The 130031-nt window shown below is 46.6% G+C and overlaps 6 protein-coding genes across 8 annotated transcripts in view; 4 read left to right on the top strand and 2 right to left on the bottom strand.

Moving 5' to 3' along the window:
- LOC311530239 (cyclin-dependent kinase 3-like) overlaps nt 1-3957 on the top strand; it is a gene marked incomplete at its 3' end in the record, with an annotated part of 6274 nt that extends 2317 nt beyond the window's left edge. The window contains exons 3-6 of the mRNA XM_084646704.1: nt 109-186; nt 2094-2214; nt 3165-3335; nt 3847-3957. Coding sequence (XP_084502830.1) covers nt 109-186; nt 2094-2214; nt 3165-3335; nt 3847-3957 — 481 coding nt within the window. The remainder of the gene's footprint in view (nt 1-108; nt 187-2093; nt 2215-3164; nt 3336-3846) is intronic.
- A 6628-nt stretch (nt 3958-10585) lies between these two features.
- LOC311530240 (cyclin-dependent kinase 3-like) lies at nt 10586-16860 on the top strand (the record flags this gene model as incomplete). The annotated part of the gene is made up of 6 exons (XM_084646705.1): nt 10586-10610; nt 11829-11977; nt 13012-13089; nt 14997-15117; nt 16068-16238; nt 16750-16860. The coding sequence occupies exons 2-6, from the start codon at nt 11850-11852 to the stop codon at nt 16858-16860; spliced, it is 609 nt and encodes a 202-aa protein (XP_084502831.1). The 5' UTR covers nt 10586-10610; nt 11829-11849.
- Nucleotides 16861-24253: 7393 nt separating this feature from the next.
- Nucleotides 24254-33638, top strand: LOC311530307 (cyclin-dependent kinase 3-like). 2 transcript variants are annotated; one of them, XM_084646755.1, is made up of 8 exons: nt 24254-24388; nt 24755-24903; nt 25938-26015; nt 27923-28043; nt 28994-29164; nt 29676-29777; nt 31111-31314; nt 32625-33638. In XM_084646755.1, exons 2-8 carry the CDS (start codon nt 24776-24778, stop codon nt 32748-32750), a joined length of 930 nt encoding a protein of 309 aa, XP_084502881.1. In that variant the 5' UTR covers nt 24254-24388; nt 24755-24775; the 3' UTR covers nt 32751-33638. The 2 variants fall into 2 exon arrangements, with proteins under 2 accessions (XP_084502881.1, XP_084502880.1); XM_084646754.1 differs by lacking the exon at nt 24254-24388 and having other exon boundaries at nt 24734-24903.
- Nucleotides 33639-36785: 3147 nt separating this feature from the next.
- EVPL (envoplakin) lies at nt 36786-73413 on the bottom strand. Its single transcript, XM_084646986.1, has 22 exons — nt 73278-73413; nt 65095-65194; nt 64562-64716; nt 62711-62834; nt 61735-61860; nt 60532-60570; nt 59549-59710; nt 59023-59130; nt 56884-56979; nt 54240-54365; nt 53347-53493; nt 52505-52659; nt 50970-51067; nt 49860-50041; nt 49091-49269; nt 48085-48223; nt 46522-46715; nt 44566-44716; nt 43633-43716; nt 43435-43545; nt 41417-41509; nt 36786-40580 (listed from the first exon to the last, which is right to left on the bottom strand). Exons 1-22 carry the CDS (start codon nt 73334-73336, stop codon nt 37128-37130), a joined length of 6081 nt encoding a protein of 2026 aa, XP_084503112.1. The 5' UTR covers nt 73337-73413; the 3' UTR covers nt 36786-37127.
- A 14751-nt stretch (nt 73414-88164) lies between these two features.
- Nucleotides 88165-110458, bottom strand: SRP68 (signal recognition particle 68). 2 transcript variants are annotated; one of them, XM_084648149.1, is made up of 16 exons: nt 110238-110458; nt 106774-106840; nt 105919-106032; nt 104284-104479; nt 102947-103029; nt 102530-102639; nt 102054-102136; nt 101636-101776; nt 95165-95263; nt 94768-94832; nt 94147-94306; nt 93359-93453; nt 92893-93022; nt 92230-92305; nt 91214-91266; nt 88165-90577 (listed from the first exon to the last, which is right to left on the bottom strand). In XM_084648149.1, the coding sequence occupies exons 1-16, from the start codon at nt 110446-110448 to the stop codon at nt 90350-90352; spliced, it is 1911 nt and encodes a 636-aa protein (XP_084504275.1). In that variant the 5' UTR covers nt 110449-110458; the 3' UTR covers nt 88165-90349. The 2 variants fall into 2 exon arrangements, with proteins under 2 accessions (XP_084504275.1, XP_084504276.1); XM_084648150.1 differs by lacking the exon at nt 110238-110458 and adding an exon at nt 110027-110220.
- Nucleotides 110459-117512: 7054 nt separating this feature from the next.
- On the top strand, nt 117513-127990 carry GALR2 (galanin receptor 2). Its single transcript, XM_084647100.1, has 2 exons — nt 117513-118054; nt 125356-127990. The coding sequence occupies exons 1-2, from the start codon at nt 117699-117701 to the stop codon at nt 126134-126136; spliced, it is 1137 nt and encodes a 378-aa protein (XP_084503226.1). The 5' UTR covers nt 117513-117698; the 3' UTR covers nt 126137-127990.
- The last annotated feature ends 2041 nt before the right edge of the window (nt 127991-130031 follow it).

Raw genomic sequence — 130031 nt, forward strand, 5'->3', positions numbered from 1 at the left:
GTCGGAAAGGAAGATGTCCTTGAGCCACATGACCAGCTGAATTGGCATTTACCTGCTAATGTCACCCAGGAAATAATGGGATTGCAATAAAGTCTGTTTTCCCCACAGGGAGACAGAAGGGGTTCCGAGTACAGCAATCCGAGAAATCTCTCTGCTCAAAGAGCTTAAGCATCCAAACATTGTGAGGTAAGAGAAGCACTCAGTCTGGCCATGGACTTGGGGCAGTCAGGTCATTGCAATACGACTCATTCACAACTGATCAAGTGCAGTTGAGTCAAGCTGAGGAGCATAAAGATGTAAACAAACGTCTCCCAGCTTTGTGCGTGCCAAGTAAAAGGGTTGTTGATAAAAAGGCAACGGACAAGGCATTTCCCAGTCAGTCACTTATAAAAAAATGGTTTTCTGCTTGCTCTCCGCCATAACCACTCACTTAGCTATTTTTCAAACAGTAAGTGCCGATCAAAGTCCCTGAGTGTTATACAGTCATTACCCTGACACAGGACAACGGAAAAGGCCACAGTTCCGGTTGATGGATTGTATTTTTAGACACAGAAGCACATTAAGAAGTGTCTGGACCTTAAAAATCAGATGAACAATCGCGGTGAAGAGCGTGAATTAGCGTTCAAAGTGGAGTACGTTTACAAGTCCGTAGTCTTCATGTGTTTTTTCCTTCTGCGGTTGCATTAGTGCTGTAGAGAACTTAACAGCCTTTTTCTCCACTGGGCATCTTAAACGTTTTTTCCCCCTGGAAATTTCCTTAGTGTTTTTGTTTTTTTTAAAACGTGGTCACCTTGCTGAGCTAATGGAGAAGACGATTGTGGCTGCGAGACTTGGGTGGAAAAATTCAAATGCAGGAAACATGATGTAAAAATATGTCTGGGTGTTGACAATCAGACACCAAACAAACAGAAGTGGAGATAGATGGCTAAGGGAACCGAATGCCATGCTTTGGCTATGAAAGACACCAGGGTGTCTTACAGCAGGGTTCCAACTCTTGGCGGGTTGGTTAACTTCGCCCCTTTCCTCAGCATTAGCCAAGCTTTCCTGGCCAAGGCTTACTCCTTTCTGAAAGACCTTCACAAGTGAGATTTCCTCTCCCCTCCTTAAAATCCAGGCCAGAGCTGCCGCTCAGGAGTTGCTATTTTGGAGAGCAGCAGCAGCAGAGGGCTGCAGGTGACAGTTACCCTTAACGAGATTCGAAGTACAGTTACACATTCATGAAAGAGCCACAGCCAGCCCGGGTCAGCAGACTCAGGCTCACGGGGGCTATAAATCTGCAGTGTAGACGTCTGTGCTCAGGCCTGGAGAACCCACGAGGGGGCGAGGGTCTCAGAGCCAAGGCTGCACATCTACACTGCAGTTTTACGGAGCTGCAGCCCGAGACCTGGAAGCCCAAGTCAGCTGACCCAGGTTCCAAGACTCGGTGCTGTGGGATTTGTATTGCCGTGTCGATGTACCAATAGATTCCAAGGCCAGAAGGGACCGTTGTGATCATCTAGTCTGACCTCCTGACCAGCACAGGCCGGAGAACTGCCCCACTATAATTCCGAGAGCTGAGCTCCCATCTGGATTTAAAAATGGTCAGTGATGGAGAATCCACCAGGACCCACCTAATGTGTATTGGCTACATTTTTGCTTTCATCAGGCTGTCCTTGTTCTTTTCAGGAATGTCCATTCACATGCAGGCTGGTTTGCCCCCCCCCTCCCCCAAACTCTTCCCTCCAGTCTTACCAGACACAAATGGCCAGCTCCTCAACTGGCATAGCTCTGCCTTTCAATGGAGCTATGCCAAGTTACACAAATTGGAGATCTGGCCCTATTGTCCCATTTACAAACTAGCTGCTGCTAATATAATGTAGTTAGATAATAGCTAGTAAGGCGCGAGGCATTTCAAATAAATCCTATTCCATTCAGCTGCTGAGGAAAAGAAGCTAGCAGAGGGATTGCTAGAAGAGAACCCTATATATATTACCCACTGTCCTGTTCTACCGCTTCTTTCGTTACAGAAATAAGTATTGGTTTGGAGCACTGCAGTATAAAGCTGGTCGGGACTGTTTTTAATAAGACAGGTTATGGTTGTGTTTTGTTCTTAGGCTTCTAGATGTTGTGCACAGTCAGAAGAAGCTGTATCTGGTGTTTGAGTATCTGAATCAGGACTTGAAAAAGTACATGGACTCGTCTCGGACAGGGGAGCTCCCGTTAAGTTTGGTAAAGGTACAAAGTTTAGAGAAGTAAGAGTGCCACCTTGGCAAAATACCTACAGGCGGTTAAGGCCGTGTTTATACCTGCTGCCCTCTGCTGGATGGACCCAGAACTACTCAGCTGTGTGTTAGACTTTATAGCGATAGCGGAAATTGTTGGTAAGCTGCCATAGTAATTAACTGACTCCCACGGAAGGCAGTGGGAGCTGTGAGAGCTCAGCACCTCTGCAAGTCAGGCCCAAGGTGCTGTTTGATCTGAACAATTCTAGACAGTATTGTCTGGTTCGTTAATTTCCTAACCATTTCCAGACTTCTCAGCTTGGTGGACCAACAACAAAACAAAGTGAAGTTGGGGGAGACAGTCCAGGGAGCTACTGCTAATTATTTTTATAATGAGCAACACGCTGCTGGCAGTATCAGTGTCAGCACACCGTGGATTTGACTCCTTCCCTCCCCGAGACAGCAGGGACAGGAACATTTCAGGAACAACGTCTTGCTGGGTTGTGGTCAGAACCTCTGTCGTGGGCCTGGATGGAGCTGGAGTGACAGTATCCGGGCTGTGGGGGAGAAGTTAAGAACATAAGAATGGCCCTGCTGGGTCAGATCAAAGGTCCATCTAGCCCAGTATCCTGTCTTCCGACAGTGGCCGATGCCAGGTGCCCCAAAGGGGAATGAACAGAGCAGGTCATTATCAAGTGATCCATCCCTGTTGCTCATTCCCTGCTTCTGGCAAACAGAGGCGAGGGACATCATTCCTGCCCATCCTGGCTAATAGCCATTGATGGACCTCCATGAATTTATCTAGTTCTTTTTTGAAGTTATTTTGCAACCGTGAAATATTTTCCGTACAGACGTTGGACACTTCCTTAATGAAGATCTACCGTATTTCAAAGGTTGTAATTTAAACAAGCCCAGTTTTCCACATTGTCTCATTGCATGGATGTCTGAAATCTCTCCTTTTAGAGCTATCTGTTCCAGCTGCTGCAGGGTGTGAATTTCTGTCACTCGCACAGAGTCATTCATAGAGACTTAAAGCCTCAGAATTTGCTGATCAACGAAGTGGGAGCCATCAAACTGGCAGATTTTGGTCTGGCTAGAGCCTTCGGGGTTCCACTGCGGACGTACACTCACGAGGTAATGGCTGTGTCCCATCTGATCTAAGGTGCCTTCACCTGGGTATTTTAGTGCCACTCTCTCTCTCTGGTTTATCTAATCTGAATTATTTGACTCCTATGAAAAATAATGTAATCTATGAATTTCTAATATGCCCATCACTGTAAAATCTGTGTATCGTTCACTACAGTGGCCTGCCCTGTTGATTACATGACACTTCCTATGTGGTTGGAAAGGGCATAGATGGATGTTGTACATAAAGAATCTTTCCAAGCTGAACACAGCAGGAACTGTCCCTTGCTAAGAGCAGAGATCTGTGTGTACCTGCCAAGTGAAACTAGACTAAAGAAGGGGTAGTCAATAGGTGCATCGTGGGCCAAATCTGGACTACCAGATGCTTTTGAACAGACCCCAACATCTTATTTACCTTTTTTTTTTTTTTTTTTTTTTAATTTTCTAGTCTTGAGTCTGGACCTCGACAAAAAATAATTGTTTCCCCCTGGACTAATGCTTTTGTTTTGGTTTCTTGTAGGTGGTAACCTTATGGTACCGGGCCCCCGAAATCTTGCTGGGATGTAAATACTATTCGACTGCAGTGGATGTCTGGAGCATTGGCTGTATCTTTGCAGAAATGGTAGAATAGGTTTAACCACTTTCTAAGCGAATGGTCCCTTCTTTTTAACATCTCAAGCCGGCTCACGCTTACCCATTTCTTACCATGGTCCTGGGCGGCACTCAAAAAGAGAACCAATTATTATATGGTGCCTTTATCCGCTGGCCCAAGAGGGCTTTCCTGACTTTAATCAGGTTTGGCAATATCCAAGCTGAGTAGCTAGAGATTGATATCCCCATTTTCCAGATGTGGAAACTGAGGTCCACAGACCTTGTGATTCACCTAAGGTCATAGAGAAGCAGGGCTTGGTACGGAACCCAGATCTGCTAGTTGCTAGACTGCTGCCCAACCTCCAAGCCACATGGTTTCCCAATTATTTAGAAAAAGGAGGGCATCCCAAAATGTCCTCTATGGGCTGCAGTCATGGCCCTTGCCTGTCTGAGTTGGGTCAGAGCCGGCCCATTGTGCCCCGAGCACGTGCAGGGTAGGAGTCTGTTCCAGACGAGCACGCTGGCCACACTGCTGCAGTTGTACTTCATAGTACTCCTCCGCCCCCCCGGTAAATCATTGCCCAATAACCCGTCCTCCTGGATCAAAAAATCACAGGCAAAGGAACACTGTAAATGGTGAAATCCCTTCGACCAGCTTATGATTCCTAGAGGGTTCTACTAAGGATAGTTTTAAACAGCTGCTCCATGACTGGAGGATTTTCTTACTCTATTTACTAAGGGGAAAAAACACTACAGCATGAATGTGTATTGAGATTGATCAATACACACCCATCCTGCACCACAGCTACTGTGTAGCACTTAGCAACCTAAGTCACTAGCTCTGATGCTGAATGGGGCTGGGAATCTGTTGTTAAGAACAAGATTCTGTGTGCAGTCATCAAACACACAGCCTAAGTTTGTAAGTTTTTCACTATTCAAGACATAGGAGGGACGTTAGAAGAGAAAAACAGCAATCCCCCCAATACTCCAGCCCTCTGAATCTTTTTAGGTGCTCAGATACCACAGAGCTGCATGTGCTGCAGGAACCTGAATAGAAAAGATTCATAGCGTTTACGGCCAAAAGAGACCGTTACGATCATAGTGTAACCGCCCAGTAGAACTAATCCCTCTTCCCATGCGGGAACCTTTGTGTCCAATGGCTCCAAAATACAAGCGTACGGTTCAGGGGTGAGGCAAAACACACACACCACCTGACCTGCTATTCGTCATTTCAGCTGAACACATTCTCCCCCTCTGCCCTGCTGGAAAGAGCTGAGCCCCTCAACGCCTGCCTAGAACTCACCGCCAGTAAGTCTCGCCCATCCCGATCCAAGTTCGGAATGATCTCCTTCATCTCTTTTCTCGCCCACTGGGGAAAGTTTCCTTTATAGTCGGGAAGCTGGGTCACCCCCGGCCACGCTGCCTCGGTGGGTGTGCCCAGGGTGCGGAAAATCCAGAAGAGCTGGTCAATTTCTCTTATTGGAACAAGGCTAACCTCCTTGTTCCAATAAGAACGATAACTTAGGTGCACCATTTCTTATTGGAACCCTCCGTGAAGTCCTGCCTGAAATACTCCTTGATGTACAGTCACCCCCTTTGTTGATTTTAGCTCCCTGAAGCCAACCCTGTAAGCCGTGTTGTCAGTCGCCCCTCCCCCCGTCAGAGCAACGGCAGACAATCGTTCTGCGCCTTTTTTCTGTGTGGACGCCATACCAAGGCAAGCATGGAGGCCGCTCAGCTCACTTTGGCAATTAGGAGCACATTAAACACCACACGCATTATCCAGCAGTATATGCAGCACGAGAACCTGGCAAAGCGATACCGGCCGAGGAGGCGACGTCAGCGCGGTCACGTGAGTGATCAGGACATGGACACAGATTTCTCTGAAAGCATGGGCCCTGCCAATGCATGCATCATGGTGCTAATGGGGCAGGTTCATGCTGTGGAACGCCGATTCTGGGCTCGGGAAACAAGCACAGACTGGTGGGACCGCATAGTGTTGCAGGTCTGGGACGATTCCCAGTGGCTGCGAAACTTTCGCATGCGTAAGGGCACTTTCATGGAACTTTGTGACTTGCTTTCCCCTGCCCTGAGGCGCATGAATACCAAGATGAGAGCAGCCCTCACAGTTGAGAAGCGAGTGGCGATAGCCCTGTGGAAGCTTGCAACGCCAGACAGCTACCAGTCAGTTGGGAATCAATTTGGAGTGGGCAAATCTACCGTGGGGGCTGCTGTGATGCAAGTAGCCCACGCAATCAAAGATCTGCTGATATCAAGGGTAGTGACCCTGGGAAATGTGCAGGTCATAATGGATGGCTTTGCTGCAATGGGATTCCCTAACTGTGGTGGGGCTATAGACGGAACCCATATCCCTATCTTGGCACCAGAGCACCAAGCCGCTGAGTACATAAACCGCAAGGGGTACTTTTCGATAGTGCTGCAAGCTCTGGTGGATCACAAGGGACGTTTCACCAACATCAACGTGGGATGGCCGGGAAAGGTACATGACGCTCGCATCTTCAGGAACTCTGGTCTGTTTCAAAAGCTGCAGGAAGGGACTTTATTCCCAGACCAGAAAATAACTGTTGGGGATGTTGAAATGCCTATATGTATCCTTGGGGACCCAGCCTACCCCTCAATGCCATGGCTCATGAAGCCGTACACAGGCAGCCTGGACAGTAGTCAGGAGCTGTTCAACTACAGGCTGAGCAAGTGCAGAATGGTGGTAGAATGTGCATTTGGACGTTTAAAGGCGCGCTGGCGCAGTTTACTGACTCGCTTAGACCTCAGCGAAACCAATATTCCCACTGTTATTACTGCTTGCTGTGTGCTCCACAATATCTGTGAGAGTAAGGGGGAGACGTTTATGGCAGGGTGGGAGGTTGAGGCAAATCGCCTGGCTGCTGGTTACGCGCAGCCAGACACCAGGGCGGTTAGAAGAGCACAGGAGGGCGCGGTACGCATCAGAGAAGCTTTGAAAACCAGTTTCATGACTGGCCAGGCTACAGTGTGAAAGTTCTGTTTGTTTCTCCTTGATGAAACTCCCCGCCCCTTGGTTCACTCTACTTCCCTGTAAGCTAACCACCCGCCCCTCCTCCCTTCAATCACCGCTTGCAGAGGCAATAAAGTCATTGTTGCTTCACATTCATGCATTCTTTATTCATTCATCACACAAATAGGGGGATGAGTACCAAGGTAGCCCAGGAGGGGTGGTGGAGGAGGGAAGGAAAATGCCACACAGCACTTTAAGCACAGCACTTTAAAAGTTTACAACTTTAAAATTTATTGAATGCCAGCCTTCTTTGTTTTGGGCAATCCTCTGTGGTGGAGTGGCTGGTTGGCCGGAGGCCCCCCCACCGCATTCTTGGGCATCTGGGTGTGGAGGCTATGGAACTTGGGGAGGAGGGCGGTTGGTTACACAGGGGCTGCAGTGGCAGTCTGTGCTCCAGCTGCCTTTGCTGCAGCTCAACCATACACTGGAGCATACTGGTTTGGTCCTGCAGCAGCCTCAGCATTGAATCCTGCCTCCTCTCCTCACGCTGCCGCCACATTTGAGCTTCAGCCCTGTCTTCAGCCCGCCACTTACTCTCTTCAGCCCGCCACCTCTCCTCCCGGTCATTTTGTGCTTTCCTGCACTCTGACATTATTTGCCTCCACGCATTCGTCTGTGCTCTGTCAGTGTGGGAGGACAGCATGAGCTCGGAGAACATTTCATCGCGAGTGCGTTTTTTTTTCTTTCTAAGCTTCACTAGCCTCTGGGAAGGAGAAGATCCTGTGATCATTGAAACACATGCAGCTGGTGGAGAAAAAAAAAGGGACAGCGGTATTTAAAAAGACACATTTTATAAAACCGTGGCTATACTCTTTCAGGGTAAACCTTGCTGTTAACATTACATACATAGCACATGTGCTTTCGTTACAAGGTCGCATTTTGCCTCCTCCCACCGCGTGACTACCCCCTCAACCTTCCCCCCTCCCTGTGGCTAACAGCGGGGAACATTTCTGTTTAGCCACAGGCAAACAGCCCAGCAGGAATGGGCTCCTCTGAGTGTCCCCTGAAGAAAAGCACTCTATTTCAACCAGGTGACCATGAATTAGATCTCACTCTCCTGAGGATAACACAGAGAGATAAAGAACGGATGTTGTTTGAATGCCAGCAAACATACACTGCAATGCTTTGTTCTACAATGATTCCCGAGTACGTGTTACTGGCCTGGAGTGGTAAAGTGTCCTACCATGAAGGACGCAATAAGGCTGCCCTCCCCAGAAACCTTTTGCAAAGGCTTTAGGACTACATCTAGGAGAACCACAAATGCCAGGGCAAAGTAATCCTTTCACATGCTTGCTTTTAAACCATGTATAGTATTTTAAAAGGTACACTCACCAGAGGTCCCTTCTCCGCCTGCTGGGTCCAGGAGGCAGCCTTGGGTGGGTTTGGGGGGTACTGGCTCCAGGTCTAGGGTGAGAAACAGTTCCTGGCTGTCGGGAAAACCGGTTTCTCTGCTTGCTTGCTGTGAGCTATCTACAACCTCCTCCTCCTCATCATCTTCTTCGTCCCCAAAACCTGCTTCCGTATTGCCTCCATCTCCATTGAAGGAGTCAAACAACACGGCTGGGGTAGTGGTGGCTGAACCCCCTAAAATGGCATGCAGCTCATCATAGAAGCGGCATGTTTGGGGCTCTGACCCAGAGCGGCTGTTCGCCTCTCTGGTTTTCTGGTAGGCTTGCCTCAGCTCCTTCAGTTTCACGCGGCACTACTTCAGGTCCCTGTTATGGCCTCTGTCCTTCATGCCCTGGGAGATTTTCACAAAGGTTTTGGCATTTCGAAAACTGGAACGGAGTTCTGATAGCACGGATTCCTCTCCCCAAACAGCGATCAGATCCCGTACCTCCCGTTCGGTCCATGCTGGAGCTCTTTTGCGATTCTGGGACTCCATCATGGTCACCTGTGCTGATGAGCTCTGCATGGTCACCTGCAGCTTGCCACGCTGGCCAAACAGGAAATGAGATTCAAAAGTTCGCGGTTCTTTTCCTGTCTACCTGGCCAGTGCATCTGAGTTGAGAGTGCTGTCCAGAGCGGTCATAATGGAGCACTCTGGGATAGCTCCTGGAGGCCAATACCATCGAATTGTGTCCACAGTACCCCAAATTCGAGCCGGCAACGTCGATTTAAGCGCTAATCCACTTGTCAGGGGTGGAGTAAGGAAATCGATTTTAAGAGCCCTTTAAGTCAAAATAAAGGGCTTCATTGTGTGGACGGGTGCAGGTTTACATCGATTTAACGCTGCTAAATTCGACCTAAAGTCCTAGTGTAGACCAGGGCTAAGGTGCCACAAGGACTCCTCGTTGTTTTTGCTGATACACCCTAACACTGCTACCTCTCTGAAATCTAGCTAGAGAATTCCCAATATGGAAGCCAGAGGGAGCTAGGTATATATTAGGTTCCACATTACCTGGTGCCTGAAACCAAAGCCTGAGACTTGCCTATAATTTATGAAGCTCACTATCTTGTATGTTTATTCACACAGTTATTAAGCCTTGTCTTCATGTGCACTGGGCTCACTATAAAACCTGAGATGGAGTCTTGAAAGGTAGTCTAGTTCTCCCAAAGGCCTGGACTAGAGCATGCAGACATTACAATTTACTAGTAACGTTCAGATACAATTATTTTGTGGGTGGCCTGAACCATCTTAATTTGGACTATTAGTTTTTAAGCTACTAGCCCAGCTGTGCTACAACTGAGGACATTTTAGGTCATTATTCTTACAGCCTTGCCCTCCATGCCAAAGATCTGTGCAGTCAATGGAGTGTACCACCCATGTATGCCTTGCCATTTCACATAGTCGGAGGTCATGGGAGAGAGTTGCCAAGGAATAGAACCGTGACTAATACAGTAAATGTGGCATAAAGAGGCCTCTTCCCTTTGCTATACATTGGAATTGAGAGCCTCTTGAGGCAGCCTTACAGAATACTGCAAGCCAAAATCAAATTTTTTTTTGGACTGGTAAGTAAAAAAAAAAATCTTCTCCCTCCCCATCATCTTACTAAGGGCAGACAGAGTCTGCTTGGGCTGGTAGATGTTTGCTGACCATTTTGCAAGGCATAAAGGTGTTTATTAAAGTTATTTGTATTATGGTCGTGCCGAGGCGCTCCGGTCACGGACCAGGACTCCATTGTGCTAGGTGCCGTATTAACACAGAACAAAGAGCGACTCCCTGCCCCAAGGAGCGTACGCTCTGTCCCTGCACTGTTCTCAGCTGTCCTGCAGTATGGAGGATGAGCCCCTAAGGGACTTGTTTCTTGGACAGTCGCTGTCGATCTCCCACTTTTATTATCATACCTATTTTGTTCGCCATTATACTGAAGATTGTGGAAAACGGGATACCGAAGTTGATCCCCCATCATGTTACATTTCTTCCACTGCAATTCTGCTTGTGTCCCTTGTCTGGGTTGCCATCCTCCCCAGCCGGCTAACAGCTGGAAGGGTGTGAATGCCACTTAGAGGGACAAAATTCTTACCTCCTCTTGCCCCAGCAGTGGCCAGCACCAGCAAATGCATTTGCTTGTAACTCAGACACTATAGCATTTTAAATTATGTCTCCCCCTAGTGGTCAAATGACCTGGGCATGAGAGTGGAATCAATTTTGACCCTTTGGCAACCCTGTAGATCAGCAGGAAGGCTACATTGAGAAGGTGAGACGAGCATGTGGGCAGGAGCATACAGTGGGCATGGAGGGGAGACAGCCATTTCACACTGGGTGCAGGAAACTGAGTGCAGAAACTGCCTAGCCTGCCTAGGAGGGGCTGCCTGCCTGCCTTAAAACCTACCCTCCAACCTCACAGTATTTAAGTTAAATATTGAAGGAAAGCTGGTATATTATGTATATTATGGCAAATCCATCTTTAAAGTATTAGATCTCTTTCCCCACAGGCTGCAGAGTCCAGTTTTCATGGAGAAATGCTAGCCATAGAAAATACAGGGGGAAGAGCAATACAGTAAATGTGGGCCATCACAAGGGACACGCTTGAAGCTGGACCATTTTCTACAGGCCATCAGAGTCGTCTTTAGGAAGTTTAATACAGGGAGGGCTGGGGCTACTCGGGCTGGGAAACGACAAATGGTTGTACGCCTAATTAGGAGACTGTTGGTTGAAAATAGAGCAGATGGTATTGAACTGATAAGATGTAAACAGCAGTAATAATTAGCACTAAGAGGGCTTTTAATTCGTAACTCATTCTCACAGCCCTCAAGCCCATTTGACAGAAGGGGAAGGTGAGGCAGGGTAAGTAAGTGGCTTGTTCAAAGTCACAGGAGGACACTGGAGACAGGCATTTTTGAGAGAGAGAGAGAGAGAGAGAGAGAGAGACTGATCTTAGATGGCCAGGATCAATCCAGTCCTCTGACTAGTCATTTTCTCCAACGTATTCGCCTAATAACTGTATTATTTAATTCAGGAGGGGTATTTAGTTGCTGACGTGTGCATGAGAAGTTGAACCCAGGGTATTTGTGAATTGCTTGATGCACTGGATTGAAACAGCTTGGAGGTATTGCACTGGGGGGCAAACCTCTTCCCTGCCTTTGTATAGTATGTGGCACAGCTTGGGATGTGCACGTTTGTTTATAGACTAGCACTGCCATGAGACATGTCTCTAGGCTGTTGAATGTGGTTACAATGTGGGCTATTATTAAGGGGAGTTTTCTTTGCAGGGGTTAGGGAACGGATGGGATATTGCTCTGGGAGGGGTTAATGCAATTCCAATACCTTTTTCCATCCCATACTACCTTCAGTTCCTGGGATGTCCATTGAAGGGCGGGGCTTGTTGGTACTCCACAGCAGAGGGTAATGTTAAAATGTGTGGGACTGAAATGGCAAAGGGGGACTCTGACTAATGAATGGAGGAATGTTTCAGTGACAAGCCTGCCGACGGACCATGGACACGTTCCAGGATGTGTTCCAGAAGGTGGAGAAGATTGGGGAAGGCACCTACGGAGTGGTGTACAAGGCAAGGAACAAACGGACAGGCCAGCTGGTGGCTCTGAAGAAGATCCGTCTGGATTCGTGAGTGTCTGAAATCCACGCTCCCAACCAGGGTCCAGCTTACACTTTCCACCCTGAAGCCAGACCTCTAGGGTCATGCCAACGCTAGGGATTGTAACCTTGTCTGATAGGTTTTCCCAACACAGCTACTGTTGTAACATGGTTAGGCAACCCACATCACAGCAGTAAGAAGCCACGATAGTGCCCTGCTGGGCTTGTCTATAGCACAGTTTAGACCCCTTAGGATAAAAACCCGGTCTGTAAGGGAGCAGCAAACAGTGCTCTCTCCAGTCAAGCTTGAAATCGTTATCAAGCACAGCTGTGCCCAAACCATACTCGAGAATCATAATCTAGCCAGGCCTGTTTGTGCTTCACTGTAGACAAGGCCTAACCTTCTTAACTGCACACAATCCTCACACCTCATTCAAACTCACTGATCAGCATGACAAGCTAAAAGCTCCCTGACAGGAATGGGAAACATGTGTCAGTCTGAGAACAAATATTCTAAGATCAGTTTCTGTGGCACAGAAACTGGCCTGCTTTACGCTCCTCGTCATAACATTCCCCTCTGCGTGCTCCTTCCCAAGCTGGTTTTAAAGCCGTTCTCTCCCTAGCATGGACAGCCTCAAACCAGGGCCAACACTTGTTGGAACTTGGCTAGGTTGACTTTGCGCATGCCAATGGGACAACCAGGGCTTGGGGCTCTCCCTCAGCCGTATAAAGAAAGGCCAGATTTTCAGGAGCACTCCTCACCCACGATGACATGTATGACTGAGCTCTTTTGAAAAGCTGGCCTCAGTTATGTGTGCTGAGCACTTGAAAATCTGATCCTGAGCTCTCCTGAAAATCTCGGCCTAAGTTGTCTAGATATATATGGAGAGGGTCCTAGATCGAGAAACCTTATATTTTCTGTCCTAAGCCCCTGTGGGTATCCACCAAAAAGAAATGTCGGAAAGGAAGATGTCCTTGAGCCACATGACCAGCTGAATTGGCATTTACCTGCTAATGTCACCCAGGAAATAATGGGATTGCAATAAAGTCTGTTTTCCCCACAGGGAGACAGAAGGGGTTCCGAGTACAGCAATCCGAGAAATCTCTCTGCTCAAAGAGCTTAAGCATCCAAACATTGTGAGGTAAGAGAAGCACTCAGTCTGGCCATGGACTTGGGGCAGTCAGGTCATTGCAATACGACTCATTCACAACTGATCAAGTGCAGTTGAGTCAAGCTGAGGAGCATAAAGATGTAAACAAACGTCTCCCAGCTTTGTGCGTGCCAAGTAAAAGGGTTGTTGATAAAAAGGCAACGGACAAGGCATTTCCCAGTCAGTCACTTATAAAAAAATGGTTTTCTGCTTGCTCTCCGCCATAACCACTCACTTAGCTATTTTTCAAACAGTAAGTGCCGATCAAAGTCCCTGAGTGTTATACAGTCATTACCCTGACACAGGACAACGGAAAAGGCCACAGTTCCGGTTGATGGATTGTATTTTTAGACACAGAAGCACATTAAGAAGTGTCTGGACCTTAAAAATCAGATGAACAATCGCGGTGAAGAGCGTGAATTAGCGTTCAAAGTGGAGTACGTTTACAAGTCCGTAGTCTTCATGTGTTTTTTCCTTCTGCGGTTGCATTAGTGCTGTAGAGAACTTAACAGCCTTTTTCTCCACTGGGCATCTTAAACGTTTTTTCCCCCTGGAAATTTCCTTAGTGTTTTTGTTTTTTTTAAAACGTGGTCACCTTGCTGAGCTAATGGAGAAGACGATTGTGGCTGCGAGACTTGGGTGGAAAAATTCAAATGCAGGAAACATGATGTAAAAATATGTCTGGGTGTTGACAATCAGACACCAAACAAACAGAAGTGGAGATAGATGGCTAAGGGAACCGAATGCCATGCTTTGGCTATGAAAGACACCAGGGTGTCTTACAGCAGGGTTCCAACTCTTGGCGGGTTGGTTAACTTCGCCCCTTTCCTCAGCATTAGCCAAGCTTTCCTGGCCAAGGCTTACTCCTTTCTGAAAGACCTTCACAAGTGAGATTTCCTCTCCCCTCCTTAAAATCCAGGCCAGAGCTGCCGCTCAGGAGTTGCTATTTTGGAGAGCAGCAGCAGCAGAGGGCTGCAGGTGACAGTTACCCTTAACGAGATTCGAAGTACAGTTACACATTCATGAAAGAGCCACAGCCAGCCCGGGTCAGCAGACTCAGGCTCACGGGGGCTATAAATCTGCAGTGTAGACGTCTGTGCTCAGGCCTGGAGAACCCACGAGGGGGCGAGGGTCTCAGAGCCAAGGCTGCACATCTACACTGCAGTTTTACGGAGCTGCAGCCCGAGACCTGGAAGCCCAAGTCAGCTGACCCAGGTTCCAAGACTCGGTGCTGTGGGATTTGTATTGCCGTGTCGATGTACCAATAGATTCCAAGGCCAGAAGGGACCGTTGTGATCATCTAGTCTGACCTCCTGACCAGCACAGGCCGGAGAACTGCCCCACTATAATTCCGAGAGCTGAGCTCCCATCTGGATTTAAAAATGGTCAGTGATGGAGAATCCACCAGGACCCACCTAATGTGTATTGGCTACATTTTTGCTTTCATCAGGCTGTCCTTGTTCTTTTCAGGAATGTCCATTCACATGCAGGCTGGTTTGCCCCCCCCCTCCCCCAAACTCTTCCCTCCAGTCTTACCAGACACAAATGGCCAGCTCCTCAACTGGCATAGCTCTGCCTTTCAATGGAGCTATGCCAAGTTACACAAATTGGAGATCTGGCCCTATTGTCCCATTTACAAACTAGCTGCTGCTAATATAATGTAGTTAGATAATAGCTAGTAAGGCGCGAGGCATTTCAAATAAATCCTATTCCATTCAGCTGCTGAGGAAAAGAAGCTAGCAGAGGGATTGCTAGAAGAGAACCCTATATATATTACCCACTGTCCTGTTCTACCGCTTCTTTCGTTACAGAAATAAGTATTGGTTTGGAGCACTGCAGTATAAAGCTGGTCGGGACTGTTTTTAATAAGACAGGTTATGGTTGTGTTTTGTTCTTAGGCTTCTAGATGTTGTGCACAGTCAGAAGAAGCTGTATCTGGTGTTTGAGTATCTGAATCAGGACTTGAAAAAGTACATGGACTCGTCTCGGACAGGGGAGCTCCCGTTAAGTTTGGTAAAGGTACAAAGTTTAGAGAAGTAAGAGTGCCACCTTGGCAAAATACCTACAGGCGGTTAAGGCCGTGTTTATACCTGCTGCCCTCTGCTGGATGGACCCAGAACTACTCAGCTGTGTGTTAGACTTTATAGCGATAGCGGAAATTGTTGGTAAGCTGCCATAGTAATTAACTGACTCCCACGGAAGGCAGTGGGAGCTGTGAGAGCTCAGCACCTCTGCAAGTCAGGCCCAAGGTGCTGTTTGATCTGAACAATTCTAGACAGTATTGTCTGGTTCGTTAATTTCCTAACCATTTCCAGACTTCTCAGCTTGGTGGATCAACAACAAAACAAAGTGAAGTTGGGGGAGACAGTCCAGGGAGCTACTGCTAATTATTTTTATAATGAGCAACACGCTGCTGGCAGTATCAGTGTCAGCACACCGTGGATTTGACTCCTTCCCTCCCCGAGACAGCAGGGACAGGAACATTTCAGGAACAACGTCTTGCTGGGTTGTGGTCAGAACCTCTGTCGTGGGCCTGGATGGAGCTGGAGTGACAGTATCCGGGCTGTGGGGGAGAAGTTAAGAACATAAGAATGGCCCTGCTGGGTCAGATCAAAGGTCCATCTAGCCCAGTATCCTGTCTTCCGACAGTGGCCGATGCCAGGTGCCCCAAAGGGGAATGAACAGAGCAGGTCATTATCAAGTGATCCATCCCTGTTGCTCATTCCCTGCTTCTGGCAAACAGAGGCGAGGGACATCATTCCTGCCCATCCTGGCTAATAGCCATTGATGGACCTCCATGAATTTATCTAGTTCTTTTTTGAAGTTATTTTGCAACCGTGAAATATTTTCCGTACAGACGTTGGACACTTCCTTAATGAAGATCTACCGTATTTCAAAGGTTGTAATTTAAACAAGCCCAGTTTTCCACATTGTCTCATTGCATGGATGTCTGAAATCTCTCCTTTTAGAGCTATCTGTTCCAGCTGCTGCAGGGTGTGAATTTCTGTCACTCGCACAGAGTCATTCATAGAGACTTAAAGCCTCAGAATTTGCTGATCAACGAAGTGGGAGCCATCAAACTGGCAGATTTTGGTCTGGCTAGAGCCTTCGGGGTTCCACTGCGGACGTACACTCACGAGGTAATGGCTGTGTCCCATCTGATCTAAGGTGCCTTCACCTGGGTATTTTAGTGCCACTCTCTCTCTCTGGTTTATCTAATCTGAATTATTTGACTCCTATGAAAAATAATGTAATCTATGAATTTCTAATATGCCCATCACTGTAAAATCTGTGTATCGTTCACTACAGTGGCCTGCCCTGTTGATTACATGACACTTCCTATGTGGTTGGAAAGGGCATAGATGGATGTTGTACATAAAGAATCTTTCCAAGCTGAACACAGCAGGAACTGTCCCTTGCTAAGAGCAGAGATCTGTGTGTACCTGCCAAGTGAAACTAGACTAAAGAAGGGGTAGTCAATAGGTGCATCGTGGGCCAAATCTGGACTACCAGATGCTTTTGAACAGACCCCAACATCTTATTTACCTTTTTTTTTTTTTTTTTTTTTTAATTTTCTAGTCTTGAGTCTGGACCTCGACAAAAAATAATTGTTTCCCCCTGGACTAATGCTTTTGTTTTGGTTTCTTGTAGGTGGTAACCTTATGGTACCGGGCCCCCGAAATCTTGCTGGGATGTAAATACTATTCGACTGCAGTGGATGTCTGGAGCATTGGCTGTATCTTTGCAGAAATGGTAGAATAGGTTTAACCACTTTCTAAGCGAATGGTCCCTTCTTTTTAACATCTCAAGCCGGCTCACGCTTACCCATTTCTTACCATGGTCCTGGGCGGCACTCAAAAAGAGAACCAATTATTATATGGTGCCTTTATCCGCTGGCCCAAGAGGGCTTTCCTGACTTTAATCAGGTTTGGCAATATCCAAGCTGAGTAGCTAGAGATTGATATCCCCATTTTCCAGATGTGGAAACTGAGGTCCACAGACCTTGTGATTCACCTAAGGTCATAGAGAAGCAGGGCTTGGTACGGAACCCAGATCTGCTAGTTGCTAGACTGCTGCCCAACCTCCAAGCCACATGGTTTCCCAATTATTTAGAAAAAGGAGGGCATCCCAAAATGTCCTCTATGGGCTGCAGTCATGGCCCTTGCCTGTCTGAGTTGGGTCAGAGCCGGCCCATTGTGCCCCGAGCACGTGCAGGGTAGGAGTCTGTTCCAGACGAGCACGCTGGCCACACTGCTGCAGTTGTACTTCATAGTACTCCTCCGCCCCCCCGGTAAATCATTGCCCAATAACCCGTCCTCCTGGATCAAAAAATCACAGGCAAAGGAACACTGTAAATGGTGAAATCCCTTCGACCAGCTTATGATTCCTAGAGGGTTCTACTAAGGATAGTTTTAAACAGCTGCTCCATGACTGGAGGATTTTCTTACTCTATTTACTAAGGGGAAAAAACACTACAGCATGAATGTGTATTGAGATTGATCAATACACACCCATCCTGCACCACAGCTACTGTGTAGCACTTAGCAACCTAAGTCACTAGCTCTGATGCTGAATGGGGCTGGGAATCTGTTGTTAAGAACAAGATTCTGTGTGCAGTCATCAAACACACAGCCTAAGTTTGTAAGTTTTTCACTATTCAAGACATAGGAGGGACGTTAGAAGAGAAAAACAGCAATCCCCCCAATACTCCAGCCCTCTGAATCTTTTTAGGTGCTCAGATACCACAGAGCTGCATGTGCTGCAGGAACCTGAATAGAAAAGATTCATAGCGTTTACGGCCAAAAGAGACCGTTACGATCATAGTGTAACCGCCCAGTAGAACTAATCCCTCTTCCCATGCGGGAACCTTTGTGTCCAATGGCTCCAAAATACAAGCGTACGGTTCAGGGGTGAGGCAAAACACACACACCACCTGACCTGCTATTCGTCATTTCAGCTGAACACATTCTCCCCCTCTGCCCTGCTGGAAAGAGCTGAGCCCCTCAACGCCTGCCTAGAACTCACCGCCAGTAAGTCTCGCCCATCCCGATCCAAGTTCGGAATGATCTCCTTCATCTCTTTTCTCGCCCACTGGGGAAAGTTTCCTTTATAGTCGGGAAGCTGGGTCACCCCCGGCCACGCTGCCTCGGTGGGTGTGCCCAGGGTGCGGAAAATCCAGAAGAGCTGGTCAATTTCTCTTATTGGAACAAGGCTAACCTCCTTGTTCCAATAAGAACGATAACTTAGGTGCACCATTTCTTATTGGAACCCTCCGTGAAGTCCTGCCTGAAATACTCCTTGATGTACAGTCACCCCCTTTGTTGATTTTAGCTCCCTGAAGCCAACCCTGTAAGCCGTGTTGTCAGTCGCCCCTCCCCCCGTCAGAGCAACGGCAGACAATCGTTCTGCGCCTTTTTTCTGTGTGGACGCCATACCAAGGCAAGCATGGAGGCCGCTCAGCTCACTTTGGCAATTAGGAGCACATTAAACACCACACGCATTATCCAGCAGTATATGCAGCACGAGAACCTGGCAAAGCGATACCGGCCGAGGAGGCGACGTCAGCGCGGTCACGTGAGTGATCAGGACATGGACACAGATTTCTCTGAAAGCATGGGCCCTGCCAATGCATGCATCATGGTGCTAATGGGGCAGGTTCATGCTGTGGAACGCCGATTCTGGGCTCGGGAAACAAGCACAGACTGGTGGGACCGCATAGTGTTGCAGGTCTGGGACGATTCCCAGTGGCTGCGAAACTTTCGCATGCGTAAGGGCACTTTCATGGAACTTTGTGACTTGCTTTCCCCTGCCCTGAGGCGCATGAATACCAAGATGAGAGCAGCCCTCACAGTTGAGAAGCGAGTGGCGATAGCCCTGTGGAAGCTTGCAACGCCAGACAGCTACCAGTCAGTTGGGAATCAATTTGGAGTGGGCAAATCTACCGTGGGGGCTGCTGTGATGCAAGTAGCCCACGCAATCAAAGATCTGCTGATATCAAGGGTAGTGACCCTGGGAAATGTGCAGGTCATAATGGATGGCTTTGCTGCAATGGGATTCCCTAACTGTGGTGGGGCTATAGACGGAACCCATATCCCTATCTTGGCACCAGAGCACCAAGCCGCTGAGTACATAAACCGCAAGGGGTACTTTTCGATAGTGCTGCAAGCTCTGGTGGATCACAAGGGACGTTTCACCAACATCAACGTGGGATGGCCGGGAAAGGTACATGACGCTCGCATCTTCAGGAACTCTGGTCTGTTTCAAAAGCTGCAGGAAGGGTCTTTATTCCCAGACCAGAAAATAACTGTTGGGGATGTTGAAATGCCTATATGTATCCTTGGGGACCCAGCCTACCCCTCAATGCCATGGCTCATGAAGCCGTACACAGGCAGCCTGGACAGTAGTCAGGAGCTGTTCAACTACAGGCTGAGCAAGTGCAGAATGGTGGTAGAATGTGCATTTGGACGTTTAAAGGCGCGCTGGCGCAGTTTACTGACTCGCTTAGACCTCAGCGAAACCAATATTCCCACTGTTATTACTGCTTGCTGTGTGCTCCACAATATCTGTGAGAGTAAGGGGGAGACGTTTATGGCAGGGTGGGAGGTTGAGGCAAATCGCCTGGCTGCTGGTTACGCGCAGCCAGACACCAGGGCGGTTAGAAGAGCACAGGAGGGCGCGGTACGCATCAGAGAAGCTTTGAAAACCAGTTTCATGACTGGCCAGGCTACAGTGTGAAAGTTCTGTTTGTTTCTCCTTGATGAAACTCCCCGCCCCTTGGTTCACTCTACTTCCCTGTAAGCTAACCACCCGCCCCTCCTCCCTTCAATCACCGCTTGCAGAGGCAATAAAGTCATTGTTGCTTCACATTCATGCATTCTTTATTCATTCATCACACAAATAGGGGGATGAGTACCAAGGTAGCCCAGGAGGGGTGGTGGAGGAGGGAAGGAAAATGCCACACAGCACTTTAAGCACAGCACTTTAAAAGTTTACAACTTTAAAATTTATTGAATGCCAGCCTTCTTTGTTTTGGGCAATCCTCTGTGGTGGAGTGGCTGGTTGGCCGGAGGCCCCCCCACCGCATTCTTGGGCATCTGGGTGTGGAGGCTATGGAACTTGGGGAGGAGGGCGGTTGGTTACACAGGGGCTGCAGTGGCAGTCTGTGCTCCAGCTGCCTTTGCTGCAGCTCAACCATACACTGGAGCATACTGGTTTGGTCCTGCAGCAGCCTCAGCATTGAATCCTGCCTCCTCTCCTCACGCTGCCGCCACATTTGAGCTTCAGCCCTGTCTTCAGCCCGCCACTTACTCTCTTCAGCCCGCCACTTACTCTCTTCAGCCCGCCACCTCTCCTCCCGGTCATTTTGTGCTTTCCTGCACTCTGACATTATTTGCCTCCACGCATTCGTCTGTGCTCTGTCAGTGTGGGAGGACAGCATGAGCTCGGAGAACATTTCATCGCGAGTGCGTTTTTTTTTCTTTCTAAGCTTCACTAGCCTCTGGGAAGGAGAAGATCCTGTGATCATTGAAACACATGCAGCTGGTGGAGAAAAAAAAAGGGACAGCGGTATTTAAAAAGACACATTTTATAAAACCGTGGCTATACTCTTTCAGGGTAAACCTTGCTGTTAACATTACATACATAGCACATGTGCTTTCGTTACAAGGTCGCATTTTGCCTCCTCCCACCGCGTGACTACCCCCTCAACCTTCCCCCCTCCCTGTGGCTAACAGCGGGGAACATTTCTGTTTAGCCACAGGCAAACAGCCCAGCAGGAATGGGCTCCTCTGAGTGTCCCCTGAAGAAAAGCACTCTATTTCAACCAGGTGACCATGAATTAGATCTCACTCTCCTGAGGATAACACAGAGAGATAAAGAACGGATGTTGTTTGAATGCCAGCAAACATACACTGCAATGCTTTGTTCTACAATGATTCCCGAGTACGTGTTACTGGCCTGGAGTGGTAAAGTGTCCTACCATGAAGGACGCAATAAGGCTGCCCTCCCCAGAAACCTTTTGCAAAGGCTTTAGGACTACATCTAGGAGAACCACAAATGCCAGGGCAAAGTAATCCTTTCACATGCTTGCTTTTAAACCATGTATAGTATTTTAAAAGGTACACTCACCAGAGGTCCCTTCTCCGCCTGCTGGGTCCAGGAGGCAGCCTTGGGTGGGTTTGGGGGGTACTGGCTCCAGGTCTAGGGTGAGAAACAGTTCCTGGCTGTCGGGAAAACCGGTTTCTCTGCTTGCTTGCTGTGAGCTATCTACAACCTCCTCCTCATCATCATCTTCTTCGTCCCCAAAACCTGCTTCCGTATTGCCTCCATCTCCATTGAAGGAGTCAAACAACACGGCTGGGGTAGTGGTGGCTGAACCCCCTAAAATGGCATGCAGCTCATCATAGAAGCGGCATGTTTGGGGCTCTGACCCAGAGCGGCTGTTCGCCTCTCTGGTTTTCTGGTAGGCTTGCCTCAGCTCCTTCAGTTTCACGCGGCACTACTTCAGGTCCCTGTTATGGCCTCTGTCCTTCATGCCCTGGGAGATTTTCACAAAGGTTTTGGCATTTCGAAAACTGGAACGGAGTTCTGATAGCACGGATTCCTCTCCCCAAACAGCGATCAGATCCCGTACCTCCCGTTCGGTCCATGCTGGAGCTCTTTTGCGATTCTGGGACTCCATCATGGTCACCTGTGCTGATGAGCTCTGCATGGTCACCTGCAGCTTGCCACGCTGGCCAAACAGGAAATGAGATTCAAAAGTTCGCGGTTCTTTTCCTGTCTACCTGGCCAGTGCATCTGAGTTGAGAGTGCTGTCCAGAGCGGTCATAATGGAGCACTCTGGGATAGCTCCTGGAGGCCAATACCATCGAATTGTGTCCACAGTACCCCAAATTCGAGCCGGCAACGTCGATTTAAGCGCTAATCCACTTGTCAGGGGTGGAGTAAGGAAATCGATTTTAAGAGCCCTTTAAGTCAAAATAAAGGGCTTCATTGTGTGGACGGGTGCAGGTTTACATCGATTTAACGCTGCTAAATTCGACCTAAAGTCCTAGTGTAGACCAGGGCTAAGGTGCCACAAGGACTCCTCGTTGTTTTTGCTGATACACCCTAACACTGCTACCTCTCTGAAATCTAGCTAGAGAATTCCCAATATGGAAGCCAGAGGGAGCTAGGTATATATTAGGTTCCACATTACCTGGTGCCTGAAACCAAAGCCTGAGACTTGCCTATAATTTATGAAGCTCACTATCTTGTATGTTTATTCACACAGTTATTAAGCCTTGTCTTCATGTGCACTGGGCTCACTATAAAACCTGAGATGGAGTCTTGAAAGGTAGTCTAGTTCTCCCAAAGGCCTGGACTAGAGCATGCAGACATTACAATTTACTAGTAACGTTCAGATACAATTATTTTGTGGGTGGCCTGAACCATCTTAATTTGGACTATTAGTTTTTAAGCTACTAGCCCAGCTGTGCTACAACTGAGGACATTTTAGGTCATTATTCTTACAGCCTTGCCCTCCATGCCAAAGATCTGTGCAGTCAATGGAGTGTACCACCCATGTATGCCTTGCCATTTCACATAGTCGGAGGTCATGGGAGAGAGTTGCCAAGGAATAGAACCGTGACTAATACAGTAAATGTGGCATAAAGAGGCCTCTTCCCTTTGCTATACATTGGAATTGAGAGCCTCTTGAGGCAGCCTTACAGAATACTGCAAGCCAAAATCAAATTTTTTTTTGGACTGGTAAGTAAAAAAAAAAATCTTCTCCCTCCCCATCATCTTACTAAGGGCAGACAGAGTCTGCTTGGGCTGGTAGATGTTTGCTGACCATTTTGCAAGGCATAAAGGTGTTTATTAAAGTTATTTGTATTATGGTCGTGCCGAGGCGCTCCGGTCACGGACCAGGACTCCATTGTGCTAGGTGCCGTATTAACACAGAACAAAGAGCGACTCCCTGCCCCAAGGAGCGTACGCTCTGTCCCTGCACTGTTCTCAGCTGTCCTGCAGTATGGAGGATGAGCCCCTAAGGGACTTGTTTCTTGGACAGTCGCTGTCGATCTCCCACTTTTATTATCATACCTATTTTGTTCGCCATTATACTGAAGATTGTGGAAAACGGGATACCGAAGTTGATCCCCCATCATGTTACATTTCTTCCACTGCAATTCTGCTTGTGTCCCTTGTCTGGGTTGCCATCCTCCCCAGCCGGCTAACAGCTGGAAGGGTGTGAATGCCACTTAGAGGGACAAAATTCTTACCTCCTCTTGCCCCAGCAGTGGCCAGCACCAGCAAATGCATTTGCTTGTAACTCAGACACTATAGCATTTTAAATTATGTCTCCCCCTAGTGGTCAAATGACCTGGGCATGAGAGTGGAATCAATTTTGACCCTTTGGCAACCCTGTAGATCAGCAGGAAGGCTACATTGAGAAGGTGAGACGAGCATGTGGGCAGGAGCATACAGTGGGCATGGAGGGGAGACAGCCATTTCACACTGGGTGCAGGAAACTGAGTGCAGAAACTGCCTAGCCTGCCTAGGAGGGGCTGCCTGCCTGCCTTAAAACCTACCCTCCAACCTCACAGTATTTAAGTTAAATATTGAAGGAAAGCTGGTATATTATGTATATTATGGCAAATCCATCTTTAAAGTATTAGATCTCTTTCCCCACAGGCTGCAGAGTCCAGTTTTCATGGAGAAATGCTAGCCATAGAAAATACAGGGGGAAGAGCAATACAGTAAATGTGGGCCATCACAAGGGACACGCTTGAAGCTGGACCATTTTCTACAGGCCATCAGAGTCGTCTTTAGGAAGTTTAATACAGGGAGGGCTGGGGCTACTCGGGCTGGGAAACGACAAATGGTTGTACGCCTAATTAGGAGACTGTTGGTTGAAAATAGAGCAGATGGTATTGAACTGATAAGATGTAAACAGCAGTAATAATTAGCACTAAGAGGGCTTTTAATTCGTAACTCATTCTCACAGCCCTCAAGCCCATTTGACAGAAGGGGAAGGTGAGGCAGGGTAAGTAAGTGGCTTGTTCAAAGTCACAGGAGGACACTGGAGACAGGCATTTTTGAGAGAGAGAGAGAGAGAGAGAGAGAGAGAGACTGATCTTAGATGGCCAGGATCAATCCAGTCCTCTGACTAGTCATTTTCTCCAACGTATTCGCCTAATAACTGTATTATTTAATTCAGGAGGGGTATTTAGTTGCTGACGTGTGCATGAGAAGTTGAACCCAGGGTATTTGTGAATTGCTTGATGCACTGGATTGAAACAGCTTGGAGGTATTGCACTGGGGGGCAAACCTCTTCCCTGCCTTTGTATAGTATGTGGCACAGCTTGGGATGTGCACGTTTGTTTATAGACTAGCACTGCCATGAGACATGTCTCTAGGCTGTTGAATGTGGTTACAATGTGGGCTATTATTAAGGGGAGTTTTCTTTGCAGGGGTTAGGGAACGGATGGGATATTGCTCTGGGAGGGGTTAATGCAATTCCAATACCTTTTTCCATCCCATACTACCTTCAGTTCCTGGGATGTCCATTGAAGGGCGGGGCTTGTTGGTACTCCACAGCAGAGGGTAATGTTAAAATGTGTGGGACTGAAATGGCAAAGGGGGACTCTGACTAATGAATGGAGGAATGTTTCAGTGACAAGCCTGCCGACGGACCATGGACACGTTCCAGGATGTGTTCCAGAAGGTGGAGAAGATTGGGGAAGGCACCTACGGAGTGGTGTACAAGGCAAGGAACAAACGGACAGGCCAGCTGGTGGCTCTGAAGAAGATCCGTCTGGATTCGTGAGTGTCTGAAATCCACGCTCCCAACCAGGGTCCAGCTTACACTTTCCACCCTGAAGCCAGACCTCTAGGGTCATGCCAACGCTAGGGATTGTAACCTTGTCTGATAGGTTTTCCCAACACAGCTACTGTTGTAACATGGTTAGGCAACCCACATCACAGCAGTAAGAAGCCACGATAGTGCCCTGCTGGGCTTGTCTATAGCACAGTTTAGACCCCTTAGGATAAAAACCCGGTCTGTAAGGGAGCAGCAAACAGTGCTCTCTCCAGTCAAGCTTGAAATCGTTATCAAGCACAGCTGTGCCCAAACCATACTCGAGAATCATAATCTAGCCAGGCCTGTTTGTGCTTCACTGTAGACAAGGCCTAACCTTCTTAACTGCACACAATCCTCACACCTCATTCAAACTCACTGATCAGCATGACAAGCTAAAAGCTCCCTGACAGGAATGGGAAACATGTGTCAGTCTGAGAACAAATATTCTAAGATCAGTTTCTGTGGCACAGAAACTGGCCTGCTTTACGCTCCTCGTCATAACATTCCCCTCTGCGTGCTCCTTCCCAAGCTGGTTTTAAAGCCGTTCTCTCCCTAGCATGGACAGCCTCAAACCAGGGCCAACACTTGTTGGAACTTGGCTAGGTTGACTTTGCGCATGCCAATGGGACAACCAGGGCTTGGGGCTCTCCCTCAGCCGTATAAAGAAAGGCCAGATTTTCAGGAGCACTCCTCACCCACGATGACATGTATGACTGAGCTCTTTTGAAAAGCTGGCCTCAGTTATGTGTGCTGAGCACTTGAAAATCTGATCCTGAGCTCTCCTGAAAATCTCGGCCTAAGTTGTCTAGATATATATGGAGAGGGTCCTAGATCGAGAAACCTTATATTTTCTGTCCTAAGCCCCTGTGGGTATCCACCAAAAAGAAATGTCGGAAAGGAAGATGTCCTTGAGCCACATGACCAGCTGAATTGGCATTTACCTGCTAATGTCACCCAGGAAATAATGGGATTGCAATAAAGTCTGTTTTCCCCACAGGGAGACAGAAGGGGTTCCGAGTACAGCAATCCGAGAAATCTCTCTGCTCAAAGAGCTTAAGCATCCAAACATTGTGAGGTAAGAGAAGCACTCAGTCTGGCCATGGACTTGGGGCAGTCAGGTCATTGCAATACGACTCATTCACAACTGATCAAGTGCAGTTGAGTCAAGCTGAGGAGCATAAAGATGTAAACAAACGTCTCCCAGCTTTGTGCGTGCCAAGTAAAAGGGTTGTTGATAAAAAGGCAACGGACAAGGCATTTCCCAGTCAGTCACTTATAAAAAAATGGTTTTCTGCTTGCTCTCCGCCATAACCACTCACTTAGCTATTTTTCAAACAGTAAGTGCCGATCAAAGTCCCTGAGTGTTATACAGTCATTACCCTGACACAGGACAACGGAAAAGGCCACAGTTCCGGTTGATGGATTGTATTTTTAGACACAGAAGCACATTAAGAAGTGTCTGGACCTTAAAAATCAGATGAACAATCGCGGTGAAGAGCGTGAATTAGCGTTCAAAGTGGAGTACGTTTACAAGTCCGTAGTCTTCATGTGTTTTTTCCTTCTGCGGTTGCATTAGTGCTGTAGAGAACTTAACAGCCTTTTTCTCCACTGGGCATCTTAAACGTTTTTTCCCCCTGGAAATTTCCTTAGTGTTTTTGTTTTTTTTAAAACGTGGTCACCTTGCTGAGCTAATGGAGAAGACGATTGTGGCTGCGAGACTTGGGTGGAAAAATTCAAATGCAGGAAACATGATGTAAAAATATGTCTGGGTGTTGACAATCAGACACCAAACAAACAGAAGTGGAGATAGATGGCTAAGGGAACCGAATGCCATGCTTTGGCTATGAAAGACACCAGGGTGTCTTACAGCAGGGTTCCAACTCTTGGCGGGTTGGTTAACTTCGCCCCTTTCCTCAGCATTAGCCAAGCTTTCCTGGCCAAGGCTTACTCCTTTCTGAAAGACCTTCACAAGTGAGATTTCCTCTCCCCTCCTTAAAATCCAGGCCAGAGCTGCCGCTCAGGAGTTGCTATTTTGGAGAGCAGCAGCAGCAGAGGGCTGCAGGTGACAGTTACCCTTAACGAGATTCGAAGTACAGTTACACATTCATGAAAGAGCCACAGCCAGCCCGGGTCAGCAGACTCAGGCTCACGGGGGCTATAAATCTGCAGTGTAGACGTCTGTGCTCAGGCCTGGAGAACCCACGAGGGGGCGAGGGTCTCAGAGCCAAGGCTGCACATCTACACTGCAGTTTTACGGAGCTGCAGCCCGAGACCTGGAAGCCCAAGTCAGCTGACCCAGGTTCCAAGACTCGGTGCTGTGGGATTTGTATTGCCGTGTCGATGTACCAATAGATTCCAAGGCCAGAAGGGACCGTTGTGATCATCTAGTCTGACCTCCTGACCAGCACAGGCCGGAGAACTGCCCCACTATAATTCCGAGAGCTGAGCTCCCATCTGGATTTAAAAATGGTCAGTGATGGAGAATCCACCAGGACCCACCTAATGTGTATTGGCTACATTTTTGCTTTCATCAGGCTGTCCTTGTTCTTTTCAGGAATGTCCATTCACATGCAGGCTGGTTTGCCCCCCCCCTCCCCCAAACTCTTCCCTCCAGTCTTACCAGACACAAATGGCCAGCTCCTCAACTGGCATAGCTCTGCCTTTCAATGGAGCTATGCCAAGTTACACAAATTGGAGATCTGGCCCTATTGTCCCATTTACAAACTAGCTGCTGCTAATATAATGTAGTTAGATAATAGCTAGTAAGGCGCGAGGCATTTCAAATAAATCCTATTCCATTCAGCTGCTGAGGAAAAGAAGCTAGCAGAGGGATTGCTAGAAGAGAACCCTATATATATTACCCACTGTCCTGTTCTACCGCTTCTTTCGTTACAGAAATAAGTATTGGTTTGGAGCACTGCAGTATAAAGCTGGTCGGGACTGTTTTTAATAAGACAGGTTATGGTTGTGTTTTGTTCTTAGGCTTCTAGATGTTGTGCACAGTCAGAAGAAGCTGTATCTGGTGTTTGAGTATCTGAATCAGGACTTGAAAAAGTACATGGACTCGTCTCGGACAGGGGAGCTCCCGTTAAGTTTGGTAAAGGTACAAAGTTTAGAGAAGTAAGAGTGCCACCTTGGCAAAATACCTACAGGCGGTTAAGGCCGTGTTTATACCTGCTGCCCTCTGCTGGATGGACCCAGAACTACTCAGCTGTGTGTTAGACTTTATAGCGATAGCGGAAATTGTTGGTAAGCTGCCATAGTAATTAACTGACTCCCACGGAAGGCAGTGGGAGCTGTGAGAGCTCAGCACCTCTGCAAGTCAGGCCCAAGGTGCTGTTTGATCTGAACAATTCTAGACAGTATTGTCTGGTTCGTTAATTTCCTAACCATTTCCAGACTTCTCAGCTTGGTGGATCAACAACAAAACAAAGTGAAGTTGGGGGAGACAGTCCAGGGAGCTACTGCTAATTATTTTTATAATGAGCAACACGCTGCTGGCAGTATCAGTGTCAGCACACCGTGGATTTGACTCCTTCCCTCCCCGAGACAGCAGGGACAGGAACATTTCAGGAACAACGTCTTGCTGGGTTGTGGTCAGAACCTCTGTCGTGGGCCTGGATGGAGCTGGAGTGACAGTATCCGGGCTGTGGGGGAGAAGTTAAGAACATAAGAATGGCCCTGCTGGGTCAGATCAAAGGTCCATCTAGCCCAGTATCCTGTCTTCCGACAGTGGCCGATGCCAGGTGCCCCAAAGGGGAATGAACAGAGCAGGTCATTATCAAGTGATCCATCCCTGTTGCTCATTCCCTGCTTCTGGCAAACAGAGGCGAGGGACATCATTCCTGCCCATCCTGGCTAATAGCCATTGATGGACCTCCATGAATTTATCTAGTTCTTTTTTGAAGTTATTTTGCAACCGTGAAATATTTTCCGTACAGACGTTGGACACTTCCTTAATGAAGATCTACCGTATTTCAAAGGTTGTAATTTAAACAAGCCCAGTTTTCCACATTGTCTCATTGCATGGATGTCTGAAATCTCTCCTTTTAGAGCTATCTGTTCCAGCTGCTGCAGGGTGTGAATTTCTGTCACTCGCACAGAGTCATTCATAGAGACTTAAAGCCTCAGAATTTGCTGATCAACGAAGTGGGAGCCATCAAACTGGCAGATTTTGGTCTGGCTAGAGCCTTCGGGGTTCCACTGCGGACGTACACTCACGAGGTAATGGCTGTGTCCCATCTGATCTAAGGTGCCTTCACCTGGGTATTTTAGTGCCACTCTCTCTCTCTGGTTTATCTAATCTGAATTATTTGACTCCTATGAAAAATAATGTAATCTATGAATTTCTAATATGCCCATCACTGTAAAATCTGTGTATCGTTCACTACAGTGGCCTGCCCTGTTGATTACATGACACTTCCTATGTGGTTGGAAAGGGCATAGATGGATGTTGTACATAAAGAATCTTTCCAAGCTGAACACAGCAGGAACTGTCCCTTGCTAAGAGCAGAGATCTGTGTGTACCTGCCAAGTGAAACTAGACTAAAGAAGGGGTAGTCAATAGGTGCATCGTGGGCCAAATCTGGACTACCAGATGCTTTTGAACAGACCCCAACATCTTATTTACCTTTTTTTTTTTTTTTTTTTTTTAATTTTCTAGTCTTGAGTCTGGACCTCGACAAAAAATAATTGTTTCCCCCTGGACTAATGCTTTTGTTTTGGTTTCTTGTAGGTGGTAACCTTATGGTACCGGGCCCCCGAAATCTTGCTGGGATGTAAATACTATTCGACTGCAGTGGATGTCTGGAGCATTGGCTGTATCTTTGCAGAAATGGTAGAATAGGTTTAACCACTTTCTAAGCGAATGGTCCCTTCTTTTTAACATCTCAAGCCGGCTCACGCTTACCCATTTCTAACCATGGTCCTGGGCGGCACTGGGAATACACCATGGAAAAGGCGGCTAGGAAGTCAGCAGCTTCTTAATTGTGCATTCAGAGTAAAATTCACTCCTCGCAGGCAGGCCCCAGCACAAGAACTAGCCCCCACTTACAGCCCATTTCTCTCTGTATGCAGGTTTAAATCTTCCAAAAACTGCACTCTGCAGCAGGGTGGATTTTAACCCACACTGGCCAAAACGGGACGTATGGTCACAAGAGTCCCTTTTGAAGCCCTGTCCTGGCTGCCCCAACAGTTCTGGTAAAAGTGGGCATTTGTCCCATTTGCTCTGGCCAGCTGATCATCGGTTGACAAGAACAAACGGGACAAACGCCCACTCTTGCCTTTTGCCTAGCGGGGTGCAGAGGAACATGCCGGGGGGAGAGCGGCAATGCCAGCCCTGCGTGGGAGGGAGGCCTTGGGAGAGCAGCTTGGGCTGAGCCAGCCCTGTGTGGGTGGGTGGGCAGCAGGGGCTCTTAGGCTGGCCCATGCGGGGGGTAGAGGCGGGCCTTGGGCCAGCCCCACGCAGGTGGGCTCAGGGTGGCCCCAGGCTGGTGGCAGGAGGGCCTCAGGCTGGCCCCGTGCGGTGTCCTGTTTTCCCTTTGGGGAAATATGGTCACCCTACTTTAACCTCAGTGCTTGGATAGGTGCTGCTAAGAGCTGGGTGCAGGAAGAAGACTGCATTACAGAGCTCGTGTCCACCTGCGTCTGAGGTTCTCACGCTGTGGTCTGCGGAGAGCTGGCATTTCACCTCACATGCCAAAAAGTCTGGATTCCTTTAAAAGCAGCTTGGAACAAGGAGAAGACGGACCTAGCTGCCACCACTAGGGGCTGCTGCTACATTAGAGGGGCAGAAGCAGAGGATGCCGTCAGGGAACAGAGCCATCAACGGGGAGGGAGCTTGTGCAGCTGGACACAATCTGCAAGGGGATCGGAGAAGGGGAGCAGGTGGTAGAGAAATATGCGGAGGGGAACGCGCATGTGTTTGTACCTATACGAGAGAGACAGGAACAGAGCCCGGGGTGGGGGTGGTGGAATGCAGAGGACAAGCAGATGCAATGTTATTTAACTTTCCCAAACACTTACTGTATTCTAGACAGTCACTAAACACTTCCCTAGTGTTACTTTGCCATGGGTGGGATTGCCCTACATGAGAGACGAACGTTATTCTTATTAGGGAATAATGTGAAGGAGACTTAATGGCCTGGATCTGGCGCTTTTGTTGTTACCAGGTGACAAGAAAAGCCCTGTTTCCAGGGGATTCTGAAATTGACCAGCTCTTCCGGATTTTCCGCACCCTGGGCACACCCACCGAGGCAGCGTGGCCGGGGGTGACCCAGCTTCCCGACTATAAAGGAAACTTTCCCCAGTGGGCGAGAAAAGAGATGAAGGAGATCATTCCGAACTTGGATCGGGATGGGCGAGACTTACTGGCGGTGAGTTCTAGGCAGGCGTTGAGGGGCTCAGCTCTTTCCAGCAGGGCAGAGGGGGAGAATGTGTTCAGCTGAAATGACGAATAGCAGGTCAGGTGGTGTGTGTGTTTTGCCTCACCCCTGAACCGTACGCTTGTATTTTGGAGCCATTGGACACAAAGGTTCCCGCATGGGAAGAGGGATTAGTTCTACTGGGCGGTTACACTATGATCGTAACGGTCTCTTTTGGCCGTAAACGCTATGAATCTTTTCTATTCAGGTTCCTGCAGCACATGCAGCTCTGTGGTATCTGAGCACCTAAAAAGATTCAGAGGGCTGGAGTATTGGGGGGATTGCTGTTTTTCTCTTCTAACGTCCCTCCTATGTCTTGAATAGTGAAAAACTTACAAACTTAGGCTGTGTGTTTGATGACTGCACACAGAATCTTGTTCTTAACAACAGATTCCCAGCCCCATTCAGCATCAGAGCTAGTGACTTAGGTTGCTAAGTGCTACACAGTAGCTGTGGTGCAGGATGGGTGTGTATTGATCAATCTCAATACACATTCATGCTGTAGTGTTTTTTCCCCTTAGTAAATAGAGTAAGAAAATCCTCCAGTCATGGAGCAGCTGTTTAAAACTATCCTTAGTAGAACCCTCTAGGAATCATAAGCTGGTCGAAGGGATTTCACCATTTACAGTGTTCCTTTGCCTGTGATTTTTTGATCCAGGAGGACGGGTTATTGGGCAATGATTTACCGGGGGGGCGGAGGAGTACTATGAAGTACAACTGCAGCAGTGTGGCCAGCGTGCTCGTCTGGAACAGACTCCTACCCTGCACGTGCTCGGGGCACAATGGGCCGGCTCTGACCCAACTCAGACAGGCAAGGGCCATGACTGCAGCCCATAGAGGACATTTTGGGATGCCCTCCTTTTTCTAAATAATTGGGAAACCATGTGGCTTGGAGGTTGGGCAGCAGTCTAGCAACTAGCAGATCTGGGTTCCGTACCAAGCCCTGCTTCTCTATGACCTTAGGTGAATCACAAGGTCTGTGGACCTCAGTTTCCACATCTGGAAAATGGGGATATCAATCTCTAGCTACTCAGCTTGGATATTGCCACACCTGATTAAAGTCAGGAAAGCCCTCTTGGGCCAGCGGATAAAGGCACCATATAATAATTGGTTCTCTTTGGAGGCCAGAGTCTAGCAGAGGGGAAGCGACACTGGCTTGCGCTATTTGAAAGCTTTTGCATTTGGTTCAATTAAACATCCTGCTTTCAAAAAAAAACAAAAAACAAAAAAAACACCCAAATCCTCTTGGTTTTCTTTTGCAGCAATTGCTACTGTATGACCCCGACAGGCGCATTTCAGCCAAGGCAGCCCTGAACCACCAGTACTTCTTCTGGCAAAGCCCCCGCGACCCCAAAGACCAGCACGTGCTGCAGAAACACTGCAGATGAAAGGATGCAGCGCCTCCTGGCCTCCTGTATTCCTGATGCTGAGCTCTGTGCATTAGTGCATTTTCCCTCTCTGGTGGCTGAGCAAAGAGGCTGGCTGGGGTTGAAATGCCTCCGTATTACAAAGGAAGCTGGAGGGAAGTGTTAGTTCTCATTTAGACAGAGGTGTTTGGATGCTATCAGCCCATTGCTGGGGGTATGTGTTAGGGCCGTTAGAGCCTTCTTGAGGTAGTTGTTACATGTGATAGGGACGGGCCTGAGGGCACCATCCATCAGCCTGCAATACTGACTGGGGGACACTAAATTCTCACACTAGAGAGCAACTTCAGAATCCTTGTCCCCTTGGCTGGGAGCGTAGCAAAAGTGATGGTTGGTGCAATGTAGATTGCCTGTCTTTACAGCACCCAGTCCTGGCTGTAGTTCAGATAGCCCATTGCAAAGAGATTTGTCAGCTTCCCTCCCAGCATCAGGCAGTGCTTGACCTAAAGCAGCCGGGAGAGTCTCCTGCAGACAGCCAGGAGTGCCACTGTTTATTGCTATTAAGAAGAAGAGGGGCTGTTAGTATTAGATAAGTCTTTGTATTCAATTGTTTAAGAATTTTAGAGTTTTAATTCCGAGTTAAACAGCAAGTGAAAATATCTTAAGAACGATCTTCATCGTGCGCGAAAGAGAAGCCAAAGGCTCCCACGATGGCAACGTGTGAAGTCACACAGTTCTGGAGAACACACCCTTTTGCTGGCCAAACAAAAGAAGTTGAGTCACTTGGGTGGCTTTGAAAATATTTTACTGTTTATCTTCCGAGCGATTTAGCACCAGTTTTTGATGCATTTGTGGGACTTCTCTCCTCCAGTAAAGAAAATAAACACTGTTCCTCAGTCTTGGTTGTTTATGTTATAGGCTGCTCAATTGTTCAGCCACCGCCTGGACCAGGGCAGTGATGGAATCTGACATTCTCTCCTGTATGCCAAAACTTCGACCTGTGTCCACAGCACCGGCCTATCCAGCTGGTCCATTTCTTTATTACAGGCCTTCTCTTTTCCCTCTGTCACCTTCTTCATTCAGGGCAGAACGGTCAGATGCTGATGCATCCGATAGTGTTTTGTGGAATAATGGACAGAGAACATAAAGATATCGCTGCTGCAGGGAGAAACGGAGTTTCTTTCAAATAAAAGCTGGTATGAGTCTAAGTTTTATTTTCTGAAATACTCTGAGGACAGATGAGTTACTTTGTTCCATATTTTGTTTTCCAACCTGCCGTAAAAAGGGAGCTGCAGAGACTCTGATAAATGAATTAAACAGCATTACTCTATGGGGATCTATATCCTCTTTCTCCAGCTGTGGAAGGTAACTGCGGTCAAGCAGCAGTGTAACGCTGAACCAGCGGTGTACAAGTTTGTACTCTCCCCCTTTTGCAATATTTCTGATTCATAACAGAAACCCCTACACCTCTTTCAGCATTACTCTAGGGGGAGCTATATCCTCTTTCTCCAGCTGTTGAAGGTAACTGCGGTCAAGTAGCAGTGTAACGCTGAACCATTGGCCTTTTCTTCCCCAGTACCAATCGATCTTGTACTCACAGTGCAGATTTGGAGGCTAGCAGGGATATCTAAACCCTCTCATTCCTATCATTGGATTTTAAAAATCCCAGAGACAAGGTAGGTGAGGTAATATCTTTTATTGGCTCAACAGAAGTTGCCTCACCCATTTTGTCTCTCTAATGTCCTGGGACCCATATAGGTACAACACTGCCAATAAAACAACCCATTGGCAGAAGACCTCATGGAACAGCTGCCTTAGGAGAGCTAGGCTGTCCACATTCAAGGATTACTTTCAGATTTGCTCATTCCTAAGGAATGAGGACCCTGCTGAATCCTCATTCATAGGTGCTGGAACTAGCATCCCCTGGTTTGAAGTGGTTTCCATTATATTCAGGGTTTAGTTTGGTTCAATAGCTCTCAGCACTCCCACTATACAAATACCCCCAGCGCTCCTGTCCTCATTGCCGCTCTCCTAGGAAAGCGGCAGCTAAGACTGTCACAAAAATAGTGGGTGCAAGGTTGTATTTTAATGACATTTTATAGTCTCTAAGTGCTAAGCACTTGTAGAGGCAAAGTATTTCCTAGATATAGATGAATGATGCCAAAAGAATTCTTTGCAGCTATTTATTCCAATTTTTAAGTCACTTTGATTGGACAATGCTGGGTTTGTTTTTAAGCAGTACATGGGGAGTAGTACCTGTGTTCTCATCCAATCCTGGAGGGGAGAGAATACCATGTGACTTATCTGACCCATGCCAATCAAGCAACACAACTTGCATGTCAAACATGAATGACCAATTCCTAGAGTAATGATGTGTGTCAGTTACCCTTTGAATAGCAAATCTGAGAAACTCATGACCTGCTCATGGAAATTTCATGAGAAAGAAAAGAGGCAAAATCTGCTAAATAAGCTAGTTCAGACTTTGTTGCCAAATCTTTAGCTGGAGGGAACCCCTAGCCCTGTGGAACAGATTGAAATACTGGTGTGATGCTCACTGCTGAAATTCCAGGACTGTGTGATGTGGTGCGGTGCATGAACTGTTCATTGCCGATCCTGAGCATCTTTGGGTCAGAAAAGTGGACTGGGGTCAGTAGCGCAATTCATACCTAGTCCTTCTAAGGGGACTGCAAGCTGAACACAGTACACCAGAGACTGCTTAATCAGCTTCCTGCCTCTAAACCAGTTTGCCCATCCCTTGGTAAATATCTGTTACTCCTGACAGTAAATCAGAAAGCAAATTATACAGAGCAATTAAGTATGTACCTAAGTTACAAAACTCACAATCATTTAATTACACTGTATTTGTCAGCACCGAAGGGCAATTATTTAACATTTTTAAAGCAGTACCAATGCATGCGAGGTTTCAGAGTAACAGCCGTGTTAGTCTGTATTCACAAAAAGAAAAGGAGTACTTATGCTCAAATAAATGGGTTAGTCTCTAAGGTGCCACAAGTACTCATTTTCTTTTTAATGTATGCAAGGGGGCATGTCCCCTTAGTGAGCTGGGAAAGGGAGCAGCATAGGGGTGAATGGTGCTGCAGGTTTTTTAGCCCTTGCCGACAGATGATTAACTGAAAGAAAGGTTGACTCACCTGTCCAGGAAAGCTCAGAGGTTGCAGCACAGTTACACCGTCTGCAGGGGAGACCCTTAGCTTCCTGAGCTGCAGACCCTGGAGAAATACCCGAGAGTTGTTATACAGCTGCTGGAAGACAGAAGGAGGCTACGACCTGAGGCAGCTTTAGAGGGGGAGGTACTCTGTAATTGGCTGGCTACAAGCCTGCTGGGAATCTGCAGGGCTATAAAAGCCCGTTAGCTGGTGCAGGGTAGAACAGGAGCTAGCTCTGGCAGGCACTAAACCAGGAACCTGACTGAAAGCATGTAAGATTCTAGTGTACCAGTCAACTGCCTTCATTCATGAGCTGAATGTCTGTCTGCCCCCTGTTCAAAAGACCCAGGCAACCATCACAGGAAATCAACTGACAAGCATCTGATTCCAACCCACAGATGATTAGAGAAGTTTAAAAAATCCTGACAGTCTCCTGCACCCATTAGGACAGGGTACAAGCACTTTGAATCATGAAATGCAGAAGTGATCCTTTCATTTCAGCAGGGGTTGAGCACTGTAAAAAGGCACTTGGCCCAAGTCCCATTGACAGTTTCCACGATATGCATCTGATGAAGTGAGCTGTAGCTCACGAAAGCTTATGCTCAAATAAATTGGTTAGTCTCCAAGGTGCCACAAGTACTCCTTTTCTGTTCACTCCTCCGTGTCTAACTCACTTAGCCACTTCTGGAAACATTATGCTGGGTCTCTAGTGTTAAGGAATATAGGGCCAGCTCCTCAAAGGCACCTAAATGACCAGGGGAGTTGGATGCCCACATACCTTTGAGGATCTGGGCCCTGGTCCTCAAAGGACAGGTGTGTTTAGATCTACACTGAAGGGTGGGTGGGGACATCCTCCATTTTCAAAGATAACACAACAGTGGAGAGACACCTTCTAGTTTTATTGCGTGCATAAGAATGAACAAACTTGGGAGCACATTAGCCCCTTGACACCCTCCCCCCACTTCAAGGTGACAGGAAGTCACACAGTTTAAACTACTACAAGCATATTTGTTGAAACAAAATCCCCATTACTCTCCAAACCGGGCACAGATGCCTGTGCTAGAACCCCTTCACCCCAATGAATGCCTTGTCTTCTTCTGTTGCCCCAGTTATGGGGAAGCAAGATTAGCTCACTAGACCAGTACACAGCCAGAAACGCTAGGCAGTCTGTTCATCTGTGAGTACCACAGGGGCTTAAGATCATTGTGGAATTGGCGAGAACATGGAGCTTGTCTTAGTGCCTGAATCGTGACAGCATGGGAGAATGGTGCTCGGGGCGATGAAACTGAAATCCCTCGGAGGCGGCTGGGAGCAGCAGCAGGCCGCTCAGAGGATCTTTCCGGCAACGAGTCATGGCTTCTTTGTAATTCATCTTTTCCTTGGTGACTGGGTCAACAAGATCCTTCTCGTAGTTGGGCTCATCCTGGAGCATCTTAGCCAGGTCATCGCTAATCATGCCTGTCTGGACAGCTTCTGACACTGGGATGCGACCAGTTTTCTTGGGATCAATGAGCCCCCCGGTCAGGTGTTGGACCTGTAGGTAGGGGAAGGCACTGTCCTTGGTCATCCATCCTTTCTGAACTGCCTCCCCGACAGACAACCTCCTCTTGGTCACTGGGTCCTCTACACCTGTGAAAGCTTTCTGGGCGTTCAGCAGCCTCTGCATATAGGTGTTGTCTATCAGCCCTCTGTCTATGGCTTTGTGGACAGAATACCGATCCCACGTGATGAGGTCTACAATGCCCCCAGTTGCAGCCTGGGCCTCCAGCAGCTTTTGAGCGGTCATGGGATCCACCATCTTCTTGATGACAGCAGTTCTTATGTTGCACTTGGTGTCGGTGGCAGTGTCGAACACTCCGGCAATGGGAAAGGTGTCATCGCAGAAGCTTTTCTGCAAGCTCGGAGGAAAGAAACTTTGGGTCTTCTGCTGCATTGTCGGAGATGTAAGTGGAGACTTGGAGATGATGGAGCCAATGGACATAGAGGAGGGAGGCTTGGCTTCCCCTGCTACCAGCAGAGCAAACTCCGAGATTGGGATCTTGCCATCCCTGTACAACTGGTACTCCTCTTTCGTAATCTTCCTAAACCTCAGGGCATCCTCGATGGAGTAGTGTTTCCCACTCTTCCTGTCAAGGAGGACAGAAACATCCCCGTTGGGGCCCAAGGTAGTGATTTCCTCCCAGTCGCACTCTAATTCTTGCAGCTGGATGTATTGGTTTCTGTCTATGGTTCCTCTTTTGTAGGCCTCATAAGGAGACATATCCTTCCCCGTCTCAGGGTCCACAATGGAGATTTTAGTGGAGAGATTAGTCTCTCTCATCTGGGTCTCGTGGCTCATTTCTTCCCGGTTGACCCCAGACTGGAGTTCCCGGATGGACCTTTCTTTTTCGTAGATCTGGTCCTTCTCCCTTAGGATAGCTTCCTCCAGGAGGGAAAGTTCTTGCTCACGCTGCATCTTTTTTTGCCTGTCATTCTCTGTCTTTTGGCTGAGGAGCTTGGACTCCTCTCGGAGGATGAGGACTTTCTGCTGCTTCTGCCTTTCCAGTTCCCTGAGCTCACTCTCCAGGTTGGCTCTCTCTTGAATTGCCAGGTTTCGTGCTTTCTGGAGATCAGCTTCCTCACGGGACCAGGTCCTTTTCATGCCTTCAGCTCTCTCTATTTTCTCCTTGAGTCGTCGTATGTCCTCTTCTGCATTTTGCCGTGCAGTTCTCTCTCTGCTCAGCAGCTCCCAAATCCGTGCACGTTCATTCTCTAGCACTCTGTCTTTCTCCACTCTGATAACCTCCTTGTAGATGGTCTTCTCCTGTGATTTTGTTTTCTGCAGAATGTCAGTCTGCACCTGCAGGTTCTTGCACTCCCTCTGCAGGTTCAGAACCTGCATCTTTTCCTTGTCCAGCTCCAGACGCAGTCCATTAGCAGCCTTCTCAAGCACTGGATCTTTCTCTAATTTGACCACTTCTTCCATGATGATCTTCTCTTGCACCGGTGCGGGGCTTTCCTCTATTTCCTTTATTCTCATGGTTATTTGATGCAGCTCCTTTTCTAACGCAAGCCTCTTGTTTCGATCTTCCTGGAAGTTAAGCAGCTTCTCTTTCTCTTCCACCACAGACCGAAGATGCTGTACCTCACGTTCTACATGACGCCTGTTGCTCACTTCCTCGTCCAAACTCCGGCTCAACCTGTTGTGCTCATCCCTGAGCTTTGGATCCTTTTGGGTGAGAATCACCTCATGGACCACCACCTTTTCTTCGGGCTTCCTCCTCTCCAGCAGTATGTATTTGTTCTGCAAGTCATAGACGGTTTCCTCAACTGCTCTCCTTTTCTGAGACACATTGCGCACCTCTTGACGTAGGCAATCAGCTTCTTTTTCCAAGAGTGGGTCATTCTCATATCGGACAACTTCCTTGTTGACCAGCTTGGTTTCAACCTTGGACCTTTCCCTTTTCCATTCATCCCTTTCGCCCTGCAACCGGATGAGCTGCTCCTGGGACCTGCCATTTGTGTTCACCAACTCATTGAGCTGTTCCTTCAGCCTGTCAATTTCTCTAAGGATCTCTGGGCTCTTCTCAAGTTTCACCACTTCCTGGATCACCTCCTTATACTCCACAGTCGGTTTCTGAGACCGGAGGATATTCAGCTCAGACAAGGCCTCTTCCACCTCCTTGTCAATCTTTGTCCTTTTACTAGTAACTTCTTGGAGCTCCTTCTTCAGGTGAGTGATTTCCTTCTCTGTCTCTGGATTTACCACAAAAATCTCATTGACTCTTTCTTTAATCTCTACCTTAGGTTTTTGCCTCTCTGCAATGATGTATTTGCTTTGCAGCTCTGCCAGCTCTCCTGTTAACATCAGGTTCTTGTTCCTCTCTTCTTCAATGAGAGTTCTAAGCTTGGAAGACTCTTTCAGCAGCTCTGGATCCTGTTCCACCTTCTTCACCTCCTTGACAATGATTTTGGGTTCTGTTGCTTCAATCAGCCTTTCCAGCTCCTCGATCCTACTATTCAGTTTGATTATCGTGTCCTCCACAGATTTCCTGTTGTAGGTTTCTTTGTCAATTTCCATCTGCAACGTCCTGACGGCCTTTAGCATCTCCGGATCCTTTTCCAGCTTGATCAACTCTTTCACTACCACTTTCTCTCGGATGTTGGGCTGCTTCTGCTCCAGAACGTACAGCTCTTTCCTGAGCCGTTCAAGTTCAGAGGAAGCAGCGGAGCTCTGTTCTCGGAGATGCTTGATTTCTGCATGGAGGCTAACTGCTTGGTTATCCAGGTTTGGATCCCTCTCGATTTTAGTGACCTCTTTAGTAAGCAGCTGGGCCTCAACCACCTTCCTCTCTTTCTCCATCTGGATGAGCTTCTTGTTCTTCATTTCAATATCCGCCTGCAGGCTGTCCCTTTTTCTGCTCTCATCCTTAATCTGATGCGCCATCTTAGCCAAGTTGCTCTCCAGTTTCGGGTCTCGGTAGTATTCGACCACCTCCTTTTCTTCCACTCTTTCAATGGGCCTTTGAGTCTTCAGCAGCAGAAGCTTGTTTCTGTGTTCTTCCAGGTCCTGCTGAACCTTGGCCACTTTGCTTCTTTCCTCCTCCAGCTGCAGTTTCAGGGCCTTTGATTCTCTTGTTGACTGAGCCAGATTTTCTGACTGTTGCATTTGCTCGTGTTCCGCCTGCATCTCCTCTTTTACTTCCTTCTGCAAGGAGAAAGCAAGAAGTTCATTAGAAAGACCAGGAGTTAACGTCACTCTTAGAGCATGGCATCGGTGGCCCTTTCCCTGAATCCTAAAGTCTTACAATGCTGGCCAGTTGGAGAACGGGAATAGGTGGTGGCAGACAAAACTGGTTTAGAACTCTAGGTACTTTCTAACGGACAAGAATCACTTAACCTTTGATTAAACAAAATAAGTAAAAATTGATGTGGTTGTGGTAATGTTCTCCGAAGCGAATCGAGCAATACTGGAGTTATAAACTAGTATGATCTTTAGGGTATTTGTCTCTTTAGGGTTGTCTAGCAAGAGGAAATGCTAAATTCCTACCATGCTGGGATACAGGCTGTTGGGTGGTTCTCTCTCTGAAATTCTTAGTATCTAAGCATTGGTTAGACAGAGCTGTGAACACTAGTTAATAATCTTAATTCTGGATCCCTTTTTTCCCATTGAAAACAAACATTTGTTAATACACTCAGTGGCCACACATGGGCAGGACCTCGGTTTATGGCTCACTGGGAAGATGGCGTCTTTGGTCAGCAGTGCAACGCCCCACATGCCATGCTGAGGCAGAGTTCCCTGCTGACTCAGTGGGAACAGTGCCATCTACTGGTTCACCAGGACTACTGCCTCTAGCACAATGGGTCCCCCCCCGAGAGGTTTCCATCCACATCCAAACCCTGTTGACTTTGAAATCTGCTGAAATCACAGCTTGAGGCAGGACCCTGAACAATTCTGCTGCCTCACACTGATAAGTGACTTCTTTCCCACCTTGCAGGTAGGGCATGTTAGCTAGAAAAAAGGTTAGAACAGTTTGCAGATACCTTCTCTACCACCTTCTTGGCAAACTCCAGCCGGCTGAGCTGCTGCTTGTTTTCTGCTGCTGTCTCTGTGTAGAGTTTTGTCACATCATTCTCCTAAACAGAAACAGCAAGAATGATCTGGGAAGTCGCCTGTGATCTGGCTTATTAGACATACTGTATTCCTCCCGCCTCTCCACCCTCCCGGCCTACTCATCCTCTGTGCAGTAGTTGTAACGTGAGGCTCTCAAAGAACTTTACAACCTTTAACTGAGCTATATGATACCTCTGTGATGTTATCGTCACCCCTGATTTTATAGCTGAAACTGAGGCATGGGGTGTTTAAGAGACTAGTCTCGAGGTCATGCAGCAAGTCAGTGGCAGAACTGGGAATAGAACACGGGAGTCCCGACTCTGTCTCACAGTCTAAGTCCTACACGATACACTCCCATATGGCCAGCTACAAAGCAGTAACACTTACTGGTCACAGCGGGCCCAAGTAACGTTCTTGGCAGGTGCCAGGCCTATTAACACGCAAGCACCAGCTGAACCCATATATAGCAGCCTGGACACGCTCAAGCCAAAAGCTTGGAACTGGAAAACAAATGCAGCCCTCAGCAGCAATATTCAGAATGCCAAAAAGGGAACGGTTACTTTTCATTCATGCCAGAGGTTGCTCTAGGGCTGGGTGGATGGTCTGAGGAGCTGCTCTGAGCCCACTCAGAAGAGGAGGTTGGGATTTTTCTGTGTGGAACCAGAACGATCTACATGAATTTGGTTTGGATTCAATTGCCAAATTGTTTGCCGAGCCCTAGGAAGAAGGCTAAATAGTTCTGATTTGTAGTTCTTGTTGATGTCTTGGAAGTGAAAACTACAGCAACGCTGTACTGGTGCAAGCCAGGGAAAAAAAGTGTTCACGGGAGAGCATCAGCTATTCTAGCAGCAGCAAATGGCCCATGCAGCCCAACACACCTGTCCTTTTAGCAGGTGTCTTCATTGACCGCATGGTAAGGAAGACACCATCAGCAATATCCACGCAAAGTAATTATCTCTATTCTGATATTTCATATACTGCTTTGCCCAGTGCTATTAGACTCAGACACACCAGCAGCATAGCTTCTGCTTCAGGAGTAGGACAATCACAGTAGGGTTGCCAACTTTCTACTCGCACAAAACCGAACACCCTTGCCCCGCCCCCTGCCCTGCCCCTCCTCCGAGGCCCCACCCTCCACTCACTCCATCCCCCCTCTCTCGGTCGCTCGCTCTTCTCACCCTCACTCACTTGCTCATTTTCACCAGGCTGGCTCAGGGGGCTGGGGTACGGGATGGGGTGAGGGCTCTGGCTCAGAGTGTGGACTCCAGAGTGGGGATCAGAAATGAGGAGTTTGGAGTATGGGAGGGGGATCAGGGCTGTAGTAGGGAGTTGGGGCATGGGGTGGAACTGGGGATGAGAGGTTTGGGATGCAGGAGGGTGCTTTGGGCTGGGACAGAGTGGGAACCAGGGCTGGGACAGGGAGTTGGGGCATCGGAGGGGGTCAGGGGTGCAAGCTCCAGGTGGCGCTTATCTCAGGTGGCTCCCAAAAGCAGCGGCATGTCCCCCCGCCGACTCCTATGCGGAGGTGTGGCCAGGCGGCACTGCCCCGTCTGCATGCGCCACCCCCACAGCTCCCATTGGCTGCGGTTCCTGGCCAATGGGAGCTGTGGACCCAGCGCTTGGGGCGGGAGCAGCATGCAGAGTCCCCTGGCTGCCCACATAGGAGCCGGAGGGGAGACATGCCACTGCTTCCAGGAGCCGCGCAGAGCTCCAGCAGACAGGGTGTTCTAGTAGAAAACCGGACACCTGGCAACCCTATCACTGGCTGCAGCGAGAGAGGGGGGTGGGAAATTGGAGGAAGGATCAATTCCTCCCCAAGGAAAGAGGAGAAACTGGAGGTTGATTTCAAACAAGGTGTAAGCAAGTGAAACCACATGGAGGTCAATGAAACTGCGTCTCCTAACACCAGACCTCAATATGGCTCCAGGTCTTCGTCGCAAGGTCTCACCTGGGCCTGGATGCTCTCTTGCAGCGGGGTGACACGCAGTCTTTTGGCAGCGGAAGCGCTCAGGGTGGGGTCCAGAGAAGAGCAGTATTTGCCTGCCTGAATTTCATAGTCCTATTACAAGTAGAGACAAAGAGGTCAGATTGGGTCTCTGCTGGGCAAGACTAGATGGCAGAGCCGCACGGCAAAACCCAAACGTACGTTGAGAGCAGACTGCACAGTCTGGGATAGTTTGACCACTGCGTTCTTCTCAGACTCCTTGCCCTGGATTTCCTCCACCAGCCTCTGTGGGAGAAGGAGACAGGACCTGAGTACTTGCATCTCAACAAAGCTCTCAGTAAGGACAGGACGCTATCAAACAGAAGGCAGTCAGGGAGGAAAAGTGAAGCTGCTTCTCCAGGGATTCCCATCAGAAGGGAACAAAGATGCCATCGAGGGCATGGGGAAATGCTCTTGGCAAAGAGAGTATGACACAGCTGCAGTCTGGCATTTCTGTCTGGTTAATGGCACAAGCTGACCCATCTCTCAGCAATGGACTCTGAAAGGCTCCAAGCTATGGGGATGGGGGTCGTAATGTCAAATAATGGAGGTGACTGAGCTCTGGCCTTGTGTGCCTGGATAAGAGATCAGAATCCTGGAGCCAGCTGGTCTCTTTTCCCCTTGGCTGATAGAGCTCAGGTACGGCATGGAGGGGCGACCGCCTACTGGCTCTTGGTGTTTGCTCAGAGAGTCTCATCTGAGCGGCCACCTCTCTCCCCAGCATAGCACTGGGTCAATCGAGGATGTTGGCAGCTATAGAGATTAGCAGCCAATTCCTGGTATGAATGGGAGAGGGCAGCTGGCAGGAGATGCTTCACGAGGGCCACCTGGGCTTTGAAGGCCATGCAGCAGCATGCTCATAGATGCAGGATCTGCCCCCCCTGAATTCCCTACCCTGCTCTCTTGTTGCAAGCTGCCCTCTGCATAAGGCAAGGTCCTGCCTTTTCTGCGCTAGTCACTTCACTGCTGCAGGTGAAGCACGGAAAGAGAAGCAGAGCGGCAGTTACCACTCCACGTAGGTTCCAGGTGAACCCAGGGACACTTCTTTCCCCTCCCCACATCTGTATGTGTCCCGAGGTCTGGCAGGAGGCTCACCTTCTGTGCCTGCAGCTTGAAATTGATCTGGCTCGGCCCATCCGTGGTCTTGACGTCGTGCTTGAGCAGGTTGTTCATCCAGAACATCATGTTCTCGTTGGAGTTTTGAAACTGCTGGTAGGTGAGGTTGGTGTTCCGGAGGGTCTTCTCCCTGGGTAGGTGGGGGACCAGGGTGGAGGAAACCAGGGTAATTAAAGAGGTGGTTAGTAGGCCAGTAAGCAGGAAGGCTTGGCTGGCAGCACAGCTCTCTCTAGTAGAGTGTGTAATGAATGCTAAACTGTATTATCATGTTCAACCCTAAGTGGCAACATGCGTAACATACCTTACCTGAGAGACAAGCTGGGGGAGGAAATACATTTTACTGGGGAGAGAGACACACAAAGCTCTTCTTCAGGGCTGGGAAAGGTATGCCCAGCCTCACAGCAAAATGCAAGGGGAAACTGATTGTTTAGTACATATTGTAAGTGTTGTGCAGGTTTCCTTTGAGAATGAGGACGGATAGATAGAAATAGATAATAGATAGACGGATAGAAATCGCTTTGCAAAAGGTGTTCACCCACAGGTGACAGGGTCTTGTCTTTTATCATTTTCCTGTTTGAGTTCATTCAGGAGCATAGTGATTGTCTGGTTTCACTTTCAAAAGATGGGAGCTGGGGAGCTTAAATTCATTACTCTGCTAGACACTAAAAATTATGGCCAAACAAAGACACTGGATTTACGGTTTATTACAACAATCTCTGATCCACTAACCCCCCCTTTTTGTCCTCTGACTGCAGAGGTGTTAACGGGCCACTCTACCTGGAATGGTCCCTTACAATATGTGCTAACTAAAATATCTGTTCCACCTTGCATTTTGCTGTGATGCTGGGAGTATCTTTCCCAGCCCTAATCTGTGTTGCTAGAAAGCTTGTCTCTCTCACCAACAGAATTTGGTCCAGTAACAGATGTTACCTCACCACCTGTCTCTCTAATATCCTGGGACCGACATGGCTAACGACACTGCATACCTCACCTGAGCATATACCAGGTGTAGCTAGCCATGCATTTAATATTCTTAAAGAGAACACATCTTTGTATCTCTCTTTAGATCAGGGTGGCCAAACTTATTGGCCCTCCGAGTCCCACACGACAATCTTCAGAAGTTTGAGAGCCAGAACACACCTGCCAGGAGCTGGAGCTCGGGGCTTCAGCCCCACTCCTGCTGAAGGTCTGAGCCTCGGCAGGTGCACCCCGCAGGGCTGAGCCCCGACCCCCAAGCCCCTCCTCACCACTGGGCAGAAGCTCCTATCCCACTGCAAGGCAGAGGTCCCGAGCTCACTCCCTCCCCCACCAGTCTGGTAGGTGGAGAATGGAGGGGGCTTGCAAGCTGCATTTTAATGGTAAAACAGCCACATGTGGCTTGCGAGCCACAGTTTGGCCACCCCTGCTCTATAAAAGGGAAGCTCTGTAACCAGCCCATATCTGGGAAAGGAGCTTGACCTGTTAGTAGCAGCCCTGCAACCTACCCGTGTACGAGTACACGCCAGACTGAATGTGGTTACGGAGAGGGGAAGTTTTAAAGTCAGGAGGCAGATTGCCCTTCCTGCTGGGTGAACTCTGCAAGTGCCTGCACATCTACAGTGGCAACTGGGAGAGGGGAGGGCATGAGCAAACCGCGCTCTCCCCAGTTGTCACACCACAGAGGCGAAGCCTACACTGTACACAAGATTGCTGCACAGCATGCCACAGCTGGGCACGCTGGATCCCATGCTACACTGGCCTGGGGGAACTGATCTAGGGTCCTGGGACAAAGGGGAGGCCAGAAGATCTCCCCAGAGGGTCCCAAATCCAAAAGCTGGCCCTTCAAGTGAGTCAGGCAAATTTGGGTTTGGGGGATGGACCCAATTCTCTTCTGGCTGGCATGCCCAAATCCCAGCCCCCACCCTGATCCCACGTAACGGAGGCTGTGGTGCTCACCGGTGATCCAGCTGGTTGGCCACAGCATGGTAGCGGTCGTTGAGGAGCTGGACCTCCCGCTTCTGCCGGGGGAGGTCCGGGCAGAACTCCTGGAAGTTGTTCTGCACAGCGCTGCAGCTGTGCTCAGCGTCCTTGAGGCTGCGGTTCAGCTTCAGCACACAGTCCTGCCGGGCGACCTGATCCTGCTTCAGCCTCTGGGAAGGAAGAAGATGCTGGATGAGTGTCAGTGGGTCCGCTCACGCCGCCTCCCCAACACCTGGCCCTGGCCCTGTGAGGCCGTCGGTGTCCCAGAGGGGGAGTCACTGGCTCAGTGGGGCAGAAGAGAATGAAAGGAGCTTCTCTTTCCACTCCAACATCTTTATCATCAGTAGTGACGGGGATACTGATACAGAAAAAATCCACTGCGGGTTCATGGCGGGGCTTGGTAGAACGCAAACGTTGTTGAGTGCAAGGGTGGCTCTTTGACGCAGAGATGTGTGAGGGACAGATGTTGGGGGAAGACTTCGGGAATCAGCTCGAGAGATGGGGAAAGAGAGAAAGGGGCTGGCATGGGTGGGGTCCAGAGAGCCAGAGGAGGCATTGGAAAAATAGTCACAGTGAGTAAAGGGGGAGTTAACTGTAGGGCAGAGAGACTGGGGCTGGGACACGGGTAGATGGAGAAGGGGTGCACAGAAGGGTAGCTGATTGTGGGGTGCTGGGGCAGATCGACTAGGGGAGTGTTTGGTGAGGTACACAGGCAGATGGTTTAGATCTCTGGGGTGGGAGTCGGTTCTTACAGCTGGTGCTCAGCAACTGTGACAGATGTATCCTATTATCCACCTACCAATAAACAGCAGCTTCTGAAGTGGCAAAAGTGATTTAGTCTGCAGACACTCTGGAAGCCCATTTACAGCAGTGTATCTTGGGTGGTGGGTTGCGCTCCCTGGGGTGTGTGTGGCGGGGGGGGTCCCGAAAGGCCATCAGGAGGGTCGTGAGGTATTGAAAATGTTACTACAACCTAAAGCAAAGAAAATCTCACTCCCCGCGTGCCCTGACCCTTCAACATCAGTATTCTCTGCCACTGCCAGCTTCCCCAAACATGCACCCCCGCAGCCCTAGCACTACTAGTCTTGATCCATTTTTTGCTCTTACAGCTACAGAAACATCAGGAGGTTGTGAACATTTTTGACTTCAAATAAGGGGTCAGCAGCCTGAAAAGAACAGGAGGACTTGTGGCACCTTAGAGACTAACCAATTTATTTGAGCATGAGCTTTCGTGAGCCGACGAAGTGAGCTGTAGCTCACGAAAGCTCATGCTCAAATAAATTGGTTAGCCTCTAAGGTGCCACAAGTACTCCTTTTCTTTTTGCGGATACAGACTAACTCGGCTGCTACGCTGAAACCAGCCTGAAAAGGTTCAGCAATGGTGGTCTAGACGAACGAGTCCGTGGCCTACTGTGAGGTGTGGCCATCCAAGTCTCTTATGAACACTAACAATGGGATAAACGGAGCCCAAGTTACCTGACTCCATCTCTTACTGTGCCATCCTTCTCATTGCTGTCAATAAGGCAAAGGCTCCCTCACCTGCAGCTCACTGGCACGATCCTGCAGGGCGTTGGGAGAGGCTGGGATGGTGCTGTCCTGAGCCAGCTTGGACTCAAAGCTGCTGATGATTTCATCCGTGATCTCTATCTGGTTCTCCAGGTTCAGGGAAGCCTTGGCTCTGAGGAGGCGAAGAGATGGTGGCATGTGACTAGCTACAAAGGACACACATTGCTCCCCTCGCTTCTCAGAGTCTGCCCTGGAGCCAGGCTCCTGACTAACTGCAGGGGACTTGCTCTCATTGCACAATGCAGACCATTAAGAAGTTGGCCTTGCAAACACACCCTGTCCTTGATACCCAGCCCCGCTTGGCTCCTGAGAGCAGCCTTACAGACAGAAGAACAGGATAATGAGCCCTAGGAGAGGTCGGCAGGTGTGTCCACCTACCCATTGGGTTGTTCTAGGAGAAATTTCAAACTACAGCAGCTGATTCACCTTGCTGCGTTTTTACGAAATGGAAACATTGTCTAAACCCCTGCACATATTCAAACTGGGTGGTAATCCCAGTTTGCCAGAAATCTGTATCCTGATTGTTAGGAGGGCACTGTAGAGTGCTCAGCACAATGTGGTCTTCATCTCATTTGGGGCCTCTAAGAATACAGATAAAACAACAATAAAAATGGCGGGGGGTGAGGGGGAGGATTGTATTTTATTAGAAACTCAAAAATGGCCCCATTGTGCAGAAAATTTCATCATATTTTGTGAATTTTCCACCTGGAAATAGGCCTCTTTTCTAGTGAAAATGAGGCCATCTGAGTTTAAAAAAAAAAAGATTTCAAATTCAAACAGCAACATTTCCCATGGCTTTGATTTTTTTAAAAAGAAGACCATTTATTTATGTATTCGTACAGAAGAGTGAAATCTGAGGTTCCTCCTAAATTGCTCAGGACAAAACACAAAATATTTGTGAGCAGAACTTTGTAAGACCCTGCTGAGCAGTTTCATACAGCTCTGCTCCTACCAATCTAGGGTTACGGTCTCTACTTACTTCTCACCATACAGACTGGACAGCATCTTGACGTCATTATACTTGTTCTTGACGTTGTTCAGAGTCACGGGGAGCTGAGAAGCGGCGATGCCAGTGGATTTCTTGGACAGGAGGGCCTCACACTCCTTCTGCATGGCTTCCTTCTCTGCCCCAATGTCCTGAAGTCTCTTTGTTGTTCCCTAACACAGCAACAGAAATTCCCAGACTCACTGAATACATGGAAGCTCAGTGTTAAGCCAATGCGATACAGCGCGATCTGCTGGGAGGCCTTGCCTGAGCCAGGCTGGGACCATGTATCCATGGCACAGAGTGGAGCAAAGCCAGAAAGGAGAGAAACCCAACAGTTCGAGTCCACCCAGGGCAGGACACAGACCCACAGCAGAAGACATAATCAGCACTGAACAGACACCGAACCAGATCGAAGCCCAAAGGAGGGGACAGAACCGCAGGGTTTATGCCGAGAGCGCATTTGTCTTCTCAGGTCACCTCCCATAAGGACCATTCCTAAAGTACAGGGAACATCACCGGTTCAGCAGTGGAAGTGCCCGTATTTCCCCCGAGTCAGACCTGCACTGTAACAACCTCCAGCAGGCCTCTTTCTGAGCGCTGAAGCCAGCAGAGGTCTCTGCAGCAGCATCAGCAAGCTCTCTCCTTTTCTCTTTGGAGCGGCAGGGCTAACGCCTACATGGTTTCTGTCAGTTCAGTTCTGCTCCAACTATTGGAGCCAGCTACCACGATCAACCCGTTCTCTGTGCTCCTCAGCCCTCACCTCCTGGTCCTGGATCCTTTTGTGGAGGTCCTCTGTCGGGGCACTGTGGCTTACCGGGGACCTCACCCGGCTAAAAATCTCCTTCTCCACTTCGACCAAGTCCCCACCAATTTTATTCAGTTTAGAGAGGAGCTGGTCAGCTTGGGGGTCATCCTGGGCAAGGGTGGGACTTCTGATTGGTGCTGGAATGACAAATTGATATTGAGTCAGTGCACTGTCCCATCTGGCATCACACTCTGGGTTATCTTAACCTTTCTCCCTAGATCTCTGATCTACAAGCCCGGCTGCTTGGCCCTCAGCTACCCTTTCATTGAGACACCACCTGTACGCATCTGCTTCAAATGGATTATGCTGGAGTGAGGTGTGGTGTATTTAATCCATCATGTGGGTTTGGACACAAATTCTGAGTCTGGGTCAGAGCTTTCCACTGCACCTTGCAGTGCCTCCTACATGCAGATAACTCAGCGCTGCAGGGGGCTGATTGCTCAGATCCGCAAAGGGCTGCTCCACGGCCAGCAAAGTAACTTGTTTGGGTAAAAGAGTTGTTGACCTTGTTTGTTTTTTTGCTGCATGAGTTGTCCCTCTGCAGCCTCCTTATCCGTCAGTCAGTGAACAGAGTTTGCTGATGGAAAAGAGCCGGGGAAGCCAACTTTCAAATGTGGACTCAGCCCTCCTGCAGCACCTTTCACCCAAGGATCTCAAAACACTCGGCAGATATGCCGCACGTTTCCCTTGTGTGGCGAGGTCTCAAGAAATTTTCAAACAGCAGCACAGAGGCAAAGTGACTTGCCGGGGGTCACCCAGAGATTCTGTGGCAGGGCCAGGGCTAGAAGTCAGAGATCCCAATATCCAGTCCTCTCCTCTAAGCACTAGACCAACTACATCCACATGCCAATGCGTACTTGTGATTCGGCATGCCCACGAGTGCCCACAGGTAGGCATCCTGCTGAGACACCCAAGTTTAAAAGCTGAGTCTACAGCATTCACTGAATTACTAGCTTTTGTAGGCTCGGCAAGTTTCAGTAAAGTCAAACAAAATGAGACCAGTGATCTCACTTTGCGGGGTAGCTTTTTATGTTAAGCTAGAGAGCAGCTAATAACCTGACGTACCCTGCTGGCTGGGCTTAACTGGCTCCTTCTGGCTGCTTTTCAGGGAGTTCTGAACTGTCGCTCTCTTCTGCTTCACTGTGTTCAATTCACCTTCCAGCCTACAAGCGAAAGAAGGGAGCATCACCCCCAGCACAGGAGTTAACAGGAATAGAAACTAGCCTGCATAAAACCTGCTTACACACCTAATCCAGAGACGGGCCTCACCTGAGCACAGTGCAGTTACCTGTTCCAGGGAAGGCATCACTTAATTACCTTTGAGCAGGTTTAACTGGAAGTCTAACTGCTCCCAGTGCTGACAATGTTACTCCTATGACATCTGGAAATGGCACAACTCTAATTTTTAAGAACAGTTTGACTTCAGGGGAGAACTGGGAGTGGGAGCAAAAACCAGGGATTGTTGAAAAGTGACTTTTGCAAAGAACAATTTGCAGGGACTTTTGAAGGCCCCGAACTAATTCCTGTTACTAAACACAGTGCTTGAAAACAGTCATCCCTAGTTTTGTGTAGATGGTTTCAAACGGGTATCCTTCAGTACAGCGATGACTACACTGCAAGCCTCGTCCGAGGACCATGCTACATGTTCTCCTGCGTATCCCTATGCACGGGAAGTAAAAGCTGTGAAACACACGGGAAAGCAGTACAAACGAGTGACTGGTTTACAGGCCTGGGGCATAGGAAGGGTAGCAAATGTCCCTGAAGGCATCAGTAAAACAAACTGCTAAAGGTGGCTCTGCAGGGGAAATACATCTTACAGGGCACTGGGGGGAAGTCATTGTGTGGTGTTATCAAGATACATAATGCAAGGCAGTGTGCTGCAAAATTTTCAAATCAAACATTTTTTACTGCACATGAAATTCACAAGCACCAAGGAGGGACAGGAATTATTTAAGGTGGTTCTAGTGGTAGGTAATTGGGAGGAATGAAATAAAGGCTGGGGGTACCATTTTCAAAAGTGCCTAAATCTCTTTTGAAAATGGGCTTTGGGTATTGTCTAAACTCACAAGTTGCACTGATTTAATGAAATCAGTTTAGAAACTGCGTTAGTTAAATCAGTGCAGTCCCCTTATGTGAACACTCTTAAATTGGCTTAAGAGTGTTGATTTAGCTTCATATTGGCTTAGTTTAAGTAGGTAAGGAATTAACTTAAACTTAATCAATATAAGGCACTCTTAAACTGATTTAGAAATGTCCACACAAGGGAGCAGTGAGGATTTAACTAAATCAGATTCTAAAAAGATTTAGTCAAACTGGTGCAGCTTGTGTGTTGAGACAAGATGTAAGACAGAGAAATTTAGGCTGAATGTCATGAAAACTTCTTGACCGTGAGATCTGTGGACTCTGGAATATCTCCCACAAGGGAAGTGGTAGAAACCCCATTGCTTGGTGGCATTTAGAACTGGACAAAGCACTAGAATAACGTAGAATAGGGAACAATCCTGCACTGTTAGGGAGAAAAAGTAGGTGACCTACAGTAAACGTAACTCCTAAATGAATATAAAGACTGGAGCCTGGTTCACACTTCACTGCATACTCACTTGTTAACTCTGCCAGTGGCCTCTGGGTCTGGAGGAGGTATGAAGAAGCAAGCAGCAGGAGCTGTCTTTGTCACCCCAGTGCTGCTCTGCACCACCCACTTCTCCGGGTTCCTGTTGTCTTTCAGAGTGTACTTCTCACCTCGGCTGAGCTGCACCTGGAAAGAACAGAGAAAGGATTCGATTCCCTAGCCCTGACTCCCAATCTGCATTTTCAGGGCTCCCAGGTAACAGAGGAGGCTTTCCAAAGTCTCCTAATGAGACCAAACCTTTTGCATTCATCAGGATTTGTGGTCTGACTGTCCTCAAGATGCTCCTGTCTCATCTAGGAAACTCAGCTGCCCCACATTATCCCCTGGGAGACCAGTGTGGTTAGTTGGTGTGAAGACATAAATCAACATATACACACATCCATGGCAGAGCAGACACCTGGGCACAGAGGTATGCATTCCCCACTGGAAATGCTTCAGCAGGTGGGCCTCTGTTTCCCACCAGGTAGGAGGATGTTTCAGGTTAGCAATTGGCTCATGATCCTCTGAATAGGATCATCAACTCTGGAGCTAAGAAGGGGAGCAGCAAATGAAGCCAACCCATGGCACAAGGAAGACAAAAGTTGCCAGTGTTCTCAATAGGCATTTCTCAAATGCTTTGATGGACCTGGGACAATGGGTATGTTTGGTTTTAAACTACTGGCCATTTTCTCCAACGAAGACAAACTAAGGGGAATGGTTCCTAGTGCCACAGTGAGGGGCACATTGGAAATTCAAAAGCAGACAACCCTGGGAATACGTCCCAAAGAGGAATCCAATACCACTTCTCTCCAAAGGGTAAGAACGTTCCCTTACGTCACCAGAAGCCCAGTCACAGAGGGTGTCCAGGGCAAGTGGTTGGGAGGGGCAGGTTCTGCGCAGTTTCAGAGGGCTGATCTCCGAGCTCTTCCTCTTCAGCTCAGCAATGCTTTTTCCGGCTTGTTTCACATTCTTCTCCTCATTCTAAATAAAGAGAAGAGGCAGAGATTCCTACCAGGCCGGCACTTGGGTGAATAATTCAGCATAGAGACAGCATGGCATGTTTGGGACCTAGAGGTGGTGGGTACTTTGGGGTTATTCATTCGCAGAGCACAAAGCCTGTGGGGAGAGAGCTGTACCAGAACAGAGTCAGAAGCTTGACAAGAGCTTCCAACTATTCACCAAACCCATTTCTCTTTTTTCCTCCCTTCTTTGTTTTTCTCCTCTACCCTTTTTCCCACTCTCTTTCAGCTAGCAGGGCTAGCAAATAGCTCACTGCCAGCTGGACAAGAGTGACCCAATGAGCTCTCCATGGCCCTTCCTGTTCAACGCACAGAGTCTTCTAAAGGCACCTTCACCCCTTTTCCTCATCCTCTGACGGCAATTCTGGTGCTTTCCTCCTATGGGGAGTGTCTCTGCAAACTACCTACTGTAACAACCCCTCCACAGGGACTGCTTCCCACCAGGTCAGACAGGGTGCTCTCTAGCACCCGAACGGCTGCAGGTCAGGGGCTGCATGAGAGTGACTGTGGGGCGAAATGTTGCCCCAGGTATTTAACTCATTAATATACAGCCCGGGACAATCCTTTTGGGGGGGGAGTGGGCTTTGCTCACAATTTATACTTGGCGATCCTCATTTTACGGTGATCCTAGAAAGGTGTCGTAGCGTCCAGTCTGCAAGTGAGACACAAGACGCTGCTCGGCTGTATTAGCCCCCCAGTAGTTCTCACCTCCAGCTGGTGCAGTAAATCAGACACCACCCCGGGACTGTCTTTGTTGAACTTGCTATATTTTGTATCCAGGTCCAAGTTCAGCTTCTTCAGTGTCTGGCTCACAGTGTCAGCATCCTCCTGGAACTGAAGACACAAGCCAAAGGATAGTCAGAAGATGCTGGGAGACCATGAAGGCTGGGCATCAGCACCTCTGTGCTCATTAAGTAAGCCCTACTGTCGATCCTCAAACCTGAGCCTAACCCATAACTCCATTTAACTTAATCACGACAGCTAAATAACCCTGATCTGCTGACCTCGTCATCCTTGTTGAACATGCATCGTCTACTGAGGGCTGCTACACCCGCCAGAGTGACCCTATTAATAGCATTGCACCAGGCGCCTTGTCATGAAGTTCCCAGACCTGGCTTAATCCTGCAAATCCATTGATCTCTGGTGTGACCCTACAGGTGGCGTCAGGGCATGCACCCCTTCCTGCATCAATGGAGAGTTTGAGAGCTTTGAGTGCTGGGCTGTTTTTGCCCATTGTGGCAACGGGGATGAAGAGCCTGCACTGCCACTTTTTAATATAGTGAGCGACTGCGAGATCTTTTCGAGATCCCAACGACATTTCATACAAAGTCAAGCCACTTTTTCCTCAGGCTTCGGCACTGACCACACATATGGAATCCCTCTAGCCACTCCAATTAACAAGTCAAATGAATGACTTGTCCATTGCTACCCTACCTCTAATCAACCTCTCCCTAATCACAGAAATATTAACCCTACATATTACCAACCTTTGGCATCGTCTAATCAGCCACCTCTTTGTAATCCTAACTACCTGGCTCCATCAACGAAGCTTAAATCAACAGTGAAGACTCCTCTGATTTCTGAAGCCAAACCTAAACTTGGTACAGATCCTTCAGCAAGGACTAGTGGAGCACAGGTGGGCACCTCTGTATTCACACCCGACACACCACTGCAACAATATTGGCACAAAATAGGTCTTGTGAGGGATCTCTAAAAACTAACACCACCTAGTCAATAATACCATTGTGAAATGTATGTGCCAATGCTGCATGTGGAATTATGGCTACTCACTGATATTTTGCTTTAAAGGCTGTGACTAAAAGCTGTTTAAACCAGGCATGTTGCGGGGGGAGGTGGGGTTAGATAAGGTGGTTTTCTCAAGACAAAGGAAAGAGGCCAACACCTCAAACCAGGCGTGGTCAAATTCAATGGGCTATTCATTTTTTTATCAAAGATTGCAGGAGGAAAACATTTACATTGTAAAACTGCAGCCAAAAGCATCACATTGGAACACACCGGGGGACACTATAATCAAAATGGAATTGCCCCCACCCCCAGGAGACTGGATAAATTTGAGTCTTGAAACAAAGGCAGACTTTGAGCTGTAAGGACAGACAAAGATTTTGGATTATCCTTCACCTGAGGAGATGAGGCGCTGTGGACTCTGTGGGGATCCTGGCTAAAAAGCTAGCCAGCTATTACTGGATAAAGAAGACTGGTGAATAAACTCCCTTGAGCAAAGTCTGGATGTTATTAAGCTGGGTCTGAGCCATTAAAAAGCATATTTTTACCTATTGTCTGTTCCTTTCCTACCTTTGCTCCTTATACTTGATATCACTTAAAGTAACCTAGGATTTCTGTTTAATAAACTTGTTTTACATTTACTACAAACCAATTGAGTGCTGTGTTGGAAAGGAAGGGTATATTGACCTCACTTAACTTAGTAAGCTGTACTGTGCTGACTCTTTAAAAAAGCAGCAAACTTAATATCTTCTGTGAGCATACAGTGATGGGGCTGTGCATTGCAGAGAAACATCCCTGACAAGCTCAGGGGCTGGACGTCCCCGATTGTGGCCTGCTAGGCGTAGGTGCCGACTCAACGGGTGCTCTGGGGCTGGAGCGCCTCCAGGGGGAAAAATAGGGGGTGCTCAGCACCCATCAGCCACCCACTGATCAGCTGTTTGGCAGGTCTTGCTGATCAGCTCCTCCCCCACCCCCAGTACCTCCCACCCACCACCGATCAGCTGTTCAGCAGCGAGCGGGAGGCACTGGAGGGGGAGGGAAAGGAGCAGGGGTGGGAAGAGGCAGAGTGAGGACAAGGTCGGGGAGGGGCCTTGGAGGTGGGGGTGGAGCAGGGGCAGGAAGAGATGGAGCGAGGGTGGGGCCTTGGAGGAAGGGGCAGAATGGGGGTGGGGTCTTGGGGTGGAGCAGCCCTGGGGAAAGCTGAAAGTTGGTTCCTGTACTACTAGGCGAGGTTTGGGCAGGGAGAGCCTTGAGGATCCTTGGCTGGTGAGGCAGACAGGCTGGCGTGGCAGGGAGCTGATATCCAGAAAATCTCACTCTTGCTCAGGCAGAGAGGTAACACAGAGGCTCACGCCTCTGCGTATCCCCAGCAGCACATTCCAGTGGGATGTCGAACTTTGACCCAGACCAGATGGAAGCCAGGGCTCCCCATACTTTCCCATTGTCCAGCAGACCCACGGCATAACCTGGAGTCCAGGGCCAATGGGGGCTGAGCCTGCTTGCCCCTGGGGCCAAGTGTGGTCCCCACCAGATGACAAATTTTGCACACGCCCCCTGGCAAAAAGTTCCCTGTGGCAAGGCATTTTGGCTTCTGCTGGACCTATTGTACCTTCTTGTAGCTCTCCACGCTCTTCAGCTGACTCTCCTGGCAGATGCAGAGGTTGAGGAAATTCTGCCACTCGTTCCTCAAGGCTTCCTGATGAGCCTGCAGTGGGACAGAAGCAGTTCTAAGCTGTGTCCTTCTCGTCTTAACTCCCCTAGCCCTTGTGTTTCCTCTCTGCATCTCCTCAAGTCCCAGAGATCACAGCAGCAGCTAGCAACTGCGGCTGAGCCCTAAGAGAGACGGTGGGGAAAGAACATTCAGAGCCAGAGCGTGATCCTGCAAGAGACAGTGAACAGCCACCTTACATTTTTAGGCCCCCGTAGCTAACAGGGCCTCAACTCCGACTCCAGTGTTGTGGATGCAGATTTGCACCCATGTTTAATTACAGATGCATAACCGTATCTGCAGCATTTTGGTCATCTCTGAAAAAAAATACAGCCCTTCAAATGAGCATCATCTCTAGTGCTCGAGGGTATTGCTTCTCTCGGGACTGGCTGAAGGCGGATAGCATCATATTTATATGATTTCCAATGGGATGCAAGCAGTCTGTATTGCTCTCAGATTCCCGTTGGTCTGGAACAGTCGGTCAATACTCTCAGCTCTGGAAGAGATGCTGTGATGCAAGTGCTGAATGACACACATGGGGGAGGGAGGGAAAGGGATTTCCATGAGGGGAAGACGGCAGCTCTAACGGAAGGGTGAGAGGTCAAGAGGACCTTGTGACCTCACTTCAACCACTCTAGCAACTTTTGTTTCCCTGATTCATGGATCAGGGAAAGGACTTCCTCTTCTCTTGTGGCCTTGGTCGGGTTCAGATGGGAGAGGCTGAAGCCCAGATTCGGTTACCTGGTGTCCACACCCTAGAAGCTAAGGCCTTTTTCATCTTTTCAGGATGGACTTGTTTTTACAGACTGTCTCTCTTATGCAGGAAAACTCAACCCTTAGACTGCAGCATATCCAGCTTTTATAAAGAGAGTCTTCTAGAGTCGGCCAGAACTGTGTTCTCAGTCGCGCAGCCACAGGAAAAACCTGCTCCATAAGAAACAAAACCAACCCCCCAGACCATACCGTACTGGTGCAACAGGTCTGTTCCCTTCCCTTGCCCTGGAAGGGAGCAGCTGCTTAGACAGCATTCAGGACTGAAGGTTGACTATCCCCGATTTAGCCTTTTAAACAGATTGACTTTCTGCTGCATTTGATCATTCAGCTTGCTGGAAAAAGTAGGGCCCAAAGCAGCCAGGAGAATTTTTGAGGCCCCAAATCAGCAGTGATGGTGCAATTTACACAGCAGGTGCGAGCTGGTCAGAGTGTGCGTGTGTGTCGAAGTGGCACTGATGGTGACTTGCACTGACTTGTTATTCAGTGGCAGTGCAGTCCTGGTGTAACTGACATGCTGAGGAGACAGACAGAGGGTATGTTAGCAGGTAGAGTGACAGATAGAAGGGCTGGATGATAAAGCAGCTCCTCACATGATTTTACTCACGCTAACATGGTTAAAATCAGCCTTGGTGTAAGCAGGTGCAGCTCCCTTTGACTTCAAGGCAAGTTAAGTCCTGTAGGGATCAAATTCAGACCCTTGTGTAAGCAAGGGTAACTCCGACTGAAAACAATGGGGACTGAGCCTGCTTACCCCGGGGGCGAATTTGATCCTCACCAGCTGACAAGCTGATGTAAGTTATACTCATGTTGCACACAGATTAGTTCCCTTCATCAAGTGTTCACTTGAAAGGGCCTCAATAAGCAGGAATCTGATCTAAGGGCTGTCTACACAGCAACAGTGAATTCAGCCTGAATTCAGCTAGCGTGGGTAACAATAGCAGTGAAGACAGCAGAGCTAGAGAGCCGAGCTTGTACCCAGACTCCTTGCTGGGCTTATACTACCCAGGCTGAAGCTGCGCGAGCTGGATTCAGGCTAGCTCGCCCACGCAGAGCTTTTGTTGTGTACACAGACCTTTGTCTGGGGCAGGGAGAACATACTCTGCAAAATCAGCTCTTCCTTCCGAGGGTCTTGTATCAAAGGGAGTCTCTCTGAAATGCCTCGCGTCATGCCCCTCCTTGGTGCATGACTTTGGAGCCAGTGTCTTGGAGGGCAACTCAGTATGGCGGGTGGGGGAAGGAAAGCAGGCTCCAACCTGGGTCCCCTACCTGTATCGGCTCCACAGCGGGGTGCTTCAGCTCAATCATCCTGTCTCCGTCATCCTGGAGCTGGTTCACATACTCCTCCTGGTTAAGCAGCTCATTAGCCTTGAAGTTCTGCAGAAGTGAAGGGATTTAAATGCCTGCGTCACAAGTCAGGCTGCCCGAGTCAGCGTGGCAGAGAAATGGCAGTTGCCAGGGTGTGAAATAGTGGTCACCTGGCTCACGTGAACACACAAGCATTCAGGGGAAAGAGAAGAAGCAGCAATGTGTAAATGCCGGCGGGAGGCTGGAGACAGCCATGCATGGGGCTGGCTGAGACGAAGCAGAGCCAAGTTTGTCCTAACTACGTTTTCATTTCCGGGTTCTCTGTGACTTGGTGTTGTTTTTGGGTTAGTAACTAATTAGCTGGTTAGCTGTACCAGGAGGGGAGAGGTCAGCTAGAGAGAATCCTCCTCCAACCTGAAATGAGGAGGATTTTGCTGAATAGAGACACCTCGTCTCCCAGACACAGAGAGGCCTGCAGAGCATTTACCTCGTACTCCCGGCGCATGCCCGGTAGGTCAGCCATTTGGTCACTCCAGTCCTGCTTCAGAATTTTGTTCTGCTGGTCCGTGAGGTAACCCAGCTCCTTGGTGCAGCCTTGCAGGTGGTTGTACAGACTGCCCAGGCTCTGCCCTCGCCAGATGGAGGCTTTCTGCCCATTCATATCAAAGAGAGGAGACGTCAGCATCTGCACTGAGAAGAGTCCAGTCCCTTCCCTGCTTGGTTATTGTTCATCTGTTAACAGATCCCCAGAGGCCTTTTCAAACAGCTGCCCCTCACCGGTTCTTATCTGATGTAATTTTCATTCCCTCTTCCCTCACTCTTTTCAAACAGGATGTTTTTGTCAAACCAGAATCTGAAGCCATGTTGACGCCTCAGGGGAGGCTGAGAAAGGTTTCCACCATGGGGGATATTTGCCCTATTTGTCCTTCCTTGGTTTTAACTAGGGAGGACAGTTGCAAACTCCTCTCCCCCAGCTGCTTATTCCCCATTTGGACTCCTAATCAGAGACAGGCTTAAGCTGCAAAATTTGGATCTGGATTTTGAATACCCCAAGGTCTAGGGGTGTTTGGATCTGGGGGTTTGGTTCCCCAGATTCCCAAACCATACCCATAATCCCCTGCTTGTGGCAATTTGATCCTCTCCAGAGAAATGGACTGTGGGGTCACAAACAAGATAACGGGTGTGATTCTCCTCACGTGCACTGGCCTAGTGCTTCTGGATCCAATGAAGCTGCTCTTGATTTGCCTGAGAGGGGAATATCAGACCCTGTGATGTGAAGAAGCTACACAAAGTGGCTTTTGCCCCCAGGCTCTGCTGCGTTCCCTCCGTGCCCTGAGAAATGGGTCACCGACATAGCACTGACCCACCCACCAGTTGGAATATCCAGAGAACCAGCCCAAGCCTATTTCCCTAAGGCTGACACAAAGCAACACATCTTGCAAGGCACATCACACTGAGCAAGACTCTTACCAGCAAGTCCTTGTACTGGCTCTTTAAATCTGCTACGTTCTGTGGTGTTATCCGGCCCCCGTCAAAGGAAGAAGGAAAACAGGGCAGTCAGTAAACTTGCGGGTTTGATAAACACTTGCACATGCACTTGCAAACTGCCCAAGAACCGTCCCAGAGCCTAGTGCAGAGTACGCAGACTGGCTTCCAGCTGAGGCAGCTTTCTTGCTACCTCCACCAAATGAAAACCTCCGTCTAGCTCTCCTGGTAGAGCTGTTCCAGGCCCAGTCTCAGCCATGTTATCTGCTGTTCAGGACAAATGGAGCAAACCCAGATGCTACATGGATCATGCCATTGTCTGGGTCAATCCGCTTCAGTGTTTGGCTACTGGTTAACAGATGCTGACCATCAGCGCTTTTACTGTACTTTATAGGCCTTAATTAAACCGTGTCTCAGCAGGATGCTGTTATTCACACTTCACTAATGGGGAAGCTGAGGCGTGAATTGATTAAGTGATTTGCCCAAAGTCACAGACGGGCATTTCTGGCTCCCAGGCCTGGGATCAAAAACAACAGACCACACCCCTCTCTCACAAAATACAGTAACGCTGGTTACCTGCCCAGCAAATATGTCCTATGATCCTGCACACAGTTACCAGGACCCATTGCTTCCATAGGAATCTCTGGTAATGGAGCTGGGTTATCGCTCAACCAGCGGCGCCTACTCATGGGCTCACAGGGCTCAGAAGAGGCAACAAAGGCCAAAAAGTTGGCTGGAGAGAGGCTTGAACCCCAAAGGCCAACAATAAACAAAGCTTCAAAAAAAAACAAAACAAAAAAAAAACCTTTTCATGGTGACATTCAACACATGGTGGCCACTTGACAGTTCAAATATTCTGGAGTGATATTTTAGTGAGACCCACTCCAGGTTCCAGGCACGGATTTTGAACTAGACTGGCCCCAAAGAATCCACCCAGGTTTTGCACTGGACCAAGCCGGGCTGTGGGAGAGTAGTCAGTGCCATATACTAACTTGTGCAGTACAGATGTGATCAATAGCCCTGTGCGTGGCTGTGATTGCAAGAATGAAGCCGTGTTAGCGTGGTACAGAATGGAGGCGACAATGACAATGGAGACGTTGGATCCCTGGGATTCCCACCAGGACTGGGTGTAGGGCTCACAGCGTTATGAGTGGAGATGGGGTAGGAGATGGAGGGAGGGTACCTTACCGGGCTGTGGAGGTTCTTGATCTGGAGGCCATAGGCTTCTATCTCCTTCTGGAGGATGTTGTGCTCTGCTATTTGCTTCTCCAGCTCTGGCACAGTGGGGCCATATTGTCCCGCGTTGACTTGCTTCTGCACACAAATGAGCTACGTGGTGAGCATGTGTTTTTCTCTAGGGGACAGAAAACACCCTTCCCTAATTTCCTACTGCCAGAGGCTAGTGCAAAAGGTTCTGTTGGGAACTTTCCACTGCACTTTGGTACTGGGAATTGGAAACTGGCCAGTACCCTCACGCCTCCCTTCAAATGGGAAGAGACCATATGGCCAATTTCTAAGCATGTTTGGTTACTTTTATTCCTTTCAGCTATTTGTCAAATACATAGAGGGCAAAGAGCAGATATTCATGCCACATTGCCCAACAATGGGTGGGTCTACACAGCAGTTAAAAACCCACAGCTGGCCTGTGCTTGGGCTAAGGGGCTTGGGCTAAGGGGCTGTTTAGGGGCTTGGGCTAAGGCTGTTCTGGCTCAGGCAGGAGCCTGCGAGGCGGGAGGGTCCCAGAGCTCAGGCTTTAGCCCAAATTAGTCTAAGTTCACTGAAGCGCGGGTGCTACACACACCCAGATGTTGCAATATAGCAAAGGCCACAATATGCACCGTGGGCACCTGCTAGTTATAGAGGCAGCCTGTTCACCCCACAAACAGGATCAGCATGGTAAATCACCAACAAATGCTCAGAACGGAAAAATATCTCCCGTCACATGGGATGTTAGAAAAAACCAATACCACCATTCCCCACCCCCGGAGGGAGTCATACTTGACACTTGTGGCTAATCTGAAGGGAGAGGGCAGTGGTTGGTAGGCGTGTATAGAATCTCAGACACGTTAGCAGCCTTGTTTTGCTTGCTGATATAGGAGGGCTGGCATCGACGTTTCCAGAGCATGCGTCTGCCCCAAAAAGCAGCTGGAACTGCTGCTTTTACCTGCTTCTGGTCTAGAATTTTGGCCCAGTCCACCTTGGAACCCCCTTCAGGAACGTTCAACTTTTCATAGAGATCTCGGTATTCGGCACATTGGTGTGTCACACGGTCATGGAGCTGCTTGATGCTGTATGTGAGGGAGGGAGGAACGAGATGCACACCTCATTGCCAATTCTCTGTAGTGACTACAACAGAATGCAGGGCAAAATCCCAGCCCCACGGGACTCAAAGGGAATTTTGTGGAGCCAGGATTTCACCCAGAGAACCCAGCATGTTCTGCTTTCCCCACTTGACCCACCAGCCACCCTTGTGGTGCGTGGCACATGCCGAGATGCTCTCTGGCTCGGGGGGTTCTCTCCTGAGCTGAGCCCGAGGGGGAGCATGGGAATGGAGCGCAGGCATTGATGCTTGCACAGAGCTCAGGAGGGGCACTTTTATCCCTCCCGAGAAGGAAAATTAAATCACTCCCAAATGTAAGGAGTACAGAGTATTTTTCCTTTCAGATTTTCATTCTAGAGAGGGGGAGAGTGCGTTAAAAATGATTACTCACGTAAGAGATGGTGCTTCAAGCTATTCTGCTGCTATGCTATACAGCTTTAACCCACGGTGCTCTTTTCCAGGGCTCCGCTTTGTGCTGCAGTAGGGAAACCGCCCTCCCACTGGTTGTATTGGGCTTTTTAGGAAGCAGGGTGGCTATGTCTACACTGCACTTTCGTCGGTGTGGACGGCGCTTTGTCAGTGGGAGACGCTCTCTCCCACCGACAAAGCCACTGCCCCTCGTTGGGGGTGGTTTTATTTTGTTGGCAGGAGAGAGCGGCTACACTGCGTACCTTATCACGGCACTGCTGTAGTGGCACAGCTGTAAGATGCTCAGTGTAGACCTAGCCTTAGTGACCAGTGCACTGGTCTGGAACTCAGGAGACCTGGTTTCTATTCCTGGCTCTGCCACTGACTTTTCAGGGTAACCTTTGGCAAGTCACTTTGCTTCCCTGTGCCTCCCCTCTGTACAATGATCCTTTGCAACGTGCTTTGAGATCTATGAATGAACAGTGCTATGAGGTATTAATACTAACACAATACGATATGCCAGGTGGTGATTTTTCAGCTTTTTTAGCTAGTTTGCTACATGTCTGGATATTGGAGGCTCAGAAATCTTCCCTTTTAGATGTTATTTGTTCACATACACTCACATTTGCACATGCAATTACGACAGTAGCAGCGTGTGCACATGGTTCGTTTGTGCGCACACAGGGGGATTCAGATGTCTAAATATCTGTGTCCCTGCACACATAACATAGGTGTGGATATCAGGCTGCACTTTCGGGAATGTGCCCCATGATATTTTATGCTTTGTTCCACCAACGTTTAATCGAAAGCTATTGCATTAGAGAGTGGAGAACAACAAGAACCTTCAGGCATGAGACAGCAACAATGCTTACAGCTTATACAAAACTTTCCATGTTCAAAGACCCTTATAAACATTTACTATTCAGTCTTTGCAAAACCCCTCTGAGGGAGGTATAATTCCCAGTTTATCAATGGGGAAACTGAGGCAGAGAAGGTAAGTGACCAAAGTCACAGAGAGTCACATAAGTTCTTTGGGGCAGGGACCACCTTTTGGTTCTGCGTTTGTACAGAGCCTAGCACAGTAGGATCCTAGTCAGTGACTGGAGTTCCCAGGTGCTACTGCAATACCAGTAATAAATCTTAATAATTGCCAGAGGTAGGGCTTGACCCTGACTGCTTTGCTCAGCTCACTAAGTCACTCAGTTAAGAATAATTCAGACTCCCGTTCATCCCAGCTTTGTGCCCAGCCCAGAGGAGAGCAGCGTGAGACATGCATTCTCCACTCACTCTTTTTCTATTTCGATGGCTTGGGGATGCTTCAGCCTCTTTGCTTTATCCACATCCAGGAAGAGGTCCTTCAGTAGGGTCTCAGCTTCCTTCAGGTTTTTCGCGTTCTCCTGCTGGAATTCTAAAGCCTTGTTCTGCTGGTAGTTACTTATATCCTGTCATCCAAAGAGAACAGCCACAAAGCCCCCCACAGGCCAGATCCCAGGATTAGTTTGCAATCGAGAGATCTAGGTCAGAGCATTGATACAGGGTGTGATCTCTCCGAACGCCTGGTTTTCACAGGCTCACCTAGTGAGTCTACCCTATCATCTAGGTCCCTCTTTTATCTGTAAGTGATCCAGGCTCAAAGTTATGCATGAAGGCATTGCCTAGATGCCATGATTGATGCAAGCACCTGCACAACTGTCGTTGGTACTGCATTTCATGGCATCTCGCTGGCTCACTACATGTGGCCAAATGCTGATGTCCTTACTCCCCACCAGCACCTTTGTCTCATGCCTACATTGCCACCCTTCTCTTTGCCCAGCAGTTACCTGCTTGAGCTTGGCCTGTGTTTCCAGAATGTCCTTTTCCACCTGGTCAGCATTCTTCTGCATGCGGGAGACGAGCACGGCCAGCTCATTGGTCGAGGACCTGAAGGGAAGTAGAAACAAGCAAGTAGATAAAAGCAAACCACCCTTGCAGAGGTAAGTCTCACTCACTAGCTGGAGCCCTTCTAAACAGCCACACGGATGTGGGTTCATCAGGGCCATTACCATCTGGTTCTCTCAGGCTCCAGGAAACTCAGGTCTACGAGGCAGCAAAGGGGAGTGGTCCATGCAGCCCCAGGTTTAGTTCAACATTGCGCACGAACCATCTTACTCCATTTTCCGCCTCTGCCGTCTCTTTTGAGTGCTCTTTGCACACAAAGTGCTGCTGGTGTGTTTTACAGCAGCTCTTGGTGTGGTGAGATTCAGACTTTTGGAGTTGGAGAGTTAACAATGCCATAAGATCGCTCTGTTGGGACAAGCAAGGCCCCTGCCATTTCCCTGGATTCTTGCTAGGGCAGTTGCAATCTCCTGCACGTTTCACATCACCAGCTGTGGTAATGCCACCTTTTGGATTCTTGTGCACTGTTCGCCACTGCATCACTCCAGCTGATGCAACCCAGCTGTTTTCAGTGCAGTTTCACCGGTGTATAACTGGAGTCATGCAGGAATGAACCTGGTCCCTTGTGTCTGTAGCCAGACCTCCCTGCTGGGCTTCCTTCAGATTGCCGCACACGATAAGCAGATTTCACTGCCATCCGATTTCCATTTATTACCTTCACGTTCCCTATCCCATTTAATGTGAAAACCCTGAGAATGCACTCAGGCATTGTTGCCCTTGCATTATAGAGTGCCCTCACGTGGTACTGTATAGGACCCATCAAGGCAGAGCCAGTTCTGCTGCCCTCAGCAAGCCAGTAAATGCCTGTCCCTCCCAGCCCTGCGGTTATCCACAGTTACTGAATATTTTGCTGCTTCTGATCGTTTCTGCCCTAGGTGAACACCTGCTTCACCTCCAGGGTGGAGATGGTGCCACTGACAGGCAGAGAGCTGCACCGTGAATACGCAGATACGCACTTACGGAGACATACAAGATTCACCTGTCAGGCATACAAACACAAGCTTTGTTCAGAGACACACATGCATCTGGGTGCACTTATGTACCAGCTGTACACACACAGGGCCAAAATCAGCAGTGATGTAAACAGTGATGTCAAGTATATGTCAGCTTACTGGTCAGAAAACAGGACTCCAGTACCATAACCAGCAGTGATCTTGCACTCAGTGGGTGCTGAAAATGAATGTAACTTTCAGCCTGAAGAAATGGAATGGCTGGTGTAGTTGGAGAGGACTGCACAAGTCAAATTAGGGGGCTGCTTCTTAAGCGCTGGGGATGGTGCAATCTGCATAAAGCCTTGTGTAGGGGTGGGGATGGGGAGACACACACAAATGAGTAGCATGGGGGAAGGTCGGCCCTATAGATGTAAGTTACATTTCTTGGCTAGTTACATCTGTTTACTGGCAACTTACACCCGACATGTAATACACCTCACCAATGAATCTGGACCAAAAACTTTCGTGGGAGTTGTACCTGCTTTTACCAGAGCTGCATTCGACCCAAAAGGTGACACGAAAACATAATAGAAACATACAGCCAGCTACCTAGATTCACTCAGACGTGCACCCACGCCAAGACACAGAAACATACATTGCAGCAGTCAGAGATGTGGTTCTGTCTGAGAAGCGCATGCACTAACATGCATTAGACACCTACACACATACAGCGACAGGTACGCACTCACACAATCAGCCAGAGGCGCACACTCATTCATCTGCTCAGACACGCCCTGAGCCATGTGCCCACTCCGAGATGCCTTTCTAGCTCATGATCAATTTACACCAGCTTTCTCATTTCTCACTCAATCGGTTTTCTTCACCCTTTCTTTTCATTTCTCAAGAGTGTGGCGTAGTCCGTGGTTTTCAGCATCGACCTGAGAATCAGCAGCTCCTGATTCCCTCAGTGGCTTTGGGCAAGAGTCACAGCACCTCTGTGCCTCAGTTTCCCCTTCTGCAAGTGGGGGGAAATGAGCCTGAGCTGACTTACCGGGGGATTGTGAAGACTAGTGTGTGCAAAGCTCTTGGAAAGCTGTAAAGTGTTGTTCTCCTCTGTGTAGTTCAGCCCCGCTTCCCAGGTGGGAAGTGCACTTTGTCCCGCGGATCTCACCCCCATGTGATACACATGTACGCAGAGAACACATGCACAGCATGTCTGTGGAAGTGAGACTCGCGGGATAAATTGCAAAACCCTGGGATAAATTGTGGAAGCTGCAGCCGTGGGCCTGTCCCATGCACCTGGCTAGACAGTAGGGGCTGAGGGAGACTTTAAAGGAGCAACCAGCCAGGAGCCTGTCCCTGTTTCCTGCTTAGTCAGTGCATGTACCAGGCTGTTTTTTTCATTTTTCAGTCCATTACACAAGATCTTCACTCTTCACTGACACCCCTGGCAGCTCCCCTTCTCTGGAATGAGGAGGAGCTCTGAGAGCAAACACTTGAGCACCACCCAGGATTCCTGCCCTGGCTCTCTGCTCAGGGAGGGGACCATGACTCACTGCCTTGCTGCATGTCGAGACAGAGTAGTGAATGAATTCACTTGTTCCGAATTCCGCTTTTGCATTTCTGAGCCAGCTGATATGGGCAGGGGAAAGTCACCCCTGTCCTTCTGAATAACAGCCCTCGAGACGGGCCTGGGCTACGCTCCCACAGCTGAACAGCCTTGAGCTTTGGGAGAGTCTGGATTTGGAGCCAGACTTTGCACTGATCCGTCTCGATACAATGGGCCAAACCAACACCATGTACCTGAATGCCACCCCCAACCCAAACTAGGGAGAGTTCCCATCCAGATCTGAAGTTTATCGCGTCTAATGAAAGTAATTTGCTCATGGACTGTGAGGACTGCATTCCCTTCCAAACTGGCTTCAGAGCTGGCCGAATCACTTTATTCTCAGGCTTCATGGAGTATTATCTCCTTGTGTGCATTCAGGAAAACAGGAAAGGAGAAATCCAAAAGCCATCCTTCCTTCAGCCAGGGGACCACCAAGCCAGAATAATGGAAATTAGAGATGCAGACATTCATCTAGTCCAACTACCCCCCACCCCCATATAGCATAACTGTTCCCTACAGTGTACGTGAGAGGGCTTTGTACAATCTTCAGTTTAATGTTCCAAAGCCAAGGGGTTTGGGGCTCAGCCTTGCCTGTGCCAGGTCTAGACTGCTTCTGCAGTTGATGGCATTTGAGGCCCGGAACCAGGTGGTAGATGGGAGGTCACCTGATCCTCAGAGAAGAGTGCTGTGTCTCATGAGAGAGACCTCCTGCTCAACCAGAGGAACACAGACTTGCAGGGAATAGGAAGGCTACAGCAGGAGATCTGGGATGAGAGAGGACCTGGGAAGGGGCTCTCCACCCAGCCAGAGAGAAAGGAGCCACCTGCCATGAGGAGCAGGGGCAGACAGACACCTTACAGGGAAGAGGTGTTAGACAACACCAGGCAGAAGGACTTGGCTTTTGGAAAGGAACTATTGAGCCCAACAAGGGGCTGTATGAACTATAGAGTCTGGGTTGACACTGACCTGTTATTTTAACAGCACAGAACCCCGAGGAAGGGATGTACTTGTAGGATATGGACCGTGATCGGGGACCCCAGGAAAGGGACACTGAAGCAGCGGATAGGCCTGACATCAGGGCGGATTGCAGCCCTTCCCTTGAGAGACTGTTCTATTAACTGTTACATCTTACAGAAAGGCAATGCCAATTCTGCTCCATCTGTGGTGATTACCCCTTTCAGATCTCCGGGCATTATGCTGCTATCCACTCCTGGCTGACTGATTAGCTGCATAACTCAACCTTTCCCCAGAAGTCACTCTCTCCAGCCCCGCTGACAGTTCCGGTTGCTCTCTTCTCCCCTGCTTCCATTTTGTCAATATCTTCTGACTACAGATGAAGCCTGGAGGATCAAATATGCTGGGGGGGCAGTCTTGCCACCCCCATCTAGAGCCTAGCATTTATGATCCAGGTGGTGGGAAGCCTGGAAGCGAGGGTCCTCATGTTGAAAAGTTTCAGAGTAACAGCCGTGTTAGTCTGTATTCGCAAAAAGAAAAGGAGTACTGGTGGCACCTTAGAGACTAACCAATTTATTTGAGCATGAGCTTTCGTGAGCTACAGCTCACTTCATCGGATGCATACTGTGGAAACTGCAGAAGACATTATATACACAGAGACCATGAAACAATACCTCCTCCCACCCCACGCTCCTGCTGGTAATAGCTTATCTAAAGTGATCGAGTTGGGCCATTTCCAGCACAAATCCAGGTTTTCTCACCCTCCGCCCCCCCCCCCCCACACACACACACAAACTCACTCTCCTGCTGGTAATAGCCCATCCAAAGTGACCACTCTCTTTAAAATGTGTATGATAATCAAGGTGGGCCATTTCCAACACACATCCAGGTGTGGGGGTGAGAAAACCTGGATGTGTGCTGGAAATGGCCCACCTTGATTATCATACACATTTTAAAGAGAGTGGTCACTTTGGATGGGCTATTACCAGCAGGAGAGTGAGTTTGTGTGTGTGTGTGGGGGGGGGGGCGGAGGGTGAGAAAACCTGGATTTGTGCTGGAAATGGCCCAACTCGATGATCACTTTAGATAAGCTATTACCAGCAGGAGCGTGGGGTGGGAGGAGGTATTGTTTCATGGTCTCTGTGTATATAATGTCTTCTGCAGTTTCCACAGTATGCATCCGATGAAGTGAGCTGTAGCTCACGAAAGCTTATGCTCAAATAAATTGGTTAGTCTCTAAGGTGCCACAAGTACTCCTTTTCTTCATGTTGAAAAGCTAAAGCATGGACTATTTGAGCCTGGCAAGAGACAAGTTGAACTAAAGAATGGGGCAGTATATTCGGAGCCAGGAACCTAAGAGTGTAGTCCTGGACAAGTCTTTTAATCTCATGTGGTTGTATTCTAACCTAATTTACTCAGGTGCAACTATGTTGACTGCAATAGGGATGCACCAGTGTTCCTGTTGGCAGAGGTTTATTTCCTCATCAGTGAGGGGGGATACTAATCTTCCCCCCTCACATGGGATGGTAAGGACTAATGCTTTGAAGGGATCAAGCACTATTCTAATTATTCTTTGGTTTACTCCCTAGGACACATCCCTTCTGTGAAGGAGGCCAGTTGTCCCGACGGGATAGTGTCTTTTTCTTTCTAGCACAAACATGATTATTTCCTGGCTCTTACTTTAATCTGTCCTGCTGCACTTCAATAGGGCTACAAGCATCATTCCTATTCCCCTCCCCCAAATTCCCATAGTAATTCCCCCTAACAATGGGCCATTTTCCTTGTAGTCCCAAGTGAAAGCTGCTGCTAATCTGTTTCATTCTGCATCAGGATCAAAGGAACGGATGGACACTGGAGAGCTCCCAAGCCTGCTTAGGGCTTAGCATCTTGGTATGAATAGGAGCCTCTCCTGTACACTGCATGGGCCTCTGCCTGCTGCATCCTGCTACAGTTGATAGCCCAATCCTGCAAACCCTCCATAGGTCCTGCCTTGGTACCATACCCTTCTTCTTGTTCAAATGTGGCTACTCCAGAGAGGTGGTAGGAACAGGATACCCAGGAAATTAGAGTCTGTTAACACCCAGGCTCACCTGGCCACTCCAGGACTCGTTGGTAGACACCTGAAAGACCTACCAATTCCCTGCACCCATGGCAGCACATTCTGCCAGACCAGATTCAATTCTCCCTCCTCTTGTGTTTGATCGTATATACAGCACCAGGCCTCCCTTGGGTGCTCTGAGCACAGGGTTGGGAGCCAGGAGACACTTAACTCTCACCAGGACGTAAGACAAGCCATTTGACCTCTCTTCCTTAGTTTCTTCATCTCAGACACAGGGATGATACTGACCAACCCCACAGGCTGAGGCTGGATTAGTTAACGTTTGTAAAACACTTTGGAAGTGCTAGGCATGATCATTTATCAATAGGCTGGTGCCCTTAAATAAACCCGAGCAGCCTGGCTTGATCTTCTGAGCAGGAGGTAGACTGTCCTGAGAATGGCTGCATGCCCCGTCACTCCACCCAGCACAGGAGGCAGGGCTGAGTCCCTGGGGTGACTCCTTACTTCAACAGAGTTGCAGCTGGGCAGTTTGGCCCAGAGTTTACCTAGGAATATAGGGGCAATCTCAGACTGAGACAGTAAACTAGGTCTGGAAAAGCTTTAACAGCAGAAGTGCCCAGCTGACAGGTATTTGGATGGTTTAAATCAAATTTCAGAGGTTTCAATACAGCCTGGTCTGGCTGACATGGACAAGGCCAAATTGCTTCACAAACAGGTTGGAAAAAAGAAGATTGTAGAAATTTAGGCTAAAATACTCAAGCTGGGGGCCTCTGGGTAGGGATCTTATTGCAGAGCTAGGTCTCCAAGGGAGACAGCCTGCAACCTTCCTTGTCTTCACTGTTAGCCGTGGGCGCTTGGCCCCTCAGAGACTCAGGGCTAGGCCACACTGGGCAGTGCTTTAACCTGGCTTGTGTGGTCACGGCAGAGCGCTGGGAGAGAGCTCACCCAGCGCTCTAAAAAACCCACCTTCACAAGGGGTGCGGCTCCCAGCACGGTCTACATTGGCACGCTACTGCGCTGAACCTTGCTGTGCTGAGGGGGATGTTTTTTCACACCCCTGTAAAGTGCCCGTGTAGACAAGCCCTTAGGCTGTTGCGCTAGGTGCCGAGCAATGGAGCCGGGGGCTAACATGAGACAGCACATTGGCAAATGTAGGATTTAGTTAAGTGCCTGTTTCTTTAACCTGGTTATAGGAGATCTGGGGCCCATACACACTGGCCCGCTTAATCAGGGTACAACCAAATTGAATAGCTGCTTTTAAACACTGTAGTTATAGACATGTAGATGTGACAACCTGCTGGCCCTGGCTCTCAGAGCCCCCACTCTGCAGATCAGCTTTTCTGGTCAGGCCCCTTCTCGGGCAAACAGTGGCTGAGCTAACGTGTGCAGCCCTGTACAATTTATGCTTCTGTAGAGCTACAAATGGCCTTGCTTTGTCCTTCCTCCCCTGTGGCCAGGCAGGGAGCAGCGTTTAAAACGAATCCCAGCAGCTGGAATACGATTTTGAGAAAACATGGCAGAGAGGGAGGAGGGTGGCAAATAAGCCTGAGCTGGGGTCTGCCATATGAATAAGGAAAAGGGCTCTCTTTACAAGGCCTCCCTCTCAAAGATGCCCAGGCAAGCCTCTACCTATCAGGAGCCCTCTGGCTTCCAGCTTAAAGACCCCCAAAAGAAGCAACCTCTGCCACCCTATTACATGCCTGTAGCCAGAATGAATTATACGCACAATTTACAGCCCAGCCCATCCACCTCCTGTTTCATTCAGCCAAGAGCGGGGGAACTCTGAGCTGAGGGCCAGCTGGACCCTTTGGTTTGGGTTCCTTTCCTGAAGGTTTTAACCTTCTCTTATGTCCATCTCAGCTTGTAAGGCAGCATCTGCCACCTACCGCTGGAGCTGTACAGGCTGGAGACACTGAAAATGGTACACTGAGCTATTAACAGTCTAGCTACACCTTGATAAGCTGAAGTTAGTCTGCCTGAGAACCTCTCTTGGAAACAGGCAACAGCCATGTCCACAGGCTGCCTCTTGCACTACAGCCTTCCATCCGCTTACCTGAATTAAGGTCATGCCTCCCCCTTCCAGGTGGCTAATCACTGCAATCTCTCACATGCATCTAGAGCTTTAAAAAAGCTTATGCTCTAATAAATTTGTTAGTTTCTAAGGTGCCACAAGTACTCCTGTTCTTTTTGTGGATACAGACTAACACGGCTGCTACAATGAAACCTGTCACAAACTAGATGGTGTTCAGGCAGGAACCGTGCAGCTACCTCTGGGGTGGAGTACCAGGGAGACAATCAGCGCACAGACGATCAAGGGAGGGGAGATTTTGGCTAAGTTTCTGGGCAATTCCCAAAGAGAACCTTGTTTGTTCAGGTCTCAGTAGGAAGATCTTCCCTCTGTGCTATTCTGTACATCCTTGTTTATTCGGAGACCACCTTTTCCCTGGATACCTTTTCTCCCATCCGTGCTCTAACCCCATCAGAGCTCAGAGAGAATCCAAGAGTCACACTTACTTGGTTTGCTTGATTGGAGGTGCTTTGCTTGGGGAGCCCTTGCCCACTCCCTTGAACATCTTGGCAGGAATTTAGTTCCCTTCCTGGCGTCCACAGAACTTTTCAGGGCACAACCTCTCTGCTCTAGTCTGCTGAGATGGAATGACAGGCTCCAGCTGGGAAAGTCTGATGGGGGTTAAAAGAGCAGTTTCTGGGTGGCTCCTCCCCAAGCAACCGGTGATCCAGAAGCAGGGATAAAGCCTGGTTTTAAAAATGACTAGCAAAACCAGTTTGTGGTGGAAAGTGCAGAGCCCCGGAGGGAGAGCTTGCGACCCCGCCCTGCTTTTCAGAGGAATGTTCCTCTGCACACGCTGTCTGGCACAGTCAGACACAGGTTTCTCTCAGGTAGAGGGGAAGAATCCTGCCTCATCATTAGCTTATAAGAGGATGACTCCAGCAACTCCACTGCAGTTGATTACATGTCAGTTCTAAGCTCTTCCTTACCGATTAGGAACATCATTTATTGAAAGGGGGAAAGGGAAAGCAGCTTCCCAGTTAGGCAGCAATACTGGTGCCTTTGGACCTTTCGATCAAGTAGTTCAATTGGTTCTGAGTTCTGTTCCCAGCTCCGCTGCAGACTCACTAGGTGAACTTGGACAAGCAATCCAGCCTCTCAAAACGGGGGCTAATGCTCCTGCTTTCTCTCACAGGTACGGCAGCCATCCTACTTACCAAGAAAGGCCCTAGGGGAATATATAGACCAAGCCTCCCTTTTAAAGGGCTATCACCCAAAATGTGTTATGTACACTACAAAATCATATGTTTCTATTACAGCATCTGATCCATTACTTCATTGCTGGAAAACACTCTCCCCTGGTCAGTGGCTTCTTAATAAGGATCATGGGGCATAAGGCACCAGCTAAATAGCACCCCTTAAAACCAGAACGGGTGGCAACCCCAACTCCGAGGAGTGTTGAGAAGCTGGAGGCAGTGTTTCTGAAGCACCATACGTAAAACTGAAGGGCACGGTATTATTCTAGCGCAGGGCTCACAGTCACATTGGAAGGCCACGTGTAATACAATTTAAAACATGGCTCCTGCTAAGCCAGCTAATAAAAATGGATGGGGTGGCAGGTTCTGGATGTGGGATTAAAATGGTTCAAAAAGGTTTTTTTTTTAAAATGATGTTCACCACTAGGTCAAAGAAGATTATAGATTGGTTTAGTAGGAGCCATAGGATGCAATCCTGGCCTCACTGAAGTCAATGAGAGTTTTGCCATTGATTTCAATAGGGCCAGGATTTCTCCCCCGGTTCTTAGACAGAGCTGGAAGGCCAGTGTAAATTGGTCTTGGTAGCATAATCCTTCCTTGAGCAACAGAGTGTACTGTGGAGACTCTGTACACCCCAGAAGACTCTGCACAGTGGTACAGAAGGCCCCCGCTTTTTATAACTTGTATTACAATAGCATCTAGGGGTCCCCATTCAGATAAAAGTCCCATGTAGAGGGAGTGATGCCTAATGGATAGAGCCCTGGACTGGGACTTGGGAGAGCTGTGTTCTATTCCCATTTCTGCCACTTGCCTGTGGGTGACCTCGGACAAGCCATGGCTTCTCTCTGTACCTCAGTTTCCCCATCTGACCTCCTTTGTAAAGTGCTTTGAGACCTCTGGATGATAAGGTATTATTACTGGGCCAGTTACTGCACAAACACCTAGTAAGAGTCAATCCCCAGTCTGAGACGCTTACACTCATAGAATCATAGAAGGTTAGGGTTGGAAGGGACCTCAGGAGGTCATCTAGTCCAACCCCCTGCTCGAAGCAGGACCAATCCCCAATTTTTGCCCCAGATCCCTAAATGGCCCCCTCAAGGATTGAACTCACAACCCTGGGTTTAGCAGGCCAATGCTCAAACCACTGAGCTATCCCTCCCCTCAAAATCATGTGTCTTAAAAATGGAAGGAAATCTGAAAATCCACCAAAAGGGGAGATTTTTTAAGGCATTTAGGGCCTGATTCTCTCATCTTGGTCCTTGTGCTATCAATTGCACTTGCACAATGAGGGTGTAAAACATGCTCAGTCCCATGTGATTGCATTTTGCACCCACTTTCCACAGGTATCTTGGGTTAAAATTTATACAAGTCAGTGGAGACTCAGGCCCCTTGCTATTCAAGGGGTAAAGCTAGGGCAAATATGTACTACCAGAAATACTTTTTGAACATTGTACAGGCACAGAGGGGATGGGGGCAGAGGCAGAAATACAAAAAAAAAAAAAATAGTCAGGTAGCTGGACATGCTTTCCAGGGCTGCTCCCCTCCCAGAATATTTTCACCTCTAATCAATCAGTCACTTGTCAGGTGGGAGTGCAGAGGCAGACATTCCTGATCTGCTGGGCTTTAAGTTACTAAAATGTTTCTCTGTCTCTCCACAACACACTCAACAAAATGCCCCTGCACTTTTCTCCCCAGCTGGATCCAATCTTGGATTGAGCCCTCTTTTAAAGAAAGCCTCTTGACAAGAGAACGGCCCTATAAACACCTTTCCGCTCCAGCAGCAGGACGCACCTGTCCCACACACAGCAGGCATGCGGGGAGAAAGAGAAACGCAGGGCTAATCTCAGAATCAGTGCAAAGAATTACAAGCATCTCAGCTGAGCGCTCTTTGCCAGCTAGGTTAGGGCGTGGCACTGATCGGATGAACAGCAAACCATGCTCCACTGTGCAGTTACTGGAGTCATTTTCAGGGGCAAGAATGGGGACCTGGCCACGTGCTGAATGGTTAGCCAGAGAGTGGTGCTGCCTTTGAGCCAGGTGGCAACTGGTAAAGATATTGATGTAATGTGTTGGTTAACAAACAAGACTTTGGCTTGTACTGCTTGAAAGAGGAAGCCCTTCTCTTTGTGAGCCCCAGTGAATGCTGAGTATTAATACAGCAGGTTTAAGACAAACAAGACATGCCCCCTCTTCCTCACTCCCTGCGGGTGAGTTACACCACTGGGAGCACATGGAAGGATGGGCCTGAAATTGTTCCTGGGCCTTGAGTGGAGCATACGTGAGAAGAGGAAAGTTCCTGCTTTGCCCTCTGCCCACCTCTGGCGTGGGTCAGTCTGTCTCTTGAGGCCTGATTCTCCCACCATTGCTCATGCTGAATTTCCATTGAACCCAATAGGGACTCTGACTACTTGCAAAGAACTGTATGGCTCAGTCAGAACAAAGGTTGGTAGAACCAGGCCCTCAGGCCCAGCTCCTCAAAGGTATTTAGGGCCCTAACTTCCATTTACTTCCATGGGAGATACAGATATATTTTTGAGGATCTTGCTGAGTTCCCCACAGTGAATCAGTGAAGGAACCAGGGATAAAGCAAGACCCTCTTATCTCCCATTTTCAGTTTTATCTACCCACCATTTCCCCCTTAATTACTCCCCCTTCGGCTGTTCTTACCCTCCTCTTCGGGCCTAGATAAATATTTCTTTCCTTTGGCTAGTATCCCTCATCCACTGCAGGGAGTGTTAGGAGACCTGGAGGAGAAAGGTGGCAGCAGTTCTTTTCATGAGATATCTTTAGTCTTTGTACTTCTCACCTGTGGCTGGTGCAGCAGTTTTTCTATTCTGTGAAATCTAGTTTTGACTTTCGTAAAGTTGCGGGTATATTTAGTGCTCATGGAAGCAAAGGGCTGAGAGCAGGGGGAAGATCCAGGTCTGCTGGAGCCAGATGCTAGATGTGGTATTGGAAACGGTCCTTTTAACTGGTTTAGCTTCCCCCACAGGAAGTCTGGGAGAGGGAGGCTGCAGCAGCCCCTGTGCTGGTAGGTAGGGGCAGTTGGAACCTCATCACAGAAGACAGAGGATCTCATTTAAGCACCTAGGGTGCAGTGTGATTACTGAACAGCACCTTGGGCTTACACCTTACAACAGCACCTTATATCACTGTGCCAAAGCACCTCACGTCCTGACCTGTATCAACCAGTGCTGATGAAGTTGTAGGCCTTTCTGGGCAGCTGCGGTGGTTTTGTAATACAGCCATAGACCAGAGAGGAATGGTTAATGCACATTTTTACGCGCTCGTAATGCCTAGAGGCTGAGTCGACATTGGAATCTTATTCTGGTAGATGCTGTGCAAACATAAGGTGGCATGATCTTTATTTAAGAAGGAAACACAAGCTTGTTTGTTGGCTTCCCCAGGTGAATTACCACTGAAGTGCAGAGGGGGTGTCTAAAACTAAGCCAGGGAAGCTGCTGTACATAATGGCTGAGGGCCTTGGCTCTCCGGGCTCTGTTTTTATGGTTACACTTCCACCCTCGCAGAGCCACAGGCCCAGGATGCCTTACAGCTGGAGGCGTACCAGTGCATTCCGGAAGTGACAGTGCCCAGGGAGGAGGAGATCATTTGCAAGGCAAAGTACTGGGCGGGCGGTTAGGACAACTGGCTGAACTGGTGCAGCTGTAGTGCCTGTAACTCCCTGTGCAATGGGCAGAAACCGTCGTAGGCGGCACCGGTTTGACAGGCCCTGACCTACCGTAACTCAGCACAAGTCTTACAAACAGGCCTTGTAAACCCCCCGACGCCACTGCTGGGTGTGGGCACAAGGCAGCAGGCAGACACTCTGAGCTCGTGCCTTCCAGCCAACGCTTTCCTGCAGCATCTTTTCCCCTCCTACAGACAGTATGATAGCACTGTAGGGGATGTTTGACAGCAGGGAGCAGAAGCGGTTCAGGCACAGGGAGCCCAGGGCCAAACACTGCAAGGAGGTTTGGCATCAGAAAATGGCAATCAACTGGGAATCGGGTGAACCTTTAATAAGCATGGCAGGGAGCGTATCCTTCCCAAACATGGCAAAGTCCTGCCATCTCTTGGTGGCAGAGCGTGATGGGGTGCCTGCCCCACACTGGGCTTTAAGGGGTTAAGAGAGCCCCTAGGGAGGCTGCACAGGAGGCAGCCAATCAGAGAGGGGCTGTGCAGACCCATATCAGAAGGGCTGCAGAACAGAGCAGCAGTCCCTGGAGCTCGAGGAGGGAGATGGACTGGCTGCCTGGCAGGCTGAAGACAGCAAACACCCTGGACAGAGCAGTGCTGCTGGCAGAGACCCAGGGAGCTAAAGGCAGCTCCTGGTGGGCTGCAGAGATCTGCAGGCTGAGGCCCTGATACAAGGGCAAAGAGGGTGCTGGGGCCATGGGGAAGTGGCCCAGAGAAATCTACTGAGTCAGAGGGGGTGCCATAAGCAGCGGCCATGTACAGGGTCCCTGGGCTGGGACCCGGAGTAGTGGGCGGGCCCGGGTCCTCCCCCACCACTCGTCACTGAGGAAGTAGGTGGACTAAGGAACTGTGACACTCCCTGGAAGCAGGGGGAGCACAGAGTACGGCATAGGGGTTGTGTCACGAAGAGGATGCTGAGGTCCTGGGAATGACGTGGGTCCCTGGAGCAGAAGTTACGGTGGCAAGATGCCACCAGAAGAGAGCACACTGGCTAGCAGAGCTGATCCCCGGGACATCCAGCAGGGGGTGCTGCAGTGGTGAGTCCCAGACCATATCAGAGACACAAAACCAACCCTGGACTGGAGTTAGGAACAGCCCATTTCTGTGGAGGGTTAGTCTGCTGGTTATATTACAAGTTGGCTTGGTATTCAGATATGCTGAAACATTCCTAAAATAAGCACTACACCGGCTCTTCCAGACCGAGTTGATACCTCAGAGGTATCAGGGAGCCTATGGGCTCTCTGAATTTGCTGAGATTGGTACTACTGCCCTCAACCAGGAAGTACCTGAAGAGGTTTTCTTAATGATGGAGCTACACTACTTGCATTTTTATTGGGCCTTCAAGGGTAATGAATCTCCAATTGCTTTACCCAGTTAGTGATATAAGGTACACCCAACAATCTCCATTAGAACATAAGAACGGCCATACTGAGTCAGACCAAAGGTCCATCCATCTAGCCCAGTATCTTGTCTTCAGACAGTGGCCAATGCCAGGGAATAGCAATAGTTAATACATCTAGTGATCTGGGTACACACAGCAGAGCTAGCCAGGAAATCTTATTCTTCTCTCTATGAGAGTTCAAGACTGACTTTCTTCCCCATCCCAGATTTTAAACCAAAAGTTGAAATCTCAGACATTTTGGTGACCGAATAATTGGACTCGCATTGAGCAGTGACTTACTCCATGAGCAGCCTCAATGACTTCAGTAAGACTCTTCACAGAATTAAGGGCTACTCAGCAGGAGTAAGGTAACCGCTTCTAGTCCTTTGACCCCAAAGGGGCAGTGGGTGGTTCAGGAGTTCATCCCAGGGACAACAGCACAGTATGGTACCCAGGTGATCTGCTGGGAAAAGAGCTGGCAAAGCTGAACTGGCCAAGGGCTGTTGTGGGAAAAGGAGGTGCTTGGAGTAGCGAGCCTGACCAGCCACTATAGCACCAGGGCACGGTCTTCCTCCCCGCATTGCATGTCAGAAGCGACTCCAGCAAGAGTAATGGAGTTACCCCCAGCGGAGGCTGACACAATCAGGCCCCTTGTCTAATCTAGAGGACACCTGTTTATACCGGGGACACTTTTCAAAAGCACTGGAGTGATTGAGGAGCTAGAATCCTATTGAATTTCTATGGCATCTTGGGCTAAAACTCTCAAAAGCTCCCAAATCACTCAGGCGCTGGTGTCCCCATTTCTGCCAGCTTTGTAAAGTTAAACAGATGCCAGCCCTGGAGCAGAGCATCTGCCTGCAGTGCCTGTCATTTCTCCTCCCTTTTTGTCCCCGCAGTGCTGTTTTCATTCAAGCCAACAGGAACCCTTACAAACTAGCTCTAAGAACAGCCAATCTATTAAAATTGCTGCACCAGTAAGAAAACAGGACACCTATTCTTTCTCTATCTTGCCATCATTATGCAATTTAAAGTCTCCAACTGTTCAAGTCATTTCTTTCCCCCCTTTAACGATTGGAAAGTCCAGAAGCAGCAGCCCTACAGGAGATAAAGACTAGGAGATTGCAGGATTGATTTATTCAGTGCTCAGAGCAGCATGAAAGTGATTGAGCGCAGTGCTTTGATTTCTCTCAAGCTGATCAAATGCTGGACTAAGGAGGACACAGCAGAGTTTTACACGGTTGCAAGACAGACCCCCAGGGATGGATTCAGCCTGGAAATTGAACTAGCCTTCTTCAAAGACAATAGTTCCTCTGGTGAAGTTCAATGTCTCAGTACAATGAAGTGAAGAGAAAGGCAGACTTAGAAGACTGAATTTCCCACCACCTCTAGCTGCACTTCGCAGGCCTAATCTAACCCCCATGAAGGGCTTCTATTGACTTCAATGGAGCTTGACCCTACACAGCAACGAAGTCAAGCTTTATTGCAAGCTGGATCAAACTCTTGGGCCCTGAAGAGTCTTTTCCAGACTCCAAAAGGAGCAGAATCCATTCAAGCGGTGTTCTTTTAAGGCCCTGTGGCTCATCCACCACATAATGGGTGCTTTACTTGTCAGTATTGGCTGCAGATGGGTCTTCCATTGGGTGTGCCCTTGCATCCCTCCCTCTTTCCAAAAATGATCAGAGTCTGACAGACTGGCTAGCACTGCCGGTTATGACAAGAGAACGGTTTAATGCTTCGCACAGGATTGAGCCCACCTCAGTTCCTCGCTTTCTCAACTTGCACTTGAAAAGACAAGGTATAAAAACAAAACCAACAAAGCAGTCTGTGGATGCAGAGCGTGTGACACTGGATGCAGATCGGCTATTGCTCTTCCACTCCAAAACCTGTTCAGTGGAACCACCAAATCCTGCTCCCTCTTGCTTCTTCACGCAACAAAATTATTTCCAACACCCCATCTATCAGTGGCAATCCAGCCTTTTAGGCAGCCTACCTCTAATGCCTATAGGCATCAGAGCACCTTCCACATTTTCGCCCAGCATATCTCATGCACCCCCTGCCCTTTGCTCATTTCGCCTTCCCTCACTCTCCTTCCATCCTAAGCCTTTGAGCTTGTGGCCAGGACATCTGCCTGAATTCTCCATAGTTCCTTGTGCCATAGCTTGATGATTATTCGCCATCAGATTGCAAGAAGCCACACTTTGCCCTCATTTAGGAGGCTGCAATAGTGCTGAATGAATCCAGTAGTATGTTGCACGTCTACCGCAGCTTGCAGCAAAGGATCTCAAAACACTTTGGAAAACTTGCCTCTGTTTAAATAGCGTTAGATGGTGTTTGCCTGTATCACATGGCTTGGCATTCGTTGACCAGCTTGCTTATTTATGTGAACTGTCCCATGAACTTGGTAGAGAGATCTGCTCCAATCAAGGTGTGACCTAAGCCAATTAACCATACAATGGGAGAGAGAATTAAACCTTTAGGCCAGATGTCCATGCATGCCTCAAGCCGGTTAGTACAACATTCATGTGCAATGGAAGGCAAATGAAGTAAAACAAAAGTGAAAAGTGCAGTTCAAACGAGGAAGTTGGCATTAGGATTATTCTGAGAGAACCTGTGAAATCAATATCTTTTTGTAGACCCAATGATTTCCGATAAAAGACAAATATTAATACCTAGCTCTTATCTAGCACTTTTCATCAGTAGATCTCAAAGCACTTTACAAAGGTAAGTAGCATTAGCTCCATTTTTAAAATGGGGAAACTGAGGCATGGGGGGAACGTGACTTGTCCAAGGTCACCCAGCAGGTCAGTGGCAGAGCTAGGAATAGAAGCCAGGTCTCAAATCCCAGTCTGTTGTGCTATCCACTAGGACACACTGCCTTCTCTATAGAGGAGGCTGGCCTAAGGATTATTTGAGGATGTTATGTCAAGCCAGCAGGTGGGCCAAGAAGGAATAAACCAGCCTGCAGTCAGTTCCATGCTGTGGAAAGAGACAGTAGATTAATCAGTTACTGACATATGGCCATCAGAAAGCAAGATGTATTCCCACCCTGAGATAGATTTTGCTGCAAAGACAACAGAAATACAGGAGCTACTGGGTAGCCCCTGTTGCTTTGCCCAATTATGAAAGAGACACACACAGGCACTCAATGACGAGGAAGTTCTGGAAGTGTGGCTCCATGGAGTAACCCAGTGGGGATCAGCCTTTCCCAAGAGAATAAATATGGGCCTGACTTGAATGGTTTACAGCCTAATACAAAGGGCAACAGTTTCAGGAAGGGAGGGTATGGGGCCATCACGGCTAAAGAGGCCCGTTAAGGATAGTTTTGAAGGAAGAGTGTAAAATGTATATAGCAAACATAACAGATCAAAATTCAGAGTGCAGAGACAATGGTACTGCATGTTTCTTTGTGACTATCGATGGTAACTATGGAAACAAGCCCATCATTGAATGCAATCCAGTATCAATTGATTCCTTGCCTCTGTGCCCCCCCCCAAACCACCTGACTGCTTGGGGGAATTGCCGATGGACAAACACGTGCGAGAGCAGATGGTGTTTCACTGGAGCTCAGAGGCAGCAGAGGGAGGGTTAATTACATCCATATGCACATTGGGCCCAGGGGCTGGAGTCCAAATGTGGTTTCATGGGAGGGGAAGTTAGTGATGATTTACTGAGATTTATTAACCTTTACCAGCTGAGTTCCTGTGGGCACAGACAATACAGAGGAAAAAGAAAACTCCCATGGGTGTCTCCCTCTGGGCTCCCTCTCCATTTTCTGCACTGCTGGGCACAGGTCAGAGAAGGATGACTAATGTGACATTTTTACACTTAAACTCAGGATGCCTAGAGTTAATAACATGAGTCACACAGGGATGCATGTCCTGTACATGTGCTCTTCCAGTGCCTTTCATCCGAGACCCTCTAAGTGCTTTCCCAACATTGGAACCAAAGGAGGAACGCAACAGCCTTCCCATTTTCCAAATGGGGAAATGGAGGGACAATGAGGTTAAAGGGCTTGATTTTTAAAGGGCTCCTGCTGACGTGTAAATGATTGCATCATATTCCAATGGCAGAGAAATAGGCAGAGTAATTCATCCCCTGCCTCCCAGAACTGGTGGTCACCCCAGACTTCACTTGTTTCTGGTTAATTCATGGCTTTGCTTGGGAAAATTAAGCCCCCAGTCCCTCTTCTCAGAGCAGAATGCAAACATTCAAGACATACACATCTACCCATAGTACATCATCTCCTAGGCTTTAAATAGTCATACACTGTCACCCCCATCAATGGGTGTCTGCTTTCCAGATTGACCATGGGGTTGGGAGCCAGGAACTCTTGAGTTCTAATTCTCACTGTTTGGCCCTGGGCAAGTGACAGTCTGTCTCAGTACAAGGATACCTCCACCAGCCCTGCAAGGGGAACTATGAGAAAGCATAACTGCAAAGTGAGAGTTTTACTCTCAATGACTATTCTCAACATGGATGTCTAGACATGGATTGTGACAGTGAATTGTATTGTCTAGAGACCACCAGACATTCTTCTTTGAAAACAGAATATACCTTTTATAGTATGATGCAACCTTAAATCGGTGGAATTGGAGTTATACCCAGACACTTGCACATTTTGCAACAAATAATGAATTTGCAACCTGCCCTTCTGTTCTTAAGATCCACTTCTGGATTATAGTGAATTATGTCAATCCCACGAGAGAAAGCAAGGGATTTAGAAAATTTTCACCCTGGTTTACATGACCAGCAAAGGATCAATTTACACAGAAGTTTGGGGAAACATTTAGGAGCACGGTTGAGAAGGACAGGCAAGACTACCAGCCCCATAACAGTCACAAACTGATACTGCACTTGTGCTTTAACATCATTAGTATCCAAAATGCCACAAAGAGGGTAGGGAGATTGGAGCATTGATTCTACACTGGTGAAGAACCAAGACACTGCTATTTTGACTGTAAGCACTATGGGGCAGGGATGGTCTTTTTTCTGGCTGTGTAGAGCACCTAGCCCAGTGCGGTCCTGGTCCATGACTATGGCTTCTAGATGGTACCGCAATATGAATAGCTAATAATCAGCCAATAATTGGGATAGCTTTGCATCAGGACAGCAAACCGGAACACAAAATCTCTATTGGAGGCAGGCACACTTAACAAAACAAAAAACACACAATGTTTTGCTGAACCTGTTCTTAGTCCAATGACAATGAAACATGAAAGGAGAGGTTTGTGCAAGGGAGAGGTGGTATCACAAACCTGTTCCACAGTACTTGTCCCTCTGAATATTTTCTACTGTTTTGGTTCTAGGTGAGGCAGCAAAGAAGAACAATTTGCAGAGGAGACTGAACTAGGGCTGGCTGGAAAACAAGAATTCTCTTTCATGAAAAAGCTTTGAGACTTTGACATTTGAACACCAGACTTTTTTTTGTGAGAAACACCCCACAATAGCCAATGATTCAAGACTTGAACCTGGGTCTTCCACATCCCATGGGGGTGGCCTAATCCCTGGGCTGTTGGCTACTCTGGGGTGTGGGTTTGTGTTTCCCCCTCCAGAAATTCCAACCTGGACCTGAGAAACCTTCCTATGGAAAATTGTCAAAATAAGGTTTCAATTTTTTATTAAAAGTAATAAAATAAAAATCAGCATTTTCTAACAAAAACATTTAATTAAAATCCCCAGCCAGCTCTATTTAGGGCCCATGATTCTTTGCATGAATGTACAGACCTTTGCCGCCGGTGGTGTCCTTCCAGAGCAGAGTTCTCCATTGCCTCAGAGTGAATTATATTAGACGGAGATAAGCTGCTCCACATGGAAATCTGACTGTAAAGGGGGAAGGAGGGGTACAGATGGTTAGCAGGAGCAAGTTAAGGTAGTCCATTTATGAGCAGTAGCTGTCTCGTCATGTCACAATTTCTAACCAGCCTTTAATCAGAAGGGCTGGAGTCGTGCTCCTGCAGTCAGCAGTGCTCACTGGTACCAGCTCTATTTCCTCAATAAAACACAGCGAGAGGGAGGGGAAGAGACTAATCATTTCAAAACAACTACTGACTGTTCCATGCAGCTGAAACAAAGCACAAGGGAAAGAGGAAGTGAAGTACCTAGCACACAATGCAGCAGTCTAGAATTCTTTTGGAGGAACAACTGTTCTCCCATTCCCTCCAGCAGATTTCAAGTATCATTGCTACACTGGAACCTGCATGCTTTTATTGCTGTATTTGCCTCCCCAGTCAGAAGGGCCCGCACCATTCAAGCATGGTTAACTCTCCCATACAGACCTTGACAAAGGTATAAGCCAAGGGAAAAAGCTCAGTCTCCGCAAAGTAAGGAATTTGGGTTCGCCTTGAGGTCATCTGCCTACATTCTATTGATCTCCCCTTATTAGTGGATTGTCTTCTCACCTTTAATTTTCTTCAGGCATCTGATAAGTGTGGAACTCGCTTGTGGCTGAGCGAACAGGCAACATACCTGAGGACTGCAACATCATTCCACGGGCGGACACTGGATGTAGAAAACTACCTGCTACCCTCAAGGCTGCAACAATAACTTGTACTAAGGTCCCATACATTCCCCCAAAGCAGGTTCTTACCTGAAAGCATAGTGCCAGTTGCTACTACTCTTAAAAACAGTCAATCCAATCCCTGATATAAGACAGGGATGACCACATGGAGTCAATATCAGATCTCTAAAGCTTTGAAGTTGCCGCATTATTAGATAAAAATCAAGACTTCAGTCTGGAGCATAATTCAAACGTAGCTGGCAGTTTAGACTCCTTGCCAGTCCAGTAAGGCTGGTGAAGAGTACTGTGTCCTTTAGACAACAGCACACAAGCATGGAAGCTAATAAAGGCTTCTCCAGCAAGCTGGAGAAACAATACACATGTTGGATCAACTGCTAGGGATCAGAAACGTAGGTGAGTAGCTCTGTTGCAACATTGGCTCTTTTCAGCTGTAGGTGAAATGTGACAGGGTTCTCTGCGTTCTTGGAGAGCAGAAGTAAAGTCGTCAAACCTGCTGGCAACTGTTCTCCACACAAAAATCCTCTTCCTTCCTTTTAAACAAACTCAGAAATTAGTTTGGCCTGGACTTCTGGGTGCAAGAATGAACTTCAGGGGTAAATGAAACGTAACTAACTTCTACAACCCATCCCTTGGGCAATAGAAGACAAAACAGTCTCAACACATTATTCAACACAACCAGTGACCATGTGAGATCAGGCCCCAGCAAATAGGAGGACCTGAATAGGAAGCAGGGCAATAAGTGTTTTCATACATGAAATGCTCACCTGTCAAATGATGCCCTGTTCAAGAGGCTCTGCTCTTTGCCACTAGCATATTCAGATAGGGATTTTCCATACCACATCAGAACAAAGGCCCACCTAGCCTCATCTCACCTCCAAGACTGACCATTACAAGAGGCTTCAAGGAAAGGTGGAACACTCCTGTAACAAGACAATACCATAATCTATACAGGGGGAACCCAGGCAGTTACAGTAGCTATTATTCATGCCTAGTTTTTTTTGTTTTGTTTTTTTAAATTGTAAGGAGCTTTGTCTCAGTGAATTATGAAGAGCTCCCCAGGTTAATAATTCTGTAAAAAACCTTACTTCTTTTAACCACTTTTAAAAATTTACCTTAAATTCAGCAATATTCCCCTTGCTATTGTGTTATGAGAAAAGGTAAAATTAAACCTCCTAAATGAGCTTCTCTAGGCTATCCATCCATATGCCCCTGTGTCACTTCTTATCCCTGTCTTCTCTAAAGATTCCTAAAGCTTTTAAATCTCTTTATAGATGCTGTTCCAGAGCTATAATGATTTTCATTGGCCTCTTCTGGAGCTTTCCATTATTGCTGGATCCCTTTTGAGACAGGGTGATTAGAGATGAAGATAGCCTCCAATGGGCAGATGTACCATTAAGATTTTTATAAATAAAACAGCATCAATTAGTCTTCATCCCTTTATTATAACCCAGCATTTTGTTCCTCTTGACTGATCAGTAGTTTTCATTTCACCCTTTATATTATACATTTCAGCAGTTGCTTTAAGCAAATAGGTTCTTCCAGCCAACAAATAGATGGACAAGGAAAAATGTGTGTAGAATTAAGGTTCCTATGTCAACCTTTAAAATCTTTACATTTAACAACATTTTGCACGTGAAGTGTATTCTTCCCAGACACAATTTCAGTATAATTGTTAGTGAGGAACTAGCTTGTACGATATCACTCAATTATTGCAAAGGTACTAAATGCTGCAAAGTGAACTCTGCAGTCTAAATAAGAGCAGTTCAACGAATAGCTGTGTTTTGAGCATAGAACAAGTTCATCACTAGGGCCAGCAGCTAGTTTGTAAAACATTAAGCTTTGCTCTGATCACAAGAGCCCTGTACTATCTGATAAGAGAGCTGAAGGAAAGGTTCACATACCAGGGTCATAAATATCAGAACTGAATTCAGCTTTTTGCCTCTGGGTGTGCAAGCATTGTGAAGGTTTGGCAATTGACCACAGCTGACCAACCTACTCCTTTTACTCATTGCTGAGGCTTTTGGCCATTCCTTGCAGATTCTATTAGTAGATGCTTCAGATCCTCGATCAAAGACTGCCACACTAGTTTCCTTACGACCAATACTGTCAGACCTTAAGGCAGCAGTTCCAAATCCAGTCTTTGTGCTAGGAACTTCAATAAATTTAACACAATCTGGTTTTCATCTTGACAGCAATTACTAACTACTCAAGGGAAAGCAGTACATATTTTTACTATCTTTGGATATTTTCCTAGTGCTTCATCAGTTCCTTCTGCGTCATTCAAAAATGCAAAGAGCAACACACTGCTTATAAATCTAGGATCTATTTTTTTTTTTTAATATGAACGCATTAAGAAGGAAAAGAACAAAGTTATATCTGATAATGGTGCACACTTGAGTCTTCATTGATTGTTCTTGATTCTCCAGTCACAGGATTGAATAGCCTCAAAGATGATAGCGTGAGATTGATCTTCTGAAAACTCTTTAGGTAACGAATGCTCAGTGTTTCCTCTGCTTCATATAAACTACATGCCACAGAAATCAGGAATAAAACTTTATTGTTTTAGGATTTCTTGCGTGTCCAAACTAATCAGTTGTGTGTCACAGGATGTTTAAAAAAAGAGGCTAACTACCTTTAACCATTTGTAACCGCAACCAATCAGAAACTGGCTTCAACCTAAGTTTCACTGGAATGAGGCCAGAGCCCCATAAACTTGGGGCAGGAGAAGGCGAACAAACAGAAACAGTTTGCATTCCAAACAGAAAAATAATTCTCAAATTGATATAATGTAAAATCTGAAAAAGGAGAGAAGTTCAGAGCAAAGTACAGTCACAGAAAAACACCATGAGGCAAGTTGCCAGAAAAGGGCTGTGTCAGTGTATCACATGACTATGTCTTCATTCTAAATTAAACAAACAGGCTTTATGGAGAACTGACAGAAATCAGTGTTCTAGGACCACAACTGTTTTTGAAATTTCATCATTTGATAAATTAAAAAATATTCTTTAACATCCAGCTTTTCTTCAGCTTAAGTTTGTTTTCTTCTATAAAATCCCCCTTCCAGGTACATACTAAATGAAGATTCAGAATATCAAGAAACCCACTTGATTTTCATGTTGTAAAATATACAGAGAATAGGGTCAGTTTCCTTTTCCCTCCCACCACTCCCTTGACCTCTAGGCATAGGAATCCTCCTGCAAGAAATTGCCTTGTACTTTAAGAATTAATGAATCAGATCAACTTGGAATACCAAGTCTATGTTAGGTTTAAACACAATTGGAAAATCTTATATTAATTCCATATTGCTCTCCAATCTCATGAAGAGAAGCATCTTTAATGGAATATTTCCAAAACTGCACAATCCAGATCTGCATAAACCAGTTTTTCTTGTTTCCAGCCTGTGGACTTCCAAGCCCTCATGCTGAAACAATGCAGCAGTGAGAGGCAGTATGAAAACCAAGACAACTTGTAGGCTATCAAACTGCTACATCTCAGCATCCAACTACAGTAAACTTCAGTGAAGACCCAAACATGGCTTATGGAAAAGTTCCAAATTTTATTTAGGAACAGTTCTGCCCTTTTTTTTTTTTAAATTAAAGACAGCGATATGAAATTACCTGCATTTCAAAAGCATCCATCACCATAGCATCTGGGCAATCTTACAAAAACGTAGCCTAGTACAAGAGAGGATCTTGTTGCTTAAAAATCCACTGGGCTCCTGTTACTTATTCCTCGTCTTAAATTATTTCCATAACAATCAAATGCAATAGCAAAGTCAGAAGACTGAAGATGAGAAATAAGTAGGAGATCAACTCCAGACAAAGATCATCTTGTTTTCAGGCAAGCCTGCTTAAGTGAGAAGAAAGGAAATGAGCATGTAGGATAAACAAACAGACTGTCAGTTTTCCATGAAGACTGAGAGCAGCTCCTTTTAAAACCACCCATGAGCAACTAAGTTCCCAAGAACAGCCTTTTCGGAATGGGTTCTATACTGTAGTTAGGCATTTACCCAGATGTCCCAATGAGGAAGGATTACACAGATGCTGCAATGTGTAAATTCAGACAAGACTCCACCACAGATTAGGTAATCATTAACATTTATTAAAGTATTTACCACCCCTGCTCTTAGCACAAGAGTTTCAGCTCTCGTTTCTGAATGCAACATTTTTTAAAAATAAAGACAGATTTCTCTTTACATAACTATATATATTTTTAAGTCAGGGTGTGGTAGGTGGCACACTAGCAGGAATCCAGTCTCCCTAGCTAGTGTTTCATATGCTTTGCTTAGGCAGACCCCTTTGTGAATTCTGGTTCCTCAACACCTGCCTTCTCCTGCCCTCCTCCTCCCACCCCCAAAGAATGTTCTGATCAGAGATTCAAATTATAACGTCAACCATCGATGAACATCAAGATACGTCTATGCCTGGTCGATTGTGTGTATTGACCCTTAATGGGGCACGGGTCAAAAAGCAAACTCCAACTTTTCAGAGGACAATGGAATTTCTCTGCTCCAGATGTTATCAGACATTTATATAGTACACATGGTCCTGGGGTAGACTGTTTTCCTCTAATACACTGGGAAAGAACGCACGTGCACAGGCACATACACAACACAGGGAAGATGGTAAGAGTCTCCCCTTATTGGTTTCGGACGCAGATATTTATGTTCTGGACCCTGTTGGAGCTTTCCCACAACAGAATAAGACCTCCTTTGAAGGCCACGAGTTAACTTCTGAATCCAAAGATGCCCTTGATATATCCTGTGAGACCACTCTTCGCTTTCTGCTCCACCTTGTCCTCCAGAGGTGGGAAAGCAACATGGTTGAGGGCCAGGTCAAAGAACAAGGGTTTGCATGGGACTGGCTGGAACCCAGGAGGGAAATGCACCAGGCTGGCTTGTTTGCTGACAAGAGAGGGATCCAGGCAGAATGTCTCAAACCGTTCAGAGAGTAGCTGAAAAGAGATCCAGACGCCAATATTAAAGAAGCTGATGACCTATCATGGCTGGCCCAATGGCCAAGCAGCAGCATCTAGACACGCAGGATGAGCAGTGGCATTGAGCCAGCTGGACTGGCTGCATTCTGGTACTCATTCATCACCACCACAGCTAACTAAGAAAAAGTATGGCAGACTAAAGGCAGCTTTCCCATGCTCTCAGCACAGCAGTGTAAACCCAAAAATGGAGACCCCAGATAAGATGCAGTGGCAGCCTCAGTTTCCCGTACCCAAACCAGCTGAAGTCCTGCAGTTAGCTACCTTGAGGTGACAAGAAACCTTCTCTCCCTCCCACATATACTCACCCATTTAGTGCTCGTGGGGAGATGGAAAACAATCAGCTTAGACCATTCTGTACCCAAAACAGACCATATTACACAACCCATTTTGAACACACTGGTCTTACTTAAGTGTGTGCATCTTAGGTTAGTTACAATTTAAAATAGAAATTGTCAAAATAGACACATGGCTTACTCTTAGGTTAAAATTAAGCTTTACTTTCCCCAATTACTAGAAAATTCTCCTCTTGCAGAAAAAAACTAGTGCTAATGAAATTGCCTCTTTTTCACCCCAGTGCGCAAAGCCATGACTCACCTTGCCATCCTTGACCTGGGAGGGAGACTCAGTCTCATGGGTGTCATTTGCATCTGAAAGATTCACAGAAGTGCCATATGAATATGCAGACAGAGACTATTAGTGTCAAAACTCATAAGATGTGTTCAGAAGTCACCTTTGGGCTCATGCTTTTCAGCATATGGAAGACTGGATATTCTAGCAGAGAAATTGCTTAGTTTATAAGTCAAAAGAGGTCATGTTTACAAGCACCCCACCTTTCCTGTTTCTAAAGTGGCACAGAAAGGATCTCCCAGTCCCAACAGAAGCATGGCACTGTGGTAGCTATATGGAAAGTCGGTGAGGGCAAAAAGCCCCAAGGTATGTGGCAAGTCCACAACATTAGGGAGGGGGAAAAAACAACCACCACCTCAGATCTATACTTCCCTGGTTCTTCTATCTGCAGGCAAGGCAGATTTAGCAGTTCTTGTCTGCCAGAGATGAGTACAGGCTGGTATAGGTCACAAATTCCCCAATTCAGTTGACACTGTATGATGACTCAGTACAACTGTGTCAAAATAAAATTAGAGCTCTTTCCTCTTTCACTGAGCCCTCCTAGTATCTGCTTGTTAAGCCAGAGCCAGTGAGAAGTAATAGATGAGTCAGGAAATTCAACGCACACCCTACTGCTACGAAGGTGCCATACACTGGATGCTGTTTATCTTTGATGGCACCTAAGAAGTGCTCATAAGAGTGCTCTTTGCAGGATGGTAAAATGAACAGGAGTCCTTCAGAAGATCTTTCAAACCTCTGATTACAGAATAAACTGGGAAGGCTCTAGTCTGCCAGTGGCAGCCCCAGAGGTACCACACAGAGCATCTAGAAGAGGCTGGAATTGGAAAGGAACAGCTTTCAGAACACACTATAGATCGAGAAAACATGTGGGAAGCAACTTTAGTATTGTAGCATTTACAGATGAAAAAGCCTAAGTGGCTGCAGTATGTGTAAGTGATTGAATTTGAGGGAAGCCAGTTCTTCTGCAGGATTGCATAACTCACCTAATATAGCAGCTGCCTGCAGGGAGTATTTCTCTGCATTCACTTGATTGATCAGCTCCTGGACATCAGGCAACTCCTAGATCATTAAAGAATACCCCTGAGACTCCAATAATTATATAAAGCGAAGTTTTAACAAGAATTGGGATAGAAATGTTTAAAATTTAGACTCCAACTCTGACAAACTAGGAACTTTACAGCAGTGTCAATCAATTCTCAGAGGAGAGATGAACATATATAATAGCCCTTATGGTACCACATAAACCTTATTTCAAGTGAAATCCAGACACATGGACATAAAAGTATCTCAATCTTTTTTGGATAGCTACATAGGTAGGCATCTTGTTACTCTGGTGATAAGCTGTATAAGCAGCAGCTATATTCCTATCTTTACGTATCTAATAGTCATTGATATTTATTGGATACTTTTGTTGCAAAAAATCTAGGTTTCCTTTGCTTCCCCCTCCAATCATACAGGGCAGGAGAGAGGGAGCCATGCCTGCACTAGCATACTTCATCATAAAGCCTGTAGCAAGCACAAGGTGTTATAGAGCTCAAGGCAATATTCTTCCCACCATTTAAAGATCATATTTGAAATATAGTGGCCTACTATTTAGTTACTGGTAGTTAACTGAACTCTCAAGTGTAGAAGAGTTTGGTTCATACCTTCAAGCTGTTCTTATAAGCACCAGCCTGGGCCTGGACTTCACTGGCATACTTCAGGACTCTGTCATACAAAACAAGGGCTTCACTCCACTTTTTCACCAGTACATAGGACTGGGCAATGAAGAAACACCTGGCAGGATGAGGAACAAAGTTAACCCTTACAATGACTAATTGCTTTGCCTTGAGCATATTTCTTGAATATCTAAAAGTATATCGTTTTAAACAGGTTGCCCCAATATTGAGCTATACATCTGGGTCAGGCTGTTCTTCCTCAGCTTGCAGGTGCAGTCCCACTTATTTCACTCTGAGATAGAGTCTCCCACCCTTTCCCCCATCCAGTCCTGTGCAGTTGCACTGGAATGTTAATTATGTGACTTCCCAGAGTTCATGCCCAGTTAGCTCTAGAGAATTCTATTGCTTACTGCCAGCTAACAAAACAGCCTTGCTGTTCCCTCCAGATGGTTACCTATAAGCCTTGTACACAAGTGTCTTCAGTCCTATCTCCTTCTGGAAGTTCTTATCCTCTTCCAGGCCAGGAAGTTGTGGCAGTTCCACCAGATTCTGTACGAAGCATAGAAAAATTGGAATGCAGCAAACGCAAATGAATGCTCTTGTCTGGCATGTGAAAGAAGAAAGCTGCCCTTTTACTGAGTCAGAGCCTAGGCAAATATGATGTTTTCTAGTTATTGATATATTAATTTGAGAACATCATTCAATTAAACTTGTGTAGATTCACCCTAAGGGCAGAGTTTAAGGCTTACTGACACAAATATGCATTAGGACAGTGGGCTCAAACTTTCATAGTAAGAACCACATTGTTAGTTTCTTTTATGCAACATCTCCCTTCCCATTAAACTAACCAAACCAGTGGAACATGCATGTGGTAACTATGGTAACTGCTTACAAGAAATAGTATTAGGGAAGTTTCTAATGTTACTTTTAGCTGTCAATTTAATTTAGCAGTTGGAAATGAGACAGCATCATGGTGATACATGGAAGCTTGGGAACCTCTGCATTAGGGAATGAGATTCAAAAGACTTTAGTCAAATCAGCATTTTGAGATTACATTTAATACACTTTTTAAAATATTCCTAAGCGGTTACTGGGTACCATGGAATTTTATCTGAACCTTTTCAGCCAATCACATTAATCAGACTGTAGCTTCCTCTTCCTGGTTCGTCCTTTTGGCACCCTACATTTTTAAAAAGTCTCAGTGAGACACCTGAAAGTCAGATTTTTCTGCCCTGGCATTACCTGCAAGATGATGTCATAAAGGCGAATCAGGTCCTGAGGCCGTGCTGTACGCTTGCCATCATCCTCTGACTGTTGCTCCTGCAGCAGTGTCTTCTGCAAAGCTTTTGCCATGCTCTCATTGCGCTTGATGGCTGTTGACAGCTTGATGTACGTCAGGTAACTAGAAAGTATCATTTACACAAGCTGTGAAATTCTGTCAGAAGTCATTCACAGCTGTTCTTGGATAGAGTTTCCACTACTAGCCACACCGAACCCTCGCTAGAATGTGCGTCTATATAATGCGAATTCTGATAGAACGCGGTCGCGGATCCCAAATTTAGTAACAGTCATTAATTTTCATTGTAACGTGGTCCGTGCTAGAACATGGGACTTGGCATGGATCCCAAATCCCGCATTCTAGCGAGGGTCTGGTGTACCAATTTCCAGGTAGACCAAGTTCTTGGGGGGGGGGAAGGAAGGCATGAAAATGGGACGTTGGGAAATGAATGAGGGAAAACCAGATTCTACTTGATCCACTAGGTCTAGGTGATTTAAGACTGAGGTGGCCCAAGACAAAGGATTAAGATGAGATTCTCAAAATCTACATGGGAATGCAACACTGCCCTAAGCAAACACTCTTACCTATGAAGGTACTGGATATTGGACACTTTCCCAGAATCCACTTCCAGAGAATGTTCCCGTTGCTTCTGCAGAAATTGGAACAAAGGTGTGTGATTTACTTAAACTGGTAACTGGAGAAAAAGGACAAGAAAACCCAAATTTTGAAGGACATCTGGAAACTGAATGGTCTCATACATAAAATACACACTGGATGATGTTGGAGAAGATGTCCAGGCAGAGTTCAATTATGAGGAGGAACTTTGGCCACTGTTGAATTACTCTGCAGCACACCTTGTTATTGATGGATCCAAAAATAACTATGGCCATGGTAGATGTGGGTTTAACTTCACAAGAGACACTAGGAGATGAAATGTTATACACCTCTATCTTTGGAAATTGTAATATGTTTGGTGCTTACCTGGTCTGGTTTCAGCTCTTCGCGAACAGCCTGTATGGCATCTCGACATTCGCTGAGTAAAGACTCAAACAGACGTTCCTTTGTTTCCTCTCCTTCTGCCTGAATACAACAGAAAAGAGACAAAAATAAGTATTTCTCAAAACACACACATTTTCCTATTAGTGAGGCTGGTACTGTGGAAGAGTTGGTTAATCTTCCTTTATTAAGTCTTTTCAAACTTCTGCCAAGTTATTGCTTTTAAAATGTTGACCACAATGTGTAGCTGGATCATGTAACTGTACGTACTCAAACCGTTGCTAAACAGCAAAACTGTACTACAGAGCAACAACTCATGTCTGCACGTTTCATGAACTTGAGGCGTTGTTTCCCCAATGCTGGTACAGATAGATTCCAGAAAAGGAGAGAGGCATTTACACGGCCTGAAAGTTTCACTGTTGTCTAGCATGGAAGGTGTTTTTGTAAGAATTCCCTCCAGGCAGTACAGTGCAAACCAGTTTTCACGTTTACAAACTACATTAATTCTACACACTTTGAAAGGAGGAATGAAATGTTGGCAGATTTCTGATCAGTAGCACAATGGGTTGCAGAGCTAGAATGCATGTCCATACTGAAGACTGGAGTTCTCTCCCTATTGATACTGTTACTTGACGACATCAGAAGAAAATGCAAAGAGGATGATATATGATCACGTATGATGGAGTAAAAATTCAGCAGAGTAAATGTCGACAGCCTGATTTCCTCTTTGCTGCCATTTACACATTGACATTTTTGATGAGTTACATCACAACCACCACCCATCAGAATCAGTCATAGCTGTTTCTTAAATAAGCTTGAAGGGACTCCAGGCACTCACTCCTTCATAGATGGATGGCACCCACCAGCAATCCCACTGCTTGCCAGGCCAAGAAACAAGCCAACCTCTCTGTTCCCCTACATTTAACATTAACTGTCTTACTCCATTTCCCTTGTCTGACCCAAGAGCACGAGAATTGCATTAGACAACACTCCAACATTTGCAATGCATATTTAACATCTCAATATTTACTACATTAACTGTTTAAGAAAAAGCTGCAAAGTAAATTGGAATTTTGGTTTGAAAGGCTATTTATGTGAAAATACTACTAATCTTCCCCAAGGCATGAAAGATGACTGCTGATCCAGTATGACAGCCTAGGAGACCCAAGTCTCTTTAAAAGAGGCAACTCAAGTTCAGTGTCTTGTCAGTCTCAACTTTGATGTAATGAAATCACTTCTAGAAATGAGAGTTTAAGTTAATTTTCCACATCCCAGTCAATCTATAGTCCCTCTGCTACTAAGAGGCAAACTAGTGACCCAGAGGTGAAAGACTCCATATCCCCATTAATAATCCTCAACTCACCAGTACCTTCAAAATGCTTAAGTACTTTCTTTTTGTAAGCAAAATGAACCAGAAAACATTACAGTAAACACAGTCACAGTCCCAGGCCTGTTTTTCCTTTTTCCCAATAAAATAACCCCCAATGTCACAAGATGTGCCAGGTTTCAGAGTAGCAGCCATGTTAGTCTGTATCCGCAAGAAGAACAGGAGGACTTGTGGCACCTTAGAGACGAACAAATTTATTTGAGCATAAGCTTTCGTGAGCATCCGATGAAGTGAGCCGTAGCTCACGAAAGCTTATGCTCAAATGAAGATGTGCTAGGTTAGTATTAATCCTCTAACTGAAATCGTTTCTGCGTTACAGTCTTTTAGAACTACATTTTATCAGCAGCCTGATTTCCAGTAGGTCAGAGCAGGAAGTGGTGGACAACTGTTTAATGCACATTTTCAAAACTCAACCCTTCTAGTTCTTTTGGTTCATTACTAACATCCACACAAATGGCAATGTTTCTTCTCATAACAGGTCAACTACTGAAAGAATGTGTCATCTGATATTTCTGCACTTTCTGGACAGACAAGAATGCTAGGAACAAAAGTGACCCTTTGAATAGTGCCAGAGCATTTCCACAGCATGTACAGTTGAAATAGATATGGTCAGTAAATAATAGACAAGCTATCTTACAGTACAGAAAAATTTGAGTAGGGGTAATTAAAGAAACAAGGGGGGAGAAGATGAGAAATAAGCTGGGCTCCTGTTATCAAAAAATACACAGAATTTAGAGACAGCATTCCAGAGCACTCCCTACTTTGCCTGCCCTTCCCTGACCAAAGCTACAGTAGTGTTAATCCATGACACTTTGAGAGCTCAACTTCTTTGCATTTGTAAGAGTGATAGGAGATAGGAATTTCACTTTCAGTTGGCCTTGTTAACCTATCCTCTCTTGCAGACTATGTGTGAACCAATCCAGATACATTTTTAGCCTCCTTGGTGATAACTTGGGCTTCCTGACATCAAAGGCTAAACTAGCTGAAAAAAATCAACATAATGCTGAAAACAGACATGAGAGGAGGCTGACCTGGTAAGAATGATATGCTCTTATGTAACTTAAAGACCGAAAACAAAACACACTAATCTAAAAACCAAATAAGGAAACCCCAGGTTGTCAGGTCTATCGAAGACAGGGCATCCACCTATGGGTTACATGATTTGGTCACACGTGATGAACAGAGGGTGCACCTTGCTACTAACCAGAGAAGCAGCAAGGTATTTTACACTTCCTTGCCTACCCTATGCCATCGCTCCTGGATCAAGTTAATAAAGCAACAACTTGGAAGTCAGTGCGCTAAAATACTGCATTCATTACCATGGAAACATCGATGGGATCTAGCCTTATTCACTTATTGTGCTTAGTGCAGTTCAGGACACTAATAGAAATCATTCCTGCCTGTAGCAAGAAACTTGAGATAATGCATCATGTCCTAGGAAACCTAGATGGGAGTGCAAGTTTCAATTTGTTTTGTTATTCTGATCTCACTTCTACTACAGCAGTAAGAATTTCTAAAATCAGGTATCCAGTTCATTTTCCTTCCATAATGCTAATCCTTTAATAGCACTTCAATTAAAGCACCTTTAAAACTACAAAGCTCGCATTGCACTAATATGTAAAACCAAGGCAGAAAAGTTCATTTCTTCAACACCATACAAGAAGTCTGTCAGAATCACGGTTAGACCTCAGGAGTTCTTGCCTCTCAGTGCTGTGCCTAAAACACTCAGAAGAAAAGTGAGAATACACTCTTTTGAAACATCCAAGCAGGAGGATCCTGATCTTCACCTAATGGACTGACACATTGTGCTACCAATTCAACAATCCACTGAGAAACTCACTTCATTTTCAACTAGATGACTTAAAATAGTAGTGAAAAATCATTTAAAATAAATGCAAAGCCACTCTGATAAAGGAAGGAAAATTGCCTGCAAATGAATTCACAAAAGGCCCACTTGGGTTTAGAAAGGGTAGAATTCCTTTGGGGAAAAAAAAGGAGAAATTGTTACCCTGTATTCCATGTAATACACCACTGTGTAAACGGATTATTCGAGTCTGCTGTAGCAATCTAATTTCCCCTGAATTCAAACTGCAATGAAGCATAGAGTTTTGAAAGGGTCTAAAAATAATAGCATTATCCCAATGCAGCTTGTTACCTTTTTTTGCTCTGGGACAGAAGTCCTGTTGCACATGCCCAGTAAATATAAAACTCAACTGCTTTTCAGACCGTTTATCCTTCCCACAAAGACTGTCCAAATTATTAGGTTTAACAAACCCATTCAAGAATTTGTTATTTCACCCCTTTATAAAACTGTAGGCCTGCAGACTACAAACATTTTTAACCCTTTTATTTAAACTTTTTTTTTTAAACAAGATTATTAAGGCAGGACTAATTGCTGTGAATAACCAGAAACATAAGACACACCTGACTGCATTCTTAACTCCACCCACAGGAGCATTTCAACTTCAGTGGACACAAAGAAAGGAAAACAGATATATCAATATCAAGTGCAGACAAAGACAAGGAGGGTACAGCAAGATAAATACTTTCCTTTGGGGGAGGGGGGGGAGAGGGAGCGCGCATGTATGCGAGCGAGCAAGAGAGAGAATGAACACAAACATTGGCATCTGGCGGGTGCAAGTTTTTGATGAGGGACAGAATTAAATTGCTTGAAACTGACTTGACAAAGCTCTAGTTCTGAAAGTTTAGAAATGCCCAATCTTAGTTTGTCCTTTTCACTCTATCCATAATGGACTGTCCCTGAAAGTTATTTTCCTTCCACTCATTTACGCAGTGCTCTCCTTCTACTATAGAGATGATCACAGAATCCTTACAAAGAAGTACAGTGACAGAACGAATTCTTACAGCACTTACAAACTCTACACTCTCTTCAATTCAATATGGCTATGGGTTAGCTATGTGCCTTCAAGTCATGGCATCTAGTCTCTATACAGGGGAATTCTCACAAGTGAGAAACACCTGGGTCAAATTTGAATGAAACTGGCTTTTGGAGTTCATATTTTAACATTTTTTCTCTGCTTCCCAAATTAACACAAAGCAGCTAAAAAGTACACGCTCCAAGATTCTGCATTTATTTTACTCACAAGACTAAGGCATAATAGGTTTATGTTCACTTCTGGTCAAATGCAGCTGAAGGAAAATCTAGTCCTTACCTTAAGCAACTGAGTTAAATGCAAACACTGCCCAGCTTAGCAGTCTAGATACAAAGGGGCATGGACTTTTAGGTACTGCCACAATACCGTAGAAACTCAATTACAAACACTCCAGGAATGGCGGTTGTTCAGAGTTTGCAACTCTGAACAAAACGTTATGGTTGTTCTTTCAAAAGTTTAAAACTGAACATTGACTTAATACAGCTTTGAAACTTTACTATGCAGAAGAAAAATGCTGCTTTTAACCATCTTAATTTAAACAAAACAAGCACAGTTCCTTTACCTTGTCATTTTTTTTTAAACTTTCCCTTTAATTTTTTAGTAATTTACATTTAATAGTATGGTACTGTATTTGCTTTTTTGGGTCTCTGCTGCTGCCTGATTGTGTACTTCTGGTTCCAAATGAAGTGCGTGGTTGACTAATATGTTCGTAACTCTGGTGTTCGTAACCGAGGTTCTGCTGTACAAACAGGACAACTGAAGAATCTCAGACACTAGCCCCTCTTGGCTGAGTCCAATATTAGAGCATTGAAAGTCTGGAGACTGCTCCTCTCTGTATCTATAGCAACAAGGATAGTCAAATCTGGTGTCATACCATTGTCCTCCGGAAGCCCATTAGAAGTTTTCAATAACTATTTAAAGAACAAGATGGAATCAAATTCAGCATTCCATTCTGTCACCATCATAAGGAACAGGTCACCCGAAGAGCAGGGGGTAGCTAATCGAAAGACTCCCTAACAACGGTTAACCTGCATTTATCAAAAGAAAGAAAGTGACAGAAAGTTGATGAACACAAAAGCAAAGCTGTACCACCACCTACTGGTCATACTACAATCTTACTTGCAGGGAATTCTATTTTGAGACTATCGATTTAACCCATAACTTGAACTTAAGTATTATTTATTCAGAAATCAATATGCTTGCATAAAAATAAAAAAGTTTCAGGTGAAATCAATAAAAATAAACTTCTAGAGGCTGCACAACCAAATTCCATTCCTTAGGTTTCCTTTAAAGCACAGCTATGATTTTCTACCTCCACCCACTGTCTCCATTCTGTAAAAAATAAAGGTTTGAGAGAATTAAATCAGATCTTCGTCTTTTTTAAAAACTCTTAAATTTGAGCTGTGTGCCCACTCCACTAAACTTTTCTTCCTGCTTGTAGAGAAAGCCTTCCCAACTTCTGATGTAGTCAGGAGCAGGCCAAGAAACAAGCAGCAGTGACTGCTAAAGATAGACTGCAGCTTCAAACAGCAGCAGCTCAAGACCTGTAGCCAATGGAAGGCAGGAGCATTATTTCTGAACCCTTTCCCTGAGAAATCTAATAATCAGGGAAAGAAAAAAAATCTCGTCTTCGTTGTGCACAGCCAAACAGAATTACTCTGACTGCAAGTGTTTTCTGATAATTAGGCAGTTCCAAAACATCTGGGGCTAAATTTATCCCCGGTGTAACTCCAGGGATAATCTGGCCCCTGCTATTTATCAGGAATCTTTTCCTCCATTCCTTTATAGTGTTCATGCAAGTCAACAGCATGCCACAACTCCCAGATCTGCTCCCCAATACAGCACAGTACTTGTTTTCTCCATGGAAAGGGCTAGTTACATGGCCCTTTTGCTTCTGTCCAATGGCCAGCACAGGTGATATTTAAAGAACCAGGGTTTTTTTGGAAATGGTAGCTAATCTATTTTCATGTATACAGCATCTTTCATCTGAAGATCCCAAAGAGATTTACAAAATATGTTCAGAGATTACTACACTCACCATTTAAATACAGCTATTTCTGGGGTAGAACACGTCAGCATACAGCAACAATACACAAATAAGACAGCATATAGGTTAGAGAAGCAGAAGATATTAGAACACTGGCATAGAATACCTGGAAGTGATCTCTTAGTTACCTGAGCAATGGCCGCTTCATTATCTGCCAGCCCCAATAAAAAGATCCTCACTTTGTCTATCTTCACTGGGACAGTTCTTCCCCTCCATTCCACCTCACTCATGGTAGCTGCCTGCTTTGCTCGAGTCTGGGTGATCAGTGACTGAAAAGTGCAGACAGAGGTAAATGACTAACAATTTAAATGAACACAACTTTTGAATACTTTATTAATAATCCTCACATTTACTTTAAAAATTAAGGGTTGGAGTATATTTCAGGGTTCCATTACTTTCTGCAGGATATGACCTTGCTCCCTATACAGTAACATTGTTCCTCTGTCTGTTGGTTGTACAATGCATGGATATTTAACTTAAAAAGCAAAGCCAAAACGGTGAGCTGGTCACCATGTGTTCCAAATTTTGGAGCATGCAGTAAATTACCTCTAATTTTTCAGCAAGAAGACCCTCGGTGCCACCAGATCTCAGTCTCATCTGCATTAACTCACTGATAGCAGACTGGTCACCTGAGAGAGAGAATTGACAGATTGAGTCTGAGACCCAACTCATTTTCATTTGTCACAGACAGGATTTGGACCCGGGCCTCTAGAACACAAACTAGTGCTTAGGTAACGTTGGGAAGAAGGAAAAAGTTACTTTGTATGAATCTTGCCCAGACTATGTATTTATTCACACTACATAAAACCATAGTGTTGCACAACTCAATATAACTTCCACTTTGATAATCAGGTGCAGAACTGAAGGGCCTTGTCAGTCACATGGATGAGTCTGGAGGGTTTGCTCAGGGCATTATGTATGGACTCATTCCCATGTGTCAACAAGTTTAAGATAAACATTCCAATAACCCTTGCCTCGAAAGCAATCCTTACTTTAAGTATTTGGTCCCCTACTTTACTTACCAATATTATAGGCACAATAGCGAATGTTGGGTGAAATCTCCTCCACACGCTGATTATATAGCACAGCCTGTTCCTCTGTGAAAGCACTGGCCAGTTTTTCATATATCGTCCTGCAGCAGGAAAGTGAAAACCTACGCTGTAGCATTTGTTTTTAATAGGATATTAAGCTTTTGCTAAGGGAAAGGATGGCTGCTGAACACTAAACCATTACTCTGAGGGAAGCTGTTTCAACACCACAGCTCAGCTCTCTATCATCATGCTACTGGTTAGCACTACGGCAATCAAAGAGCTTTCAGAACTTTGGCAGAAACTAAACAATTAGGGTTAACAAGCAGCTCACCTAGACTTATCTAGTCTTGTATCAAATTGTATTAAGTAAGTTCAAGTTGACAAAGATGGTAAGGAAGAGAAACTCACTTGCATTTGTTGAAAGCCTCCATAGCCGCTTTCCACTCCTGGTGTTCAAAGTGCAGCATTCCTGTGAGGTAAGCCATGTACGCCTGCAGACAGAGCACAAGTGGACAAGTTAATTGTTGTGAGCATAGTTCCATTCTGTGTGTCTGTTAACACTGATGCCACTACAAAAAAAATCCTAATTCAAGCAATGTTATCTATGAAAAACAGTTTTGATTTTACACTTACATGGCACAAGTTAACAGCATCACTATTTCACTGATAGTTACAAATTCCTGATGTGAGACGAAGACATGCCAGTTGGTCTATCTTGCAATCACTACTCACACACTGCTGTTGTCAGAAGCCCAGCAAAGGCCCACAAAAGCTACAAAATGGCAGGTTTAATCACACCTGAGCAGCTATTAGAGCTCCCTTCACAGGAGGCCAGTATCACAAAGCGATGATTGTTTCCTGTCTCCACTGGCCAGTAGGCAGTCACGTTACTTGTGATCCAGATATACAGTAGAAACTTAGAGTTACGAATCCCTTGGGAATAGAGGTTGTTCATAACGCTAAACAAAACGTTCAGGTTGTTCTTTCAAAAGTTTACAACTGAACATTGACTTAATATAGCTTTGAAACTTTACTACGCAGAAGAAGAATGCTGCTTTCCTTTTTTTAACGGTTTATGTTGACCACAGTACTGTACTGGACTTGCTGTGTTTTATCTCTGCTGCTGCTTGACTGGGTACTTCAGTTCCAAATGAGGTGTGGGGCTGACTGGTCAGTTTGTAATTCTGGTGTTCGTAACTCAGGTTCTACTATATATTTTAGGGCTCTGAAAAAACTGGTAGCTTACATCTGGTAAGAAATGTTGCTCAATCCTATGAGTTTTCAGAATGCTGCACTCAGCAAAACGACAGCACAGCTTTCTTTTCTGAAGTGAGTAAGGAGTGCTGTACCCTCATCCTCTCCCCTCATTCGTCTCATTTAAAAAAAAAAAAACTTTGTTTAATCTTAATTTAAATTAAACTGAGGCAAGGGCCATTGCTTAATGTGTTTATACAGCACATGTACAGTTGGACCCTGATTCTGATTGAGATCTCAAGGCATTTCTGTAAAGCTTCTAGTGCTACTGCTCAACCAACTGATTGGATTAGTTAGCAAGTCTAACTACACACACAGTAGAGCTCAATAACCGGTAAACTAAAATCATCCTGGACATTCTTAATTTGAAGTCAGAGCAGGCAATTTAGTGTCAGTTTACAAAGAAGGACCCTTTGTTCAACTAGAAACAAAAGGTTAGTTTATCCTTTCTTTGCCTCTGCTATAAAACAAAACTGAATGTTAGAAGTAACCTGAGCTTCCAGCTTAGTCTTGGCATCCACCCGATTGCTTTCACACAGGCGCTCCAGCTCCTCAGCATGTTTCACGGCTTTGCGCAGGCGAGAAAGCAAATGAAATCGCTTGCGGGGTTCTGTGTTGGCTTCCTGCTTAAGCTGCATTGCGTAGCTCCAGGCTCTCTCTGCATCCATCAGTATCAACAGCAAGTACCTATAGGACAGACGCAGGAAGGCTATAAATAAAATGAGTCAATTTTCCAGTAATTTTTTTTTGTTCCTTTTTATCACTCAATGAAAAAACCTTATGAATTAAAGCTTTGTTTGCGCAAGCACCGGTGCCTTTGCCTATATTTTTAAAGGTAACCATGAGCAAGTAAACAAGGCCCCATTTTGTTGTTTATCTTATTCATTGTGTGTGTGGTTTTTGGGAGGGGGGTGAGAGAACCTGGATTTGTGCAGGAAATGGCCCAACTTGATTATCATGCACATTGTGTAGAGAGTTGTCACTTTGGATGGGCTATCACCAGCAGGACAGTGAATTTGTGTGGGGGGGTGGAGGGTGAGAAAACCTGGATTTGTGCTGGAAATGGCCCAACTTGATGATCACTTTAGATAAGCTATTACCAGCAGGACAGTGGGGTGGGAGGAGGTATTGTTTCATATTCTGTGTGTGTATATAAAGTCTGCTGCAGTTTCCACGGTATGCATCCGATGAAGTGAGCTGTAGCTCACGAAAGCTCATGCTCAAATAAATTGGTTAGTCTCTAAGGTGCCACAAGTACTCCTTTTCTTATTCATTGTGTGGCTGCTTGTTACTGAGATGTAACTACTGAAAGATGCCTTCAGGAATTCTAAAGCTGTGAAAGAAAATTTGGTATTAAGTCTCTGCTTTGCAGCATCACAAATTCCTGTGGAAGATGACTAAAAGTAGAATAGTCTCTTATTGCTTTTCCGGGTACATAATTAAAAATAATTTTCAACAACCAGATGCATTTTAGAACATTAACACAAACCAGATGGATAGAAACCCCATGGGCTAAAAAATCCATATTTTCATCCCCCCCAAAGAGGAAAAAAGATGAGAAAGCAGACAATCAACTGTTTCGAGCAGCTGGGAAATGAGCCCAAAGCTCTGGTGACCCTCCAGTTCTACCAGAAAAGACAGTCTGGTGAATTTTGAAGGTACAAGTACAAACTGCAAACAAGTGTTCCTGTTCAAAGATAATGGATCATGTCCCCAATCTCATTCTTGCTGGTAACAGCACTTTAGTTGTCTATATTCAGATGGCTATTCTAAAGAAGTGCTGACAAAGCACTTCCCCTAAAAATATTTGAACTTTACTGCTCAAGAAACCAGCATCAATAGCAGTAGCTAGGGCCAGGCAGTGAGGGCAGGAATTATGTTTTCCCCTCACACTACACTATCAATGCCCCAGTTCCCTTTATTCTAGTCTGAACTTGGGTCTTTATTTTAGGTTTTAAAACTCTTAAAAAATTAAAAACTCTCCACAAAAGTAAGTGGTTTAAAACTGTGAACTAGGAGAACACCCAAACTGTTTTCATTTGTGACCTATGTGAAGATAAATTACCTCCAGGAGTGATTCACTAATGCACTGCTACCCAACAACAGATTCTCCCCATGCCGAATACCTGTTGTCAGAGAGAATCTCCTCAGTTACTTTCTTCCCTGTGAACTTGTGTCTATTTCCCATCTTGAAGCTAAGAGTTTTTCGGAGTCGTCTTAGCCTGCGGGAGCAATAACCCCTGCAAATAACCACAAAATAAAATCAGTCCTTTCAAAGAATGTGACTTGGCTCCTATGTATCCCTCTTCCATTGCCAACCTATATTGAATAATCAGAAAATGCTGGACAAAATGTACTTGGTATGACAATACATAAGTTTTTGGGAGTGAACGTTTCTAAACAATACAATACATAGCCAAGTTTAAGAAATGTAATAGGAGCATTAAACCTGAGATATGGCAGATGGTTAAAAAAGACAAGAAAAATGTAGCAATAAAGCAATATGTAAACAGACATGTCATGGCCACTGACTTGGACTAACTAAAAGAGTGATGCTCTCTGCGTTCCAAATGATTTCTTAGAAGAGGTAATGTACACACAGACACGCACACACAAAAAATCAGTTTAAGACAAGTTCAGTGGCTATTAACAAGGTATTAGTGAGGTCATTAACGAAAATATAAGGGAACAAAAACCAAGCAACAAATTAACCCCAGTATTCTAATAATCTGATTAGTCAAAGAGCATTAATTTCATTTACAGACAATGGGGACATCCATTTACAGTAAGGCCCCTACCAATAGCTCTTTATTTGGCAACTGGTTTTCAAAGTAATCATCTTTTGCTGCCTATGGCAGCAAACTGGCACATAAACATGCTCGGAGCTAAAACTGACTCGGCATGGTGATTTACACTAATCAAGGTAAGTATATTGCCTATTACATATAAAATGCCTTGGTGTTATTTGCTAACATACTAACCTGTATCTCTGGAAATCTCCGTGCCGTAAACCATGCTGCTGTTGGGATTCCTTAATAATCTGAAGGACTGGAATTCACATTAAGGAACATTTATGATTGTACAGAGTTTAGTTTAGGATAGAATGGCATACCAAGACCAATGGGAGAAGACAGAACTCTACAGGATTTTTTCTGACACACAAACATTAAAACAGATATTGGTCCGGTGCACAAGAGAGGAATTAGTGAAACCTTTCAACAAGAAATGCAAGAGCTGATTGGTCTGCAAAAATTCTCTCACCACCATATTTTATTTTTCAGAATTCTATGGATACAAATTAAGGCCAGGTCTACACCTAGGTCTGCCAGTACAGTTATACCAGCAAAACCTTTTTACTGTAGATGCAATTATACCAACACAATAGAGTTTGTCAGTATTCCAACACAGTGAGTGAAATGAGCTATACCAGCAAAAGCACTTATGCTGGTATAACAATGTCTACCCTACGGTTTTGTTGGTATAGCTATGCGGCCAAAAAAAACAAAACAAAACAAAAAAAACTACATCTGACACAGCTATGCCAGCAAAATTTTAATTTTAGAATCATTGCTGAGTTTTATTGTTTGATCTCTCCTGAAAAGGATGTTACAGGCACTTTACTGAATGTATTATAATTGCTACATTGTGATTTCCTAAAGCAGTCTTCACCAAGTGAACCATACCCTAAGTATACATATTCCTGTAAAAAGGATGGTAGGAATAATTTAAGGTTTAATTTTGCACTAAAAATTGGTTAAAAGAAAACTAGTAAAGCAAATTTAAAAAACAATTAAAATTAATATTACTTCCATAAATGTTTTGTGGGAGAACAATGTAACAGCATTTACATACCAATTCTTTTTTTTCATGTAATGGTTTCCAGACAAGATTACGATCTTTAGCATAAACACTGACTGACTTACTGGTGTGTCCGGTGTTTGCTTCACTCTCAAAAAACTTTCAATTAATGAATACTACACAAAAGAAAAATGCACTGTACATTTTGGTGACCATCATGGATTTTACTCATTCAATTCATTTAAATGATAATCAGTGTTTTTATTTTGGGGGAAAGACACATGCAGAAAACATCTAGCTCAAGAGAAGTGTTTTTGGACACAGAGTGCCTCACTTATATTTAAGAATCAATCTCCACAATCTTTACATATTAAATCCTAAAATTACATTTCCTACAGCACCTATGAGCACTACTAATCTTGTCAAAACTAATACCAATTATAGTAGTTATGGAAGAAAATAATTAAATTGAAGTCCCTTTCATTCAGAGGTACTTTAAGATAAAGATGCTGCTTTTAAAGTACACCTAAAATACAGTGCTTGAACTACTTAACTATTAAAATTACAACACTAGCTAATATTTATAGAACAAAGGAGTCTTCATTTTGGAGCATGGGGAAGCTTTACAACAAATTTACTTTTTTCTTCTAATTTTTCCTAATTCTAAGTATTTACCTTGAATTTTCTTTTAATTTATTTTAGATTGTTTAGTTATATAAATATTCATTATTATATTATATTCATAAGAGCTCTTTTACTTACAATTTTGTTGATTTGGGCATGCCTACCACCACTGATGTGACACTGGGACTGCCACTTTATCTACAAATGCTAAATTATATCACTATTGTCAGAAGTTAAGTTATGACTTGTGTCCTCATTTCAATTTGCATTTCTTCCTACTGCAAGATACAACTCAGTTTCGCAACAGCTGTGCAGCTAAGCTAGTTTCATACTAAAACGTCTCACAAGAAAAAGCCTACAGCTTTAATTAAAGTACCAACAGGTAAATCAACTTTATAAAAAACTACCTCACAGATCTCTTCAGTGATTGGACAGAATCCCAAGCTTCTGGTTAGTCTTCAGGTTGACACATGGCAATATGTATGAGGCTTCACTTAGCCAAAGTAATTCCTAGTTTTTCTATATTTTAGAAGCATCTTGTGCTCTCCGCATAGTGTGATAAAAAATACAGATGTGGATAAAAGGGACTTATGTGGATTACTATGTATTTTTAAAAAACTGTTAAAGTGCTATTTTGTTTACAAATTCAGAGAAACCGAATACTTTACTTTCCCCTGAGAACAATAATGATACTCCCATATAAAATACTTTATTTAAAACTACCCATTCTGATTAACTCCATTATAGTTATAACAACTGCCAGGAAAGATCCTCTGCTCTCCATAGCTTTTTGTGGAAGTTACATGCTACACAAAACATACCTATCACACTAGGATGATAAAAACTGTAATTGCTAATGTTCCTGTCACTCACCTATTTTATCCACGATAACAAGTTCTCTTGGAGAAACCAAACATTAGTATTGAGTAAAATTCATATGCCACATGCCCATACACCAAGCAAATAAAATCTAGACTGGAATTTTCCATTTTTGAGGGTTAGTGATATTTGTTACACTGGCTGCAAGGGTGGTGTCAAGAGGATAAAATCATAGTTGACATCAAAGATGAAAAGCTTACATCCCGTTTTCTGCAGAAGCAGAGTGATGTTACCAGAAGCCTAATCCAGTGTCATCCAGTGTTTTTTTTATGCTACTATACCAATTTATATTATTAAAACATCCCAGCAATACCAGTCAGTGCCTGACACCTCCCATTTGTTTCTCCATGTTCTAACCCATAACAAATCTCACACTACTCCTTACCTCATCTCAGAAATACTTCTATTTTGGATGAAAGAATATACAACTGAATGACAGCTCAGCAATGCCCAGCACAAGGGCCCATCGAAACAGGAATGAGAGCCTTAGAGTACCAAGAAATACCAGTAAAAGCAATATGCAAAGAATTACTTCAAACCTGAGGTCTAATATTCTGAATAGGATCCAATTTGTCTTTGCGTGGCGGACAGCTTCAGACTCTGGACAGGATGGCTATATATGCATAAAGCCATAAAAAAGCTTCCATTATAGTGTACAATTGAAACTCTTCCCTTCCCACCTGCCAAGGCCAGTCTCCGCTCTTTCCAAACTGACTAGTTAATGTAACTTAATTACAACACAGAAAGCTGCCCCTTTTAATAATCAGTGTGGAGGGAGCGTGAAAAAGAGAGAAAAGCTGCTTTCCGGTCCCTTTCCCCAGCATTTTTTCCAAAGCCACATGACTACACGCCGCCACGCCTTTGTTTCTCCCCTCTCCCGAATACCCCACCCTCGTCTGTTAACAGTGCAAAGCGAACACCCAAGGCAGATACAGCTGGGCTGCCTGTGGACACATTGGCGGGGAGCACGGAGCCACGCTAGGAATCCACCCGGCTCTGTAAAAAAAAATCTCCGTTTTACAGAGCGCGCGCGCGTGTATGTGTGTATGGGGGAGGGGGGGTGTTTTCTGGGCTTCCCCGCCGCCCGGCCTGACTGACACGTCCTCACTCGCTGCCCCTCCGCCCGGCCGGCCCGGCAGGATACTCTCTAGGCCCAGGCTGTCCCCGAGGCTCCCCGCCTTCGGCCCCGCGGGCTTCTCATTCTCCTTGTTCTCCTCCGGGCCGGCCCCGGCCCCGCCGCCGCCGCTTCCCCCGCGGCGGCCACCGCCGCCGGCCACCTGCCTCTCCGCCGCCATCTTGCGCCGCCGCCGCGCAGCATCATGGGCCGGGAGAGTAGAGCTGCGCGTGGAGGCCATGGCGCGGGGAGAGCTGGGATAGAGGAGGACCCGGCAGGCCGGGGAGCTGGGGGCGGGCTCCAAGCTGCAATTTGAGCCCTTTCCGGCCTCGTTGTGAGAGCTGGGCCCGGCCCGCGGGCGGGGAAAGGGCTGCTGTCGTCACTGGAGGTGGGGCCGGCAGCCCCTCCTCCCCACTCCTCTGCAGGATCTGCCCCGCCCCTCACGCCCCCACCCTGCCTTGGGTGGGGCTCACACACGCTGCCCCTCACCCCCAGCCCTGCCAGGGGCCTGAGCCCCAGGCTGATCGAAGCTCTGGTGCCCATCACCCTGGTGTCTGGGCACCAAGCCCTGGAGGGCGCAGCGGATTGGCCTTGCCCGCCCCCTGGGCCTGAGTCCTGCGAGCGGGTGGGAACCTAAGCTGGACCCTGGCTGGTAGTCTAGCTGCACCTGTAACCCGCCAGGCCAACCCCCCGGATGTGAATGCCCTGCGTTTTGCTGGGAGGGGAGGGTGAGAACCAGAGCCCAAATCCTGGCACTAGGGTTGCCAACCCTCCAGGATAGGCCTGGAGTCTCCCAGAATGGGCATCGATCTCCCGATGACTACTGAAAGCGATCTGGGAGATTTTAATCAGATATTTTTAAGAAAATGACATTACATCATGTTGGGGAAAAAGTCTCTCGGAATAGTTTCAATCAGAGTTGGCAACCCTACCTGGCACAAATGTTGCAGCTAACAGGCTGCGCCCCAACCTCAGGTGCCAACACCCCATAACTCCAGGGAGGAAGGGAGTCAGACTCCACACACAATCCCCAATTTGCATCTTGGGCCCATCTCTAGCTGATGTAGGGCCATACTGTAACCTCCCTCCCTTTGCGGAGCCCCCACAGGATGTGGAGAGAGGGCTCTGGAAACTGCTGGGATTTAATCCTTATCCTAGACATTGCCACTTTTCTACTTGCCAGTCATCCAGCCTCTTCCCAGTCCTCCTACATACTTGTTTTGTGAGCTGAAATAGTTGGGGACAATCGCCCTGCTGTGTCCCTGCCTCATTGCTTCTCCATTTCCTTTCAAATCACAGCTGAAAACACATCTCTGCTCTCCTTCCCACTGGTGCTGCTGGCTTTATAGCTGGATGCTTTCATTTAAGCCATGTCTTCCCTGCAAAAAAAGTGTGATTTTACACAAAGATTTCTATCTCAATGCAACATTCCAGTGGAGACAAGACACTAGATTTTACTTTGATGTAGGAAATGAGGTAAAGCACAGGTAGGAGATAAGGGTTGTTCCTGAAAGTGCAAACTACCTATGCCTTGTCTCCATTAGAATTTTACAGTGATAAATAAATTGAGGTAAAGACACACCTTTTCTGCAGCAAAGACAAAACCTTATTCACCATACACAGCATTTGCCCCCCTGCTTCCTGTAATTTATGTCATATGTGGCTTTGTATTATTTAACTGTTCAAATCATTGTAAAGTTATATATTGGACTAGGTGACCTACTGAGGTCGCTTCCAGTACTAAACTTCTATGATTGTTCAAAGTTGTACTTATTGTGTAGATTGCAGTATGGCTTAATCCAGGTGTTCAAAAATCATATGACAGGCCCTCAGAAATCATGACATTGGCTTACATTTTTTCAGATATTTTACAAATAGTACAGTGGAGGTTGTTTTTATTTGCCTGTTAATTTTATGGCCTTTTGGACACATCAGTGTCACATTTTCAAGCTTTTCTCTATGAGGGTTGGAAACTTAAAATGAAAGTTGAGAGGGAAGGATAGTACAGTGGTTAGGGTACTAGTCTAGGACATGGGATTCAGATTCAGAATCCCTGCTCTGCCATGGCTTTCTGAGTAACCTTGGGCAAGTCACTTAGTCTTTCTGTGCCTCAGTTCCCCACCTGTAAAATGGGGATAATAGCACTGCACTACTTCACAGGTGTGTTGTGAGGATACAGACTGAGGTGCTCAGATATTATGGTGATGAGGGCCAGCTAAATAGAGAGTGATTCTCATGTAAGACCAAGAGATGGGGTTTTAAGAAAAACACTTCTCATGAGTCTTGCAACGAAAGGGGGAGAGAGTTGGTGCCAATTAAATTGGGTAAAACTCTTTAACTCTGTGTAATTATTCAAAAAATGTGCAATGAATGAAGCAATGTTCTCTCTTTATAAAGTGTGTATTGGCCCTAGCCTATTTTTGTGCACTGGACTGATATGCACACCTTATAAAGCATTATATACATGGCCTCATGCATTGTTAGGTCCTGATCCTGTAATTGCATGCATGTGGTTGGATCCCTGAGCCCATGCAGAGCCTCACTGGCTTCACTGGGTCTGCACATCTTCGCAAGCATCCACTTGTGTGCATGTACTTTCAGAAACACGGCTTTACAGTACATGTAACGTGCAACAGGACCCATTCCAGGAGAACCTGTGCCTCTTCCCCTAGGCATGCAAAATACAACCCACCTTCATTGCAAATAAATTCTAAAAACATCATACCAATTACAGTTTCAAATGCTCATAACTGAAAAATCAAACCCAATTTTCACTATACTGTATTCAAAAGCCACTTCTCAGCAGGGGCTGTTTTCTGTCAAATTTCATTTTTCTATATCCAGCTAGAGCGGTTTAAAAAAAATATTCACAATTCCCCCCTCCAAATGTTCTCATATGCAGAAATAGCTGCACCATTTTGGTTCCCTGGCCAACCCTGGAAAATTTCAGCCTTACAGTTGAAAGTTTTAGAAAATCATAAGCAACAGAAAACAAGAGGCTTAGAAAGGAAATGCTTGGGCAACTTTTAGCATGACATTGTATGTGTTTGTACCATCCCTAGCACGTTGGGGCCCCCAGGAGGTCTAGAGTCTCCAGACACTTCTGCAATATGGTTATTAATAAATACCAACTCTTGTTAATTAATTTAATAATAATAATTTAAGATAATAATAGAATTCAAACAGTTGTAATTAGTGCACCAGCTCTAATAAAACCAGCAGGTATTGTAATCCAAAGCTTGGAGGTTTCTGCCTCTGTTTATGTCCTAGCAGGATATTTGCACAGGATGGTGATGTGATAAACTAATCTAATCAGCAGTTTATATTGTAATTCTTTCACTCTTCCAGAGGGCTAAATTAGGCTCGTTTATATCTGATTTTCTTTGACTCTTGCACCCTTTTGGGGACATGAGGGCCTAAGTGAAAAATCACAATTTGCATCTTTTCTTTCCATCTTAAGTTTTTGACTTCAGTCTTCTTTTTAATATTCAGTGTGTTTCCACCTGCTCCTAAGTTTGAGATGAGACTCTCTGTATTGGAGTAGATTTCTTTACCAAACATGTTTTTAAAGTGATGGTCATTTCAAGCAGAGAGGTGGGATTTGACTCAGCTAAAACACCTTTTACAAATGCTTGCTGTTTTCATTCATATATGTCTCATTAAGGCAGCTGAAGTCTATTACGTTGCAAATGAGATATGCAGAGCACAAACATCCTCTCTCTCTGACAAGGGAGTTCACTCGAGTGGTAAAGAATTGGTAGAATTTAGCTCAAGCACATTTCTACCATGCCATTTCCCTCTTGATACTTAAAGTGCTTACGTTTGCCAGGGGCTTTGAATCTGCTCTGGAGTCTGTAAATCCTAAGGATAAAACTGTCACCAGTTGGCTCATTGCACAGATTCCATTTGGAAACCGGCACCTTTTCCATCCTCTGGGGCAGCCAGGGGTTGAAAGAGGGGATTTGATGTGATTTGACAACACTGCATTGTTGCCGGAGCTAGTGGGTCATGCATGGGATACAGGGACAGAAGGTGCAAGGAAATGGAAAACTGAGTCTACAAACCCAGCTTGGAAGTGCCTCAAAGTTGTTCTACCATCTGAGGGCTGCTAGCTGTCCTAGGCAAAATGACTTTGCTGGTTTCAGTTCAATTCCCCATGGGTAAGAATTTGCATCACGAATGGTGGGGTTTTTTTAGAGCTCCAGTGAAGGACCTAGGACTGAATAGGCTAAGGAGAATGAATTATCTTCTCGCTCCAAGAGGTGATTCTTCCAAGGGTCAGGATCTATACAACGAAAGACTTCGGTCTGCAGTACTGTCAATCCAGCCCTCAATTTGCACAAACATTTGTAAAGAAGCTTTGAAAAAGATCTCAATGTGTGTACACATAACTGCAAATGGTAAAGAGAAGAAACCCATGCAAGTCAATTTACAATTGCAATAGCCTGAGAAGGAACAGAGGGGCTAGCAAAATCAATAAAACAAACGATCAGTGTCTAGGAACAGGCTTTACAATGGAAAAGGGGGTTATTATTCATATGATAGTAGCACATAGTGGTAGTAGTAGTAAATTTACTACTAGTAGCTCAGGGCTCTGTTGTGCCAGATATTGTACAGACACATAGTGAGAAATAGTCTAAATAGAGGAGACAAAGTATTGTTCCCATTTTACAGATGGACAAGGAGGCACAGAGAGACTTAGTGACTTGTCCAAGGTCACACAGAAAGGCTGTAGTTGAGCTGGGAACTGATCACAGATCTCCTGAGTCCCAGTCCAGGGCCCTAACCAGCCCCCTTTTCTCTTGTTTTCAGTAGGATGTCGGTCTTGCATGGTCTAGTGGCAGCTGTCCATTTCTGAATTGGGGGCTCAGGCAGTTCCATGCTGCAAGGCTCTTTTGGCAAATTGATAGCTTTTCTCCCATGCATCCGATGAAGTGAGCTGTAGCTCACGAAAGCTTATGCTCAAATAAATTTGTTAGTCTCTAAAATGCCAGAGGTCCTCCTTTTCTTTTTGCGGATACAGACTAACACGGCTGCTACTCTGAAACTTTTCTCCCAGAGTGACTTTCTTCTTCCCTGCTCTTTAGTGGAAAAGTGTTATCATCTTTGACAGCTGTTAGGATATAATTTTGATTCTAAATAAGACTCCAGCTGACTCCGGGCTCAATGGGAATTTATTAATCAAAGATTATTAGTCAAAGATTAACACTGCACAATACAGAAAGGAAGGTTATACGTTACCAAACTGATTCTGGAGAAGCATCTCTGCAGCTGGGTTCACTCCTAACTCTCAAAACCTCAGTTCCTTATATACCACAGGTGTATACAAAGAGAGAAATTCCTCTCCCACCACCCAATTACAAGTGGAAATTCCTTGATGGTACCTTAATTTACATGGCTGATAAACTAAAGATATTTCCAACCAAGTCATTATTACAGAAAATATATGTGACAACAAGAAATTCCTGATGAGTTAAAAAATTTCTTAATAGTTTATCATCTCATCAATTACAGAACACAGTTGCAATCGCGAGTATCCCTCATCAATAACAAAGGCTCCTTTGTGGACATCTGGACATATTCTCCAGGGACCACTGGGATAAGAGTAAAAGATTAGACGCTTTCTATCATTTGGTCACACATTGAGGTTTAACCTAAGTTTAAAGCACCTAGAATTATAGACACAGAGCATCAGTACACTGTATATTCAGAGGATTGTGGGAGTTTCGGTTGGGTACTGTACAAAGAATCGTGGGTGTTTGGTATCTGCTAACATAGCTCGTTGCAGCATCCTTTTCCTAATCAGTAGAGCTGAGCGTATAATTCACAGCAAATACTGTATTCAACCCATTTAGCCTCTTTGTCTGTATGACCAGGAACAAAGTAGGATTTCCTACAATGTGTTTGTTCTCTGAATGCAGACGCAGGGCCTAGTGATTAACGCATAGGACTGGAGCCAGCAGATCCACACTACAACTGATTTGCCTCCAACTTTGTGCAAGTCACTTCATTGTTCTGTGCCTCAGTTTACTCATGTGCACAGAACCTCACAGGGTTGCTGTGAGGCTTACTTCGTTAATGCTCATAAAGCCCTTTGATCTCATTATGTGCGAAGTGGAAAGTATCAGTGATTATATTTCTTTGTATTACTACTGATCACTAATCCCAAGCCAAGCGAACATCAGCGAAGTGAAACATACTCAAAGAATTGATGGTGTTCTATGACGATAAGAAAATACTTTGGAAAGGTACCGAGGGGAAAAAATGCAATTTTGTAGCTGGTTGAGAGGAGAGGTGTTAAGGATTTGTTCCCACTGTGGATGGGTTTACTGGATTTCCTCTTTATTGCTCAAAAGATGACAAAGCCAACAACTCTTCTGCAACCTGAAAGCCAGAATAGATCGCTTTGATGCAGGGACCATTTTCTGTGTGTGCAGTAGCCAGCAAAATGCAGCCCTCATGAGGCCTGGAGATGCTACCACAATAAAAGAAATAACAGTAGAAAAACTGGCCAGATATTATTCGCCTAATATTTATCGAAATTGCATCCAGCTCCTGCAGTCTTTCCTTCACTCTTGCAAAACTCCCACTGACTTCAAAGTGGAAGGACAGGGGACTCTAGGATTTGCCTCTGCTGCGGTCTCAGAAGGCAGGAGATAGCTGGATCATAGAAACAAATCAATAGTCCAGCATCTAGCCGCTCTGTTGGATCCAGCCCGCAGAGCCTGTTCCACACGAGCTCTGCGCAGAGCTCTGACACGTGTGTCAGAGCAGCCCTTTGCAGAAGCAGAACGCCAGCCTGCCTGGGACAGCTACTGCCTGCCGGGGTAACAGGAGGCATTGTTGGACTAGGAACATTTCCCTTTACCCACAAGTTTTCCTTGGAGGAGAACTAAAGCAGCCCTTTGCCCCTCACATGGGCACCCTCTGGACCCCCCTGACGTGTAGGCACGAAGGAACAGACCAGGGTTCTGGGGGCGGCCAGGAGGCCAGCCGTAGGTTTCCATAGACAGCATTAATTCTATTTCAGGGATTTGTCACCGGGGAAACCAGAGCCTGGCTCGGATCTATGCCGTTTTCCCCCCGGGTGCCGAGCCACACAGAGCGCTGGGCTGCGAGGAGGGAGGGGACAGATAAATAAATAAATAAATAAAAACTGCCAAGAAGTTTACTCCCCCGCCCCCCGAGCGCTTTCAAGAGACCGCCGCGGTGCTCTCCAGCGAGAGAGGCAGCAGGCGGCGCGCGGAACCCGCTCCCGCGCCGGGCGAGAAGCCGAGCCGCGGGCGAGCGAGGGCGCTAAGCGGCTCCGGGGCCGCTCGGGCGGCGGGCAGCACCGCGAACTAAGCGAGGCTCCGCGGCGCGGATGAGGGCAGGGGCTGGAGCGGAGAGCGCCCGGGGGATGCCAGCGAGCAAGGCGCCCCACGCTACCCCTGGCCTGGGTCTGCCTCGCTGAGCAGCTGTGTCTGGGGAGGAGCCGGGGCCACCGCGGCGATGAACAGCTCGCTGGCCCAGCTCAACGCGTCCGGCGGCGAGGCCGGCTGGCAGCCCGAGTCCGTGCTCATCCCGCTGGCGTACTCGCTCATCTTCCTGCTGGGCACGGTGGGCAACTCGCTGGTGCTGGCCGTGCTGCTGCGGAACGGGCAGGTGAATAACACCACCAACCTCTTCATCCTCAACCTGGGCGTGGCCGACCTGTGCTTCATCGTGTGCTGCGTGCCCTTCCAAGCCACCATCTACACCCTGGAGGGCTGGGTCTTCGGGCCCTTCCTGTGCAAAGCCGTGCACTTCTTCATCTACCTGACCATGTACGCCAGCAGCTTCACCCTGGCCACCGTCTCCCTGGACAGGTAGGAAAGCGGAGAGGCCAGGGCAGCAGGGGGGCTGCCCTCCTTCCAGCCCCCCCCCCCCTTGGCAAATAACTCTCAGCAACTTTCCTTGGTTACCTTCCAACCTGGCCAGCCAGCCAGAACCTCTCCCACTCTGCCCATAAGTTACCAGAGAGAGCTGGAGGGCATAGGGAATCGGGGGCAGGAGGGGACTAGCAGCTGCACTGGAAGGGCTAGCAGAGGGGTGCAGTGTGGGAGCAGGAGGTGAGCTCCACAGTGGGACAGAAGGCTCTCAGGGCTTCTTGCGGGGGGGTAGGGGGGGGCAGGTGTTCCTGGAAGTTGCAATGCCCCAGCAAGCTCGGGTCTTCGCATGGGTGGTGGAAAGAGGCAGTTTAGAGGAAATGGGACTGGGCTCTGCAGGGGGGAGGGGGGGATTAGGCACCCATAGACGGCTGAGCTGGGGATGCTACGTTACCTGGGACCAGTTCCTGGCCCCAGCCCAGCTCAGAGTAGATGAATTCGCTATGGGGACGGAGTGGAGGACCCCAAAGCATTCCCGTGGCTGAAGGAGAGAGACAGATGAAACCAGCAGCACTGTGCTTTTGGGAGCTCAGCCTGGCTGGCAGAGTTCAGAGTCATCACCCAAATTGTGGTCCACATGCAGGGCCAGAGTCTCTTCTCACGCGCCTGGGAGGAAAGCCGGAGTGGGTCCATCGACAGGAGAGGTGGTACATCAGTGTGAGTGAGGGGAGAAGCACGACTGCTTTCCCTTGACTCAGCTCCCCAGAGGGGCCAGGAGGTTTTTCAGTGAAAGGGAAGGAGGGACATCAATGGAAAACGGTGTGGTTTAAGCAGAGTTCAGGTAGGGCCCAGTCTACACTTAAAGATTAGATTGACCTACCACTGTAGTGTAGAGACTTGCTACAGCGACAGAAGGAGTTTTTCTCTGGCTGTAGTTAATCCACCCCCTGAGAGGCAGTAGCTAGTCAATGGAAGAATTCTAGCGCTGTCTACACTGGGCTTAGGTCAGTTTAATAATGTCTCTCAGAGGTGTGTGTTTTTCACGCCCCTTAGAGACGTAGCAAAGATGACCTACATTTTAGGTGCCAACTGGGCCTATGTTGCGGGTTTGCACCAATGTGACTATATAGGCTTTGTCTCCACTGCCAAAGAGTTGGGTTTTTACCTCAGGATAACGAAGGCGCATTAGCCAGCCTGCTGCAAAATCCTAGTGAAGACAAGGCACCTGTAGATTTTCCTGCAAGGGAAAGTAGGTGAGGTCAGCCATGAGCAGGGGGTGGGCTACAGGTGCCTTATTTCCACTAAGATTTTACAGCAGGATAGTGAACACTGCCCCCCACCACCTTTTTTGCACAGACACAGCCTTTAATTGGACCCGCTCACCCATGTGAAAACGACAACTGCCTCACCTTCTCTCGGATTTTAACTCAACGTAAAAACACACCTTTGGTTTTTGTTGTGAAGACATACCTGTGACATCAGGTCACACCTGTATGATTTTCTCTGAGAGCCACAGAGAGATACAGTGATGGGTAAATGGGTGAAGCATGCAGGTCAACCACATGAAAACCAAAGGGCAATATTAGCATGAAACGGGTCTCTCTCCCCTACAGAGGCTACAGTGGAGACATCCCCAGCCCCAAGGAAAGCAGGGCATGAAAAGAGGAAGTTTGCTCATGTAAATAAGGGAGCGTGTTAATTAAACTGAAGAATTTAAATGGAGGTTTCGGAAGTGTACACTTCCTGAGTCTCCTGGGGGCATTGCCAGAGCTGCTTTTTAAGAGCAGACAACAAGAGAATGCTGGTGTAAAGCTAACAGCAGAGAAACTCCTGAGGGTCAGAGTGTGAATCCCTTATGCCTACCGATGAGCATTTACTTATCTGACAACAAGGTTACTTGTACATGTAACTGCTCACTATTGTAAGGAATGGGTTCACAATCTGGCCCTAGATGATCAGAAAGTTTTCAGTGTCTAGAATTGCTAAAAGATGACAAACTTGCTGGGAAACGTGTGGGAACAACAAGGAGCCTGGGGAAAGGATTTCAAAAGAAACCGGCAGCTAGATTCTGATTTCATGTACACGGACATACATTTGGAGAAAGCTATTTAGTTCACTGGAGCCAGTCTAGATTTATACTGATATAAGTGAGATCAAAATCTGTCCCTGATTGTTTTAACTCAAGGCTTTGGGAGATAAGGTGAGCAGGTTATCAAAACCAGAGAGAAAAACAAGCTATGACTGTCCGTGATCTTGGCATAGAGGCTCAGAAATAGATGTCATAATGTAAGCAGCAGCTCTTAGCTCATTTGAGGAATTACAGAAATCACACCTGCTTTGTAAATAGCATTTGCTAAATGGCAAAGTAGGTAAATTTTTTAAAAAGAGTTACGAAAGTTAAACATTTCCACTCACCAACACCTTTTATTTGCATTACTGGAAAGAACATTTCTCTCTAACATACATTATTGAATACTATTATTATTAATTATTATTATTAAAACGCCAGGTGATGATTCCAGGCTGGCCTGGGGGCACCTGACAATACTGTACATTAGAACGAATGCTGGTTTTCAATTAAAACTGTCATGTACAACAGCGAGGTTTGGAATTGGAATTCTCCCTAACGAAGGCAGCCTGCAGCGTTTGACATTTGTAATTGTGATTTGCTCCTGCTGATCTCTACCACCAATTCAGCATTCAAGAGGCTGAGAAGTAATTAATTTGCAATGAGAAAGATAACTGTGGCTCTTGAAACTTTTCTATTAGAATATTTTCTATTTAAAGTCAAAAGTACTCGGCGTTCAGGACTTCAAACCTGCAAGATCTGGGGATCTTAGAGCTGACTAGAAAGATGCCAAAAGCCCTTTTTGCAAACCGTTGGCAGGCCACTATAGAACAGAAGCCAGACAGAAAGTTGTCTTTTTTTGCCTTTCACAAAATTGTATTTTATTTTTTATGTCTTATTTGTTTTGCAATAAATAATTGCTTTATGCAGCAGCCACTTGTCACCAAAGGAGCCGTAGAAGGGCAGGTATAATTCAGCTTGGCAGAATTCAGTTTTTATTTTTCTATAATTTTGACAGATAAGATCGCTGTTTATTTTTAAGCATTTTTTCTATTTTTAATCGATGTAAATTTTCACAGCTGTGGGAAATCAGAGGGCAGGAAGACAATTATTTAGTGACAGACTTTGAGATTCAAATATAAAAGTTTTGTAACCCAAATTGTCAACATCACATGTGGACATATAGAAAGTAAATAGCCTTGCGTCAAACTCTAATACGTTCTCAAGTAGCATTTTTCTTACTTTGCCTGTCTGTATATTTTGAGTATTATCAATGGAAGTATTTTTTCATCAGTTTGTGTATTTACAGTGGTGAAATCAATGTTTGATGACATTTACTGATAAAAAGCTAATCCTTCCAAGCCTACGTATATTGAAAGCAGGTGAAGGGCCTGATTCTCCTCTCCCACCAATGTAAAATCAGGAGTAACTCTATGGACGCCGGTGGAGTTACACCAGTGTAAAGCTTCTGAGAACTATGGTAAAAGAGAACTGAGCCCACAGGAGTTTGGCGTATAATCGGGAGATTACTAAACTGTCATTTAAATCTTTCCTCTGTGTGATCATCGTATTCCCGCTGTTCCTGACGATAGTTTTCAGAGGGAAAAGCAGTGGGAGCTGTGAATCAGATTAAAGGAAACTCACATCCTGTGCCTCTTGTTTACTATCTCTCACTAATCTCATCTTTTAATGACATTTCCAACGTGCCTATCTTCACAGTATTTCGGTGCCAGTCTTCTGATACAATAACCAAGTCAGTCCAAGACTAAGGATTCCAGAAATGAGGCTGGCATAAAATACCCTCAGAGTAGTACAAAATGGATCAACTCATTTCTTTGACAAGGCACCTCTCCCTTGTCAAATCCTGCGCCTCGATATATTTCCCTTCCAGTCTTGCATTTGACGCAAGCTACTTAGATTCAACACTCACTGGTGTGTTAGTAATGTACGAAACAAGGGACTCGATCAGTGACATCTCATTTGGGAGTGGAAGGTGCCCAGAACCTCACAGGAGGCACTCAGCTCTTTGCAGGATCAGACCCAAAATGTAAGAGGTGAAATGGTAGGAAATGGCAACGATTGTCTAGTAAAATTTTGCAAGCCAAAAAATTTATGAATTTCTTGCCATCCGCTGTGCTCTCTTCTCACCACAAGAGCATCAATATTATGTTGCAGTGACTCACTCTGGGGAACTAACCTTTTGGATGATACATGAAGGTCTGAGCTACACCTAAAATGTAGGTTGGCCTAGCTTTGTCGCTCAGGGATGTGAAAAATTAACCTCCTTCCCCCCCCCCCCCCCGAGAGACATAGGTTTGCCGACCTAAGCCCTGGTATAGACACCGCTAGGTCAATGGAAGAATTCTTCTGTTGACTCAGTTGCCACCTCTCAAGCAGGTGGATTTACTACAGTGATGGAAAACCCCTTCCTGTCTGTCGCTGTAGCAAGTGTCTGCATTCCAGTGGCTCCTCTGTTGCTGTAGTGTTTGTAGTATAGACATACACTTCAGACACTTAGCATTTAAATGGTCATCATTGCAACAGCTGGAGGGGCTGAATTCTATAACCACAAAGAAGAGGCTAGAGGGTAGTTTCCACTTTTCTGGGTGTGCAGGCTTCCCTTAGTTGGTTTCAGTGGACATCAGTTTAAACAGGGGAGGCTTGAAAAACAGAGCTCTGAAAACTTCAGTTTCATGACTCTCCTCACCTCCCCCTTCTCCATAAAGGAAAGGTTAAATCCTGAAGAATGCAACTCTGGTTGCCAGTGAGAATCCAAAGGCTGCAGAACTGGGGGATTTTCTATACCTGTAGGGTTTGGGCTTCACCCTGCAATCGGAAAACAACCCTTACTCCAGCATACGGTCCCACAGGCTTGAGGGAAAAGGGCTGTGGGGTTGGGACTTTGATGGATCAGTTCCTCTCGAAACAGAAGCCCTCTAGAATCTTTCTCATGTTTTATCTGGAGACTGTTTACCAGGTAATAACCATCAAGCGGAATTCACTAGTGGGCATAGACGGATGCTAAAAACATGTTTTAAAAGCTTGCTGTGAATTAGATGTGCATTTTAAAATTCATGCAGCTCAGGATTAGGGTAAAGCTATATGCAGAAGTCTCTAACCAGTTAGATCTCAGTCCTGCAATGCACTCAGTACCCTGACCTCCCATTGACCACCTAGTGCTGCCTGAACATCAATAGCTATTTGCACATCCTCCCCAGAACATTATACATAATAATCCTAGCTGATATCTTTGTGCCTGTGGTAAGACTGAATATACTTTGGGAGGTGTTTGATGGGTTTTGCAATGCAGGTCTATTAATTTATGCTAATTTATGGTTACAATTAATAACAATGAAAACCCCCCTTTAAAATGGTATATCAACCACATGTAATGACCGCCCAATAACCCCCTTCTCCCCCCAGGGAACAAAGCTGAAAGTCAGAGCCATTACTGCTTGAGCTGAAGGATTCTGCATGAGAGCTAGGAGCTGCAGAAAACTCACATCCTCTGTGGTTTGGGCCCAGGTGGAGATGGGGTGTTGGGGAAGGGGGAGATGTGTAATCTACAGGACAGCTGATTACACATCATCATCTTGGCACTTCACAGGCTTGTTTTGAAATGGAGCTTCAGTGTGGGAGGTAGCCAAGAGTCGGCAGCATGCCCTGTTTCATGAGAAAAGGATAGGAACGCTGCATCTTTATTAGATGAAGTTCCTGCTCCTATTAAAGTCACTGGCAAAAACTCTCAGTGGCGTCAGTGGAAATGAAGTTTATAGTGCTGAAGGAAAAACCTTAACCCTGATTCCCAACTGTGTCACTCCAGTTTTAAGCCAGTGTAACTCCTCTGAAGTCAGTTACACCAGCATAGATTGCAGTAATGAAATGGGGAATCAGGCCCTTGTTCCCTCTCCCTGATGGAGAAAGAGAAATTCTTCTCCTTGAAAAAATGATGGGTCATGCTCTTTCCCTGAGGACAGATCTGTTGGTAACCAGGAATTTTGCACCCTTAGTGCCAGGTGCAGACATCAGAGAGCTGACTGTTTGTGGCAAATAAAATGACTCTCCAGCCCATACACCGGTGCACCATCAACCATTGTTTCAGAGCCAATTCCCTGGGGAGGCTCTCTGACAGATGTGGAGCTGATGAGATATAAATATTTTACATCTTTTAAAGAGCCACATGGTCAAAAGACCAGAGCAACATGTGCCTACAAACAACAGCAGTTGCATGTGCATAAAACAGGTCACTGCATTCACAAGTACAAATGTGCATTTTTGCAGCTGCATTTTCAAGGGAGCACCAGTTGCTGAAAGCACAGCCCTTTGAGTCTGCTGCTTTTACTATGTCATTGTCATATACAGAGATGGGCCAAACCAGAAGTTCAAATTTAAGTCCCTTTGGATTTTGTGGATGGTGGCATTTCAGAAACTGAAATCTCTTCAACCCTATGGCTTTGGTTCCAGTTGAATCCCAAATGAAGGAACCCTATTTTCTAGTTCTGTTCTTGATGTAACCAAGATCTCATTAGAATAAGCTTAGGTATCCATCCAAGGTGACTGAGCTGGTAAGTGGGTGAGCTTGCAAGATTCTGACATTTTGGAAACCGCAGCTTCTAAGATGTAGGTGCCATTTAATCCAAACCAGATTCGTAGCCCTAATTCAGCCTTAAACTGAGATCACACCCTAAAAATGATTTGGATCTGAGCTCAGCCGCCATGGCCCATATGTTGTTATTATATAAAATGTAAAAGACATGGTGAAAATCAGTGACAAAGAGAAGTTTGAGTTACCATCTCCTCTCTACCAGCCTGGTCAGGCACATTGTCTACATGGAGATTTGACACCAGGCCAGGATGTGACGCTACAGCATCCTAGCTAGCTAGCCTTGCACTAATTGTCTGTTTCAACCCAGCTACCACGCACTAAAAGTTTGAGACAGCAATACATTAAAGCACACCATGGAACTTTTGGTGTGTGGTAGCAGGGTCCGCCTGGCCAGTTAGTACGTGGCAGGCTAGTGTGCTGTAGACACCCTGGAGTGTCTTGCACAAAGGTTCTGTGGAGACAAGCCCTTGGAAATGGGACAATTAGTTAAACAAGAAATTACATTAGAAGTGCAAAGTTTTTCATTTTAACTCTTTTTCTCCTTCTGTTCTCCCCATGTAGCTGGCCTGATGATGTTTTCTCCGTTTTAAATAGAACTGTAGTTTTGTTCTGTTCTCTCCCTTGCAGGTATTTGGCCATTAGATACCCTTTGCATTCTAGAGAACTCAGAACCCCTCGGAATGCGCTCACAGCCATTTGCCTCATCTGGGGTCTTTCCATTATTTTCTCCGGCCCGTATCTCAGTTACTACCAGGAGTTCCAGATGGCCAACCTGACCGTCTGCCATCCCATCTGGAAGATCTCCCAACGCAAGATCATGGACATCTGCACCTTCATCTTCAGCTATGTCATCCCAGTGCTGATCCTTAGCCTCACCTACATGAGGACTATCCGTTACCTCTGGACATCCGTGGACCCCATTGAAGATATGTCCGAATCCAAGAAGGCCAAGCGCAAGGTCACCAGGATGATCATCATTGTAGCGGTCCTGTTCTGTCTCTGCTGGTTGCCCCATCACCTGATCATCCTGTGCGTCTGGTTCGGCTATTTTCCTTTCAACCACGCCACCTACGTGCTCAGGATCCTCTCGCACCTGATCTCGTACTCCAACTCCTGCGTCAACCCCATCGTTTATGCCCTGGTCTCCAAGCATTTCCGCAAGGGCTTCAAGAAGATCTTCAACTGTCTCTTGCACAAGAAGGTGGCCAATAAGGTACATGTGGTACAGGTAACCAACACTGTCAGCACCCTGGAGGCGGATCTGACTGAAGTGACACATATCAACGAGCTCCCACCTGCCAGGTCCTTCACCAGCTGTCAGATCCCAGACCAGCCATGGGGGGAGACGGAGCAGCTAGGGCGCCAGCAGAAAGTAGCCAACTCCTTCATCACCTTCAATGTCACCTAGTGGAACTTCTTTCCTACTGGCTTTAAAAAAAAAAAAATCTTCTGACTCTACGGCAGTGTCACGTGGACCCAGGTAGGACTGAACTTTAGCTTTAATGTACTGCTCACAGGAATCTCAGCCTTTAAAATGCTGATGCTTTCTAGTCTCTCAGCCACGTGAATGATTAAGACGGCTATGTGGAATGTGGTTTCATTGCCCTCCTCTTGGCATCATCACGTAGCTCCAGCAATCAAAACCTACTTTCCCCAAACCAGTTCCTACACGTACTAGTATGTGGCCCTCCACTTTGTGATAATGGTCAGTCAGTATGTGTGTGTGTGGGGGGGGATGGTGCCGGAGGGGGTTAGATTGGAAGCAAATTATTTTATTTCCTTTGAGAACGAATTTTGCACCTTTGAAAGTCTTACAGAGCCACTTGGCTGCAGGAGAAAGACTTGTGGGAGACCTTTAGAGCTCCCCTCACTAGAACATTCTCTCCAGATTGCTCTGCACTTCTAAAGAAAAGATCCTGCTTCGGTGCAGGTGGCCGACTGGGGAAGCTCGTTGCTGCGCTGGTAAAAGTCATTCCATTATAACAGCCAAAAAAGGGGAGTGGCTTGTTCAGTGACCCTTCTGCTGTCACACAGGAGTCTCCAAAAGGGATGAGTGGGGGGACAGGTTTCAGAGGGTTTGTATATAAAGGTGCAGGAAGGAAGCTCAGTTCTCACAGGTTCTCTGTGATGTCACCTTTTTGCATTTATAACAGGAGTCTGTTGCAATGGAAATGACGGTGATGTCACAAATGCAGCATTATGAGGCGGGTTCTTTGGTGCCATGCCCCTGGTGTGGTCACTTGCACCAGTGCATGCAAAGTGCATGTAAACAGCAGCCAGCCTGATTAGTGTAAACAGCAATGCAAGGTATGGGTGGAGAAGTTGTCACAGTGGGATTGACAGGGAGGAGAACATGTGTGGAAGGACAAGTGGGTTGAAACACAAAGTGCTCTTGTCTCCTCCTACAAGCAGAAAGGGGCCAGTTCAGTTGGAACCTGGGCAGGGGGCACAAAAGGGAAGATTTCAAATAGGATTGCACTAGCGTAACAAACGAGAATTTGACCAACTCCCTTTGGCATCATATTGGGTCTGCAGGTTCTTCAGACCCAACCGAATGATTGTACTCACATTTGGAACTCTAAAGGCCGGATTCTTTGGAGTGACTCCACTGAAACCAGTGAAGTTCCTTGGCTGAAAAGAAGAGCAGAATCCAGCTCGTTATGCTCCCAGTCCCTGAATGTTTAAATGCCTGTCACTTGCTTTGCACACCTGCCCTGACTGCTACACACACTCATGTTACACCACATTGGTTGTTACACTGCCATTTTGTGAGCAACTTCCACCATTAATCTCACTGCAAATCCCGTGGAAGTCATGCCCCCTGACTCCAGGCTGCATTTAGCTGAATTAGGTTCGGTGTCCCGGAAGACCCTTTGAACCCCATGTGACACCTGTGTAAGTGTCTAGTTGCTACTGCTGAGTACTTGAGCAGAGTCACTGGAACCATTTTTATAGCGGGGGCCTTGAGAGTCATTGAACCAAACTGCAAACCCCTTTATATGACAGAAGCCAGGCATTGGGTTGCTATTAGTGCTTCAAGCCAGGTGAAATTGCTTCACCCTACTTCCCTTCCAGCACCCCTGGACATGATTCAGGCTCCAAATTGAGATGTTTCTTTCCCTCACCTTCAAGGTCTTTCACGGTTCTGCCCCTCCCCCTTATTTCACTCATCCCCCTTCCTGACGACAGCCTCAGCCAGCCACTTGTCAGCTTCTCACACAAACATCATCTCACTGCCCCTCCTCTGGAATTCCTGCCCTAAACTGACCTGAAAGGCCCTCCCCGCCACCCCCCCCCCCGCCTTAACCCTCCTCCTTCAAACCCCTCCTCCACCAGAATCAACCAGCCAGTCTAGGCTGAGGCATAGCTAAGAAAAGTTGGCATTTTATCTACCATAATACAAACAAACAGTTACCAATGTATATTACAATTCTCTGTATTTGATTGTATTGCATACATCACTGTGTTATTAGCTTGTAAGATCACTGGGGTCAGAGAACATGTCTTCATATATGTGTGTACCGAGTCAAGCACAATGGGGCCCTGATCCTGATCAGAGCTTTCAGGTGCCATTACAACACAAATGTTAAATAGTATTAAGAAGAAGGTGAATGTTTCAAGTGTATCCCTGTGGCTTGGGCCACTTTGGACACGTGGCTAGCCCAGTCACATTGTTCCCATCCTTATCCCTGACTGCCTAAGTTCTAGCCATGTGTCCCCTTTTTCCACAGAACGACAAAGCCAGCCACCATTTTGAAGATCATTGCCATATATATCAGAGGTGGGTCTGAAACAATCCTCTAGGTACAAACACCCCTAATAAAGTTGGCATGTCTGGACCGGGAATGAAATCTTGGGGTGTGAGTTTAGTCTTCCTGGCAGGTGACAGTGTGAACACCTGCAAAGGAAGGTGGACCAGGGAAACTGATTTTTAGCGGCATGGGTTAGCCAGGTGCTGCTACTGAGGGACAGTCTGCCACTGATGAGATTAGCTGTGCTAATCAGATGCGGGATCATGGGGACTTTTATGTCATATAAGTGGAGCTGTGATTCTCACCTAATGTATATATCTGTACTTACCACCCTGGTCTGTTTCATATTAGCACCTTTAATTGCAATGTGTTTCAAAGTGCTTTGCAGAATGTCCAGAGCGATAACTTTCTATGTGCCATTGAAATGGTGGAATACAACAGCAGCCCTACACGAGACATCTTAGGAGGCAAATGAAGAATTACATATCCAGTTGAACTTAACGGGCATATAAATCACCTATCTTGACCAAAGCACCTGGGTTGATGCCAAAAAGAACCATGGGATTTTAATTGCCACAGACGATCAGGACATGAGCTTGACATCTCATCCAAGAGAAGGCACCTCGCCAGCCTGGGGCATCGGCTCAGGACCGGCTCACCTAGAAGAGCACCACCCACTGCATCACCATTCTTCTGCAGCATCTGAGTGCCCCTTGGAGAGCTTCTATGTAAATACTGACTCCGCCATGTAGTGTAGCCAGCCCTGTATTCCAGGAATGCTTAGTCCTGACACTGTGTTGTGACACTCGGCCGGTGATACTCAGACCTCAGTGGTTCAGGAGCCAAATGATCAACATTACCCACAAGAGCCACAGTCGTGTGAATTCATTGTTCCATTTACTATAGTACAATCTAGTCATGTTTAAATGGTATGACAGGGGAAATCTATATTATTCTCACAGCAAAATGACTGACCAAACATTATTATTTTATCAACTACAATTAGTTAATAGCATAGTAAAAGCATCCTGACTGGTTAATAACTTGGATTGGTTATCAATGAAATCACACAGTGTTTTAATACCATGTGCTGCAAAGAGCCTCAGGAGACACGTTAAAGAGCCACTTTTGGTTCGTGAGCCGCAGTCTGAGTATCATTGCATTAGGCAGCATGGGCTGCAGTAACCAGCATGGGAGCTGGAGAGCCAGAGCAAACCCCAGGGTCTGCCTGGGTCCAGCTGCCTCAATAAAGAACCACCTTTATATTCATTACAGCCGAGTCCTGTCTCCTTTCACCCGGAGAGATTCTACAGGTGAGATGCTGCTTAGCATCTGACAATCCGACAGAGGTGATACAGCAGCTGTTGCGGGGTGGGGAGTTGTTTTTCTTTTGTTCATTGCGGGACCCTGAGTAGAACCTAGTTCTGTTGATAACGAGGCCATGCCCTCTGGAGGATTGGGGTTTTTCTCTTCATCTGCCCCCCAAATAGGCATGTGCTAGGACTCCAGACCACACTTTATGTCTAAGAGATGCTGTGATGAGCGCAGTAG

The sequence above is a fragment of the Lepidochelys olivacea genome, assembly GCF_965140295.1.
Source record: "Lepidochelys olivacea isolate rLepOli2 genome assembly, chromosome: 14".
NCBI classification, from domain to species: domain Eukaryota; kingdom Metazoa; phylum Chordata; order Testudines; family Cheloniidae; genus Lepidochelys; species Lepidochelys olivacea.

Bases quoted from the DNA above. Each gene is read 5' to 3' on its own strand.
- LOC311530307 (XM_084646755.1), top strand. From the start codon at position 24,776: ATGGACACGTTCCAGGATGTGTTCCAGAAGGTGGAGAAGATTGGGGAA. The intron at 24,904-25,937 runs GTGAGTGTCTGA...TTTTCCCCACAG, and splicing joins AAGAAGATCCGTCTGGATTC to GGAGACAGAAGGGGTTCCGA. The intron at 31,315-32,624 runs GTGAGTTCTAGG...TTTCTTTTGCAG, and splicing joins ATGGGCGAGACTTACTGGCG to CAATTGCTACTGTATGACCC.
- EVPL (XM_084646986.1), bottom strand. From the start codon at position 73,336: ATGTTCAAGGGAGTGGGCAAGGGCTCCCCAAGCAAAGCACCTCCAATC. The intron at 59,711-60,531 runs GTAAGAGTCTTG...ATGAATGGGCAG, and splicing joins GCCAGTACAAGGACTTGCTG to AAAGCCTCCATCTGGCGAGG. The intron at 56,980-59,022 runs GTAGGGGACCCA...GTCCCACTGCAG, and splicing joins CCGCTGTGGAGCCGATACAG to GCTCATCAGGAAGCCTTGAG.
- SRP68 (XM_084648149.1), bottom strand. From the start codon at position 110,448: ATGGCCTCCACGCGCAGCTCTACTCTCCCGGCCCATGATGCTGCGCGG. The intron at 94,307-94,767 runs GTAAGAGTGTTT...GATACTTTCTAG, and splicing joins AATATCCAGTACCTTCATAG to TTACCTGACGTACATCAAGC. The intron at 90,578-91,213 runs GTGAGTCATGGC...ATCTCTTTTCAG, and splicing joins CCCAGGTCAAGGATGGCAAG to CTACTCTCTGAACGGTTTGA.
- GALR2 (XM_084647100.1), top strand. From the start codon at position 117,699: ATGAACAGCTCGCTGGCCCAGCTCAACGCGTCCGGCGGCGAGGCCGGC. The intron at 118,055-125,355 runs GTAGGAAAGCGG...TCTCCCTTGCAG, and splicing joins GCCACCGTCTCCCTGGACAG to GTATTTGGCCATTAGATACC.